The sequence below is a fragment of the Plectropomus leopardus genome, chromosome 20, assembly GCF_008729295.1.
Source record: "Plectropomus leopardus isolate mb chromosome 20, YSFRI_Pleo_2.0, whole genome shotgun sequence".
Taxonomy (NCBI): domain Eukaryota; kingdom Metazoa; phylum Chordata; class Actinopteri; order Perciformes; family Serranidae; genus Plectropomus; species Plectropomus leopardus.
The window spans coordinates 8,111,497-8,216,253 of NC_056482.1; the positions used below are offsets into that span (position 1 = coordinate 8,111,497).

The following is a 104,757-nucleotide window of genomic DNA, read 5'->3' on the forward strand; positions in this document are numbered from 1 at the left end:
TTGAATTTTAAAGATATACTAATCTTAACACTGTGTTTGAAGACTAAACACTCTCTTAAAGCAGTATTTATAGATTTTTTTTGGTAGCAGCTGAACCAGTTGTAAACACAACATTGACGTGTTCGCATCACTTTTTAAAGCTGATTCGGCTAACACATTAGCAAACCTTTGCTTGTTTCAAATCCAGCAGATAGAGAGAAACATTAGCATTCATTTAAAGTCAATTTTCTGTTCCATGCAATGTATGTGAGATCAATATTCTCTGCCTTTAGGAACTCCTTGCAGGCCATGTGCAAAAAACAAGCTGAAAGGCTCTAGAAAAACTCAACAGAGCTGCAGGGAACAGCAGTAAATCTCTTTGGGTTCATCACAACAAGCAACACCCTGCAAATTACACATAGTCGTGTTACTAATAGTTATTAATAGAAATATTGACAAATGCATCTTCAGTAAGAATAAGGTGAAATAAAGAACTTTATTCAACCTGGGGGCAGAATTTCTTTTTAAGATGTTCAGTATACATATTAAAATATACACATTCATGATATGAATAGAGGCTGCTATGTTGTACTTAAGAAAATTAAGAAAATATACAAGTAGAAAATAATCTTAAGTTAGTAGTAGTAATAGTACATTTCATGGTGCAACACATAGATGAAGGTGCAGGTACGAGCACAATGTTACAAATAAAAAAAAAGTTACATTGTTGTGGCAATGAAATCGCTGGCTGAATTATATTCAGAGACAACGTTTCTTTCTGTGCAGGCATTGCAGGGATGATTGCAGGACCTTCACACCAGTTCACATCCAGTCTCTTGTCTTATAAGTTTGGGCAACAAGTACTCTGCAGTTGAGGTAAGTGAAAGATTGTGATTTTAGTTCAAAGGGAAGTTAAATTTTTAAAAAAAAGTTAAGCTTTAGTCACTATGACTGGATACTGTTTTGACGAAAACCATCTGAAAAACGCTGTCAGTGAACATTTTGCTGCTGTGTTAATTGGGAACAATTCCTCGTTGATAGAAAATGGAACTTGCTGGCATTCCCTCAAAATGTTTTGCTTTGTTTCAAATTAGTCATATATAACCGTAATTTCTAGGAAACATGGCTGAAATAAATAGTATAGAAAGTTGCATCTGTGCAAATCACAGGCATGGAATTACAAAGTATTTATGGAATATAAAAATAAAAACTCTGCTCTCTTAACAAAGGAATTCAGCTCTCCCTCTGGTATGATGTTACAAACATCAGGGCATCCTGTGTTAAACCTAGCCATCACCCAGCTATTCTAATTACAAATAAATCGTATGTCAAAATGACCATAAAGCTGTAGTTTGGAACTTTTATAAGAATAACTTTATGTCATATTTGCAGAACCTGTTTCTATATCCTGACAGTAGCACATGAGACAGATATTCTTATAATCGAGGTGATATGTGCCAAATTTGAGGTGATATGCTCATTTTTTCATAAATGCATGACATTTGATACAATGTACAATTTGGGGCCCTGAACATTACAGAAAATTCAGAAATTCCACCATAACTGAAGAATGTATTTTGCATCATGTTTCCTGAACCAAAACAGGATAACCAAAAATAGGTGATGTCTACACCCATGTTTTAATTGTCAAGGATTAAAATGATACCATATACAACATCACAAACTGTTCAGGTGAATAGATAATTGTGAATTCAGTGATGCAGGAGAGAAATCACAGTTTCCTATAGGCTAGACTAGCATCAGTACACAGTTCAGCTGTTAAATGTGAAAGTTAATGACCTGGCCACCAAGTTGCAAACAGTTGAGCAAAACATTAAGCGCTGCCTGCAGCAAACATTTATTTTACAGCTAAACAGTACACTAAAATATGTTTCTGAAAACATCTGTGGTGAGAAAAAAGCAATGCAGTGACACAGTCTGGTTTCATATTTGATCACAGCTTTGGCAGTCTCAACACAGCTCACGAGCAGTGATTCACATGACTGACAGATGCGTTAGAGGTTCCTTGGCTCTGATTTGATTTTTTTTTGTTCAGGTGCAGTGCATTCTTGCAAATGTCATAGGAAACACTAGAAGAAGGAAGAACATGCTTTTTTTCACAGATTTTCAGTCTAATGTACTGCTGTGTGGATGTAATGACAGCTTCAGCAAATATGACAAAGTTTTTTTTTATAAAAGTTGCCAACTGCATCTTTTATAGCATGCTTAAAAATAGGCATATAAATTATGTATCAAAAGTCAAATTGACAAGTTTGAGCTGGAGGTTAAAGAAAGCAAAAAGGTGATTTAACCTCAAGGAATCAATGACAAAGCGTGACACTTTTACCTCACAGCTACAAGGTTTGCTCCACAGTGCTTTCTGTTTGTTCTCCCTCTGTACATTTGGGTTTCTTCTAGATACCCTGGCTTCTTCCCACAGCCCACAGACATACAATCAGGTGGATTAGAGATTCTAAATTTCCCACAGGAACCAATGGGAGTGTGTGTGTGTTTATCTGTCAATCTGTGTTAGCTCTGCGATAGACCGGCAACATGTCCAGGGCTTTCCTTGCCTTCTGCAGAGTGTGTGCTGGTTTAGGATCCACCCTTTCTCCATTATTATTAGCCTGGAAAGAGATACGTGAGAGAAGACAACGCTTTTTTTTATCATGAGGAACAAAATTTGTGTCAAAGTAATTTGTAGAAATGTTGAAATTGCCAGTGAGTTCACTGCAAGCAATAGGTGCATGCACGTGTGTGTGTTTGCATGTGTGTGTAGGTAAGTAGGGCAGTTCTACATTAATAATGACCTGTCATGATGTATTTTTTTGAGGCAGTGCGAGCGATTAGACCTGACTTAAACTGTGCCCCACTTCCACACTGTATACTAATACAATTTTCACAATGTACTAAACCTCACATTGTACTGTTCTGGCAGTTAATTCTTAAGAAATTCATGCACTTTGCTGTTTTTGCACTGACAATGATACAAACGCTGTGCCAACAAGCATCAATCAGATTTGGAACATTGCTGCCAATTTCAATTCTGGAAAGTTAACAAAGAAAGCAAAATGTTTTCCCAAACATTTAATACTTATTTAATATTCATGGAGCTGTCTCACCACCATCCAGAATGTATGTCTTTCCAGCTGCGAGCTGATACTTCACCAGCACAATACTCAATAATGAAGCAAATTTAGCGTGCATGCTGACGTCTTTGAGAATCCGTTGCCAACGCACATACAAAAATCCAGGTTAGAAGTGATATGCAGTATGGAAGTAGGACACAGCTTTGCTCTCAACATGCGACAGGCAGAGCTTCACATGAAAAATGTAAAGAAAAAGTAGCTAACAATTTCCATTGTAGCACCCAATGTGTTCATGAATGAGCACACTCCTTAGACCATTACACTGTACGTATGCACAGAGAAATTCAAGCTGCTACATACGTCAGAGAACCATAATTGTGGCTTTCAATTCATAAATGCTTTCGGGAAGACTGTATATTTTTGAAGCTACAGTGTTTGTAATAGCACGACTTTCACCAAGATGAGATGACCTATGTGTCATGTAATACATATATTGTATGCAGATTTCCTCCCCGACTGTGTATGTGAAATTTTATAGCTGTGTAAAGAAGCATGCAGATTTGAAAGTCAAAACACTGATTTAACCCTTTTGAAATCTTGGCAAATTGTATTGATTTCTGGCAAAAACATTGGAAAAAGTCAACGATTAACTTGTAAGAAATAACGCAAAAATGAGCAAGAAGTCAGTAAAAATGTCTCCCTGAAACACTACCTGAAAGTTTAAAAAAAAAAAAAAAAAAACCGCAAAGAAACATGAAAATCCCTTAAAAAGGTAATAAAATATAATAAAAATTACATTTTTTTTTCTGTGACCTATTTATAAATATATAATCATAAATAATTATAAATATATTTATCTTTATATTTTTACTTAATTATTTGAAATTTTTTTTTAATTATTTGAATTTTTAATTTAAACATTTACAGTTCATTTTCTCTTTTTTAAGCAATTTGTGTGACATTTCATGCCAAGTTGCTGATTGCTTTTTTCTCCATGTTTTTGCAAGAAATCAATACAATTTGCTCACATTTCAACGATTAAAATGCTTGTGATAGTTGTCTGAACGCAGCAAGTCAATCCAGGTTTCAAAGGGTTAAAGGTGTGAACATAATTTATTGGGCTAAGTCTGAATTTTGATTGGTACTGATACTATTACTATTATTATTATTTATATAATATGATATAAACTAGAATTATAGGACCTGGTATGAAATTAGAGAGTAGTCTCTTGGATAAAATGTCCCAAGACAAGACTGATAGTCCTGAACTTTTGGTATCTGGTCCTAAACAAGTCATGATGCACTGCACTAATGTAATGCCATTTTAACAGGCCAATGATATATTCAATTCAAAACAGTGTTGCATGAATGCTTTTAAAATCTGAATTAATTTATTTTAATAAGTTAATTGGAAGTTGTTGCATCTCTATCTGTAATTTCTGACCAGCATGTTTTGCAAACTGCAACTGGATTTATTTTGACCATTTCATAGTCACAAACTTCATACACAAACAAAATAATCTTTAGTATCATTTTGTTTACAACTGGTGCTCAGCAACCTAAATTCTTCACTCTCCTGCAACTAGACTGGATGCTGTTAGGTTGGTTCAAAGTGGAATTAAGCTTCGGCTTGCTTTGACTGGAAAGGCCTTTGGGGAACGTATCAAGTATTTTCAAGATTCAAAAGATTCAAGTTCAAGTGGAGTCACAAGTCATTGGTGTTTAAAGTTTAGGCCAGTCTTTTTTGATTTTGTCAAGTCGAGTCTAAAGAGGTTGAATTTGTGATTCGAGTCTGACTCATGTCCAACTTATGTGACTTGAGTCCACACCTCTGACTACTAAGAGTCACATTTTATTTACATATGTTACTCCTTTTTATCAGCATGCCGTGAGAGTTAGTGAGAAAACTGACAAGAGTGTGTTTGCACATGTACTAAAGTCTGTATCAGATGAGGTGAGGCAGAGAAAGACAGTAAGGGCTTTCCCTAAGTAATATTTTATCTGCCATGTGACATTAAGGCAGATAGTGCAAGAAAGCACAAAACCTCAGAGAAACAGGATCACCGCAGCTGCCCAGTGTGAGCTAACACATAAAGTCTTCAATGTTCAGCAAGAAGATGTCTTGACTGGTTACTGAGGCAGCAGACTTGTGTATTTGACTCACTCCATGTGCAGCCCAAAGCATCTAACAGGTACAAGTTCGGGAGTGATGCTTTGTTCACACTAGCGTCAATATGACAGCGTGATCAGCTACGTTATCAGCGAGATACTGTAATAGTGTTACCCAAGTGCTCATCAACGTAGTTCACCGTCACAGGCCTGTGCGTGCAGCGTCTCCACTAAATGTCATCCAAAGTTTGTATTCGGTCAAAAATATTTCTGTGTGTTTCATTAATGTCTGAGCCCTTATTTTGACATCATGTTACCCTGACCCATCTGAGCAAATTGGTTTGTTTTCTTTTACAACCATATACCCAGTGTGGCCCACTAAGAGTTTTTATCACTTCTTGGTGACTGCTTGATGAATCTGCTATCATTACGTATGTGTTAAATAAGGTGTGGGCTCCACTCACCTCTTTCCCTTTGACCGCTAAACTTTCTCATCTCATTCCGCCCAAGTCTCTGTTAGGCAGCTTTAGCTCCGGGCCCCACAATCCTAATTCAATTACTCACAGCTTTAATCACTGATCCTGTTAAACGGCCCTTGTGTGGATTGTATGTTGGACAGCGAGGCAGCTGAGACATGCTGCAGGACTTGTCAGGACAGCAGTACAGTAACCCCCCCTCACCCAGGAGCTGGCATGAACTTAAGCGTGACACCCACGGACCAGACTGTCTCGCTCCGCACCTAGTTCATAATAACATGCTCCTGTCAAAACTGGGCTGGACTAGTGTGAATAGACAGTGACGCACTCTGGTCAGCTGCCATATCCACTGATAACACCTACCAGTGCAACTGACCAGTATTACACACTGAGATGAGCTGTGTGAAGAGGCAGTCACCCAGAGGACAGATTTTACAGTGGGAATTAAACCACAAAACATGAGTGCCTGATAAAAATTTAAAAGAATCTGAACCATGAAGCGCGTACAGCTTTGCCTGGGGGCCACTTTTGCAAAATGACAGAGTGCCGGCAGAAACCCAATACATGTTTCTTGGATTTTCGGACATTACTAGGATTTTAGGACATTTTTAGTACTTAATCTTGTTTGTAGGATTTTAGGACATTTCTACTTAATCCTCTTTCTAGGATATTAGGACGTTTCTTGGGGTTTTGGACATTTCTGCAATTTTAGAATGTTTCTAGGATTTTGGCATGTTTCAAGGATTTTAAGGACATGTCTTGGATTTTAGGAAGTTTCTAGAATTTTAGGACATGTCTAGGATTTCAGGATGTTTCTAGGATTTTTGGACATTTCTAGGATTTGAAGGACAATTCTCTGATTTTAGGAAGTTTCTTGGAATTTAGGGAATTTATAGGATATTAGGGCATCTCCCAGATTTTAGGAAGTGATTTCAGGATTTTAGGACTTTTTTTAGGACATTTCTAGGATTTTAGTACATTTCTATTATTTTAAGACATTAGGGACTTAGCTAGGACCTCTGTCGGGGGTGTGTGGGGTATCCTCCCCTGGCACTTTTTTGATAAACAAGCTCATTTGATGTTGTTGTATGCACTCTTGCAACTTATGCATACTAAAAGTACAAAAACAATCCCCAGTGTGAATCACTTTGTTTTTATTGTGAATTAAAAAATGGTTGGGGGGCCACCCAGCAACCTATCAGTGGCCAGAATTGGCCTGCGGACTGTAAGTTGAATATCACTAATGTATAGGGATGTAACTGAAGAAGGATAAACATGAGAGTGATATCGGATAATATGTGTGCAGGGGACAAAAATATACAATCTCGCAGATGCCTCAAACACCCACTAAATGCCTCGGACCTGCTGAGCAGGATAAAGGAAAGGATGAACACTGACATTTAGTCCTCCTAAAGTGGAAAGGACGCCGAAGCTTACTGCTAAGATGATAATCTAAAGAAGTGTAATTGTTCTGTGTGTCACTACATCATAAGGCTGGCCTATACACTCCCATGCTCTTTGTGCTTTTACACCCAGAGCCGTGAGCTCACCTCTCTGGCTGAGGGCGCCGGCACGCCCCAGGGACTCTGGCGGCTAATGGAGGTTGAGGTGCGAGATAGGGGAGTGGTCAGGTCTCACTGTGCACCCCTGCGGCCAGTCTTATTTCATGCTCTTTGGCCCTCTTTAGCCTGGCCTCAGAGTTTAAATGTCAATCAGGAGCACTGGAACAGTGGAGTGGAGGGGCCCCGCCATGAAGAGCGGCTGACCCTGCCGTTGAAAGCGCCGTGAGAGATAGAGAAGCGAGAGAAGGCAATAGAGAGTAGAGAGAGAGAGAGGGTGAGTTTAGGGAGTGAGACCTTCACTGTCATGTTGATAGGACGGAGCGTTCTTGAAAGGCAAGCAGCTGTGCTTTCCAAAAGCCAGGGCCGCCGCCCTGTAGCGCTCCAAAGAGCAGCGCAACAATGCCTGTCTCAGCACATAAATAATTCCTACTGTATGTGTTAGAGTGTGTATGCATCCACCAATGTGTGTGCTCACAGTATGTGTGTGCCCTGTCCTACATAAAACCCTCTGTATACCTCTGACACGGTGTATTGTTGGTTTATATAATAAGATTTGTGTTAATACCCACTTTTCATGCGTGTATTGGGTGTTTGCTTTTCCAGTTCCTGTCAACGACCCCCTTGTCTAATTTCCCCGACCTTGTCAACATGTGTCTCCATGTGTTTGTTTGCGGCAGTGACAGAGTGCTCTATTCTCATGCAGTATTGAGTAGGTTATGACCTAGACATCTTGTCCTCTTCGTCCAACACCTCCTCCATCTTCTATCTCCACCGACTTGTGTCTAACCCCATTATTGATACCTCCATCTTAATTCCACCATGAATCGCTCGCTTGAAAAATCACTCCATCGCATGTTAACAAAGGGGCCAAAGACAGAGGACCCCGATTGTTGTGGAGGTATTTTTCCCTCCTTCTCAGATAAACGTATTCAGTCGTTTAAGCCTCGCTGATCCCCTCCCTCTTTGCCCAACTCTCAGATGTGAGACAGACGGAGGGGCCTGACCGCTGGCCAAGGTTAACAGAGCCTTAAACTGTGTTTGAGCTCTGCATCACACGCCCACCACCGCAGAGATCAAACACTGTTCTTCTCCCGGCTCCCACTGATAACTCTCGGCTAACAAAACTGTCTCGCTTCTCCTTTCTTTGCCCTGTCTGCCGTGAACCGTACCCAGCCCGCAGCACACCCGATCAGACTCTAAGCCCAGTGTGAAACTTCCCAGTTTAAACCAGTATCAACCTTCCCACAGTAATTGTATGTTTCGATCCTGAAAATCTGAGCGTGGGGATTGATTGATGCTTGTTTCAAGTAATCCCTTTCAGTTTAGAATAGTTAGGCAGCAGTGTTAAGGTGTTATAAAGTATATGACGACTTATTAATGGTACAGTGTAGGCTAGTTGATGTGTTTGTTTCTTGTAGGCCTTGTCATAGTCTAATGTAATTCCTGCTATCAGCTCAGATTTATTGTCTCTGTGACTCTCATCAAGAAAACAGCATTGTAATGCCAGATTCAGTTACACCGGGCTAATCCCTCTCAAATTACATTTCATCAGCACTCCCTGGACCTGCCTATACATTGCTACAAAGTAACCACTGTGGGGTGCATAAAGCTCAAGGAGACAAAAAGCATCAGTAGTTCATGAGCACCACTCTGTGGCACAAAGTATAATGGCAGTGTTAGGTTACTACCTCATTTTATAGCCATTAGATAGCAGCAAAGAGCTAAAATGCCATGGCTGTGATCATGGATGGATTACTGAACAGGCCTACAGGGCACAGGCCCAGGGGCCCAGAGTTTCAGGGGGTCCACTTGCAAAATTTAAATCGTCAAATTAAAACATAGTGACTCAAAATGACCACAAAGAGATGCAAAGAGACACATGGTTCCATCAGTGAGACACAAAATTACCTCAAGGAGACCCAGACGACTGCTAAAAAACTTTCAGTTTTCAGATTGTGTCACAAGTTTGATGACTTTAGACTCAACAAAACAAAAAAAGACCTGTGACTCAACTTAGGCTTTAACACTGATGACTTGTGACTTCACTTGAACTTGAGCCTTTTGATTTGAAATGACTTGTTACCGACCTCAGAGCCCAAAGATTGAGAAGTATCTTTTTTAAAAAGTGTGCCACAAATCAATTGAGTCAACTAACATTTGCACCATTCATTCCCAGCAAGTCGACACATGATTCTCCAGATCCACTCGCTTTGAACCAATAACACAGCATCCAGTCGAGTTGCAGGAGAGAACCACGAATTACTAACTTCACATTACTGAGTGCCAGTTAGAAAAAAAATTAAATAGAAGATAATTTTGTTCATGTACAAAAACTATGTGGTGGTTAAAAAAAGAATTGCAGTTTGCAAAATGTGAAGTCAAAAATTACAAATGACACAACTTCCAACAAACTTGTTTTAACAAATAAAATAGAATTCATGAGTTTTGTCAGTTGAATTGTTAATCTGTTGTCAAAACTGCACTCTCTTTAGTGAAGAGCATAGTATGACTTGTTTAGGAGTTGAAGCTCAAAGTTCAGGGCTTGGAGCTTGATTAGAGACTTGCCTGTCATGACTTGTGGCTTGAGTGCAAAGACTCGAGACTTACTTGTGACTTGCAAAACAATACTTGTTTCCAACTCTATAAATTGGGATCAACTGGCACATTCAATTTACAACGACAAGGAGATTCACCATTATAAGAACACAGGAGTGAACAGTTTTGTGGTTTAAGAACACGTCATGGATCTGACGCAGACTTTTCTCAAGAACGAATTTGGGAAAAAAACTTTGTAGGATATTGATGAGTAAGGCGCAGTGCCTTAAATAAGGGAAGTATTCACTGCCTTATGGAGCCAATATTTTAGAGCCAAATTGTGTAGATGACCTTTTGAGTTAGACAACTGCTTGGCTGATTAAAGTTGCAGCACTGACAGACTTAACGCAGCTTATCAAGGAAAGCTAAGACACGAAAAACAGTCTGACTCTGATTGTGCCGTGAGGCTTTTCCTGTCCCGACAAGTCTGCCACTGCTCAGGAGTTCATTGTCTTCCATGTGCAACTTTATCATAGCCTCAAGGAAGGTATTCCACTCCTTCCCCTACACTATTCACGCCCACACATTCTGACTACTGCGCACACACACACACACACACACACACACACACACACACAGAAAGCACTTCGCACTTGGTATATGGGTGTGGTTTCTGCTGTGCAAGCAAGAGCACGAGGGAGCAGGCATAATGACAGCCAGTGTAAATATGAACCCTTGACTCCCTAGGCCTCGCTTTGATAGCTGATTAAACGTTGTTGATGATGAGGTGAGCTGCACAAGGCGTGAAAGAAGCCTCTAACAATATGACGAACTCCTTATCTCAGTGTTTTAATGCATCTGCTTTCTGCGAGCGCATTTCAAACGTTACAAGCTGACCCAGATCACTCAGAGAATGTAGATCATTTCAGTCAGATCAATTATTCATAAAAAGATGACAGGGCGTGCCTTCTTCGTCTTGATATGCCAGAGCTATGCTGGTAATCTAGAAGGTTGCTCCTTAATGGCGCGGGATAATGTGCAGTACTAAATAGGCAAAAGCCAGAGTCAGCAGTTTACTGAAATCAGGGTTAAATCCCCCCCCCCCCCCTTCATTTCCCCACCATCAGGACAAGTTGTGATTGGGGAATAGGAGGAAACTAAAGAATAACTGCAGGCAGCCAATGTTTCAGTACGTCCAACAGAGGGCTCTGTGTTTCCATTTAAGCTGTATATAACTGAAGTAAAACAAAACTTCAAATTTTAAAGACCACAGTATTTCCAGGTGGGAATATTTTTCATTCAAATATCAAAATTTGCAACTAACCTCTTCAATCACAATTTATTGGTTGGTCCATAAGTTACAAAATGTCGATTCATTCTTTTGTGGCGCTGCTCAATAGTGCAGAACAATTTCTTATGATTAAGTTCAGTTGCACTTTTTTAAAAAAAAAAACTTTTTTCTAAACAAAGAAATACAAACTTGATTGGAAAATGTGATTTTTGTACATTTCATAAAAAAATAAATAAATTTAAAAAAACAGACAAAAGCAATGTCTCTTTACAGAAATCATGACCCGGCTATCTTTGAGCAGTTTCATGTAGGAAAATGTTTTTTTTTCTTTCTTCTGAGCTACAGCCTTCAACTGAATCACTGTGAAAAAGGGAACATGCTGACATCTTCAACACTCTGAAATTTACACCAAAACATTCTGGGGATAAATAAATAGTAAGACAGATATTATGAAAAATGTGTTTTTGAATTTGGTATGAACTGTTCCTTTAAGATTAGGTTGGAAAAAAATTAATAGAATTTACACTCAGGTCTGCTTTTAATTATAACAATAGGAGCTGATGCCTTAGCTAATATAGCCAGTAATGATGCAAAAAAACACCACCTTAAACAAAGACCACCTCAGCTAACATTTGAATTAAAAAAGCTTTTATGAAATAATACATTAACGTTTATGTGAAAAAGTGCAGAAGCAATAGCATATCATACAAACCTAGATAAGGCTCTTCAGCCATTAATAGAGAAGGCAGCCTAGAAAATGTGCTTTATTACATTTACTGTGAAGCTGATTGTTGATACTCACATACATATGAATTGCTGAATTTCCAGACCAGTACAGTTGTGCATCACTTTAATCTGTTTTTTTTTTTTTTAGAGTCGGCTGTATCTTTTGGACAGTGATGGTTGATACAGTTTAGTTTCTGAACAGCTGAACTTGTTCTTCCAAGCCAACAGGCTGTCTGTCATTTCATCAGCCTCGTGCTGCTGGGATCAATGATGAGGTCAGACATGGTTGTGTGACGGCGTGGACTTTAGTTTTTAACTGGGTCATATAACACCCATTCAAGCTGCCCTGCAGTGTTTTCTTTTTGTTTCATCTTTTTCTACATTTGTGTATTTTTCATCTGTTTATATGTTTTTGTGCACTGGTGCCTTCTCTGCGCCAATAGTTACATTCAATTTTTGTTTTTGCTGGTGGGGAATTCATTCTGCACAAACTACTCGATTTTGATGTTTAGTGAATTCCTATAGTGTCAAATGCGTGCAGAAGACAGAGGATTTAGTCTGTGACTCCATGCAGAATCAGTGACATCTTTTAAAGGTCCAGTGTGTAGGATTTAGGGGGATATATCAGTAGAAAATTAATATAATATAAGAAGTATGTTTTTTCTGGGAGCGGGTCCTCGTCTATGGGAATTGCCATGTTGCACCACCACGTTTGTACAGTAGCCCAAGATGGACAAACAAAACGCTGGCTCTAGAAAGAGCCATTAGCAGCATCTTAAGTTATCAGAGAAAAAACACACTAGTAGGTGCTGGGCTAGTGGTCCGTCTGTGATGCACCAAACAGCGCTGGAGAAACAATCTGGCATTAGGGCTGTGAAACTATTTTATTTAGCGTTTTTAATCATTTTAATCACCACATCCATTCATTTTGGAAAGGAGGAGACCTCTGTGGATAATTTGGCTCCCAGTTATCCTCCCAAATCGTAGACACTGCTCCTTTAAACCACTTCTTTTTCTTTAAAAAAAGAGAAACCTTTAATTTATGCTTGCACACATTTCCAACACATCTTATCTGATTTAATATTATTGTCACTGTTTTCATAATACATAATTATGAGGTATTTTACTCCATTTTATTTTCATGTTAGGCTACTTTAACAGATTGAAACCGGGATCGATATCTATTTTCTCGTTCTACGTTCAGACACCTTTGAAACCTGAGCAAATTGATTTGATTTATTTCTAAACCTTGGGGAGAAAAAGGCAACAACCAACTGGGCAAAAAATGTCACACAAATTGAAAGAATTTAGAAATAGGTAACAAGAAAATTACCTCAAAATAAGTTTTTTAAAAGGAGGGGAGGATTAAAAAATAAGGAATACAAATAAATAAATGAATAAAAAATCCTAAAAATATTCTGAAAATCATATTTGTAATTCCAATAATTATATATCTAAAATTATGTTACACTGCTTTCTTTCTACATATGCTTATCTTCTATATTATTTTGTACAACTGCTTATTTTGAAAGCTCAATAGAGAGTTTACTGAAAGTGTTACAGAAAAACATAAAATAAAACATAATAAAATCTTTTTCAGCACGTATTCTGGATCATTTTTGCGTTTCTTTCAATTTTTTTTTTACTTTTTGTGCCTATTTTCAGGTGATTTTCTTGTAAGTTATGTCTTGTTATGTTGCATGTTGCCTCCTCGTGTTCTTTGAAAGAGGTCAAACCAGTTCGCGCTGGTCACTTGTTTTGAAAAGTGACGTGTAAATTAAGTAAATCATTATCATTTGGCATATCATTTATCTCACCGCAGTAATACCTGTCCCTGGAAACAGACAAACAAACCCATATTAGTTCCAACTCTTTGAATTGAAATGGAAACACGCCCATCCTCTTGTTGACAGATTGATTTGACTAATTCCTCCCGCGAGGGGGCGCTGCTCTACTGACTGAGCGGCTCTGTGCTGAGTCTAGGTTCAAGACATTACTGTGTGTGTTAGAGTGTGTGTGCTGTGTGTATCCAGTGAAAATCACCCGGAGACGGACTGAGACAGTTTTTGACCGTACCAATGTGTGTGGCCTACAAATCTATGATATTAACCCCGGCGGAATCATCTCATGGACACAACAGTGTATCGAAAATGAGGGAATAATCGGAGGAGGCACGCGGCGAGGCTCGTCTGTAGCTAACGTTTTGTTGAACTGCGAGTGGGATCACAGCTGCTGGCTACGAAAATGTCGGGAAAAATAGAGAGCAAGCAAGGTAAGTGCTGCCCGGCTAGACTCACTGCTCCACCTCGGGATACTGTATAACGGTATTCCTCACACGGGGCACGGATGGATCAAATGTGGGGTCCGCGGACACATAACACACGCTAAACGGCGCTCCAGATAGCGTTTGGACGGATATGTTGGGTGTAAATGGTGGTTTAATTGGGCCTTATGGATTGTTCTTTTCTCGGCTATCCAGTTAAAATAAAGCGTCACCATATCAGCTAACGTTAGCTGTTAGCTCCTGAGCAAATGGCTTTTATGTGTTTCAGCCTCATGCTGGTTAGAGATAGCTGCTTAACTGGCCAGTAAATGATTAACATTGTTACATTAAAGCGTTTTAGTGAGATAAATGTTGTGGGCTAGCTAGCTTGGAAAATACCATTTAAACGAGCTATCATACTACTCCACCGGCATTTCACCATTCAGCTCAGCGGTCGTAAATATACCCTGGTTTGATTGTTTGGGAGCATTTGGGAACAAATCTCAGCTTTTCATTCAAGAATGAGCGTTTTTAAGACACATGAATGTGTGAACTTTAAGTGTTCAAAAATAATCATTTTTCTGCTACATTGCTGAATAACATTTAGGACGTTTTTGTAACGGGAGCTAGCAGCAGCTATAGGTTAGCTTTTCACGAGCTAACGCTAGCTACGTTATTACCTAGAACACTGGAGTTGAAATGCGTTCACGCCCAAGACTGCCGTGTGTATTTGTGTTGTGGTGATTTCCACATTGTGTGCACGTGGCATATTTCTCCGCTTTGACCCTTGTTGTGATTGTGTAGTAGTACTGTGCATTTTGCATGCAGCTTTGAAGACAATAAAGCAGGGTGCATTCAGTCTGAGAGGAAACAGGGTGGTCTCGGGTATGCTTTTGGAAGGAAACTTTATACCCGCCAGCGACACTTGCATCCCACTCCACCAGCTGTCTCCCTGCCTCGCTCCACATACAGTGCTGTCCGGTGATGCCTGCAGTAAATGGACACACACACACACACACACACACACACCAGTACAGACACACTCAGCTCCCAGTAACAGGCGGGGAGGGAGTGTCATCCACCACTAGCTCAGTCATTCTTCACGGGCGTAAAAGTTTCCGATTCCTTTCGTGTCTTGCAGACAGATGACTACATATGGTCACAGCTAAATGAAAACTCAGAGGCAGTGTCGTTTTTTGCAGATTGTGGTTCAATCTAGTTAAAAGCAGATAAAGGATAATAGAGTCAAATCCATCACTTCTCCCAGGCTTTAAGTTGTGTCTACCAGGTCACATTTCATTTCTTCTTAAGCCACGTTTAAGAAAAATGACAATAAATCTACCTTGTACCTTGTATTTAGCGACAGGGGTATAGCACGAAATTCTTGGCCCTATGCACAAGTAGTCTCTGTGCCCCCACCTCCCCTCGATCCATGTATCTCTTACGCACATTTTGAATTTTGGTATCTCTCTCACTCATTTAATTTCTCTTTGAAACTTGGTGTTTGTTAGCTGTTTGGTCAGATACGGATGTTATTTTGTGGAGGCTAGATGGGATTAATACCTTTGACTACTGCAGAGTCAATTGGCGAAGGTGCGAATGCTGATTGTCACCTTTCCCCATACATTAAAAAGCCAGATGTTACTGTTTTTTTGTGCAATGGAAAAGGGCTCTAAGATACCTACCATAATTTTCATACAAAGTTCAGTCTTGTAACTGATTTCTTCCCCTATTTAATTTAGTCATAGCACTAACTGCTTAGAAATTAAAAAAAAAAAAGATAATAAAACCACAGTTTAAATTCCAGACTTTTTAGCCCCCCATCCCCTTCGGGGCCCTGGGTAATCAGTCCCACCCCTCCACTATGTGACCATGCACATCGATCTCAAATATGTACCCAGAGGACACACTATGCTGGATGGAAAGAGGGGGCAAGGATGGGGACTCGTGGTAGCACTGAATAACTGTGCAGCAAGCGAAGCTTCAGTGTTAGCTTGTTAAGCCTTTTCCTCAGAGAGAGAGAGCGAATGTGTGTAAGGATTGGAAGAAATAGATGGTGTTAAAAGGAGACTCTTGTCTGTGTGGGCTTAGGCTGCAGAGACTCTACAGAAAGGGGACCAGTTTTAGACCTCGACAGAAGGAGATTAATTCACTGGTGCCTCGAGGAGCAAATTAAAATGGAAAAGATTTGGATAAAGTGAAATAAAGTTCGGAGCAGTAAGTAGGGATTCCTGCACATGGATGCAGTCATCACGGTTTAAGGTTTAAATGTTGGTATAATGCAAATGGTTACCAGGACACAGACCAAGTAGGACTATCAATGCACACATGGACACCAAGCTCCAGCAGGAGACTTACGGCCTGCATTTCTTTCCAAGTCATACTCTGTTATCACCATGGATACTGTGTCCTGCTGTCACTGACTTGTCCTCCCTTGGGGGGTAAACAGTGACACACTGTTACCTGTTTGGAGCCTCGTCTCCCGCTTGTGTGGAGCTGTAGTCAGGATGTCATCACCTGGGGAATCGTGTGGGTGGTTCCTCTGTCTGTTTCAGCACTGAACCCCGTTCTCTGTATACGCACCCACATGACTTCATCACTCAGGCAGCTCAAACTGTAATCCATAAACAGAGCAACAGGAGCAGACAGCTAAACTCATCTCAAATGCTTTCCTTGGAGAAAACTAACTGGGTGGAGAAGATTGAAAATGTGGCAGTGTGCGTTTTTATTTGGATGTACACACTGTTTACTGTGTTGGACTTGTTTAAATGGATTAAGAAAAGGGGGCAGTTTGGTTAATTGGATCATAAAATTAAAATAATATAGATACTCATACCTGAAGTTGTGCATAAGTTGTGTTAAATAATGATCTAGTTTGTTATGTTCAAGCTAGCTCTTGTTAACAGTTGAACATTGGAGGTCTCTTAATTCTTCTATCCAGAATTGGGCAAATTTCATTTTTCTCACTCGTGCAAAATAAGCCCTTTGATGAGCTTATTTTGTCTACGAAATAAAAAGACAGGGTTTCCGCTGTCATGGAAAACTTGGAAAAGTCATGGAATTTTGTTGTGTATAAAATAGGGCCGTACCTGAATCAGAATTATGAGAGTAGAATCAAATATGTCAAATATTTTACGATTCATTTTGTTATCCCTGTTAAGTTTTAAAGTTTGAATTGTTATATAGTAAACAAGCTGACGGTGCTAACGACAAGATCATAAACGTGCAACAGTTTGTGCTCAACTTGAAGCAATTTAGTCAACTGAGGGTCTCAAACTGATGATTCTCCGACTTTCATGGGCAGCTCTAGTATAATGAAATTGTTACAAAAGCCCTCCATTGATAACTCTCTGCGTAATGTAACATTACGGCAAATTATTTTCTGTAGCTGTCGATGTAATGTAGATCTAATATGCAACAATGTGTTATAACATTTTACTATGACATGCGTTTCCTCATTTTCTCCCAGAATTCATCTTTCCTCATGTATGCCAGCTAGATCAAATTGTGTTTGAATAGTTTGGATGTTTGAGTGTGAGTCGAAGTGCAAGCATTTCATTTATCTTGGAAACAGGAGTTCAGTAGGGTGGCGTTAGAAGAAGTAGGTGAATCTCCAACTATTTATTGCGCAGTTTGCCGCAAATTTGAGAGCAAGGCGGATATAATGGAATCATTTTTCATGACAGTTAACTTTTGTCTATGATGTTTTGTGATATAATAAATAAATGATTGTGTAGGGGCAAGTAGATTGCCCCTAGATGACTCTGCCACTCAGCCATTACTCAAGTTAAAACTCTACTATGTTCACAGACCTTGCACTTTAGCAATGACTTGTAAATGCTTACTGAAATTAGTTATATTGCTCAATGTTTACAATGTGTATTTGTCTAATGTAATGTTTGTAATGACCTCATTAGACCCCAGGGAACGATTACATTGTTGCAGTAATATTTGGCAGTCGTAGATTTAATGCAACATCCTTGAAACAAGTTGTGGCACAGAATTTAAGCACCTTTAGAGCCACATTCCAGTATGAAACCTGCACCCACTTTTTAGGAAAACATTTCTGGTGAAAAATATAGTAGAGATACACATCTGCTGTGTCTTTACTTTTTTTTCTGAAACAAAGGGGGTCATCCTGTGTTCATGTGTTCATGTGTTCATTCTAAAACTGAATGGCTTCATCGCTGCTCCTTTCTGTTGCCAAAATAATTTGTGCAGTGGGTCTTTTTTTACTATTAAAGTTGATTTATTATAAAGATAAGTAGGTTTATAGCTTCTGGTGCTTTTTTGTATGCTTTGTAAAGCTGGGCAGTATATTGTTATTATAACGATATCGTGATATGAGACTAGGTATTGTCTTAGATTTTGGATATTATAGTTGTTGTCTATTCCTGGTTTTAAAGGCTGCCTTACAGTAAAGTGATGTGACTTTCTGAGCTTACCAAACTCTTCTAGCTGTTTTAATTTTTGCCTTTACTCACTTAATCATTATATGCACTTTTCTAATGATTATTTATCAAAAATCTCACTGTGTTAAAAAAATTTTAGGCACCAGTGGTCAACACTTCAATATTGTGGCAGTGTTGTTATCGAGGTATTTGGACAGCAATATCATGATATTAGATTTTCAATGTACCACTTAGCCCCATGTGTTGAAGAAGTACTGTGATGGTAATAATGACATATATATATATATATATATATATATATATATATATATATATATAGCGAGAGAGAGAGGTAGGTAGGTAGATGGATAGAAAGCGCTTGGATTGCTGTTAACATTTCCATTTAAGAAATTCGTTTTTGAGTGTTGTTGTATCTCTGTCTGACAAACCGTACAGCAAAAAATACCCTTATTAACACACAACTTGGGAATTAAACAGAACAAGCCTCAGTTGACACTTTATATTTGTATTACTGCGATTGCAAAACTTAGGCTATGTCCTCATTTTCCCCACAGTGACTGGGATTGTGACACAACAGTTTTGGCATGTCAGTATTGGTAACAAAGTCGTGGGAGTATGCTTTATTATTAGCCTGCAGACTCTTCTCCTACCGGACTGTCAATGGTAGTATTCCTTCCTTATTTTAGACACACACACACACACACTAAAACACAAAATGCAGGGTGAATATTTGCCTTTGAAAGGGTTTAGCTGAAACACAGAGTTTACTCTCAAGCATTCCTAGACTTAACACTTAAGTGTGAGTCTTTTTGATGACTTTGTGTTTGCTAAGTGGCTACTGCATTACCTTCAGACTAAAATATCTTCCTCCCCCTGATGGACAGAAATAGCAAGCCCCGCATGCCTTAGTCACCAAAACTTTGAGCAAGAGCTAAAGTAGTCATGATTACAAAAGGGTTCCCTGGACGATTAGGTTTACGCACATTGCTGATGAGTGATCCAATGTTGCACAGGGCCAGCTATGGGTCTCGGTTTGACATGCTGCAATTTTGAGGTCTGATGGCAGAAAGCATTTCACCCTCCCTCTCCCACAGAATGAGAGGCTTGCTGTTCCCATATAGGTTTAGCTGTGTTGTAATTAGTTTGTGTGTGTGTGTGTGTGCGTGTGTGCGCAGTGTGTATGGGAAAGCAAAATAAAAAAAAGAGGGAGGGAAGAAAGAGATCTTAGGGAGAGGAAGAAAGAGGGTGGAGGAAGGTAGAGCATTGATGGGAATCGAGTCTGTGCACAATCCGGGAGAGAAATGGATGGATTACATGTTGGGAAATGACTGGACCGAGGCTATCAATGAGCAATGGAAGGCTGCGTCTGAGAAAGGCAATCAGGTCTTTGTAACATGAATATATTCAAGGCCGTTCCGCCTTCAGCATCTTCAACAACATCCTTCAAGGAATTCAATTCCATTTACAGGTCATATTCATCTCTCTACTTCCACGTGAGCTCTTGAGACTTCTTTATCAGAGAGCGCCGTCTTATAAAATGATGCGTCGCTTGATTTCACCGCTGTGTGTTGACTTAAATGCCGGAGAGCAGGTAGTTTATTCCCACAAGTGGCCCTTGTTCTCTTCAGTACATCCCAACGCCAGATAATTGTGGGTTGGACCCTCTCCAGCACCAAAGATGACAGCTTCACGCAGGCATTCTGCACGTGATTATGCGATTCTAGACTTATTTGCAAGTGGAATCATTTAATAAAACTTTGGAAAAGCACATTACTTTTTAATTCCTCTTGGTGCTATTTGTGGATCTTTCCTCCCAAGTGCTGTGTCGTGTGTCTGAGTCAAGAGAGGATGATCATGCGGGCCAGTTTGTTTGTGACTAACTCTCAGCAGTGCTGTTGAGAGATAGCTGTGACAATGCCAGCCTGACAAGCAGGTGGTCAGGATACAAAAAGTATAATTGTCAGTATCACTCTTGGACTGGTTGCGGTGTGTGGACTCAGGCCTCTTGGATGGGCAATATAAGCTGGAGGAGCCAGGCCCCCTCAGAGGACACGGACTCCTCTCTGCAGGGGGATCTGGATGAGGACACAGGTAAAGACACACAAACACACATGCTTTTTCTCCTGAGGAGTGCACGGTGGTCTCCAAGCTTAATGTTGTTTTCTCATTAATGTTGATTGCTGTAGAGTAAACTAGGTCAGAGTACTAAAGAAACAGGACTGTTGACATTGATCTTCCCTCCAGATTTTTGCATATTGTTTAAATGATTATAATAACAATGAAAAAATGGATATAGCCTTGTGATATTCTCTGCTTTTCCACCATTCAAGCAGCATTGAGCCTAAACATGTCAGAGGAATTCGCATTATTTGAAATGTAAATGAACAGGCCAGAACACAGACTCCGTTTGTTGCTAAAAAATTATTCTCAAGAAGAGTTCTGTTTCAGAAGCCTCTTTGCGTGCACCCTACCCAGCCGTTTTTTGTGAAGTAATTCATACTTGCATTGTTTTTTTTGGGACGTGCACTCCTTTGTTTAAAGCTGCTGTCGCCACTTTTGGAGCTTTAATGTAAAATAGGCTCGCTGGCAGAATGAAATGCAGGGGACATTCCTCGCTGTGCTTTTTGTGTCGTGTGGCTTTATAGAAGGTGCTCATTTGCTCCGCTCAAGTCTTGGGTGGACCCAGCCTGAGGAGGCTGCTCTGCAGGGCCGCCGCTTTCCATCTCGGGCTGCCTCTCTGCATTGTCACCTCCAAAGTTGTAGCTTCTCTAATCTTGGCTCATCAGGTGAGGATCCTCCAGCATGCATAGATGCTGTGGTCTTAATCGATTTACTCAATAAAAATAAATTGTCATTTGTTACACTGTGGGGCTTTAATCTTGGCTTCTTAAATCCAACCTGCCTGCTTTGCTTCACCATGGCAGCTGAGCCTTGTTGGGGTTAACACTGTTTGATTTGTTAATGTTTGTAGTGAGTTTGTGCTGCTACCGTTAAGCTGCGTGAACAGATCCACCCTGGTGAGCCAGTAGCACATCGAGGCTCCATAATTAAGGCAGTTGAGTCCATCATTGTGTAATTACACAGTGCCGAGTGCCATAATACCTTGTTTTGAAAACACACAGTCTGTGGTGCGCTCAGCCTAATAAATCTGTGCATTTCTGCCCAGCAGGCAGTAAGAGTCACAGTTAGTGTGGGTGTGTGTGTATCTTGTGTCTGACCTGCCTGGCCTCTGTAGCTGTGATGGCCCTCACTGGGGAGGAGCAGTGATGTGTATGAAAATGTTGGACTGCATGGTGGTACAGATGAGGTCTCACTTCAGTCACAGCTTATTTGTGGGCTGCACTGCAGGGATATTATACAGTCTGGCTCATCAAGAATTATTCCTCTTTCTCATCTGATATGAGCAGAATCAGCTGATACAAGGAATCCACTAATTGTGAAATTTTGGGCTGATACAGTTGTTTAAAAAAGTTTTTTTTTGTTTATTCCCCCCATTTATTCCCTTTTTGTGCCAGAAAATAAAAGAAATCCACATCATAAAAATACAGTTGTACTGTTTTAAATTGAGCTGTCATTATACTATACCCTTAAAAATTCAATCAGACACGTTTATTAAACAAGCTTTAACCCTAAGGGATTGTTGACTATTTCACGCCCTTTTCATTCTTCATTTAATGATAATTTTGGCTGTGTTAGTGCAAATGGCATACATTTTGGCAAGATGTTTTTTTTTCATGTTGGAATTTCAAGCTCAGCTCCTACAGTAAATCTAAACTACACTGTGTAGATTTTTTTCTGTGTAAAATTGTTACATTCATACTGTAAAGTGCCAAAAAAAAAAAAGCGCTTTTGAAACCCATTCAAACTGAAATTTTCGATCCCACAGCCATCAAAGCATAAAAATATAGCGTGTTATTTCTGGGTTTCATTCTGGGCTTATCGGAATTTTAAATTTGTGCTAGACCAGATTATGTCTTTGTTTTTTGTACATATATGAAGAGAGCATATTGAGAAAATACTAGGTGCACCGTCACAAACAATGCTTAAAAAATTATTGACATATCCCAGGCTGTAATAATCCAAAAAATAATAATCTATTTAGCATACAAAAACTTAGTGGCATTATGAAAAAAATGTATTTAAAGGGTTAAAATTCTGAAAATGCATGAACATTTGATATTTATAATTAGATGCTGGTACCAATCTTAATACAGATTCACAAAATGTTTAAAATGCAGAAAATCTTTGCAGCTTTGTTAACTTATTGTACCTCGTCCAGTGTCTCCTAATGTGTACTGCTTAGATATCCAGACACAAATATCACTACCAAACCCAAAGCCTCCACAGTACATATTCATTCTAAAACATTATGAAGTTCAATAAACCTCAGGGACAAATACATGAAGTCAGTGATTCCCAGTCCTGCGTTCATTGCATCAATTGAATGCACTGTGTGATATAGGTTTAAAGTAATTAGATGTTGGAAGTAAAACTATCAGGACTAAAAACCACTACTGAAATTCATCATGAGTCCTGTTGTTGTTTTGGGTGAGATTTTACTTTGCGTTTCAGATTGCTGAGATTTGTGGGATTTTTCACGTGCCAATACACGTATTTCCATTTCAAACTAGAGCCAGTATATCACGTTTATTTCGTGAAAAGAAATGCCTGTCTGTCTTTTCTAAGCAGCCAGTCAAATGAGCAGCAGGGAGAGCGTTTGAAATAGCGGCCTTGGTGAGACTGAGAGCAGCCATCTGAATGGCTGAGGGAGAATAGGGAGATTCTGAAAAAAAGGGTTTTATGTCAAGTTGTGCTTCTGTGTTTGAGTGTGTCAAATCATTCAGACCCCAGGGTGTCATGGCTGGGTCAGGGAGCTGGCATACAATGAAGGGGATGTCCCACAGTTGCTGCCAGTTTCCGATGCCAGTCTAAATCAGGAATGAAAGAAGTTGACATTGCTTGCAAATAAGTCACTATAGTTGTCAAGGCAGATGCGGGCACATATTTGTGTGTGTGCTTGTCTGGGTAAATAAATGATTCTGAATCTTCAGTCTGGTATCTATATCTTACCCAAACAGTATATGACATAGTTTCTGTTTGAGTGTATCTGCCATCACTGAACTACATCCTCCTCATACAGCCTGGATGAGAGAATATGTTTTGAGAATGGCAATAAAACTTTCATCATGAACTAAGGTAAACTCAAGCCCCCAGGAAGTGTGCTTTCAAGCAAATTTTACATAGTGGCCAAAAGTGGAATTACAGCATCCATTGTTCATCACGTGATACCGTGGAGCCTAGAAAGAGTTTCTCCCATTGACTTACATTGGAAAAGAGATGCCTGTAAATCAGTGGATACATTTTTGTCGACATCAGAACCTTTGCAAAATGACTCATTTTACTATTCAGTTCGATGACATTTGGAAAGTCTAGAAGAGAGATTAAATTATTTAAGCTGGCATAGCACTAAACTGGAAGTCAGCCTCTCCGTCAGCTGAAGTTAGCCGCTCAGGTGCACTCAGCAGCAATCAGCTGTTTCAAGTCTTATGTGCGCATGTTCTATGTGCCCCATGATGCAGAAGATCTGGGTACTTTCAAACTGCAGAAATTAAACATTTTTTGCTTCATGCGAGCAGCTCTCATAGGAATAAACGGGGCCCCGCCTCCATGCTGTATCCAGGTTTTCTTAATACATCCATGCATAAACAGGGTCCACGTCTATCAACAACAAAACTGCACCAAAACATCTGTTTACAAACTCTCTTACAACCCAAGCGGTGTAATCCAAGTTTAATTTTATCCAACTGTATTTTTGTAAATTATTGTTGTGATATAGTTTTGCTGTTATTGAACGCAATCCCTGTTTACTTCAATTCATCAGAAATGTTTGGCTTTTTTGTAGTATGTGAAAAACTAATTTTTCCTACTAAATTCAAGGCAACATGTAGTGAGTAGTTGTACAAATGGTCATTTTGCAGGTGAAGTATTCCTTTAAATCTTAAACTAATGTGACTGAAATCTGTTTGAGCACGCACATGCTCAGACTGCTTACATGAAAGATTCAAATAGGCAAGTTAAAACCACAAACTTTTCATTTTTCATTACGTTAACCCAAATAAGTCCTTGTGTTCCTCAGTTCCTTAAGGAGTTTTCCAGCAGCATCATTTTTGGGGGGAGATGTGGCTTTATTACTGTCTCAATGTTTTTTTATTATTACAGTTGTGAGGCAACACGTATGGGACCTCTAGTTTGCACAAGCATAGTCATTATAACAGATGGCTAGTCATATTTTATATGGACATGCTAAAACCAATTGAGGAAAAGAAAAACAAACAAAAACCACCAAGTCAAAAAACAGCAATAATAATGAAGGGATATCCTCCCCTGAAACCCCCTTCAGAGCCACTTACCCAAAATGATGTGCCAAAAATAACAGAAACTGTTTGTGTATGATCCCTTGCCAATTAAGTGAGGAAGGGATTTTAAGGGATACCTTTCTTTTTCTTTCTTTCTTTCTTTCTTTCTTTCTTTCTTTCTTTCTTTTGCTGTAACTAATCCATAAGTGATTAACTTTGTGATCTCCAAAAGCATCTTATGTTCGATCTCTGCTGGAGCAAGAGATGTGGATATGACGTTGCAATCACCCCATCATCAAAAAGCTTGTCTTCAAGGAAGCATTTTCAGTTACCTAACTTTTGGCATTGGAAGATGCATCACTATGTCCGGTCATGCGACTTTTAATCACAAAAACATAGAAATGAGGCAACTAGGTTTTTTTTTAATGGGTTTTTGGTTAAAGCCTCAAATATGGTCTGTGTTTAACACAAGCTAAAGAGATTTTGTTCTGCAGCATAAAATTAATCAGTAACTACAGCAGTCTCAAACTTTTGAAGCTTTTAAGTGTCTTAAAAAAACAGTTGCTGATAAGTGGCCAAATGAGACGACAGAATGTCATCACGCCAAACGGCACTGAATACAGTTTTACAGCCACGCAGCCATGGCGACGCGACCATAGTTAGTAAGTTGTAACCTAGCAATAGCTTTTTTACTTCTGGCTATTGCATTTAGTCTTCAAAAACCCTGAAAGTGGAGTTCATTTGTGAAGATTATCATGTTGAACAAAGCGTGTAAGTATCATAAATGTTTGTTTACCACAGAGCTTTTTTTTCTGCAATAATCCAAAATCCCATGGCTTTTTGAGACGGAAACCAGGGTTACGTTAGCTTCCAACAGAAGAACATAATCTCTTGGGCACTCTAAATGTTCGGCTCAGGGGTGGATTGAAGTGTTTTAACATAGACAGCTGTGATAAAAAGTGCAAATGCGGTCGGGTCCATCTCTTTTGCTCAGTGTTTCTGCTGCAGTGTGTCTGCATTCAGAGGATAACCAGAGGACAAAATGTGAGTCAATCAATAAATCACTGGAAGATGATATGCAGTTATGTAGACACAACTTTCTTAAATTCAATTTTACTGCTGCATCATGTCATATGTGAAGGCTTTTTTAGATATCATTGCTTGTAACATCAAAGAAATGATATGTATATTTTCTATGCATGTATCTTTCGGATTTTTCAGGACATGATCCCAAGTGATCCTTAACAATAGAGCTCTTGCGGTCTTTATCCCACTTTTTTTTTTTTAACTTTCAAGTCAAGTTCCTCCCAACTTCATGTCCTGCCCCAACACGCTGTGTCATGTGGAAAAATGCCAAACCACAAAGAAACGAGCAATCTCAAAGCCATTTTATTAAACCTTTTTTAGAAACATATATGACACCAAAATAGACTTAATGTTTTGCACGAGTACTTTAAATAGGCTACTTAGACACAAATAGTTTTTAATGAAGGAAATTTACACCAATTTTAAAAACCAAAAAATGTGCAAAGGGGCTAAGAAAGAGTGAAACACGTTCATTGTTTTGCGTGATCATTAAAAGAATTTAAAAAAGAAACAGTGGTGTGTGTTGGATTATTCATCACTGACATAGTTTAAACAACCGCTGCCTAATTAGAAGTGGCTGTGCGAGGGCGAGTCTTGTTCTCTGTGGCGGACGCATCTGTCATCTGAGCCTATTTATAAGACGCTGTGAAACAATCTCAATACCAAGTTTGCCACGGTGCATTCGAGCTGCTGGATGAGTGTGTATTATTTGGCATCTGTCCGTCAGTCTTGTCCGATGCAGTGTGTGTACTCAGTGTGTCAAGAGGATGACAAGCAGCCTGCTGTACAGACAAGATCAGCTTTGTACAGACACTCCAACACGCGGAGAGTGGTACCACTCCTCGCTGCTTGAGGCCATTTACTCACAAGAACGCTGTTGCTTATGCTTCTCTGTATCTGTCTCTGTCTTGCACTATGGCAGTGAAGTGATTGGCTCTCTTGTGGCTGTTTGTCTGTGTGTAGGATCAGTCTCCTATCTCTAAGGGACCCCTAAGTGCTTTATAGTGCCTGTTTGCTTCGTGCTCTCTTGCCAAACAGCTGCCGTTCAGTGAGATCTGTGAATTCATCTGAGCAGATCACAGGGTTTTTAGCTGTCGCAGTGTCTCTGTTCTGGTGCTGCTTGATGTTACAGATACTGACAAGCTGGGTATTTATAGCACTTTGTGGTTCTTTAGTCTATTGGTTTCACCCAAGGTGAACCTGCTGCCTGTCTGTCTCCGCTGAAAACACTCAGCAAGTTTTAAATGGAATTCTAGAAAATGCAGTAAACCGCTGTAGCCAGAAGGTCATTTAAAGGTTCAGACTGCTTTGAGCGCATCTCTGTCTGGTGGCTGTGTGGCGCAGCAAGCTTCTTTGTCTTGTGTGAGTTCCAGTGCACCGTGTTATTAGGCCTTTGCCTGTTTAGGTGAGGTAAGTTGTTATACAAGGGGAGCTGTTAGCAGCAGAGGTTCTGAGTCCAGGCTGATCTGGACTGTGAAGTTTGTCCAGAAAAGAAGGAGTGGCTCTCAGTGAGGGAGACTAGGGACAGGAAATTGTGCCAGTGGCCTCGGCGTCAGGGGGGAAGGAACAGGAGGGGTACCCAGGATGGTGTGTGTGTGTGTGTGTGAGAGAGTGAGAGAGAGAGAGAGAGAGATTTAAAGCTTTTACCATTCTACCTCACATGTGCTTACTAAGGTTTGGTACTGTCATTTGAACCGATATGGCACCTGAGACACCAGTACCCAAAGGTACAATTTTTCTGGACTTTTACTTTCAAACATTTTGTTATTTACAAAGAACATTTTACAGTTCACGCATAATAGAACATCCTCCTCTCCCCTCCCAAACCCATCCTTTAAACCTCCAACTTGTGAGTCTATTACGAGGGCATAGCTTGTGAACACTGTTGTTTGTTTCTCGTAGAAAGCACAAGTAAACACAGTCACGTATAGTAGTAGTGTTTTATAGGGCATCAATCTCCCATTTACGCCTATATTCTTTTAAGAATAGATTTGAAGTGTAAATAAATGCTTCACGTCGCAGTTATGCCACTGAGCTGAGAAATGAGCCTGCACAGAGCCTGTGTAGACCAGACAGCTGCATAAATTAAAATGAGAACGTGCAGTCTAGATACTGGACGTGTTGCCCTAGCCAGTTTTGCATTACAAATTTTGTAGTGTTATCTGCATTGCTTTTTGAAGAAGTGTATACTTAAAACAGCTTTTGCTCACCATTGCCCTGACTCTATGACCTGAACATGCTGCAAGGGTAACATCGTCTGTCTTTCCCTTAGTACTCTCTGAGGGAAACCAAGATTTGGCAAGGATTGATATATCGTGAATCGGTACTACTGAAAAAAAAAAGGACAGGGTAAGCTCTAGGGTTGGGTACCCTGTCCTTCAGTATAACCATGTAGATGTGTGTCACTGTCATGGCCTCATTCATTCATGCATCAGTGTAATGATGAGCTGTCACCACCTTGGATTCCCAATATGGCTCAGAAAAAAATTCGATGTCACAATTAGGGCTACAACTAACGATTATTTTCATTATTGATTAAACTTCTAATTACTTTTTTAATAATTAATCGGTCTCTTTAGAATGTTTCGAAATAGTGAAAATGCCCAGATGATGTGATCAAATCGTGTTTTGTCTGAAACCACTTCAAAACTCAAACACATGCAGTTAACTATCATGAAAAATGAAGAAGAGTAGCACATATTACTACGGAGAAGCAGGAACTGACAAATGTTTGGCATTTTTGTTTAAAAAATGACTCAAACCGTTAAGTTATTTAAATTAATGTTAATTATTTCACCTCTAATTACAGTCATTTAACCCATTTATGTAAAAAACATAGGATAAGGACTAAATAATAGTTAAGAGAGTTCAGGTTATTTATCTTGCAACCCCTTTTCTCTGATAACATAAGTGAGGTGTCTCAATATGGAGATGCCTGAATGAATTTTCATAAGAAAACATTATTAACCACCACATGTCTGCATTGTGCTATATGATGTGCTGTTTTGCTCTTCACATCGTTTTCATTTTATTATCATTTCTGTTACAAGGATACAAATTCTATAGATGAACTAATATAGACAATAAATCAGCCTATTTGAACATGTACAAGATGTGAGCATTATCTGACAATATCGAGTGGTTTCTTCCCATCCTGCAGCAATACACAGGGACTCTCAAGTTAATAGTTTTTTAAAAAATCTTTCTGGAGGCTATTAGATTTATAGTCCATAACTACTGTGATACAAGTTCACCTCTGGACCTTTTCCTGTTTTCACTCTGTCATTTACTCAACCCTTTTGTCCCTGTGCCAAAGAGTCATGTCTTTTTATCTTGCAGTCGGGGCATCAAAAGCCTCCTGCTCATGTGCTGTGGACTGTGTTCTGCATGTTGTCGATGCTGTTGAAAAGCAAGCCCTGTGGCATCCCTCTGCAACCTTTCACTTTTGGTTGAATAGTTTAGAAGCACTCTTTGTGCACTCATTTGTTTCTGTCTAGGGACGTGGATGTGCATTGTGTGTATGTGTGTGTGTCCGTTGTACACGGGACAATTGAGTGACCTAGACCTCGGGGCTCCCTCCATAGCTTTCAATGCAACCCCACTAAACTGCTGTGCCAAGTGCTCTCATTAACTAGTTCCATTAGCTCGTCCAGTGCCCAATATGAGACCTCAACCCATATTGAAACCATACAGAGAGAGGTACCGCTACGGCCAGAGAGTCGGGACTGTTTGAATAGTTGTAATAACTAGGGTTGGGCCAGTTGACAATGTTCAAACTGGTTTGATACTAAGCCAAACACTGGACCAGATTACCGAATTTTACTAGGTGTCCCCACATGATTCAGCAGTCAATCCTCAAAGGAACATAGTGACACTGTGTCCCAACAGAAATGAGAGTCTAACGATCACGTCGCATCGCCTAACAGCGGGATGCTGTGTCCAAACTAAGTCTATTAAATCTGCACCTCTGTCACTTCATGTAAACAAACCATAGCATTAGCTATCAGCTGTCCCCTAGAGGTCAGATCGGAAACTTAAGCACTTAGCCAGTTCTATCTTCTTACATTTGTAACATTACTTTTTAAATCAGAAACTTCTAATTTTGATATTAACTGATTTAAATCACATACAATATAGCAGGCGGCAAATAATATTGGCCTAACTTGTTATTAGCTTATTAACTTTTAGCTTTGCAGCGATCTCCTCCTTGAAAGTTCATCTTGCAGCACTCACAGCCCTTGTATGCAATAAGGACAGCTCGCTTGTCTGCTTCGAATCCAAAATGTTGCCATATTTGTGCAATTTGAGTCTTTTTTTAAAGAATAATTCCATGTCCCCATCTCTCCTAGTATCACCAAAAAGTAAACAAACAGTGTGCGCCACTCTCCCCACTCTCTCTGCCGAAATTTTATGTCATGTTTGACACCAGCCACCTCTGCAATCTGACAAGGATTTAGTGCCGTAGTTGGCTACTTTTAAAATTGCTAGTATGTGCCATAATGACTCAAATGTTGGTTCAGCAAGTAATCAAACCGGTTTAAGCACTAACACCGGATGGGACCTGCAAAACCAAAAATCGACCCAACTTTATAAATATCTAAAGGAGTCAGAATCAGAATCAGAATCAGGTTTTATTGCCAAGTACATTTACATATACAAGGAATTTGACTTGGTGTTTTGGTGCAAAACATAAAGGAAGAATAAAAAATATTTTATTTAAATAGTATGAGAGTTTTCAGAGTCAGTTACATCCTACGGTCAATGCAATGTGGTTTAATGCATGTACTGTATATACTTGTTGAAACACTGGTTCATGCAAGATCACTAGTAAACTGCTGTTAACATACAAGAGAGGTTGTGTGGCCATTAAAAGCAGCGGAGTGGAGGAGTGAATGAGTAATAGCAAGACTGTAGCTTGTGGGTGGGGGTTAATATTGTAGCTAAGCCACCAGCAGTCCCAACAATATATTTTGGTTTAACTTAATTTTTTTCTCAAACCCACACAGTGATGTGCAAATGTGAACTAACAATGTGGTCTTTACTGTCACACACTCACTAAAAAAGAGGAAATGTGTGGGCTAGCTACCAGCAGCAGGGCCACTGAGAATGAACCTCCAGTTAGAGGTAGGAAGGAACAGAGGAGCATAGAGAAATACAGATGGGAGAAAAGATGCTGGTGCCTCTGCTCTGAGAGAGCTTTTTGAAAGAGTTTTGTTGCCTTCACAGTTAAACAGAGGACGCATTGAGGCTGGAGACTTGTAAATGTTTGCGCCACCACACAATACATAGGCCTAATAGTCCCACCCTCTTCCAGAACACCACCCTTCAAGCTCCTGCCCTACATTTGTCACAGTATAGAGCCCTGCGTCAGAGTCATACCATGTCTTAATGGATTGTACATGTACCGATCTTATTTCAGAGAAAATGAAAGATTTGCTCAAGTAATGTTTCATCAGTAATTATCTGCTTGACCAGAACAGTTCATTGAATGACTCACTTTGGATTAACACTGAGCGGATTACCTACTGAAAAGATGAAACCTTATACCAACCTTCTTTGTGTGCAGAAAGTCCAGTGCCAGGATTTACTGTTTATCTCTGTAGTTAACCTGTCCACTGTTTGACAGCGTGCTGGAACACACTCCCTTACTTTGCAAATAGCATTTATACATTTGGCACAGCTTGACACAGGACTCTTATCTGGGTTGTTGAACACAAAAATAAGTAAATAATGGCTTATACAGAAGGGATTTTATTTTTAAAGATAAAGAAGTTCAAAGTCATGCAGAAGCAGTCCCTCTCAATCATCACGTATGACCCACTAGAAGTGTGTGTCGGTGTATTTATCTGCAGATACCCTGCCCTCTTTTTTTACTTTTCTTTCCATTTAGCTTTGTTTGGGATGTTCATGGATGCAAATTTTGGTTTCCTAGTATAGCGAAGTCTCGACCTACTCTACTCTCTCTCTGATTGGTTAGTACTTGTTGCCTTTATGGGATAGTTTTGTTAGATTTATGCTGTGTTCAAACTACGAGTGACAATGTAACAGCATGAGTGCTTGTTAACATAGTGACGTTGTCATAGGCTTGTTTGTGTCTGCTACTTGCCACAAAGTGCCTTGACTGAACGCCATCTAAAGTTTGTATTTGGTTTAAAGATTCTATGCTTCTGATCAGTGTTTGAGCCCCGTATCAGATTTAACATCACATTTTGCCACCCCATTGCATCTCATGTGAACCGCAAGGCACATAAAGCTAGCATAGAGCTACCTTGCCACAGTCGGGCATCAAAAGCCTCCTGCTCATGTGCTGCAGACTGTGTTCTGCATGTTATCAGTGCTGTTGAAAAGCAATCCCTGTGGCATCCCTCTGCAGCCTTTCACTTTTGGTGATATTTTTTTCTGTGTATATGCACTGGTGCATGTCACTTAAACAATTACATGTTGTTGTTTTTTTAAATCATCACCGTTTGGTCGGAGGACACTTTCAGTGTGTCACAATATCACTTGAGCTGACTTACTCTGTAACTGTGAGAAATATGTTTGTAACTATCGTATTAGGACCTCTTTGATGGCATCATATTAAGCAAGACATCAGTAATAATTGTGTAATATATTATTGCTGTTGCGAGTCTTTCTTTGTCCTTTTTGGTTGCTCCAAGGCAAATAGACATGCATCAAAATCCACTTGGCAGCTGACTTGACTGGGTTTTACATGGTGGTACACACGTTCACTCTCAGGGTCAACTAAACATACTCCACAGCGTCACATTAACCTGCCACTGCCCCCATTAGCTACACTCAATCCACCACATCTCATATGCAAGCTGTGTAATTAAGGAAATGAACATAGTCTGTTCTAACCTCAGCAGCCATGAGTTCAAGCGTAGTGGTTTATTTTAAGCTATGTTATGTCTATAAAACAATATGTTTGTTTTCCTTCACTGTAATGCCTCAAACCCAGTTTCTCTATCATGTTGCTACAGCGATAAAACTTTGTGACCTGCAAAACATTGTCGCAAAACATTGCTTTAAGCCACTGTTTTGCTGCTGTACAGTGACAGAAGATTCAGATAATAGATCTCAGATTGCTCAGTGTGTTTTAAAGGGCCATGAGAATACCTTAAACTCTACAGTAGAGTGATGGTAAACGTTCAGATGCGATGTGTCTGACTTTGGCCATTTATCCTGAGAAATAAAAAACACAACACATACAAATAAACAGACTCAGGAATGCAAGGTGTGTCACTGGGAGATTAGGCTGGATTTTGTTGTAATGGGCCTCGACATGTTGCTTATTGCTTGTTTTGCCTTAATGCAATGTGTTTTCATAGTAGTTCCTGTGTCAGTTCACTTTGTAGTTGCGGCACACCGTATTGAGTGAGGATTTTTTTGGGATATCATTTGAGAATCCGAACACATTTGCGCATTGAATGTTATTCAAATTCTTTTATGATCCCTCAAAGGTGAGATAACAGTGAGAAAGTGGATGGGGGTACTTTTTATATTGTTTTTATCTCAAAATGTGACTCATAGGACTTATGATGTCTCGTTGAAAGAGCAGGACTTTCCCCGTTATAGGTGTTTTCACAGTCATCAGCCACTCGGTCTCCCGTGACACCACTGTGGTTAGATTTTAGAGAAGATGGCATTCTTGAAGATGCTGTTCTTCACTGCCTTTCTTTCACTTTCTTATCTTCATGTCGCTGAGTGACCAAACACAGTCTCAATAAGCATTCATGGATCTGGTTCGCTGTTTTGTAAAATGGATCTGGGTTATAGATTGCCCATGTTGTGCGGCCGTGCCCTATTAGCCACGGTTGACCAGGCAGGCCGTGTGTTCCCATGCAATCCGGCACCCACAGTGCCTCCACCACCACACTGATATCTGCTGCTGATCATTGAGTCATGGTTGGTGGGGCTGCTTTATTAGTGATTGACATACTGAGGGGAATGTTTGTGTAACTTATTAATAGGGCTGAGGTGGATATTCTAAAAGCGTAGGTGCAAGCAAAATGCACGCAGCATTTCCTTCCAGAAAAAAAAAAAGAAATATTTGGTAAAAATTGTGGATTTTTTTGTAAAATAAACTATGTGATTTACAGTAATTTAAAGACAAAACCAAAAGTATTTCACTCATGGAAAGATATTTTCACAAAGCTAAACTGTCTATGCAGTAAAAAGACAGATACTTTTCGTAATTGGTGCTACATAACCAAAGAAAATGGAGAAAAAGGGCTGTAGCATTTGCTTTTGCTCAAGAGATAGAAAACCTACAACTACCAGAATGCACAGCGCCGTACCCAACCAATAAACACTCCTGCTAGTGGGTGACGTAGTGTGAGCTTGGCTGTTTTTAATAATATAATAATAATAATATAGCAGCCAGCTATATAGTAATAAACAATCTCAAATTTGTTAAACAGTAAGCTGAAATATGTTTTTGAAAACATTATAGGCAAAAAATAGGCAACACAGTAGCAGAATTTTGTTAATATTTCATCCACACATTTGATTCAAGTATTTTCAGCCTCAGTTTTTCAAATTCAGGACACTTGGCATCCATTTCCTATCAACAAATTCTTATATTACAGCCACATGGTGCACTAAAATATGTTTCCGAAGACATTTTTATGCAAGAAAATGGCAATACAGTGGCAGAATCTTGGTTTATATTTGATCAGCACTGCCTAGTCTTACATTTTGTTTGGTATTTGGTCTCAATTTTAGAGAGAGTGAGGGGTGGATCTCTCTCAGCCAGCTCCTATACACTATGTCTGTATTTGCTGGCATATGAAAGTGCGGCAGTACAATCTATAGTTGGAGCAACAATCCTAGAGCCAGCAAAAAATCTTGAGCAGGCAGATCTGGATGCTGAAGAGGTGGAGGGAAGCTTTCCAATTTCATTTGCACATACTCCCCACATTGTTATGATACAAAGCCGGTTGAAATTTGGCAAAGTCTCCGTGTATGTGTTTGAAAAACGAATTTAGGTTTTTAATTATGAAAAGTAATAGTGTGTCATAATATAAAGGAGCTTAGAATGAGTTACTCCCAATGGCTTCAGTGAAGTATTCATGTCAGTCTGTTGGAAATGTCTACAAGTTCATTGTAATCCTAGATGTAATTACACAGATGCCAAGCCAAAATGATTTGCCCATCATATTTATTCTAGGACTGTCAGAAGTTATTGTGAAATGATTGGCTGAAGACATTCAGTATTTGGATGTGTCTGTTTGCATTGATAATTTGATTTGGCACATATAAACCATCTACTGTGTCTCTTTTTCTCATTCGTAGAGTGAATTACAGTAGATGGTAAGTGCACTGAGCACTCAGCTCCAGTGTATCTCATTTACTTACTCTGTAAGTATACTGGATGCTCTGGGTCTTCCTGTGGCTCGTTGTTAAACGGCATAGTCAAACGGCACAGCTGGAGAACTAAAAAACCCATGACTGGACTTCTTCCTCAGTTGCTTCTGAAATCAAGCATTAACCAAGGCCACGTTCCATACCAGAGCTTCCTCTTCTCCCTGCCATCCTTGGGCAGTAGCTTGGTTGCAGCGCGCGCGCGCACACACACACACACACACGCACACACACACACACACACACACACACACACACACACACAGCCTGCTGTACCCTATAGTGCTGCTTGTTGATAACTAAGGACATAAAGAGGATTCCTATTGAAAATTGAACACAGCCAGCAGGAAGCCAACCACTACTACAATGGGGGAGAATAAATAATTCACCAAGCACTTAACTATTTCCTGTTGAATTTTTCTCTGTTTCCTCTTCGTTTTCTCCCTGCTGTTCATCTTACATGCCTCAGGCTTGCATTCCTCACTCCTCTCCACAGCAGGTCTTGCCTGTGGGGGTATGATACTTGGCACTGCACCTCCGCGGTTTTTGTTTTACAGTGTAGCAGACAGTAATTCACTCAGTATGATGTCGTTTTTATAGACACATAAGGCCTCAGCTTGGTTGCTTATAAACAGTGCACCGTCTATTTACATGTATCCCAGGGTGGGGTTTCTCTCATTTTCATGAGTTACACTTAAGGGACAGTTTACTTCAAAATTTAAAAAAAAAAATACACATTTTTCCTCTTACCTGTAGTGCTGTATATCAATCTAGATTGTTTTTGGGTGAGTTGCAAAACTCAACAGCAGTAGAGTGTCCCGAGAATGATGTGTAGGCCAACCCGGAAGCTAACGCTGCCCTGTACTTTAAAAAGCTTCCATATGCTGTGATACATTTGGCAGGTGTAGCTTGGTAAAAAGAAACTAGTTCCTACATGAATGCTCACAACACGGTCTGTGTATTATCTTGAGTAACCAGGTCATGGTTTCTGGAAAGAGGCAATGCTGTTGAGTTGTTGTTTTTTTGAGCACTGCAAGCAGAGTGCAATCTACTTCCATTATATTGGACAGAAGGCAGGCATGTCTACAGTTGATATATTCTGTGTTTTACAACAAAACAATAAAGCCAATGCTTAGCAGAGAGGTGGAATTAATGTGCATCATGTGTGTTTACAAACTCATAGATTTTGTACCCCAGTCGGTCAGCAGAGCTTCAGCAGATTATGAAATTTCATTAGGCAGTCCATTCATTTTCCACACGTTAATTAAATGTTAACTGGCTTTAATGAGAAGATAATTGTAACTATCTCCTGTGCACACACTTTAAGATGAGACACCTTGCACAGTGTCCTTTCTGACTCTTGTTTCAATCTTACGGCAGATTCAGCACGTCCATGCATAGAGCTTGCAAACTTTCATTGAACAGTCCTCACTGAGGGAGTTCAGCAGAAGGTGACAGCTGTGTGTGTAACCTTAAGCACAGCCTCCCCCGTGTCCCTCCACCTAGTTTGCATCCTATTCCAAGAGTAAGGGGGGGGGATCAGTGAGGGGCCGACCAGCTGTCCTGTATAGATCACACCTGTACTGAACAGGAACCAGATCAATCTGTCAGTTATTCAGTCAGAGCTGGAGAAGCTCATATGTCATTGGTCGTCAGTTGTGTTGAAGGGATCAGTGACAACAACTGGGATCTTGGGATTTCTCACTGAAATGTGTAACTGCATATCCTCCATCCAGACATTTGGTCAGGCAGCATCATGTTCATCTATTTGATGAACTTAATGCGTGGGTATATCTAAAAAAGAAAATCACTTAATCGAACCCCACATATTTATAAAAATGAAAAATCACAGGTTTTGATGCCAGTTGGACATATAGCTGTTTGTTATTCTGTCCTGGTCTGTGTTGTCTAATAAATTATAGCAAATTCTGGGTCATTTATATCAACAGAGGAAATCAACCGTCTCACGCACACAGCAGCTGTCCTATAAATAGAAAAGAACACACTCTGTTTACACCAATAAAATGCAGTTTATTAGAAGCCAGAGTTTCAAAAAGCTTCAAGGATGTCTGTTAGACAGCCTTTTAGGTGTGTACATTTATACATTACACAGTTAAGCAAAACAATTCTATCTCTGTAGGGATCCTTTCTATAATGTTGTCGGACACTTATGATAATAATAATATGAGCCTGTCAGTGGCAGAAACAAGCACTTTTAAATTGAGGATGTTGGTGATTGTTGAAACTGGAAAGATGAACCAAAATAGTTGTTTGATAATTTTATTTTGTGTCTGTTGACTTCAAATAAAGTGTTTTACACTGATAAGATTACTGTTTCTTTAAATGAATTCTGATTGGTTTGATGGAAGTAATTTCAAGTGTCTGGTTAAACAAAAAGTATCTTCTTTTAACAGTAGGGCCTATCTCTGTAGGGATCCTTGCCATAAGTTGTCAGACACTTATAATAATATAATAATCTGAGCCTGTCATTGGCAAAAACTTTTAGTGGACATAAACTGATTGTGCAAAAATTCCCTGTGTTAACATTGCAGACTGTTTCACCACTGCCGGCTGCGGCGGTTTTGCTCAATTCTTTCACAAATTTCATAATTGTTGTTCCCATTCATCACTTAAATACAAAAACATGGGGAAATGAGGTCTAGGTTGAAAATACTGGTGGATCTGTGTTGTGTTAGGGGAAACCCACGATTGGCTGGATTGGTTGCTATTGAAGATAATAATATAAAATGTTTGTGCGAAACTGACTTAAATGTGAAGGTACACGAGAGCCCAAAGTTAACTCGGCAAAAGAGAAAATATGTCAAACACCCATAGATTAACTCCCATGGCATGTGTGTGTGTGTGTGTGTGTGTGTGTGTGTGTATTTACTTGTATTTACTTATTGTGTAATGATGCTTTGTGACAGTCCTGCAGCCTGGAAGGCTCCTGGGGACTCGATTATACCACAGAGTTGTGTGAGAACCCTCCCAGGCTTTGTTCAAGAGTCGTTGAGACTGGAGTGTTTGTTTTAAATGTCCCCAAGGCCTTTGAAACCAGCATCGTGTTTAAGCAATTTAAATGCCTCCAAAAGATGTTTACTTGCTAAATCCTTCACTATTTGCTGTTAACAATCTGATTTGAGTGATTTTCTTTTTTTATATATTCTTCACAGCATCGTGAAAAAATGTCACTGATTTGATGGACGTTTGCCAGATTAGAAAGAATAACAAACATGCATCGTTTATCATATGTTTAACTGCTATGATTTATACAGGAGCTTTCACTGGCAATCTGTGAACTCCTCACACTGTTCTCTGTGAGGCTGCAGCATAAGTGAGGCTCGGGGGGGGGGGGGGGTGTGTGTGTGTCTGTGTGCATGTGCACGTGTGTATGCGTGCGCAGGTCTCTGTGGGACCCTTGCAGTTCACAACAGAGGAGTCAAACCTCACCCTTTATGGAAGTGTAGCCACACTTAATAGATAATCAGGATCTCTTTGCTCTGTATTTTAAAGGCAGTAGGGAAGAAATTCAGGATCCATTAGATCGAATCAACAAGGAAAAGGTGTTATAAATGATACTGAAGTCAGTTGCCTATCCTTCTCTTTGGGCTAATTGATAATGGCAAAATTTCTAATCACTATCATTTTGGTCAATATTGAGATCATGATTTTTTCAGCACTAATAGTCTACTACTACTATTTATTGAATTTTAAAAGAACACCGTTTTTGTCATGTGTTGTTTTAACAGTGGATTTTTAAATTTAATTGAAAAACAGGCTCAAGGTGAACTGAACACGCCACAGTCTGGCTGAGAGTGATTTGGGGGGACTTTTTTTAATTGTAAAATTTGGGGTTGTGTGTCTCTCCCAATTCCACATTGACAACTACAACCTTTTAAGAAGGTGAACTACCCACGGTGCCTTTTTTTTAATCATTCCTGATCATATTTTTCAGTCCCAGGAATGGTGGAATTTCCTTCAGTGAAAGTCTGCTGTACAAGACAAATTGAGAGCATCATTGCAAAACAATGTGTCTCAGTATTCCTCCGTTGTTGTTTGTCTTGTTGTTTTTTACATAATAGTTGTAATCCAAAATTGTAATTGAAAAAAATTTTGATTAATCCCACCTTCCTACCGTCTCTGTTCACTGCTTCTCCACAAGCAGAGTTAAGGTAGTAAAAAGTGCAAATATTGGCTATAAAGAATAAAGTAGTGTATGAAAATGTTCCACAGGTGTACTAGAGTGCGTACACGGCGTGCAGGAGGCACGCTAGCAGACAGGCGTGTTGTGGCCTGGGCAGCTGAACAAAATGTTTTCACTCTGAGGTTTCTTTCAGTCTTTTATTCACTGCATGACTAGTCAGATGGAGCGTAATAGACATTACAACCAATGACATCACCACCTCATAACTCTGGTCAGCAGCAGGCAGGCAGGCAGCTGGAGAGAGCAGGAGGCATGGCTGGACCCGTCTCTGGTGGAGGAGCGGAGGGCGGACGCTGAGAGGCGTGCACGACTATAACAGAGCACTTCACTCAGTTCACTGTATTCTCTTTCTCTTTCTCTCTGACTTTCTCTCTTTCACCATGTTCATTTCTTTCTGTTGATGATGTCATTTCCATGCTGAGCCAGACTTCCAGTGAACTGTAGGAGGAGGGGGTGGACTCTCTGTTCTCAGAAGTGAAGAGCACGAGGGAGTGAGGTGGGAGAGAAACAAATAAGGAGCAGAGGAGACAGGGAACCAGCCCAGTGTGCATGATAAACAGCTCAGCCAGGGGGGCTGCGATGGTGTCTGAGGTGACTAGCTGTATCGATCATGGCTGTGTGACTCATTGTGCTGATGTCACTGCTTCTCAACTCCAGGGCTGGGATCTCTGGGTTGCAGCTGTAAACTCACACATAGTCCTTCTGGGCCTGTTTAAGCTTGGATTGAGTGAGAGCGGGGTCCAGCAATATTGCGATGTCAGCCACAGGCCCCTGCACTTGTGCCAGGAATATGTTAGAAACAAGGTCAAACAGATAGGCTTATGCGAGACTAAATTCATATGGGGCTGCTGTGCAATCAAAAGCCATTTTTACACAGAGATCACGCTATAGGTAGAGCTGCTATGAAGTCCCTTCTTTATGCCTCTTGCATTTTTACACAGAACCAGACAACAGCATCATTGTGCCACTCTGGTGTGTGATTTTAGATAGTATGCCAGCGTTGTGGAATCAAAAGAGACGTGATGGGTGTGACATAATATAACAGCGTCTAGCCTCTAGTGTGACATGAAACATATGCACTTTCCAAACAATAACAATGGAATTAACTTGGCAATTACAGTCATTTATCGTCCATGTTATATGGCGGCTGTTCTCTTCCTCTGCTTGGAGGGCAATTCTGTTATTAGTACTCTAATTCCCGTGTTTACTGCTCAAATTCTTTGACTTGTATTTACTCTTATTGGTATGGGTTGTAATCGTTATTTTTGTTTTGTAATTGTTTCTGTCATTTTTCTGGTCTTAATTTGGCATTATTATTTGGCTCATAGGGTTATGATACTTCTGCAAGAAACCTCTCTTGCTTCTGCTTTGCTTTGTTTGTCAAAGAAAGAACTTCTTAGCAACCCCATCATGTGATCTCTGTGTAAAAGAGGTGAAAGTATACAGTCAGCCCTTACACCCTGCCATAAAGTGAAACCACACCAGGATAGATAGCACACTAGCTTGCGGCAAAGCTGGTTAACACAGGTGTGTATATAGCCTCAGGGTACAGAAAAAAAGTCCTCACATACTGTCAGCTGCAGCTCTGCTTTTCAGACTGTATTTAGGTGCACTGATGCAGCACAGCATCCCCTTTGGCAAAGCTTCAGAGTATTGATCTAGACAGCTGTTGAGATGAGCATGTTGTCACCTTCTGCACTGTGTCTAGTCTGACTCTGTGATAAACTCAAACACTTTTCTTTTCCTTCTCCCACCCAGGCTGCTGTTTTATCTGTTATTTCCGCTGATGGTGTGAATGACATCCCCATGAAAAGGCGGCTGTTATCTCTGCTGCATTGTGGTTTTCTCTTTGTAGTGACATAACCGGGCTACTAATGAAATTTACAAAAATTCTATATTTGTCTCCGATGTCTTCTAAGATTAGAGTTGTGCTGTATATCAACAAAGCTGACGTATTTATGTAGGATGATAAATTTGCCCGTCGTGCATGTGAGTGACTTGTTTGGATGTTAGGAATGAGGTCCAATGCAGATTAAAGGTGACACAACGGTCACAAGACACACACTGTTTAGTAACCTCTTGTCACCTTGGATTTGTTTTTGCACGACATTGAGATATGATTATTTATTTTTATTTTTTTAACTGACGCAAGTTAACAGCCCAAGGGGTCATGCATGCCTCATCACATGCATTTGTATCGGAAGGAAACTCCTCTGGAAGAGTTCTCATCATCAACATTTTTAATGAGACACACAGTCGTCCTTGGCTGCATCAGCAAACTTTGGCTTTTGCCCTGAGTAAGGGATGATGAGGATTAGGGGCGGGGAAGATAGAACAGTAGGGTGGATATGTGCGTGGCACGTGGATCGATGGTGGAGATGAAAGCCCGGCTGAAGTTCTTGTTTGTGGTGTTTTCGCGCTGCTGCCCTCTATTCAGCAGTCAGTGTTTTTACGCTGATGGCCGTGGAATGTCAGATCCCGCTGTTGTGGAGAGAGCTGAGTGGAGATTGCACCAGATAGAGGTGTAATTTTGCCGCTGATAAAACCCACCCTTCCTGTCGCTGTTAGTAGTATTTATCTCCTGATTCAGTTTGGTGTGGAGGTAGAGGGACAGAGGTGAAGGGAGACAGTGAGTGAGTAGTCAGTTCTCCTGGGATTGACGAAGTGGGGGACTCTTCTCTCCCCAGATACAATCAGTCCTCTCTACAGTGAACGAGTTGAATTCTGCAAAATGACTCTGCTATTGTGAAGATTCTCTCAATTATGTACCATAAAGCAATTTTCATCTCAGCACTAACTAGAGTATTTTATTATAGTTACACTCTTCTGTGCTGTCCTTGTCTCTCTTTGTGTGCACTCACATGTGTGTGCACACATCTGTGCACATAATTGGCTGCTGGAAGAGGCTCTGCGACTGTGCCTGTCCAGCAGATTTATTGTTGGGAGCAGAAAGAGCAGATGAAATGTGCATGGTACAAATATTTCTGTCCTGAAAGCGTAACTTTGGTATTTTTCAACCTGGACCCTCTTTTTCTGTGTATTCCTGTCTGAGTGTTTGTTTTTGCCACTGGCAGGCTCAGATTGTTGTTCTAAGTGTCTGACAACAATATGAAAATAATCTCTACAGTTATAGATCTTTTTGTTAGGGAGTAAGATAGTAAGAAACAGCCCCAAAATTGCTTTTGCCAAACCCACCACACTCAGTTAAAATAAACTGTAATTTATTCGTGAAACACACTTCATTCAAAATGATAAAAACACAACTGAACTTACAAAAACCATCTTGGTTTGTATTTCCATTCTTTCAAAAATCACCAACTATGGTTTGGTTAAAATAAACCCTAAATTCCAGTTAGGTATGAAAATATGGCGACTTACACACTAAAATTACTGGTTTTTTTTTTAATGGAGTCTGGTGGGTTTGGCCATGACAATTTTGGGGCTGTTCACTTGTAGGAATCCTTTCCATAATGTTGTTAGACACATAAAATCAATGGTGGAATTTAACTAAGGACATTTACTCACATACAACAGTTACGTACAACTATTAAGGTCCTTTTACTTTACTTGAGTATTTTAATGTCATGCCACTCTCTGCTATTTTCCACTACACTTAAGACTGGAATATTGTACTTTTTACCTCACTACATTATTCGATAACTTTAGTTATGTCATGAATTCATTTTTGTCATTTTTCATACAAAAACATTTCATAGTTCCAGGTTCTAAAATATGAAGACTTGGTGGTGTTCATTTTAATTATTTTCATTTATTAAATTGATTTAAATTTAATAAGCTTTTAACACTTAGATAAATTCTCCTGATTGTATACTCAAGTAACAGTGTGGTATAGTACTTTTACCCAAGTAAAGAGTTTAAATACTTCCTTCACCATAGCTTACAATAACAATCTTAGCCTGTCTATGACAAAACAAGCACTATTAGTGGACACAAATTGACAGCGCACAAGTTCCCTAAGTGGTTACATTGCAACCTGTTTTACCTGTTGGCTGCAGCGCTCTCACTCTATACTGCACCATTTAAAAAAAATGTTGTTCTGGTTAGTCACATAGACACAAAAACACAGGAGAAGTCCAGGCTGAAAAACACAGAAGTTACTCTTTAATGACACCAGTCTTGTACTTGTATGTAGCTGGTGGTCACCCGTTCACTTGAGCAAAGTTTCTGATGAGTGGCACTGTGTGATAATGATATCAACAGTTCAGTGTACTTGCGCCATCTGTTTTCATCTAATTTCTATTCTCCCCCCGGATAACCTCTCATCCTCGACTGACCACTCGACATCCTCTGTTTCCTCTATGTCCGCAGACTCGCAACGGTCCCATCTGTCCTCTTTCACCATGAAACTGATGGACAAGTTCCACTCTCCCAAGATCAAGAGGACTCCATCCAAGAAAGGCAAGCAGCTGCAGCCCGAGCCAGCGGCCAAGAGCACAGAGAAACCTGCGAACAAGGTGTGTGTGTGAGCATGGAAAATATACAGTATGTGTGTATCGTGGGAAATGCATCTCTTTCCCACCTTTTCCGTGTGTTTGTTTGCCTATTTGTGAAACGATTGTTTTCCTGTTTAATGTTTTGCACTCCTGCACTCCATTGTGTCTGTGTGTGTGTGTGTGTGTGTGTGTGCAAGTTTCCCAGCTGGTTCCCACAGCCTTCCCAGTCACTGTGGCGGCTGGCTGTGCTACAGCAGGTGTCTAAACCTATAAAGACATGAATGGAAGTGGGCCACTTCCTGAATGAACTCCTCCGCTCCCTCTTAAGGCTTTTGGTGTAATCAGTATATTCCCCAGCAGCCCTGCTGTGAGAGACTAGAGAAGCTGAAAGGGATCATTGCTGTAGTACCAAGATGACTCCAAGTCTCATCACTTGATAGATGGTTCTTTGAGCTGTGAGAAAACTATGGGAGCAATCGAACCACGGACAGGAGCCCAGACTGTTGTGATGGTCCAAATAAGAAATAGGTTTCATGATGGCTATTTTGCTGTGTGTGGTGCTTTAAAAGCTTGTAAAATGTTCGCCATCATTGTGAAAATCATAAGTAGTGCGATTCTGAAGTGCTGATTTGTGTTTTTTGTTTTTTTTTTGTAGAAGGTAAGTCGGCTGGAGGAGCATGAGAAGGAGGTGGTCAGTGCGCTGCGCTACTTCAAGACAATCGTGGACAAAATGGTCGTGGAAAAGAAAGTGCTGGAGATGCTTCCAGGTTCAGCTAGCAAGGTGCTTGAAGCCATCCTGCCTCTGGTTCAAGTAGAGGCCCGGATACAGCACAGGTTAGTCACACATTTTGTTATTTTTTTAGGATACAATTAAGGCCAGGGTTTCCCACACATTGGTTTATTTGTGTCAGTCCACCACAATTAAAATATCTATTTTTGGAGCTGGACTGTTCATTAAGAGCACTGTTAAATATATATACTGACTCTTAGAGTCAGGGAAGAGATGGAGCAGCAGAGTGTCAGGCGCATTAAAGGTGAAACTCAACCATTCTTTGTGCTGGGTTTAAAGTTTGCACTCACTCGCAGCAGCTGCTCCTCACAATCGTCAAACTGATCCGATCAGTTCTAAATAGATCAACAGATTAATTTTTAACTTGACGAGTCACAAACCGCTGCTGAGGAAAAAATAACTCATGGAGAGCTCTGTCTGTGCTGCGCTCACAGTACTGCAAAAACAGCAAAATTTAGAAAAAGGACACAGATACAAAGGCACACACACACATTTAAAATAAATTTTTTTGCAACCTTCAAACTGTTCTGCTTTCTGACTGCTGTTTTTCTCCTCTTATAGATTTAATATTTCACATTTTACCATTTCTCAGTTTATTCTCATCATTCTTGTCTCGTGATGTAACTCATGTCGTAGCTGGTATGCACGCCAGACATGTTAGAACGAGTATGATGTAGAGACATACACTCACTGAGCAGCTTGTGATGATTGATAGTCTGTTGTGACAGACAACATCCGTCACTTCCAAGCTTCCTGGACTCAATGCCTCAAGCCTTTAAAATTACATTCATGTGTTACTCAGTGTTGATATGGCACATTATCCAAACATGTTACCTCCGAGAAAGAAAACTGAACTTCACCTTTGAAATATATTGAACAATAGATTGTTTGATTTACTTCCCCCCTGCGTAAAGTAAACCCTTTCTGTGGGACGTAACCTTAGCTGCAGTTTAGTTTGGACTGTCAGGACATGTTAGAACATCTCTGTCTTTGTGCCTTTCCCGTCAGTCAGTCGAGATGAAAGTGTGCAGGTCAGAGGTGACAGATTTTGTATCTCACAGCCCTGTGTTTGGAAGCAATTGATGGGTTGTTGCTGCAACATTGAGAGGCAGTTGTCTGTGGGGATTTAACCTCAGTCTAACAGAGTCAAAGCCTAGTAGATCACAGGAGAAGATGTTCTTTTTCTTATTTTTGGAAAATAAGCTTCGTGAAGTAACTATTGTGTTACAAAGAAGAATTTTACCCTCATGTTAATTAGTTTGTTTTGCCCTCTGCTGCTCAACATTCACAGAGTACTGCAGTGTTAAACTGTCGGAACTGACTTAAATCAATATTGGTCAAATAAGTAGGTCAACAGTGGGTGTAACTGCTGTCCGCTGTCCTGTTCCATAGTGTTAAAGGGACAGTTCACACCAAAAATTAAACTGCACATTTTTCTTCCTCCTACAGTAGTGCTGTTTATCAATCTAGATTGTTTTGGTGTGAGTTGCCAAGCATAGAAAATATCGGCCGTAGAAATGTCTGCCGTAGTGGAACTAGATGGCACTCTGCTTGTGGTGCTCAAAAACAAACATATGAAAAACTCAACAATAATGTCTATAAAAATCTAAAAATCTAAAAATTTCTCTCACATTGTGAAAGAAGACACCTGTAAATAAGAGGATAAATATTTTTTAGCATCACAACCCGTGTGTAATAACTCGTTTTGACTATCGGGATGTGATGTATTCAATCAGATAACTAAAAGAGCTACACCAATAAATATTTATGCTCATTCAAGTTAGCAGAAGACTTTGCTGTAAGTTACATGCTTGGCTGCCATAATTCTGTAATATGCCTGCACTATTTGCCCCACGATGCTAAAAATCTGGGTAATTCCATACCCTGGAAACTAAGTTTGTTTGGCTTTATGCGCTACTGAGCAACTTTTATAGGAATGAGCGAGGGCCCGCCTCCAACACTGGATCCAGTTCTCTTAATACATTCATAGTGACAGCGCAAGATGTTAACATTAATGGCGTCCTCCTCAGCTGAGCAGTAACATTAATTAACTGTGTGGTGCTAGGTGAACCACACAGTTAATTAAAATAGTTCCCACATGAAACTGTGCACAACAAGGTCTGGAATCATCTTGAATAACTGAGTCATGATTTCTGAAAAGAGAAAATGCCGTTTTTCAATTGTATTTTTCGGATTTTTCGCTACAGCTGATATCTCAAACTCTCTGCAACTAACACCAAAACCATCTAGATTGATAAATAGCGCTACAGGTAAGAGAGAAAATTGTTGTTTTTAATTTGAGGTGGACTGTCCCTTTAAGTTGTTTAAAGTAGTTAGTTTCCAAAAGGTTTGTGTATTGATCTCATATCTGTAAACTCTAACCATTGAGTCTACAACTGACTGTTCACACATAGTTTCAGACTTTTCTATAATGCCACAATTCCTTCGGAGTTACAGTGTAACCTACAGCACTTAGTCTTTCTGGGTCAAACCTCTCCACCCTTCCAACTGCTCCACCATTGCTCACACATAGGAGAAGTTTGCCTTCAGGGCTTACTGCTGGAAAAGGCATCTTAACCCTAAACCATGATCTTTTTCCTAAACCCAACCAGGAAACGGCTTCCTGGCAGAGAGCCCTTAAGGCAAACTTCTCCCAGCATCCCATCCCTCAAATCCTCTTGCTAACCCTCATAGCTACAGTCGTCTCCTGCTCACTGCAGAGCTTAGCAGCGTAGAGACAGTGGACGGATATTCCAGCACTGTGAATCAGCTGCAGCATGTTGGTACAGGCCTGGGCCACACCTTAGTGTCGGGTCTGAAGGCACCAGTCGCTACAGGCAGAAACAACACCCCGCTTCCCCGTGTGGTTATGCATTCTTCTGTCAGCTAGCTTATTCCAACCCTCAAGCTTGCAGTCAGGCATACCTCTAAGTTCCTCAACACATGCTCACTAAATATGTAGTTTAATAGCTGGTAGATAGATGGAAGTGTATCATATGCGTCATTTTTGTCACCTACAGTTTAACATGTGCTTGTCCCATTGCTTTATTTTCCACACGGCTCTGTTATGTTGTCTTGAGTCATTCTCTTTTCTGCACCTCTGGCTGTCATATTGTCTCTCACTTTCTATACATCTATTTATCTGTTCAGTATGCCACTTTTCCCTTCTGAATTCCTCTTCCTTCTCCCCGCATTGTTCTACTCTAACCCTCGCCATATTTCTCACACAATTTCAACAGTTCGGCGCTGTCTTCCTGCCATAACCGTGTGTATCAGAGCCTGGCCAACCTCATCCGTTGGGCCGACCAGGTGATGCTGGATGGCATCGACTTGGAGGACAAGGAGAATGTGGCGTCTGTCACCAGCGTCATCAAAGCAGTGCTGGATGGTGTAAAGGTAGGCCCTGTGCTAATAGAGGAAATGTTGATAGTGTGTGCTACATCCTCTTGTGCTGTTGTTCTTGCAGCAGCCTCTGAAGCTTGCTGTGTTGTCTTTCTCCAAACAGGAATTGGTGAAGCTAACTATCGAGAAACAAGAGCAGCCGTCACCCACCACCCCTAACAAACCAGCACCACCTGCGACCACAGCAGAGAGGTGAGTACAAAGCATGCTCTGCAGAATACAAACGCTCATTCAGACTCTCAAAGTAGTTCATTCACTCAGACAGCTTTTATGTGTGCAGCAGCGTGTCATCGGAGATGCCCTCGATAGATCGGGAGCAGGAGGTCTCGAGTAAGACAGCTCCGGCGGCTACTCCTGCAGAGGCTGCAACTGACATACCAGATGAGGACGTCGCCCCCCCCAAACCCCCGCTTCCTGAAGCCAAAATGGCAGAGCTCAGGTGAGGATGATACAAAATACAAGCACAATTGTAATTTATTGCTTTTTTTCCCATTAATGAATCCAAATTTGAAATTAAAGGAGCAGTTTGTAGGATTCGGTGGCATCTACTGGGGACAATTGCTATTTGCAATAGACAGGAACTCCACAGAGGTCTCTTTTTCTCCAAAAATTAATAGACTTTTTAAAACAATAAAAATGCTGAATAAAGCAGTTTTATGTTAAAAATCAGTGTTTCTCTAACACTGTTAGACATGTTGGGGACGATCTGCTGTGTGCTCACTTTTTTCTCTCATGACTTAAGATCCAGACGTGTAGGAGGTTTTTAGCAGGAGTTGATTTATCCACAGAAGTCTCCTCCTCTCCAAAACAAATGGACCTTGTGATTTAAACTGGTAAAATCAATGAATAAAGCAGTTTCATGTTTAAAAAAAAAAAATCAGTGTTTTCCTGACATTGCTCATCATAGACAGGCTGCTGACTACAGTAGCCGATGTGAAAACACAAATGGCCTTTTCTGGAGCCAGTGTTTGGTTTGTCAGTTCTGGGCTACCGTAGACACATGATGGTACGATATGGGGGACTCTGTAGGTGTACATGCTTCATATGTAGATATAAACGGCTCAATCTAAGGTAACCAGAACACAACAATTTATTTTTTTAGGTGATTATACACTAAAGAAAGCATATTTATTGTTCATTTATGCCATTAAGTTCCCCAAAATCCTACACACAGGACCTTTAAGATGTTGGTCTGGTCAAAGTGAAGTTAATAGTGGGCTAAAATATTAGATCTGTAAGAATTTCTCAGCCATCATTTCTTGCTTAAACTCCCCTTTGATCAAAAAGTGCTGCAGAAGGGCTGGTACTTCAGGCATCTCTATTTGTTGTTGTCATAGGATATAAAAAGTTTAGATTTTTGCAAGACAATGAAACCCTTTTTCAGCTCAAGGTTCCTTTTTCTTTCTGTTTTGTCTCCATCCAATTAGAAGCGAAGATGTGGGCTCGGTGGTGATGATGTGGCCACAAAAATGTTGCGACCTTTTGCTCAGTGGTCACAAAAGCAGAAGTGCCTGTTCTGGATTTACTTGTCACAGATGTTTCACTTTGAATTGAACTTATATTTAGAACATTCTCTGAAGTTGTAACATAAATATCAAATGAGGAATAAAGAAGATTTTTAGGATATGGGAATGGTAAGGGGAGTTCCATATATTTATTTCATTTTCACTGATTTAGACCTTTCTGAGTGTGAAAGTCAAAAAGATTTTGGCGTGTCGTGCCATTTCTGATGCAACCTAGCTGCAGCTCCGTCGATCTAAAAGCTCATAGCCTCAGACTCCTTAAAATGTCTTATTTTAACCCTTTGGGCTTTGATAATGGCACACTTTGGTTTGTTGGTTGCTCTGTCTCTTCTTTTCTTACTCTTTCTGCTATCTCTCTCAATGTGTTTTATCTTTGGTTTCCCTTTGGATTCTGGGAACAGAGCACAGTTGAGTGCTGACGCTGGCCAAAGGAGACCCTCTCAGAAGGAGAAGTATGTTCAGCCCATAGGATCATCTGTCTCCATAATAACATCCCACGCTAGACCCCCATAAAGCTTCTGGATTGGATGAAAAGTGGTTTTTTTTGTTTTGCTTTTGTTTTTTTTACTTGCATGGTTGCATCATTTTAAACTTTGTGTTATCCCGGGCATTCCCTGAAGAATTCACCATCCAATCAGAAGACCGTCCAGTGCATGAGAGTGTGTGACTGACCTATGAAGTGTCTTTCCGCTGGCCTCCATATCATGGCACCTTGTGTTCCGCTCTTCGCCCCATTTTGACCCGGTATTAACTCACTGAATTTAGGTTTGACAAGCAGGAAAGGTTCATGTCATAGCTGAGAGAGGCTAACATGAAACACCCTCACTTTCATCTTGCTATTCCCCAGGAGGGATGATAATGTTTGTGTTCATGTATTCATACATGGATTTGTGTGTGCATACATGCCTGAGAAAGCGTGTTTTGTGTGCTTGCCTGATTGTCTATTTTGACTTTGCCCCAGGGACAAAAACATCTATCATTTGTGTTATTTTATTCAGCTGTTTCTGTTTGCTGTTCTGTCACCAGCCCTCCACCAGCTCTTCCCCCCAAGAAGCGTCAGTCGGCCCCTTCGCCTACACGAGTTGCAGTGGTTGCACCAATGAGCCGCGGCTCCAGCCTTCCCTGCAGCGTCCACAGACAGGTGGGGAATTCTGGTCCTTTATTGGGTGCTGTCGATTTCAGTGCAACCATTAAATGAATACCTCACCACCCATAAAGCACTATTCGTAAATCAGTTACTCACTCCATGTTATGTTGAATTCATTTAGAAAATGTTTTTTCACGTGCCCCACATTTAACAGCAGCAAAACTATATCAAAGCATCTGTTCACAAACACTGACAGAACTCATGCAGCATAGTCCAAGTCTAATTTTTCCAGTTAAGTGCTCAGTCTTTTGCAAACCGACAGTCCTTACAGACAGTGAAGTGAAGTTAAGGTGAAACTTACCTGTTCTCTCTTTAATGCCAGACTCCGTGGACCAAAACAGTAATTTTACCTCACTGAAGAATGGAGCTACCGGTCTACATCTGCCTCAATCTGCTAGTTTGTTTTTGAGATTGCATGATTGGGTGAATCTGAACTAACCTTTTTAAAACACCTTTTCACAAATAACACAAAGTAACAGATCATGGCAGTGATTGACCAGCATCTCCCGTTTTCAGTGAGGTGAAATCACTGTTTTTGTCAGTGGGGTCTGGCTTTGATGAAATCATAGCTAGGTTTTACTTTTAGTTCAATTCTCTGTTGGAAAAAGGATGTCTGTTTAGGTAACGCCGAGCATACGACTGGAAAAATGAGACTTGGATTATATTGCACGAGTTGTGTCAGAGTTTGCAAGCAGATGTTTCGATATAGTTATCGCTATCTTCAAACGTGGACACCTGTAACTTCAATTCATTAAGATTTTCTCTATATTTGGATTTCTCGTTCACCATGGGGACATGTGAGAAAAGTCAACTTAACACGGGGTGAGCAATTAATATACAATTAATCCCATCAGTGGTGAAGTAGCAGTAAAAAAAAAAAGAAAAAGGAGTGCAGACGGTATTTTTCTTTGTCTGTGCAGCAGCAGGACTACGAGCAGGAGTTCCTTCAAAGGCGTTTCTCTGGGGGCAGCCAGTCCTATGGGGGCGACTCTCCACGGCTGTCTCCCTGCAGCAGCATGGGGAAACTTAGCAAGTCCGATGAACAGCTCTCCTCCATGGAGCAGGACAGCGGGCAGTGTTCCAGAAACACCAGTTGTGAGACACTTGGTAAGACTGCGAAGGCAAAACTGGAGTTTGGGATTTTTAGCATATTGTGACATGTGAATTAAAAAAATTAGATAAAAAGATTTTAATCTCATAAAAAGGCTAAAACTTTTTATCTTTTTTTTTTTTTTTTTTTTTTTTAGATCAAAAGATTTTAATCTTTTATCTAATCCAAATCCTTTTGAATTTAATTCGGCATTGCTTTAATCTTTTTCAGTCAGCTAAAGTTATAAATGATCAACATCAAAGATTCATTTTAGATGTGTATTCTGCTTTTTTTGCCTTAGAAGCAAGACATACGGCTTACAAAGAGCACACTGACCAGACAACACCCTAAAATTTCCACATACTGTAACCATAACATAATTAACGTCAACTAATAAAGTCTACCACTGGTGACGGTTATAAATGAGAAGCCTGCTTATGTTTCCTTTGACTTGTTACTGTCAGCGCTTATTGAATCTGGATATTGTGCCTACAGGGAACAGTGTTGGACGAAGTATTCAGATCCTTAACTTAAGTAAAAGTACTAATACCACCTTGTGAAAATAATCTGTTACAAGTTAACGTTCTCCACTGAACCATGACTTAAGTAAAAGTAAGTATAATCAGGAAAATATACTTAAAGTATTCAAAGTAAATATACCCAATGCAGAAAAAAATGTTTTTTAAAAATTCCAAAACCTTGAAATTATTTTTAGAAATAGGAGGGAAAAGAAATCTAAATAATTAAAAAAATTTAAAAAACATAAAACAAAACAAAAACAGAAAAGGCACCCAAAAAACCCTTGAAATTATATATTTTTTAAAAAAACAATCACAAAAATTAAAATAATTGAAAAATAGAAAGAAATACTCACCCATAAATCAAGTTTATTTTTAAAAGAAATAGACCTCCCCCTTAAAACCCCTCAAATTATTTAAAAATAAAAAACATCCCAAAAAGTCAAAATTATTAGAATAAAAAGAAAAGAAAAAAAACTCACTCCAAACCTTTACTTACCAATCTTAACCCCTAACCCTTTTAAAATATTCTTGAAAAAAATGGAGAAAAAAACACCCCAAAAACCTCAAAACCATTTTAAAAAATGGGGAAAAAAATATTTTTAATCAAAACAGTTGGCAATTAATTTTCTGTCAATCAGCTGATAAATTGATCATCTAATCATTGCAGATGCACTTGTATGAATTTTTTGATGAAACATCCTATCTTTTTTTAGCTCATTATGTTTTTGATGCAAAAATCTTAATTTGTTGAGTAACTAAAGCATTCTGATAAATGTAGCTAAGTAAAATGTACAATATTCCCCTCTGGAATGTAGTGGGGTAAAAGTGGCATGAAAAGAAAATACTCAAGTAAAGTACAAGTAACTCAAATTTGCACTTGAGTAAATGTACTTTGTGACATTCCACTACCGACAGGGAACCACATCCAAAATGGAACTAACCATAAGAAACCGATCTTTGACAAACCTTTATTAATGTGCAATTAATATTTTTTTCCTCAACTGTTGTGAAGGTGTTAAAGTTCACGCTCTGGTTGAGGGTCAATCTGAATATTGGATTTCTGATATATGATTTTTACCTTTTCAGATAACACAGAGAACTACGACCCGGATTATGACTTCCTCCATCAGGACTTATCAGTCGGAGAGAACCTTCCCCCAATCCCGGTAGGAGGGTGCCTGAGCCCCCTGCCTGAATCTCACAGCGAGTCCTCTTCCCCGGTTCCCGGACAGCATCCCTCACATCCCCGCTTCAGTGCTCCTCCACAACAGCAACAACCTGAATATTGGACGCCGCAGCCCAATCAAACCAATCCCTTATCCTCCCGCATCAGTGCACCCCCTGCTCTTCCCCAGAAGAAGCGACGCAGCACACAGACGTCACCCTTCCCTGACGGAGGCAGGGTGCTGTACGAGCGCTACCCCTCCCAATACGACAACCTGTCAGAGGAGGAGCTGCACCCTACGCCGCCATTCCCCCTTTTCACACCCATCTCACCCATGCCCCAGACAAACGGAGGCGTGTTCGTTGCCCAATACATAGCCAGCGAGAACGCAGACGTCCCGGCCAGCCCACCGCCACTGCCAGAAAAGAAGAGCCGACACAGTAAGTCAGGGGGATGGGAACTGTAATTTAATGAGGGAGTGCTGACAGCGAGGAAGGAGGAAGAGATGACTGAGATGAGGGCACAGAGGAAGAGGAAGGGACAGAATCTAATGAGGAGCCGAATAAAGGAAGGGATGAGGTTTATTGAGGAAGAGATGGGGACACTTCGTCATCAGTTCACTGAAGCATAACTTATGTCAAGGAAATATTCCACTGTGAGTAGTGGCAGGAAGTGAATACCAGGATGTGCTACAATGGGTCCGGCTCCAGGGGCAGAGAGGGCAACATTTGGTCATTTCCTGACACACCTGCTACATCACTTCCTCTCAAGCTACTGTATGATGTCATTCTATACAGTCAGCCCTTCCTGTTGGCTGAAATACAGTGTATGACTACATTAATGTATTATTTCAAATGGAAATGAAAAAGACATGGGTGTTACCAGGTAGAGGGGGGTCTAATGATTCTTGAGTTGCATTATGGGAAATGTAGTATCTAAGGTGTTTAGAGCTTGATCCATACAAGGGACAAAAAGTCAGGATATCTCAGGCTTCACTGCTTTAATTATTGCCGCTCTTTAAAAATATGTCTCTTGAGCCTCTATTCCACTGCACAGAAAACCTGCCAACATCCACCAACATTTAATGCAATGGGAACATGTACAATACGCATTCATATGCATTGCAGTAGTCATGGGTATTTATCGCCTCTGTCTCCAATCAGCAATAATAGAAATACAATACCCAGGTGAACATGCTAATTTTAGCCCCTTAATTGGTGAAATGCAATGACGCACCACCACTAAATACTGTCCATCTCCACCTAAGCATCAATCCAAATTAGTCCTATTACATCAATCCAAATTAGTCTGCACTGAGTTTGAAGGAGAAACTGAATCAGTAAGTAAAGTCATCATCTTCATCATGCTGCTTTCTACTGTATACCTGTTTGTTGATCTGTCACCACTCACAGAAAAGCGTGCTCTACTGGCAATTGAAAAGCAGCCAATTTTTAGTCGATTTACTTGTGTTTAAAAGATCTACTAATTTCGGTGGAAAAGGGGTATTGTACGCTCCCAAATTTGTGGGGAAGCAGTACTAAATCCTCAAAATGCATCTTTAATGAAAAGAGAGGAGTAATTTAATCCTTAAATGGGTTACATGAATCTTCAGAGGACAAACTTTACTGTTAAATAAAGTCTGTTCTTAACTTGGTTGCTCTGACAGTCAGAGCTCTAAGCAAAATTAAAAAAAAAAAAAAGATATTTTATAATCTAATCCGCCTCCTTCCTCCAGTCCTCCAGTACATGCAGTTCGTGGAAGACTACTCCGAGCCGCAGCCCTCCGTGTTCTACCAGATGCCGCAGAGCGAGAGCATCTATGAGCAGCGTAACAAGCGCTTCCAGGAGGTCTATGGCTTCAACGATTCCTTCAGCAGCACTGACTCAGTCCATGAGCCACTGCAGCCTCCAGCATTGCCCCCGAAACAAAGGCAGCTGGTAAGAAACCTCTCCATGTGTGCAAGTATTTAATAGGAACCGTTCGGAAGGACCAAAATCAGTTACTTTGATATACTTTTAATAAACTACCAGGGCACATGAGATTATTCCTAGAATCACGTCACGAATAGTTTTGTGAGAAGAAGGTTACTGCCACGTGTGAACAATACAAACACCTCTCTGCAGGAGAGCTCTGTGCTGGTCCCAGTGTCTTCATGCATCATGCTGGCTGGGAAGAAAATACTGGGAGAAAATGCAGAACGCATTCTGGGGCTAAAGTACATTCCAGCCAGTTGTTCTCATCAATTTTCTCTCGAGTCTCCTCCTATCTTGTTATCTCTTTCACCTATTCAGCCCCCCCTTCCTACTCTCTCTATCTCCCCTTTCTGTAACCAAAGCAGGCATCTGTACGTACCCGGAGGTGTTTGGTTGTTAGTGGGCGATAAGGCCAGCCTTTATCAGTCCCACATCAGATTGAGTCCACATATCTTAATCTGGGTCGGCGTCTGGGTTAATTGAGACAACTGTCTGACAGAGAGTCAGTGAGCAGAGAGAGGAAGAGACATGATTGGGTAGATCATAGCAGGGGAGGGCGCCGCATGAGGAGCTGTGTGAGTGAGAGAGGGAACCTTTTAAGGCCCTGAGAGATTCTTCTTCTCACTACAGTAGGAGTGATGGCGTCCCACATGAACACACCATTTCTGTCAAAGTTAGAGTCATTTCTGCTGTTGTTATTCCCCATTAGGATTTTTGTGTATTTCTTAGTTTGAAATGGAAGGGGATCAGTTTAAATATCCCTTCTTCTGTGCACCAATCACAGTTTAGCCGTGTGTTATCTGAGTTGTAAGTATTAACTCTAAACTAGAAAAGTGCACCAGGTAGGCTGCACTTTTTTAGTGCCCAAGAGGCCACCCAGGCTGACAGCAGCCACTCTAGACAATCCTTGTAATTCTAGTAGATATGGTGCACCACATTTCAAATGCATCCCGGAAGCTAATCAAGATACACACCTCGTCTATTTTTGACAGAAAAACACAGCAACTTTTTGATCCATGTCATTTACATTGGACTTTGAGTGGTATTTACGTCTTGTGTAAGCTACAGCACAACACAGTAGGAAATAATGACAATAAACACAACTAAAATAGACCATAGCATGTTCATTTACTCATGGTAGAAGCACTAACATCAAGGAAAGATTACCAAATCAACAAAATCTCTAAGTCTACAAAATCAGGCGGGCATAATGCTCAGCTTCAAGCAGATGAAACAAAACCAGCTCGCAGTTGCGCCTGGTGAACAAATTCCAGAAAACGTGTAGCTCCTACCATTCAGTCAATGACAATATTGAAGAGGTTTTTTAAAAAAGTGTGAATCACAGCAACCACCAGTGGTCTCTGAACATTCAGTCACAAATGTATATTAGGCTGATAGGTCCAGTAGTTTGTAAAATTAGCTGTGAACTTGGTATACACCCCATAAATGTGGCCATTGTAACTCATGCCAATTTTGCACACCCCATTTCCATTGTAGAGATTTAAGGAAAAGAGAAAGTGCATAAACAGAGATGATTTTTAGTTGCTCCTGGAATAGCCTATTGGGGGACAACAATGTTGAAATGTGCTATGATTTCCCTTCAATGACCACCACAGAGCTACAAAACCAGCAAAACATTCCATGTTCGTTCTATGGTCCAAGGTTTGCCTGATTTTCACATATGAGACATGATGTTCTTACAAAGAAACACACTTGCCTATTTTCCCTCACAGACAGGAATGAAGATGACAAATTGACCTGCGGTCGGCCTGAAGCTGTGCAGTAGTAAAGACTGTGCTGTTGTGGACAGTAAAAGGATGATCTTCTCCACTGTATAGCCGGACATACAGTATCATAACCCAGTAAAGAAAATAGACTTTGTGGCTGAGTGGCAGTCTACCCCGGCGACCTCAGAGAGTCTTTCCTATTTCCCTTTGTCCATTGTCCTCTCTCTGCCACCACAACTGTGTATTTGGAGCGCTGCGCACCAGCTTTTATTTTTATCATTCTTTTGTCTGAGTGTACAGTCGGCCTGCACTCAGCTCTGCTCCTGCCGCGAGGCCTAATCTGGCCTCATGTTTTGGACTTGATGAGCTCGTGGCCCAGCGGAATAAGCCGGTTTGCCTCCTCCATAAACCCATGTTCCAGGCTTACACGCTTTGGCTACTTTACACGGCTTTGCAAAAAAAAAAAGTCATTTCAGCTGCTGCATGGATAAGAAAATGGGTGAAAAAAAACCTGAGCGGATCATATTGGCCCTGTTTAGAATGTGCTGTAGTTGGCCTGGTTTCTGGAAAGCCCTTAAAGCTCAGGATATTAAAAGAAGGTTTACGGGACCGTCACTGTGGACAGAAATGTGTGTAACCTGTAAATGTCACATGACCCTCTAGTAATTAGGGCTTTCTAGAAAAACATAACAGCAGACCCAGATTCAGTAGCACTTTATTTACTTCCACAGCCAGTAAGCTGATGTTCCTCAGCTGAGCTACCAGAATCCTCCTTGGCTTTCACCACTTCGACTTCTCTGCTGCTGAACTTTGATTAAATCTGCTCTAATTCACTCTTGCTTACTAGTGTAATCAACTGTCCCCCTTTTTTTTCTTCTTTTCCCTCCCTTAACACCCTCTCTGCCTTCCTTAACCCCCACTACTCTCTCTCACTTTCTATCTTTCTTTCTTCCTCTTTGTTGTCCTTCTCAGGCATCCCACTCTTCCTCCCCCTCTTCTTCCTCCTCCTCTTCTCTCTCCTGCCACCTCCAGCCGTCTGTAGCGGCCATGGAGGAGGCGGGCTCTGGGCTGGGCCTCAGCATGTCCGTTTCTAACTCCTACCTGATTGGCCAAGCATCCTTGACCACACCCACGGTGAGTCCCCCCCACCCCATCCTTCCACCTCCATTTCTCCACTCCGCTGTGGGTGCTGTGTGGTCCTGGACTGGTCCAGGGGCGGCTTAACCTCTGTGTGCTCCATATGTGATGCAGTCTGTTTATCTACCCTTTGCCCCCGTAGAGGTTTCCAATGGGGCCGTCCCTCACGCGTTGGTGGTTTCGTTGCTGTGTGGTCCTTATTTTGTCTATCCACCCATCCGTGTGTGCTTTTGTTTTGACAGTGTGAGTTTTGTTGTTTTGCTGTGTGTTTTTTATAGCTAAGGCATTAGATATGATGTTATTAATGTGTGCTTTGCTTGGTTGTGAGTGTGTGCAGTTATTTGTCGCCTCTGGCAAGGCGTGTTTGTGTGTTGCACTGAAGCATTCTTCCACATGACAGGTTATTATTTGACCCTTTCCCTCTTTTCCGTTTGCCTCAGAGATACAGTGAGTGAGTTGAGTGTCTGTAGCAGCTCATCTAAATGTCACAAGAGACTGTCAGGCCTTTCTTTGGGCTTTATAAATAGTGATGTGCCTGATTAGTTGACTAAACTTTTCTACTTTTGCTTGTCTGCACCAGGAACACTATTATGTTAAACTTATTATAAAGATACCCAGAGAAAATGGGAGGAGTTTGGATTGGCATGCAAGACTAAATAGCAGCTCTGATCGTCAACAAGTGTCCCCTCTACCTCTTTTTTTCCCACACACACATGCACACGTGCGCTCTTATACTCATCTTTTGGAACCGTGTGCACATCCTTGTGACCAGTACAAGTCCACAGTCCATAGATGTTCAGTCTAGAAAGAATGTCTGACCCAAACACTCACACCGTCTGGATGTCTTCTTGCAAGGTTGACAGAGAGATGCTTTTAGGCCTTGATATATTTATTCATTTGCATACACAGTCATGCATGAATTCATGATTGTTTTTGTTTTTGAAAGGCGATGAGTCTGGACGTTAAATGTTTGATAAATACATTATTTGTAGGGCTGGGCAATATATCAATATTATATCAATATCGTGATATGACATCAGATATCTTAGATTTAGGATATAATAATAGGATATATAATAATGTCATATCAAGTTTCGTCTGTTCCTGTTTTTTAAAGGCTGCATTTCGGTGAAGTGTTGTTATTTTCTGCACTTACCAGGCAGTTGTAGCTGTTCTGTTATTTAACTTTACCCACTTAGTGGTTATGTATATCAACGTTACAGATGATTGTTTATCAGAAATCTCATCGTGTAAATATTCTGTGAAAGCATCAGTAGTCAAACCTACAATATCATTGTACAATCAAGGTAATGGGTGAAAAATGTTGTGATATTTGATTTTACCCACATTGCCCATACTTAGGTATTTGTTAACTTGTGTGTCATGTTTGTATGATAATGTGTATTGTCGACAATGCAAGGTGCAAAGTGAAAAGTGTAAAAGGAACAGCTAGCAGGGTGAAACTATGGGCAGGACAGACGGGACGTTTTGATGGTGTGTTACATGTGCGAGCCACTCAGGAAGTTTAAAAAGCAGATAGCAGCTAAGGGAATGAAAAACAGGGAAAACAATGACACTTGGGAGCCCTTAAGTGTCCAACCAGATCAGTCGCAATACAACAGAAACACAAAATTATTGTTATTGCCATGTTGTTATTGTTTGTAAAGCGTTGTTGACACGTATGTTCTATGCGGCCTCTTTTGCTTCTGCATTCCCAGCATGCTGTCTAAAATCACACACAGAAGCGACGTGATGCAGTGTTTGGTTGTGTGAAAAAATGCAAAGGCGGCATAAAGAAAGAACTTGGTAGCGGCTCTATAGCGTGGTCTCTTTGTAAAAACAGCTTAATGAAATTTGAACTTTCTAAATTACAAATGGTGGTTTCAGTGGAACATTTCAATCACAAAAAGCTTCTTGTTGAAGAACTAGCTTGTTGTTAATTATTGCTATTCCTCAGTTACTTATGGCATGACCCTGACCCAGTATTAGACCTGGTGATGGGTTACAGTGGTCAGGTCAGTATTTTGGGGTGAGTTGACCCATGATGACCCCACAGTGTGCGAGGCTCCCTAAGGCATGGTGATCTCTCAGGATATCTCCAGTGGAATGCAGCACCAGATGGACCTGATGGGAAACACATTCCTGCTGTTTCTGCTCCTCTTCTTTCCTCTCCTCTTCGTCTCTTCTCTTCCTCAGTCGCTGTCCTCACTCTCTCTCTCTACTTTCTCCTATCTGTTCAGTTTCCCCTTCACCGCCATGCTGTAACCTGCTCCCACCCCTAACGGTCTTCCACACCTCCCATTTGTCTGTTTCTGTGGAATGTTTGCATTCCTCAACTCCTCGGGGCATGATGTTTTTTGTAGGGGGAGGTAAGGCATGCCAAGAAAGCTGCTTTGCATATGTTGAGTGGAAAGAGAAAGAAATAGTTCATTTTAGTATAAAAGTGTGTCTCCCTACTGTGTGCATTGCTGACATTAGTAGACAGTTGTTGTTGTTTTTTAAAGACAGCTGCTACAAGAAAAAGAGAGAACATTTATTTCCTACTGATCCTGCGTGTCCGTGCATGCAAACATGCATGCATTTGTGTGTATGTGTCAGCGGAGGGTGTGCAATGTTTTATCAGAAATCTCTGTGTGTGTGCGCCACTCTGTGCTGGTATGCTGAAACAGGGCTGATGTTCAACGTGTTAAAACAGGTTACCTCTACCTCCCTGCAGACAGGCATCTCATTGGCTGGCCTCTGACACACACACACACACACACACACACACACACACACACACACACACACACACACACACTCATACACCATTGTTAAAGGGATGGTTGGGATTTTTTGAAGTGGACTGTATGGGGTACTTATCTATTGTCAGTCTATTCAGGGTTCCCACAGTCATGGAAAACCTGGAAAAGTCATGGAATTTTGTTGTAATAGAATTAATTGTCACAGTAATGTTCTGGACCCAGATGTTCAGAAGTAATCAAATCAGATTTCGGCTATTGGATTGGATCAAATCGTGACAATGGGTTGTTCAAAACTAAAAAAAAATGCATTCTGAAATTGGATTAGATCATATAATACAGTCTTGGTTTTGATCTGGCTCAAACTCTCAGTACGCATTGTTCAGACTTTTTTAGTAGGATCAGGATACCTTTGATCCCAAATAAATTAAGGATTATCCTGATCCTATGAGAAGGGTGAATGAAAGAACAAAATGTATACTTTTTACTAAAGTAAATTTTTTTAAAAAAGAGGGAACACAGGGAGAGAATGAAAAATGTATATGATGGTAAACAAACAAGAAAGGGCAAGATTAAAAATTATAATGGGTCCTGGAAACAAAGAAACAAAAAAATGTTGCCCATAAAATGTGTTGAAATCCTGTATATTGCATGCAACATATATCAGGTCTAAAAAATTAGATCACTGTTGTTAGATCACTCTTTTTCTAAATAGAGTCTGGCTGTGAAGAGATCGATATAAGAGCTGTGTTTTCCCGCTGGCAATCACAGTGTGACAGCAAGCTAAAGCAAAAAAAAAATAGTCTCAATATAGTGTATACTTACACTGATATAGATTTTTTTTGAGGTAGGATTTTTTTTCGGTGGCTAAAATATGTTTTGTTGCTGACCCCTCAGCAGCAGCACATTGCTTACTTTCCACGTTGAACTTCAGTCTGCTTCTCCAAATTTGGAGTGTCCTGACTGACATCTGATGTATGTAATACATTGACTATGAATAAGTACTCCACATTAAAAAAAACTTGAACCATCCCTTGAAGACATCTCCTACCTTAACACACATACACACTCAGATTTGATGCCACCTTATCTACGTGCTTTATGGGTAAAACATGTCTGTCTTCTCTGTTATCTCACTGGAGATGTGTCTGTTGCAATTGGTCCCAGTTTAGCCTCTTTTTTTTGGGGTGTATGTGTGTGTGCAGTGCATTTTATGTTCAGGCACATCACTCTCACAGTCTTATGGAGGTGTCGGAGAATGAGGTGAACACTTACTGCTTTCTATTATTCAGCTTCTTTTCCTACCTGCTCTTTCTATGCCTCTCTGATCCCTTCGTTCTGTCTTTTTTATTTCATCCTTTTTTTCTTTCCTGCTTTCCTTCTTTCCATCAATCACAGAGCTTGGACCAGGTTGCCTTGACCAATGCCACCATTCTGGATGGCAGCGGGGGCGGGCCCAACGGTTCCCTGGCTGGCTCAATGGGCTCTGTGGCTGTCTGTCTTCCTTCTGAGTCTTCTCTCACTGACTCTCTCCACACCTCAGCGGTGAGCTTATGAAGGCTAGATGTTGGAGGATGCTGCACTCTCTACAAAAGTCTTAAGCCACCATAGATCTGTTGTTTTAGCAAAGTTGCAATGAGGATTATATATTTCTCAGTCTTTTTATTCAGGTACAAAAAAAAAGAATATAGAGACATGTGCAGTACATGAAAACACCAAAAAAAGTCAGACACACTGCTTCTTTCAACTGAAAATAATATTTTTCATTCATTCAGACCATTGTCTTTAAGACTCAGGAAATCAATTTAGGGAGACTTTCATTTTAAATTATGCTGAGCATGAACAAAGACATTAAAAACAGTGGAGCAGACAAGTAATAGTTAAAATCAAAATAAAATCATACAAAACAGCAACTCAATAATAGCAATGTATAATAGCTAAAAAGAAATTAAAGGATAATAAACATGTAAAACAATTGAAACAAAATCTGAAATAAGGCATTTAAACAGCCGCAATGATGGAAGAGTGTCCCAAGTTTAAGTTCTTTTTCAGATTATTCCATGTATAAGGTGCACTTTAAGATAAAGACATTTTTCCTAGTTCAGTTCTGATTGAAGGAATGTGGAGCAACAAGCTATTCTGCGACCAAGAACCAAGATTAGGTGAGTTCATAGTTTAAAAGGGATGAAGTATAGGCTGGAATCATTGGTTTTTAATCTTTATAGATGAATTAAAACCAATGCTGGTGGTTTAGTTTGAAACATGGAATCATACAACCATTTCAAAAGGTAGCTCAAACCATCAATATTGAGCGTTGGATGTGTCTTGTATGCAACCTGGTGTAGATTTATAAGATTAGTATTGTAAATCTCAAATACTTGCAACTTTAGCCTTTTAAAATTACTTTATTCTGAAATATTTGCATTTGTAATACTCTATATGTATTTTCTGTATGTTCTGGTTGTGTTTCAGTAAAGAGACCACTGAGAAATACACATGTATGATCATTATAACCTTTCTAAAGTAACAGTTTAGGGTGGCCTAAGACTTTTGAACAGCACTGTACTTTCATGAAGCAGCACTTGAAGACAGATGATGATAAAATGTGACCCCCTCCCTTGATGTTAGATTACAGCAGTTTGGTGCTCAGTATTGTTCCTCAGATGATAACGCGGTGACTCATTGACTTAGTAGCATCTTGTCATCATTATCACTGCCCACAAACTGTCTGCCGTCTTATAATCGGTCTTAAAAGAATCCCAGTCGAGCATGTTGCACTGCATGTTCTTTTTTGCCAGAGAATACTTTACAAATGATGCACTCGTACGCCACCTGGTGGCGAAGAGCTGGAAAAGACACAAAACCCCGGCTAGCTGCTTTTCTCTCCTCCTTTAGCCACATACTCTGTTAGCAAACACTCCTCTCCGCTCCCCTCACGCCTGGGTTTGTGTGCCTCCTCTTTTCCCGTAGAGCGAGAGCGCAAACGACGAGGGCGGGGAGGGGGAGTACGTCAACTTGTACTCATCCAGCCAGGCCAATGGGGAGCTGCCTCTCTCCCTCAGAGTAAGTAGCTGACCGCCACGGGTGAAAGGTCAATTCCATTTGCACGTCCCATCCATTCAGGAATATGAATCAATGTGAAAAGCAGGCGAGAGATTTGAAGCAAGGAGGGCCCGTTTGACTGGCTCACCCGTTGCCGCTCTCATTGATTCATCTCTCGAACTGATGGCACTGAAATGGAATGTGAATGCAGCCAAACCTGACTGAGCATGACTCCAGGTTCACGGGTTTGCCTGCGAGGGACTTCTGTGCTGTGGTTGGTGTCTGTGTGGGGGGAAAAAAAAAAAGTTGTCCATCTGTATGTTGTTCTGACTGCCTGGCTGGTGATTGCTGTCTCTTTGGCTGCGCTTTCAACTGTTACCGAGCATTTAACCTTGTTCCGATCTAACACCTGACATGCCGCTGCTCCAAACGGGATTCTCAATGGTTCACCGGTTTTCAATTTTCCAATAACATTCCCCATAACAGCTTATGTGCACCTGCGCATGTTTTACAGCGTGTGTGGTTGTGTTTGTATTCCCTTCGGTCAGCGTGTGTACCCAGGGTGTGTTGGGTCGTGGTGTGTGTAAATGTAAGTGAGAGCAAAAGAGATGGATGTGTAGTTTGACATTTGGTGCAGTTTCAGTGTGTATGAGTTCTACCCTCTGGTGTCTCTCCGTTTTGGGTCTCATCCGTTGGGTTTTTCCTCCCTCACTCTGAGGAAAAGCTGCATCTTTTTACCCATCAGCATAACATACCATGTAAACATAGTGGTTCAGACATTCGTTCTTCCTTCCACCAAAAGTGTTGCATGCACCGATGGTTCATACGATCTCATCAATAGCCAGCCTTTTCACTGCATGGGACTATCCATCAGTGTTGTTCCATGTAACCTACCGCACTCATGTTGATTATTGCTTTTCCCTCCATGATTAGGAAACAATCACAGCTGATGATGTACTTCAAGACCCCGCCCCTCAGATGCCGTCCAACAACACCAAAGTGGCTTTGGACAAGGAAAGGTAAGCGTCATAAAACTACTGAAGAGAATCTCTGCACACCTGAGTGTGAGACAGGTGCGTCGGAGGAGGGTGCAATTTATAAACAAAGAGAGAAACTCCCGTACACTGTCCTGCTTACTGCTAACATGTTTATTGATTGAAAAAAGAAGAAAAAAGAAGTCATTTTTCACATCTGCGCTCCCTCGGCATCTTTCCACCATCAGTGGAGCCGGGGAATAGCTGTATTGACACTGTAGCAGCAGTTCCTACCTTAATTTACTATATCTGTGACATCACAACTTTACGGAAGTCTTAACGACTTGTTTGAAGACACAATTTCTGCATACAAACGGTGTGTTTCTCTTTAGACTGAGCATTGTTATACTTTGACAATTTTTATACGGTACCTATATGTGTTAATGATTAAAAAATCTAAGATTAATAAATCCAAGATTTAAAATAAATATTAATTTATATCAGTGAAGCGCCATTGTGAACTTAGATAATAAAAAAGATAGTTTTCACATTGATTTGGTTTCCATTTTTTTATGCAAAGGAGGTAATAGGACAGGTGATTAACAATGCAGTTTTGTGTGCTAAAAGCCAGGGGCTCGTTACTCAAAAAAAGTGACATCATACACATTATTTACGATTTTTTAAAAAAGTAATGCATTACTTTACTTAATTACTCCTTGTAAAAAAAAGTAATTACTACACTGGTTGTTATTTTACCTTTGTGTAACTCTGCAAAATCGCCATGCACTGTCATGTTGCTTATTACAAATTAAAAATACAATGTGAAATTTTACATCGGCCGAAATATCAGCACAACGCAAAGCCCAGAGGAATCAAAACGGCACCAAAACTAAGCTACAACTGTCTCAAAATGAAACTATATCCATATATAAAGCAGTATAAAATAGGCTAGCCTTCCTAACACCACCTAGTACAAATGAATTGCCTCAAATATATATATATATGTATAATATATAATAATAATATAGATTTTTTTATATAGCACCTTTTATATAGCACCTTGAAAAACAGTTGAAAAAGCGCTTTGACAAACAAAGCAGATGAATATACCAAATAAAATAAAAGATTGACCTACTTAACACCATTAGAGGGTGACAGACTTAAATGGAAAAACCACATTTTAATGTTATATGAGCTGCATTTAACAGGCCAAACACACTCTCTGGAGTCACTCGCTCACCAAACCATGGCTTTACAGCAGACTGCTCCATCTTATTTGACATGTTTATCACCAAAACGCCAAGACGGCAGTAATACCTCATGAGGAAGTCTCTCAAATCATTTACCAGACAGCAGTTCCTCCTCAGACTCAGACTCAGACTCGCCTTTTCATCGGCACACTGGATGGCGTTGCTGTCATTGGCACGTTTGATGATTTTTTTTCAATCTGCCTTTTATGCAGATAACTCAACAATGTATTTAACACAAGTTATGACTTAATTGTTAGATTAGTAAGTATGTAAGTATGTAATGTGATTACATTACCAGGTTACTTTGAAACTTGTAACTACCACCAACTCTGGCTAGAGCAGACAAAAGAAATGCAATTTTAAGTTGAATTTTAACAAAAAAAACCCCATCAAAAATAAATTTCCCAAACTTTAATGGTTTTGACCTGGAACTGTTTAACCACCATCCATAAATAGTTAATTTTTTTCCAGCTGTGAGCAGCTCTACCATTTGCTCTGTGCATTGCATTGTGGGAGAATAGTGAGAAAAACAGTTTAGAGATAGATAGCTTTGAGTATACTGTATTTTTCTGGTGTGGACACACTTAAAACTTGTTTAGAATAAGTATGTAGTAGTGCCAGTGTTATTAGATTGATTAATCTACCAATTACTTTGTCAATAAATTATTAATGTTTTCTCTTTAAAATATTGTAAATTTGTCAAATATATGTCAATGTTTATTTACCAGAGCCCAAGCTAATATATTCAGAAACAGTCCAAAACCTAAAGTGTACTATCATACAAACAAATAAAAACATAAAATCCTTACACTTGCCAAGCTGAAACAAATGATTTGTTTCTATTTTTGCTTTAAAAATGACTGAAACTGTGCACTGATTATTAGTGTTTCAGCTCCTGTACACAGCACGGCTTTGGGACCCACCTGTAGTCATGTGTGTCAGAAAGTTGTGCGTTTCTGTGCTGACACGTTGTGTGCGTTTGTTTCAGGAGGCAGAAGTCAACAGAGTCAGGCGGGAGTGACGAGGAAGACGTGGACGAGCTCTCTCTCATCGACCACAAGGAGATCATGAGCAGAATAACACTAAAACAAGAGGTAAGACAGCCGCCGCTGCTGATGCTGTGGACTGTATTTAGGAATCTGCTGTGACAGGAGTGTGCGGCTCCGGCATACAAAGCACATTTCATCCTGTTAGTCCAGCACGGGCTAAAGGTCACTGTGAGTCAGTCAGATGTGAAATCAGATCCCGAGATGCACCACTGACAGCCATTGCTGCCCTCTGGAGTTAAGTATCTGAAATTGCAGAGCTGGAATTGATAAAACCGCCCTCCTCCTACGCCTCCTCCTCCTTAGTCCTGTGTGGCGCAGTCTGATAGACAGATGTGTGAAAACGCTCCATTCTGCAAGGTTAGGGGCAATGTGACAGCGATGATTTACAAAAGCAGAGGGGGAGGGATCAGAAATGGGCGGAGGGGAAGATTTATAGGCTGTGATGACATTTAGAGCTGTTACAGGAGACATATTGCAGTGGTTGGGCTTTTATCATACACAAGTCTGACTTTTTCTTCGTCATCAGAGGAGCTGCTGCAGGACAGGGGGAGGCGGGGGCTGTTTAAGTGGGAAGAAAGCAAAAAAAAAAAATAGAAGAAGGAAAGGTGCAAGCTACGTTTTGGGCTAGACTGCATCAGCGCACATCAACTAACCACTCGTTTCCTCTCCTGTTTTCTTCCATCTGTATAAAATTCTTTGCGTCTTGCTCTTTAATTCTACCAGAATGATGATGGTCCTGACGTTCGTGCCGGATCAGGAGATATTCTATTAGTCCACGCTACAGAGACAGACCGCAAAGGTACAGTACAGGAGACATTCAGACTCTGCGTGTTTTGCTTCAGTTCAGTATGTTACTGTGCTTCTGGGTCACTGGTGCAGCTGTGTTGTGCTCGCCTGACAGACCTGCAGTGATTTTATATTCAAAGGCAGGTTTATTTGTATTTGTAAAGTTTGACTGATGTGTTATTACTTTTCTGATCTCCTCATCTGTGTAGCATTTTAAATAGCCTCAGTCTCTCCCCGGTTCAGTTGTTTGTGATGTGTCAGTCTTCATATTTGATGATGTGTTTTCAGCGTTAATTGGGATTTCAAGTGAAATGTGTTGCTTTTTTTTTTTTTTGTCTTCTGTTTGTGCTCGACAGATCTTGTTTTGTACTGTGAAGCCTTTCTGACGACGTATAGGACTTTTATAACCCCCGAGGACCTCATTAAGAAGCTACACTACAGATATCCTTTTCAAATCACTCAACATGTCACTCTGAGCTTAATCACTGTTTAGTTGGCAGAAGGCTGTTTTTCTTGCCTGGTGATCTTTTAAAACATCCTTATTTACCAAGAAAAATATTTTTTTTATCTTGTTTGCTCTCATTCAGCTCTTACAAACATCATAAATGGAGACCTCAGAGACGACATTAATCCTGTCTTAATGGATACTGAAGTCTAAATTAAATATTGGGGCTCGTTTGGATTGTGTGTCTTGGTAATGGCACCTCAAGAGAGCAAGTATCATGGACCTATCCCTCTGAGATGTTTCCAGCTTTGATCTAAAGAGATGGCTATCCAGAAGCAAACTTCCATGTATAATGTTTTGTCACTGTGTTTAGCTTGCGGCTGACTCACAGAGCAGCGAGCACGGCTCTAAACTCTTGTTGATCCATCGTGCTGACAGTCATAGGCTGATTATAACAAAATGCCTCCTCCCTCAGCAGGGCAGGTACAGCATGCTGCTGTTCTCTCCTAAAGGGTTGAAGGACCCGTGGTGCGTATGGTGCTCAGCACATCTAAAGTCCTGTAGATAAACTTCGGGTATAGAACACACTCAATTTAAAAAAAAATCGAGATGATTTCTTTGTTGAGACATCTTCAAAGTGAAATAAAATTTAGGCTCTTCCTTCAGTTTTTAAGCCTCCACACCAGCGATAGCCATGGCTGCGGGCATTATGTTTTCAGGTTGTCCATCCCATTCTCTTGAACACGTTATCTCAAAAATGCCTTGCAGGAATTTCTCCAAATTTGGTACAAACGTCCACTTGGACTCAAGTCTGAGCTGATTTTTTTCTGGTGATCAAAGGTTAAGGTCATCGTGACCTTGCATCCGTCTCATTCTCATGAACACGATATTTCTTCAAATCTGGAACAAAAATTCAAATCCATTTTCTTTCTTAGGACTGGCTCTGTTATAATTGACCTAATTGTCTAAGCCCTTTGACAAGAAATGCAAAGTTAATAACAAACACGTCACGCAGAGGCTTTGGTCTACGGGGCCCCTGAGCCCTTGGGCCCCGGGCCAAGTAGATGCTTTTGGTGACCCCTGCTCACAGTGAGAGCTTTGTGATGATAAATGTTTGCATACAATGTGGCAACTACATTGCTTAAAACACCGGTTCTCAATCTATGGTATGTGTACCGCTGGTGGTACGCAATCTCCCTCCAGTGGTACGCAGCAGAATCTCCAAAATATTTAGAAACATTTTCAAACAAATAAAAGATGTAACTTACATCAGTTACATTCAGGAAGGGAGCGTGCGCATATGTCCATGATTAGTTATGCGCTAAACTATGATTGCAAGATAGTGAGTAGAAGTAAAATGAATGGTAATAATACTGCAATCATGGCAACTAATGGGAACTATTAGGAAGAGTAGTGTGTAACAGGAGGAGAGTATTTGGAGCAGCCCTGTTAAAGCTGTTGTGGACTTCGTGCTAAAGGCTCATTCAGCAGCGCCAGTGAAGTCTCAGCAGCACATGATGACGGGTGGTGTATGAGAGTTGGAGGATAGAATTAGGTGCCATTTCTAGCATCAAATCAACAAAAAATAACCTCATTAGTAGGAATAAAGCTGCCACATGCATGAACAGTAGCTGAAGAGCGTAGGCTTACCCTACTGTATTTTAACGTTGGTCATATCGTTGGTTCTTGGAGAGCTTGATAGTCTACAGGGCAGTAAGCGGTGTTAAGAATTTGAGAACCAGCAATCATTTGTATCAATTGTAAAGTGTGCGTTTTGATCCAAAACCTTTGTCTACAAACATTTATTTATTTATTTGTTTATTTTGCTTCTCAACTTATTTTCTACCCCTATTTTATTGTTTTTATTTATTTAATCACCCCCCTTTTCTCTTTTTCCCCACTTATTTATTTGTTCGTTCTATTTTATTTTTTTATTTATTTATCTTTTTATTTCATTTCTTTTTTCATTTATCTACTTATATTTTCTTTATTTTCACTTTTTACATAATTGAAAGGTCTTCACGTTCATTTGTTTGTGCATTTTGTTTTTGTATGTTCACATAAATCAATAAAAAGAGACGAAACAAAAGAAAAGAAAATTTTGAACCCCTGGTTTAAAAGAAACCACAGATGTTGTTCCATGTCAGTGTTCCCTAAAATTGGGATCTATTTTATGTTAAATATTTTATTGAGAAAAAGTACGTGTTGTTTTAACTTCAGCAGAACAGAACACTTTGTGGAGTAAAAGCTAAGTAAACAATGAATTGATTTGCGAAACCACAAAATGTCCTAATAGTGGAGTGATGCACACAACTTCACTCATCTTGTCCGATCCCTTGATAAATGTGAGAGCTCGATAGTGTTATTGTATTTTCCATATATAGTATTGTTTTCATCGTCCTTGACCACAGAGCACATACACCAGGTTTTGCCACAGTCCGGATACCTTCAAGAAGCGGGTCAGCAAGAACACCTTCTTTGTGCTGGTTCGTGTGGTGGACGAGCTGTGGTGAGTGGGACTTTGTCCTCTTAATCTGTGAAAGACCTCTTCAGAGTGTGCTGCTTAATAATTATTATATTGATTTGCTACTTCTGTTAATAGACTATGTGTGCCGTTATTATTAAAATCTAAGAAGGGAACAGACTCTTTAGTTCAACTGCTCACAGCTGACAGTGACAAGTGTACTAAGACGTGCTGGTTACTGAAACCTGTCGGCATCATGTAAACTGATGGATGATTGTTTTGATGTTGGGATAAAACCATTTAAGTAATTCCTCAAACATAAAATAGCTCTCTGTTTAGAGCGTCCAGAGATGTCTGTTTTTCACATCTCATACATGTCTGATCATCAACAAACCACTAAATTACTTCCTTTTTTGAGCCTCCTCCATTTACCAAAATGATTTCTTATTTTCTTCCTCCAATTTCCAGCTTGGTGGAGCTGACAGAGGACATCTTGAAACAGCTCATGGACCTGGTGTTCACACTGGTGTGCAATGGCGAGCTCAGCCTCGCCCGCGTGCTCCGTAAGAACATCCTGGATAAGGTGGAGCAGAGGAAGCTGCTGCGTTACACTAACTCCCTCAAGCCGCTCGCTGCCCGAGGGGTCTCTGCAAGGTACAGAGGGGGTCATGGGTATTTTTCTCTGAATGACATGGCATGTTTGGATAGTAGTGTGGTTTATATCGCGAGTATTAAGCCACATTCAAGGGTATATAAAGTGACAGTCCACCACAAAATCAAAAACACATATTTTCCCTCTTACCTGTATTGCTAGTTATCAGCTTACATTGTCTTGGTGTGAGTTGCCGAGCGCTGGAGATATTAGCCATAGAGATGTCTGACGTCATTCCAGTATAATGGAACTAGATGGCACTCGGCTTCTGGTGCTCAAAGCGCCAAAAAAATACGTTTAAAAAACTCAAAAGCAATGTCTCTTTCCAGAAATCAAGACTAGTAGTAGATGCATGCTTGCTTCCTTCTGCATGGTGATACTTAAAATTGAGAGTCATGGAGCCTTCATCAGCGTGGTGTCTGACTCTGTGTTTCTTTATGCACGTTTGATGAGTCATACTTACAAATCAACATTATATACATTTGAAATCAAAAGTTGAGAGTCATTAGAGAAACATGAATGTTCATTCAAGATCTCAATGTGAACAAAGTCCACCACCAGCAGATTTGGATTTTGGTGATTAAAAACAGTGTCAGAAGCTTTGGACCAAATTCTTACAATTTTACTGCTGTCACAACCAACAACAACCAGCTCATCAGAAAACGGCGTGAAATGACGCAGAATACACTGGCCGGCACCTACGGCCATTCTGAAAAGTTAAAAAAAAAAAAAAAAAAAAAAAAAAAGTTGAGGTTGCACCTAATATTCTGTGTCCTCACAGGCCCGGGACTCTCCATGACTTCCGCAGTCATGAGATCGCTGATCAGCTCACTCTTCTCGATGCCGAGCTCTTCTATAAAATTGAGGTACAGTGTCCTCTTTGTGTTCATCCTCCCAGTATTTGATTGTGTTTTGTGTCAACACCAACTTGTCTGCGTTCTCCTTCAGATTCCCGAGGTGCTGCTTTGGGCCAAGGAGCAGAATGAGGAGAAGAGTCCAAACCTGACTCAGTTCACAGAGCACTTTAACAACATGAGCTATTGGTAAGACCAAAAAACACAACCATGACACCTCACTGTCTGTATTTGTTTTTCACTCTTACGCCATTTTATTGACACTGCCGATTTGTCTTTATCCTGTAGGGTCCGCTCTTTAATAATTCAGCAGGAGAAGGCCCAAGACAGAGAGAAGCTGCTTCTCAAGTTCATCAAGATAATGAAGGTCAGTTACCTTACACTTCTATATCCTAATTGTCGGGTAATTTCTGTGTTGTTTAAACCTTTTTCTACTTTTTTTTTATTGCAGCACTTAAGAAAATTGAATAATTTCAACTCCTACCTGGCAATACTGTCCGCGCTGGACTCTGCTCCCATCAGGAGGTTGGAGTGGCAGAAACAGACTTCAGAGGTGAGAGGATTGTGATATTACAATGTAACAAGCCAGTATGTAAAAAAAGAGACCAAAGACGGTGTAGGTGGTGTGTATATAAGACTGGACAATACGTCTCCACTTTCTCCCAATGTGCAAAAATGAAAATATTCGGGATATGGTCGCTGCCACCTTTTGCTTTTGGAGCCATAGTCTGTGCAGTAGCTCCAGCAAGACACAGGTGTCGAACATGACATCACATCCCCTTTCCAAAACATCAGATAAAGCCAGGTTCACATTGGACGCAGAAGCACCCTGATATGTGAATTGTCACTCAGCCGCCCTTCTGCAGTCGCCTTGCCGTTCACACCAGGAGCAAATTTCTTCACGCCAGTCAGCAAGCGACTCTCCTTCTCGCCTTCTTTCTAATCACACAGAGCTCTGTCACTGCTTGTTTGTGTGTCTCTGGCTGTGCGTCTGTGTGTCTGTGTGCATATCGTCTGTCTCTCTTTCTGTTTAGACACAACTGGCAAGTATTATGAAAGTAACGAAAGTATTAATTCATGCAAATCTTACAACTTTCTAACTAATTAAGTAACGTCATGTCTGTTCATACTTGTGCCCTTTTTATTTATTTTTTTGTTTGTCTGGTTTTGTATGATTGTATCGCTATCACTGAAGTAATGGTTTTTACTTCTCATTATTTTCACTTGTAAATTTTGGTCATTACTTGCCGCTTTATGTACAAGTTGAATATACCGATCACTGAGTGTACTGTTTCAAACATATCAATAAAAAAATCTTTAGACTTTCTTAAGATTTCAACGCATTTACTTTTAATTATGTTTTTCTCTCATCACACTTTGCCATTCTTCTCTCAGGGATTGGAGGAATACTGCACGTTGATTGACAGCTCCTCCTCCTTCAGAGCATACAGAGCTGCTCTGGCTGAAGTGGAGCCTCCGTGCATCCCGTACCTGTGAGTGAACACATGCATGTTTAGACTTAAATTATTTATCTGAGAGTCCCAGCTTGACATGGCTGTGTCTTCCTCCAGGGGTCTCATTCTGCAGGACTTGACCTTCGTCCACCTAGGCAACCCTGACCTCATCGATGGGAAGGTCAATTTCTCCAAACGCTGGCAGCAGTTCAACATACTGGACAGCATGCGGCGCTTCCAGCAAGTGTAAGTCCACCAGGATAAATTTACAGTGTGATGAAAAGATGCATGTTATCTTGATAGATCATTTGAACGCTTTGCGGACATCCATCACGGTAATAAATGTCATCATTTGTTTGCCACTGGCAGGAAATACAACTACTTTGTTTTCCATTAAATTTTCATATCATAAAGCATCGCTGCCATTTCCGCACGGGCTGTTTGTTTTCACACTAATGAATCACTGCATTAATCAAACCTCCTCCCGTGTCAGGCATTACGAGCTGAAGCGCAACGAAGACATCGTCTCATTCTTCAACGACTTCAGCGACCACCTGGCAGAGGAGGCTCTGTGGGAGCTGTCGGTGAAGATCAAACCGAAGAACATCCCCAGGCGTAAAACGGAGCGCGAGGAGAAGACCTAGGGGCCTCCGCGGGCCCCCGAGACTGACCTCCAACTGTGCTTCATGACACTAACTCCACTTTACTACAGACTGAGAGAGAGAAGACTGGAAGCTATCCGCTGGAGCTAATGGGAGACTCATTGTTGGGGATGCAGAACAAACTACAGACAAGTGAAGCGTGGCCGAGGTTTACAAAGAGCGCATCTGCTCTGGGAGATTATAATTGGGATAACTGCGGCTCCGGCGTTTAGACGGGGAGAGATTGAAAGGTGAAACAAGAGAGGAAGCTTGGTGCCAAGGAGGAGTGAGAAATCACAGAGCGGACAGGGAGACGAAATAACCAAAGTCTGCTCCCTGGGCTCTCTGTTTTAGAGTGGAGCGTGTATGTGAGATTGAGCTGAATGGTCCATTACTCTCCGAGTTGCTCCTTCCTCTTCCTTTATGTATGTGCCATTTGTTGGTCATCTTCTGCAACCCTCTCCCCTCAAAGAGCAGAACCTGGAGAGCAGCCTGCCCTGAACTGCGACACGCAGGCTGCACACCCGAGAATCTGCCGAGGAGGGGGAGGATTTGAACTCGACCAGGGGATGACCATTAGAGACTGGAAGTTTGTTTTGAAACATTTTGTGTAAGAATCATGTATGGTTATGAAATGTATTATATACAGTGCTCCTTTTGTTCTTAAAAAGGATGTTTATGCTTATGAGAAGAGCTTAGCTTCTCCCAAGTGCCATACGTATGTGCACTAAAAAAAGCAAAGCAAAAACACACAAAAAGATAAATTACTAAAGATGCTGTGATATATGTTATGTCATACTGAATCATTGTGTGCCGTGTTCAAGTGTAGAGAACCATCAAGGCAATCACAATCATGTCCCGGTCATGTGTGGAAGAGTGTTTGTGTGCGACTGAAGTCCTCAGCGGGCTTGTGTGTTTGTCATTCCAAAATGTGCTGTTGTAAATCATTTCAAATTCCTTTTTGGGATAAACCAACACATCACACTGTGCTCTCAAACTCCAATAAAACAAAACAGCTCTGTTTCTATACACGCTGTGATGGTCAGAGGTTTAATTGTCAAAACACCAAAAAGACTTTAAAACTTAAAGAAGTTCCATTTATTGTTGGACAGAATGGTCAGTGGAAAATGAACTTAAAAAATTAAGGCATGTATTCAGCTGTTAAGAGTCAAAGGGAAGCACTCAGTACCGCTCTAGGTGACACTACTACATCACACAGTCATCAGGCTTGATTGAATTTAAATTAGTTAAAACCATTGGGGAAAGCAGCAGGATAACAAGAGGTTAAAGTGATTATAATTTAAATATAATCTCAATAAAAGCAACAAAACAGCAGGTATAAATACAAGGTCAAGGTGCAAAAGCATGGCTAAAATTAAACACTTAAATAGCACTTCCTACCCTCAAATATATAACCATCAATCTCAGTAACCGCTCATCTGACCACAAGACAAGGCGCACAATCATGGAAGACTGTCACGTTTGAAAAGCATATTGGTTAAGCACCAGTAATTACAGTGATATTATGACCAGGCTGCAGCACTAAATGCTTGCACTGTGGAGAAAGAAAAAAAAAAAAAGGCTGCAGACGATGAGACTGTCATCAAACTTGCCGACCCATCCTGCACAAATCAGTAGCAGCACTCCTCAAACTCAAAAGCTCAAATTCACAGTCTGAACACATCCGCGCAGTCTCAGTGAGGCCGACAGCTGGGCTCCAGCAGAACCCTCTTTCCTGGAGGATTGGCGGCTCCGTTCTGCAGGTCGCCCTGCTCAGATATGGCCCGTTTGAAGCCTCGCCCGTGGCCGTTAATGGACCCGCGCTGCCATTTGCAGATGTCACCGTTCAGTATGTCTTGAATGTGCTGTACAATGAGGTTGATGGCCACTGGTGAGAGACGAGAATCTGTTAGGCATTCATGTTGCGGAAATTAGAAAAGCATCTTAATTAAGGGGGGAAAAAAAAAACATACCCATGTTGTCAACTCCCCGAGGAATGATAACATCTACATACTTCTTTGTCTGAGAGAGAAACAACTGTCTTAAGGTTTGCACAGTGGAAAACGGGCACACGATCTGCGATAATGGTCATACTTACAGGCAAACAAAACTCTTCAAAAGCAGGTTTGACAAATGTTGTATACTGCGTGAGAATCTGCTCCAGGTCTCTCCCTCTGTTCATGTCTCGCAGAACTACAGGAAAGTCAAACTTACTGATTTACCGTGGCAACATCTGAGATATTTTGTGCAAAGGTCAGGAGACGTCGTTACCTCTGCGAGACAGTCTGACATCTGAATCTGTGTCCACAAAGAGCTTCATGTGAAACATATCACGCACTTTCTGGGGGTAGAAAACCAGGATCCCCTCGAAGAGGACCACGTCTGCTGGGTAAACTGTGATCCTGTCTTCCAACCTGGAAACATGCACACAGTGTTGAGGAGGCAAGAATTATGAGATTGTCATCCATTCATGAATCTACGTGGAATACTTCCTTCTCACCTGGAATGGGTGACAAAGTCATACGTTGGCACTTCAACCACCTTTCCCTCCACAACGTCCTTTAAGGTTTGGTACATTAACTCCGTGTCAAATGCCTCTGCAAAACAAACAGAAACAAATGAATTTTATGTGAATTATGTGCATTAATGCAGCACACGCAGAGCTCTTCAGGAGTTCTTGTTTTTCCCTCAGCAGCAGATTGTCCTTTGCAGGGTTGTTAAATAATGTATCGATGTGTTCAGAGCTGATCTGATCAGATCAGATTGATGGATATAATTATTTATATATATATTTGTATGCACTGTAGATAATGAACCATCCAGATCTAAAAATATAAAATCTATGAGTGGTGGTGGATGTTTTTAAAGAGGCGGCATGCCACAAAAAAATGAATATGTGGGAAACTAATCAGCTCTTGTTTTTGTTAAAATATATAGAGAGGTGTTTTGGGGTTTTTTGTTTTCCCAGGGCACCGCATGTGCAAAGTGCGGCACTGCCAGGAAGCCCCAGTATTAATAATTCTTTGCAAGTGTTGGCAGAATAGCAGATTAAAACCAAAAAAAAGTTAGTTCAGAGTCTGCTGAGACCAAAAATAACACCTTTTCTTTAATTGCCTTTGTCAAATATCTTTGTCACAACAATTTGACAACTAAATCTGCAGATTACATTCTCTGTTTCCAGGTGTATCGTTTAATAAAATGTCTCATCCACAGAATAACCTCGTAGGAAATTTACATATTACAACAACACCCATAAATCTGTATGAGGACTGGTGATGTTTGGACATTACAGGTGGATCGTCAGTGTGATAATCAGCAGCACCTGTGGAAAAGACGCGGGGAGGTGTGTGCTTAGACAGGAAGCCCTGTCTGCAGCCCGGGCCTACCTGGGTGATCAAAGTTGTACTGGCCCTTCAGCGCTTTGGCCTTCTGCTCTGGAGTCAGGACTCTGTAGAAACAGTCCTGGCTGATGATCGCCACTTTCCTCTGGCGGTGGTCCACCTTGTTCTGGCCCAGGAGCTCCATGATCTTGGCGCACACGGTTGACTGTGGCAGAAAAGTTGTTTCACTCAACTACAGGTATTTCTGACTTTATCACAATGCTTTATTTATTCAACTTTGCTAGCCAGAATTAAAACGCAGCTTGTGTTCATGCGCTGAGCAACAAAGGGGAAGAAAAACGGTGCGTTATCAGTGACCTTCTCGGTGTTATCAGCTCACTGGCATTGCGAGGGAATTGACAAATTCTTCCCAGCGCCTAGCTAGCTCTGGGTGCTAAAATGTCTTAATAAGATGTGCTAGAGGTAGTAAATATCAGCAGAGTAGATATGTTATGACTGCTCTACTATGTTAATGAGGTAATGTAAAGGAAAATGTGAACTGAGTGAGGGGGGCGTGCCAGCTGCTTTGACAGTTTGATAAATGCTAATGTTAGCGCTGCTAGCAGAGCTCCTGGAGATGCTAATTTTGGTAGTTCTCCTGTCTAAATGGGGACTGACCTTGCCGCTAGCGGTTCCCCCGCTGACCCCTATTAGGAAAGGATGATGCCGCGGCCTTTCTGCCTCGTCTGGGGCTCCGACAACATCCATTGCAGTCCAACAGTTCAGAAAGACTGCAGATAGATTGGTGGATAGCTCGGCTGAGTGCTAGCTATGCTATCAGTAGCAACAACAACGCGCCGTTCTCGCGAGAACTGACGCTCTCAGCCGAGAACACGCTGAAGCGAAACTGCATTCAATATTTACCCAACATAAAGAATTACTTTAGCCGATACTTATTGGAAAAAATATATTATAAAATAATCTCACCACTGGTGGTTCATATAAACATGCAATATGCATATGTATAATCTAATGTTTAGATACCTTTGGGTTTTTTTATTCAGAGAAGCTCAGTATAAATAGTTTTAAATGAGTACCTGTCTGACTGTGTCATTTGCCATCATTTAGGGACTGTTAGTTATTTATGAGGGGGGTGGTTCAAAACGGAGGGATGGCAAATAATTTTTTGAACTCTGAAGAGGGACTTGTGTTTTTTATTTTATTAGGGGAGGGACAAACAACTTTAAATTATTGTATTTTGTATTTATCTTGAATACTCCCTGAACCCCAGCTCCAACTATTTAGTTTTAAAGGCAAGTTTTCTCTCAGAATTGCAAAAATCACACCATTTATTATAGCCAGAAACTGTGAAAACAGAAATTATTGTAAAATTCTCACAATTCTGATGATCCTTGAACCCATTATGCGCAACACTGGCAAAATTACTTAATTCTATGTTACATTTTAAGTGTTTTCCAAATGAACTGTTTACACCAACCACATTCTGTAAAAACAAGAAACTCTATGCTCCTGCATGCATGACTAGTAAAAAAACAGTTTGTTTTTTTTCCAACTCCAGAATGTCATTTTTTACTTTTAACTTTAAAATATCAAAGGGTAAAGTACAAATTCACTCGCCATGCAAAATTACTGGTAAAGCCATTGTTGTGTACATTTTTATAAGTTTTGTACATTATTTGCATAAGTTGCCAATACCGGCTTTATGCATGCTGTGATGTGTTGAGTGCAAACTTTGCTGGTTTTGTGTGGTAAGACAGGTGGCTGTTGTGCACTTATATTCTGTTGAAGGGCACACACACTTGTGTAATGATGTAGTTTGTTAGGATAATTTGCATTTTGGCTAAGAAATGTGTTGTCTTGCTGATAACTCACCCCTGTGCCGATAGCATGTTGCATTGCATTGACTCCACAACCTACGTCTGGTGTGAATAAACACGCAGAAAATATATTTATGGTGGAAGGAGGAACTGTCATTTATCACCATTCTCTTCGGGAGGCTCAAGGAAAAATATTTGTAGCTTCAGGGAGGATCATGACAAAACAAAAAATAAGTCACATCCGTCTTATGATAAATAACGTACAGTCTCTCAGCTGAATTATTTTTCTCAAAACCTAGTCTCACTCATTTCCCTTTTCCCTGCTAAGAATCCATGACAACAAATAAAATACTTAAAGTCTCCTGTGAAAAGGTTCAGCATCAAAGAGACGATGCACATATAAAAGATGTGTCTTTATTATGGAATGAAATATAAACATTTTAAAATAAATACATACAATACAAACATAGAATTATGGTTTTTCTGGATTTCTGTCTGATGTCTCTGCGTCTTCGCTGCATTGTGACTCGTCTTTGCTGGATTCATCCGCCAGTATCTCCAAAGCAGCACTTCCTTCTATCCTCCTCACAGTCTCTCCTTTGGCAGCGAGGATTTCCTCGATGTTTCTAAAGTGTAAAGCAGCAGAGTGCACGAGAATTACATTGTACAGTAGTTACTGCTTAATCAAATATGTTTATTTCTCTCGTGCATTTTAAACAATGTGTGCTCCTTGGACATGCTCAAAGGGTTGCAGAGGTGTTGCTTGTCAATGTAACAAGTATTTTGTAGGGGTGGGAATCAGCAGAAGCCACATCATAATACAATTTTAGCATAATACTCAATTTATAATGCAATGTTATTGCAATTTTAAATGTTTATGTTAATATGCTGACTATTACATATATTGCAAATGATTACCACTTTTCAACTGCAAGTCATATCCCAATAGGATTACATCTGTTTGATTTTTCAATTAGAAAGTTTTAATCTAACTTCAGTCATTTTAGTTTATTTTGTATTTGCAATGTTAACAATTAATATAACAATCAATTGACACGTGGCATTCGTGTATCAATACAATATCGCCACGCAAAATATCATAATACTATTCTGTATCAATTTTTCCCTGTGATTCCCATTTACTTACAGCCTTTGCTCTACACAAATCTGGGATCTCATACCTCATACCTCCCAATGATGTGCATGTTCCACTTTCCTCATCATCTGTCTGAACTTAAATATTTAAAAAAAAAATGTCGCTGCTGCGTTAAAAACCAGCTGTGCACATGTCTGCTAATAGTATAAAGGCAGCAAGAAATCGCAGACCAGAAGTTGCAAAAAATATTTTTTAAGTAATTTTCACACAGCTGCTATTACAGAACTTGTCCACCAGAGTGCACTAACGAGTTTATTTTTCAACTGTAAACGGTCCCACTGTGTAATGCATGACTCGGTTATAATTCTTCTTCAGACAAAATTACACATCACCAACCTCTTCCCCTCCAGGTCAGAGAACCAGTTGAGGTTATCAGCGATGATGTGGTGATTCTCGCATCCTGGACATGTCACGATCACGACTCCTTTGTGATAAGCCACTTTGGATATCTTCTGTGAGGACCTCGTGGAGCAAACCTGCAAAAAAAATGACACAGCCTGCATGTCAGGTAAAAGACTCATGTCACGACACATACAAATATACCAAGACAATAAACATGTTTTGGGGTTTCAGAAACTCTAACATCTGATGAAATCAAAGCAAAAGCAACGTCCCTAACTTGGTATTGGTACCTTGCACGTGTAAACCAGCTGATAATGTTTGGGCTGGATCTTTCCGACAGCGTCACTTCTGATACTCGGTGAAGTTGAAAATACTCTGCAGCTGCTGACACGAGCTTCACATCTGTCCGCTTCACATCTGTCCTTCACATCTGCTAACAAAACACGAAAACCTCTCCGGTGGTTTTGTCTGGCGCTGTCAGGACGATAGTTGAGCGCAACACAGAGTCGAGAGGGCGTCAAACGAGCGTGTAAACTCCGACACAAGCGGCCGACAGTCTGCATCCTCCTCAATAACCAGGGAAACGCAATATATCAAAAACAGGAGCGCAAAAACAGTCTAACCGCTAACGTTTAAGTATGTGGCGACATAAACATTACTCCTGATTTCGTCAACGCTTGTCGCGGCTTGATGACATCACGTATAGTGTCATTTCAAAATAATAGAATTTATTTTTTATTATTAAAAGTGTTTAGCGTTGTGGTGACATTTCAGTGGATGTAAGTGCGAAAGGTTTGCGTAAAACGAATATATCTCTAAACAGACAAAAGAAAAGAAGTGAAAGTGAATTATGTGATAAAGTTTAGTGTTTCTGAGATCTGCTTGATGGAAAAATACTATAGGGGAGAGTGGGGCGGTTTGAACCACACCTTGTTTATAGGAAACCGTCTAAAATTGGTCATGTGACCGCAAATTTTTGGTGAGTAACATCAATAATAACATCAGAAAATAATAGAATGCATCTCCACATGGATAAAACCCAGTTGATAATACAAGTAAAAGTAAGATTAAAAAAAAGGATAAAAATAGAATGCATACCATCAGATGGTAAATAAAACCCAGTTAGATAATATTTATAAAAAATAAAGCTAAAATGGAGTGTATAAAATGCATAAAATTACAGAAAATACAACATTTTAAAGAGGGACAGCAGTGCGAAAGTGCGAAGCATAATGCAAAAGCATGTCTAAAGTAAAAAGATACGTTTTAAGATTTTTTAAAAAGCTGTTATTGTTAGTGTTATTATTGTTATTGTTAGTGTCATTGTTTTTTTTTAAATTTATTGTATTTATTTATTTAAATGTCAAAGAAGTAACGAATCCTGTGTCTGAACAATGACACATATGTTTAAAAACAAAATGTACATGTGTTAGTACTGCAGGAAGTCACAATATGAAGCTATACTTTTAGCATAATTTTAGCTCTAAACTGCTGGATGATACAAGTTTGTGACATGGATGGGATAATTTGAGCCAAAAGGCCTGGGGGGGGGGGGGGGTCGAGCCAGTGACCCCCTTGTGATAATTATTACTTTACTGTTACTCTATATTGTATTCTTACATTTAATCACCAAAATGATGTGACATTTTGAATTTTAGACCAAAAACCATCATGCCACACTTCTATGAACGGAAGTATTTGTGGTATTGGACAGAGCAGTGTAAGAGGTAACTTACAAAATGTGAAGTCGGTACATCAGGTAGCAAATTGACGGGATGACTTTAAAGTGGAACAACTACGAGAAATAAAAAGAACAGGGTGTAAGATTTACCCTTATGTGGCTTAACTTATTGGGAACAGGTTGAGCCAAGAGACTTCTTTTTTTGAAAAGTCACATTTTGAGAATGCTTTATTTTAGACCCAGAGTGATTATATGTGTAATATACTGTATGTACATATTTTATTTGGAGGCATTACTGTCATTCCCTCACATTGAAACGCAGTTCAAGTAAAACTGGCTCAACTCACCCTGCTTCCCCCTATATGTGTCTTTTTAGAGGAAATGTCATTCTGTGAATGTAGTATTTACATTGTGGAAATTAACTAAGAATATTTACTCAAGTACTGTAATTAAGTACAAATTAGAGGTACTCTAGTGTTTCCATTCATGCTACTTAATTCTTATCATCTGCTATATAACATTTCAGAATGTATTTTACTGTTTACTCCACTGAAATTATCTTACGGCTGCATGTTACTTTGCAGATTTTTAATACAAACATATGATCAGCAAATTAGAAGGCATGTGGGGGCAGAGCCAAGGTCATCATGGCGAAATAAGAGGGGAAAAAAATAAGCCAGAATAAATAATAAGTAATAATAAATAATAAATAAGCTGAACCAGAAACCGGGCATTATCCAGACCCACTCCATAACAACAGAAGACATCACAACATCCTGATCAATTTAGTTTGGCCATCTCAGTAATAAACAGCCCCGTCAGCTGTAAATGTCTTAATCGCAGTCAAAAGATTTGTGTCTAAGTGTCTGATGTGAATCATTTCAATGCAATGAACATCATAATTCCATTCTCTCTAATAGTCCTCACTGCAGCGGATGCCATACTGGTGGTAAATGTCAGATCAGCCTCACCGTTTATTAGCTGTTTTGATTTTGTGACTGTCTGCTCAGAGTGTGTGGAGGCAGTCCTGCAAAAGAATAATGACCTAGTTTGCTTGAAGTTTATTTTCACCCATAAAGATGGTGCAAGTTCATCTTCAAGGATAAAATCCGTAAAAACGTTTTTAGTAAACATCCTTGTTTGGTGATTTCTTTAAACGCAGCCACCATAGGCTGACATAACGACTTTAATATCACCTCTCAGATTCTTAGATTTTCCTTCCAACCTCAAATATACATCTGAGGCAGGATCCTGTAATTTTACTGCACTAATGTATGTACAGATGGTTATCATCGCCTCATGGTCAGCCAATGCTTTGGAGGGAAAAGGAGATTATGTAACATCTTAAATGAGCTGGTGGTGACTGAGGGGTGTGTTGCTTAACCCGGAAACGTTGGACAAGCTTGTTCAGGGGGAGCTGCAGTCAGCCTGACAGGAGGAGGCTTCCCAGCGCTGACACACACCCTGTGTGAGGAGTCTACATGCAGTTTACACACTGCATTCCTCTGTTACTGATTTCAAACTAATTCCTACAACCTGAACAAAGAGGGATACCAGCAAAGGGCTCACTATCATTCAAGATAAACTAAGAAAGAATGAATATTTTAACTTGAAGCAAGAACAGAAGAGAAAATAACAAAGAGGTGGGGTTAAGCCTTAAAAGGTAAGATGTCCAAATATTGCTTGTTTAATATCACACCATGGTAGTCTATCTGACATTCAGCGCAATACATTTTTACATGGGGCATCTACTCTTTATTTACAAGACCTCACTTTAAGCCAACATGTATTACTTAGTAGGAACAGTCCTCTCTTTGTTTTTTGAAATGGATGTCTTAAGAAGTTGGTGTATGATCTCTGATAGATAAATAAATAGATGGATGGATGGATAAATAAGAGTTTTCACACTTTGTTACGCTACCTCCGTGCTTTTACTTTGACAGCGGCTTTGTCTGTATTTCCGGCAGGTTCGCGCAGCAGTTGTGTTCGTGAGATCCCGCGGACCCCTCGGCTCGTGCCTTCGTGTGTTTTTTGTCCTCCGTCACTGTGGTGCAGGGCTCCGGCCCGGTGTCCGAGCAGACACAGCTGCTGAGAAACGTTTGAGAAATGTGTCACCCGTGTGCGGCGGAGGCGAGAGACACCATCTTTAATAAAACAGGTGTGTCTTTTTTTTTTTTTTTGTCCTCCTCTGTCTCTGATGTGTTTGACGAGCTACAGTGAGCTGTGAGCTTTGACTGCCGCAGCGTGCTAACTGGACAGCGTTTCCCGTCCAGTCTCCGCTGACTGTTGTTGTGGTAAAGAGACACTTAATGAAAGGTCGCTCTCTGAGACAGACAGCGTGTTATTGTGTCTCGTAATGCCACATGAATAGCTAATGAGACATTTTCGGTCATATCAGTAACGTTTGGTCTGCTGTTGAGGGCCGGCGAGGTAACGCTGTTCTGGTAGGTGTTACATATGACACACACAGTTTTGGCGACTAAACTCAGGGATAGTAAGCGGTCATTTAAAATGCATATATTTGATATACATTTTGCTTTGTATCTCAATGAAATGCGTCTGCTTTTGCTGTAATAGTTAAATTGTGAATGACAGCCTGGTATGTTTGCATTTTGAGGTATACTGTTGAATTCATAGTGTATAAATCTTTCCTCACTGTGTCTACATTATGACATAAATATTGCAATGATACTATAAAACATAGGTTCCCTGTAATAGCCTGTGTAAGAGCTTAGGCCTATTTGATTGGTGTGTTTTATATTGTGTAACTTTTTTTAAGCATAATTGCAGTCCTCTGGTAAGGGGTGAATCAATATTGGCTGAATAGCTGATCACATTAGTTAAAGTATGTAATGAACATCTGCGTAAAGAGGTTTGAATGGTCTTGACCCTTGTTTTAAATGTATTTGTGTGTGTGTGTGTGTGTGATTATGACATCATCAGTGAAGAGAAAGAAAGTAGCTTTTTGTGAGTCTGAACCAGTCAGACCTGGTCAAGACTGAAATCAGTGCCCCCTCTGCTGCAGCTCCTAATGTCACACTCGCATGTCTACGGTTCGAGGCTTTGGCAGAGGGGCTGAGATCAGAGGCAGTGATAACACTGTTTTCACTGCTTCTTTTGTTTTTGCAGACCAGGGAGTATCTCGTGTTTTGGCATGGATGTGTTCAGAGACCTGGCTACAGTGTTGAAGGCAGCGCCCTGCTAATTCAGATGAAAGTTGCTCAGTGGCGCTTAAAGCCAAAAACGCTCAACTACCGCATATAAAGTTAGTCAGATTTTTGGCTCTGCTTCCGCATCATTGGGCCAATAAAACAAGTGCAGCAGAGATTTCCGCAGGCCAAGCTGGCTTCTTTCGGTTCAGCGCTCTGCTAGCTTAAATGGGGATAACATGATTTAATCTAGCAGATCTTCTACACTTTCCCAGTGTTATCGGACTGAATGGATCAAATCTTCATAGTGAAACAAGTCGTTTGGCGGGGGTTGTGATGCTCAATCAGACATCAAACACGTTTGCAGATTTCACATATCTCCGCACATCAAATTAATTGCCAGTTGTCTGCTCGGAAATGGTTGTCATCAGCATGACATCATGATGATTCGGTCTATGGAATCAACTTTTTGATTGACTCAGTGGCACAAATTTCCTGGTACAATGGCACGAGTTTTTCCCTTACTCTTTCCTGTAGTTTTTTTAGGTGTTCTTTGACCTTTACATTTTTTGCGTTTTGGATTCTTAAGAGCTTTTGGACCCCTTTTATAGAGGCCTCCTCTTACTCACAGATCAGTAATGAAGGAAGGAAATTAAAACGTGAGACAGATGCAATCGAGGTAGTCTCCATTGTTTTAAGGCAGGATAAAGGAAAAGAAAATAATTCTTCACTTACCCAGTGTTTGGGCAAAAAAACGTGTACTCTTGGTCAGTCTTCATTTTGATAACGACAGAATAAACTCGATGGGCCTCAGTTTATTTTACTTAAAATGTTTAATACAACACAAATCAGATCTTGGCACAGCATGTGTGCATGGTGGTACCAAAAACTTCACAGCATAGCATGTTGTCAAAAATCATACAAAAAGTCATAGTGTAGTATGTCGTCAAGAAACCATAAAAAAGTCATAGAATAGCATGCCATCCATAAAATCTCACACATCATACAGAAGCACGAGTAGTCAAGCTGTCTTAGAGGAGTCTAAATAATTGTCATGTAAGCCTCAGTCCAAGCTGTTTAACAGCGTGAGCCTCTAGAAGGCCCTCAGCGTAAGTATCTTAACCTTCAGACACACTGGAGCCTCTTCACGTGCTGTCTGCAGACAATGAAGGACTCTGAGGCCTTTCAAAAATACCAAACCATGATTATGCTATATTATACATTTCTACACTTATTAATATTCATAATATTCATAATGACATTCAGATACTTTCGTATTTAATCATTTCACCACTATAGGTACCGAGAAATATCCTGAGTAAGTTTAAGTATCAGAATCATATTGAGAAAAAAGTTGGAACAGTGCATTGCTTTTTCTTGAATTGAAGTTTGAGCGCTGGAGCTACAAATGCCGACTATTTTATTATCAGTCGCTACCACATACCTTCCTGACCATCAGTTGATAATTTACATTACACAATGTCAGAAAACGATTTTTTTAATATGAAAAGGAGCCAGATATCAAATTCTTTAAAAACATTGTGACATCTTCAAACATCTTGTTTTGTTTAGCTAACAGTCAAAACCCCAAAGATATTTTATGCACAATGATTTACAACAGAGAGAAACAGCAAATCCCATTATTGGACAAGTGGGAACTGGGAAATGTTTGGTCTTTTTGCTTTAAAATGACAATACTGATCAAAATATTTGCAGATTAATCCAGTGTAAACTTACGAATCAACTAAGGAACAGATTGTCCATAGGAAATGATCGGTGACATGGTTGCATTTTTCCCTTACATGCAGGTCAGTATTTGTTAAAATATTTCACCCAAAAAAAGACCATTGTATATCAGTTTTCTCAACATAGGGCAGCACATTTCTATTTACTTTCTTCTCTTTTTGAAAAGGAAGATCCAGTATAAACTGCAAAGAGACATCCCAGTCAGGATTTTCTTTCTCTATTCTTGTGTCTGACTGTAGTTTGAGTTGAGACTCAACAGTATCCTTGAGGAAAATTATAGTTGACTCTGTAATATATTGCTTCTCACAGCGGTGAGGTTCGCCCGCACCTCTTTCAGCCCATGTGTCAGGGCCTCATCACAAAGACTGCCTACACAAAGGCAGCTCTGTTCAAGGAACATATTCAGGAGAAATGTACCAGGATAAGGCTACAAACAGGAAGCCAACAGCAGAGTTGCTTCATTTTCCAGTCTTGACCTTTTGTTTTTTTTTTTTTGTTTTTTTTTAAGTACAGTTTCAATTTTAGTCTAAGTGCACTGTACTTATCTAATAGTAGTTAGGGTGATCAGATAGCTCTAGTCAGCAGGTGATTTACTTATTTTTAACAGAGATGACAGATCCCAGTTTAATGTACAACTTGTGATTCAGTGATTCAGTGCCATACAAAGTATTCAGCGCACTCACTTTTGAGGCCATTTGAAGTGGGTATGTACGCAAGGGGGATGGTGTCCCCCTCTTGCCTCCCACCTCAAATCGTCTACTGGTTTTAGTACCACATTGGAGAAATCTTTTACACAGATGTCAAGCTATAGGGCTGCAACGAATTCCCTTCTTTACACCGCCTTTGCATTTTTACACAGATCCAAATGACAACAGCATCATGTGATTTTTAGATAGCACGCTGGCATTGCGGAAGCAAAAACGGTGTGACATATAACACACCAGCGTCAGACTCTAGTGTGACATATAACATACATGTTGGCAGCACTTTCTAAACAAAAACAATGGCATAACATGTCAACAATAATCATTTACCATTGTCCTCAGCGTGGAGGGTAAGGAGCTCCCGGGCCTCATTGTTTTCTCAATTTTCAGATAGTTTTGAATGCGGTTCTTCTTTGAGTTAGCTGCTAACTAGGGCTGCAACCAATTATTAATGTATTAATCGATTAATTGGATTTCAAAAAGTAAAAACAGAAATAATAATAAAATAAATATTTTTCTCCCCCATCACTTTGTTCAAAAACATATTATAATTAACAAAAGTGCTAAAAGTACAGTGCATAAACAGGTGGTTGCTTGAACATCCCTGAGCTGTCAAAATAATATTAAATTATAAATAACAACTAGCACATAAAAATCGCATAATTGCTAGGGCATAAAATCAAATATGAAACAATTCAAAAACTAAATGTGGACAGCTTTTACAACATACTGTTACGTTTCCTCACTTTCAGACTGAACATACATGATTCTTTTGTCGAGACTTACTCTGCTGTTGAGCTCTCCTCCTCCTCACTTTCGATTTCGTTTTAGATGCTGCATCATAACTGTCGTGTTTGTGTGCCTTGCGGTGCCACTTTTGCATATTTTGCAGCTAACATACTTCCTTATTTTGCATAACGTGAAGTGCTCCCAAACTTTTTTTTGTATGAAACATTCTCTCTGCCTCCGCCATGCCTCTTCAAAACACCGGCTTCTCCTGTCTGCGTGTGACGTAAACAGTCCTGTGACACAGCGACTGACGTAATAATCGCACAATACAACAAATCAATAATTTTATTCATTGCCAACACATTTAATAATCGATTATAATCGATTTTTTCGATTCGTTGTTGCAGCACAACTGCTAACTGCTGCTAGCTATTTTTTTAAATCTCAAAAGCTGTGTCGCTAACATAACAGTTGTCAAATGTCACACCCATCTGGCCCACGATCCCGTTCTGCCGGCTGTTCCTTTCACACAGAAGTTTATTCTGCGCTCTTGCCACCTCTGTTGCAAGAAAAGGCGAGAAAAGTCTGTCCTCCCCATTCTGCGATTATATGTTTGTTTCATACAGAATGGCGAGGCATCTTAATAGCGTTATATTCCCACCTCAAACAGGCAGCGTAAAATGAGCTTTTGGTTTAAACTCTGGAGAAGTAGTGAGGGAAGAAGGGCAGTGTGACAAGATAAGGGGCTTGCAGGTTGTTGTTTGATGTCCTGCGTGAGGATATTGTGGAACAAATCTTGGATGTTCTAAAGATGTCAGTGACCGTATGTTTACGGGAATGGTATGCGAGGGTCTTCAAAAACTTATATTTTAAGACATGACTAATTGTTTTTACAGTTTACATTACCTTTTCAGTGCTGTCATGTGATGAGTCATTATCTACATAGTTTACGTTGGGGAACGCGCCTGCCTCAAGCTTGTCTGCTATACGTACATGACACAGGAAACATAAAAATGTGAGCAGGTTGTTGATCTTTTTATATAAAACTTTAGCCTCAATATATTACATGTATTATAATGAATTTGTTGCCACAGTGAAATGGAAATTGCATTGGTGCCACAGATTGTTGTTTTTTATACTGTGTTACTGATCAGTTAGAGGTGTTTTGGCAGCTTTTGTGCTGTGATTTCTGAAGTAAAGCAGCAACCTAACAGAGGAGGCCCACAGAGACTGTACTACCATTCTGGTTTGAACTGGATAAAACAAGGCTTTTTTTGTGACCACTTGACCAGCTATCCTCTTTCATCCTCTTCTTGTAAGTAAGGGCTGAGTTAAGCAGACAGGGAGATACATTTTTGGAATAGGAAAAGAAAAGTCATCAGAAGGTTATATGTGGATATACTCAAAGATAACAGCTTAGTCTAGTGTTAACATAAAGCTTGAAACAACTTGCAGAAGGAAAAAAAAATGCTTAGATTGCTGACTGTTTTGCATTACTCACACATTTACTGTGTGAGGAAGTAGCGTAGTTGCGGTTTGACAGTATTCCAGTATAAATGGACGTTTGGGACAGTCTCTCGGTTTGGAGGTTTCTTTGTTACGTTGTCATTTTGCTGAGAGCTTTCCAGTCAAAGTTCAAGTAGTTGTTCAGTATCGCCATTGATTCTGATTATTTAATCTTTGTTTGAGGCAGTGAAAATAGAAAAAATAGAAACAGTCATTCATGTTTTTGTTTTGTTTTTTATATGTCTAAGTGCGATTTGACCTCTATAAATGACATTTAGAACTATTAGCCTTAAAGAAGGGGCTTTTACAACTTCATTGTGTCGTGAACTTGTTTGTGCAGGGAAATCACTGCTCATCAGGAGATAGATGAAAAAACGGTGACTTGTGTGTGAGCATGCATGCTGTGTCAGGATCTGTGGTCCTTTTGCTTCCAGCTTACTCTGCAGTCTCAGAACCGCAGTGTTATGTTGACACATACAAGATGCTCAGGATGTCTCAGATGCACAATAGACTCTACAATGACTGCCAGTCATGTGCTACTTGGCCTCAATCATGCTGACTGGGCTGCATATATGATCATGAGTTCAGGACCAAATTGCTTATCTGTGTCATCTATACATTTTTTTTTTTTTTTTAAATGACATGCATGATATACTGCAACCAAATGCACAGTGTTTTGGAAACAGGACTCAACAAGGTTAAACTAGACTTCTTTCTAATTCCTCTGCATGAGATGTAAAAAGAGCAGGAGGTCATAGTTTTACAGGTAGCTATATTGAACTGCACTAATTTAGTGCAACTAATTTGAAGATTTTTTTTGAAGAAATTTTGATCGGTGTTTTTCACTAGATTCTGACATTTTATAGACAAATTTAATCGACTGAGATAAAAATCAGAGTAACTGGGAATGAAAATGATCATTAATTGTTTCTTAAGTTGTGTTTAAAATACACACATAAAGCACTTTAAATTGCTATTTTTTTGTAACTAACATTGGCATAGATGCTTAAAAATTAATTACTGATTAATGTCCTGTTGATCAACTATTCGATTCATTGACTAATTGCACTTATAGATATCAACTGTTGGAGAGAGTGGATAGCTTTGAGTGCCTTGGTACCTGACTTGGGTGCTGCATACTGACTCAGTTTTTGAGAAAGGCAAGGCAGAGACTGTTTAACCTGAGACGCCTGAGGAAATTCAAGTTATTCCCTCAAATACTGAGGTATTTCTACTCCTGCACCATTGAGAACGTTCTGACAGATAGCATCATTGCTTGGTACGGAAACCTACCGAACAGGTCCGCAAAGCAATAAAAAGACTGGTTTATTCATCTGAACATATTATAGGTGCTGCTCTACCCTGCATGAGATGTTGCAAAAATAAGGCCAGAAGAGTCATGAAAGATAACAACCAGCCAGTAACAGCCTTTTTCTCTGCTAATGTTGGGAAGAAGATACTGGATACACCAGGCCTGCCTAGGAGCAGCTTTTACTCTCAGGCCTCAAAGATCATAGATCAAGACATTTCCCAATCTTATATTCACTATTACAGCCTTTTAAATGCACAGATTGAGGGAACTGATAGGATAACATTTCGCTGGGATTGTATTTTACACAATTTCATTTGGCAAATTGATTGATTGTAGATGGAATTGTTTCAGCTTTAATTCATTGGCAACCAAACACAGTAGGTTTTCCCATTTACTCCCAACACATCAGTGTTTCCAAAATACAGTCCATTAAGTTTTCAATTTGCCATGTCACCAACTGATTACCTATTTTTCTCTGTCTTTTTAGATAAACCATCATGATTCCCATCACAGAGCTCCGGTACTTTGCTGACACCCAGCCGGCATACCGTATCCTGAAGCCATGGTGGGACGTTTTCACAGACTACATCTCAATCGTCATGCTGATGATTGCGGTGTTCGGTGGTACGCTGCAGGTCACGCAGGACAAGATGATCTGCCTGCCTTGCAAGTGGGTGGTCAACAAGTCCTGCGAGACCATGCCCGTCCCAAATGTAAGCACCGCTTACGCACCGGAACCCAAAGGCATTCAGTATGACCTTGACCGTCATCAGTATAACTATGTCGATGCAGTGTGCTACGAGAACGAACTCCACTGGTTTGCCAAATATTTCCCTTATCTGGTGCTACTCCACACCCTTATCTTCCTGGCCTGCAGCAACTTCTGGTTCAAGTTCCCCCGCACAAGCTCTAAACTGGAGCACTTTGTCTCCATCCTCCTCAAGTGCTTCGACTCCCCGTGGACAACAAGGGCTTTGTCTGAGACTGTGGTGGAGGAGAGCGACCCCAAGCCTCATGGGAAAATGAACGGTTCGATGGATAAGAAGGCTTCATGTGTGAGCGAGGATGTTGAAGCTAGCGTGCCCATGCTCCAACGAACAAAGTCCAGAATTGAACAAGGAATTGTAGATCGCTCTGAAACTGGAGTTTTAGATAAAAAGGAAGGAGAGCAAGCCAAAGCCCTTTTTGAGAAGGTGAAGAAGTTCAGGATCCATGTAGAGGAGGGTGACATAGTATACCGTCTTTACATACGTCAAACCATCATCAAAGTAATCAAGTTTATATTGATAATTAGCTACACAGCCTACTATGTACACTACATCAGGTTCAGTGTGGTGTGCACAGTGAACATACAGAAACTAACCGGTTACAGCACGTTCTATTGTGCTCACCCGTTAGCCACTCTTTTTAAGATATTGGCCTGTTTCTACATCAGCTTGGTGGTGGTTTATGGTCTTATCTGCATGTACACTCTTTGTTGGATGGTCAGCCGCTCCCTCAAACGATACTCCTTTGAATCGATCCGCGAGGAAAGCAGCTATAGCGACATCCCTGACTTGAAGAACGATTTTGCCTTCATGCTACACATGATAGATCAGTACGATCCTCTTTACTCCAAGCGCTTTGCTGTGTTTCTGTCAGAGGTGAGCGAGAACAAGCTGAGGCAGCTGAACCTGAACAACGAGTGGACGTTGGAGAAGCTGAAGCAGCGCATCACAAAGAACTCCCAGGATAAGCAGGAGCTGCATCTGTTCATGCTCAGCGGCATCCCAGACACTGTATTTGATCTGGTTGAGCTGGAAGTGCTCAAGCTGGAGCTCATCCCGGATGTAACTATCCCACCAATCATCGCCCAGCTTTCCAATCTGAGGGAGATGTGGCTCTATCACACACCAGCTAAAATCGAGGCTCCAGCTCTTGCTTTCCTGAGAGAGAACCTAAAGTCTCTTCACATCAAGTTCACAGACATCAAGGAGATCCCGCTGTGGATCTACAGCCTCAAGAACCTCAGCGAGCTGCACCTAACCGGGAACCTGAGTGCTGAGAACAATCGTTACATCGTCATCGACGGCCTTCGGGAGCTCAAAAGGCTCAAAGTGCTTCGTTTGAAGAGCAACCTGACCAAGCTGCCACAGGTGGTGACGGATGTGGGCGTGCACCTACAAAAGCTCTCCATTAACAACGAGGGGACCAAGCTGATGGTGCTCAACAGCCTGAAGAAAATGGTCAACCTGACCGAGCTTGAGCTTGCTCGCTGCGACCTCGAACGCATTCCACACTCCATTTTTAGTTTGCACAACCTGCAGGAGATTGACCTGAAGGACAACAATCTGAAGACGATCGAGGAGATCATCAGCTTCCAGCACCTGCACCGGCTCGTGTGCCTGAAGCTGTGGTACAACCAGATCGCCTACATCCCCATTCAGATCGGAACGCTCACCAACTTGGAAAGGCTGTATCTGAACAGGAACAAGATCGAGAAAATCCCCAGCCAGCTTTTCTTCTGTCGCAAGCTGCGCTTCTTAGATCTGAGTCACAACAATCTGACCAGCATCCACGCTGATGTCGGCTTCCTGCAGAACCTGCAGTACTTCGCTGTGACAGCAAACAGGGTAAGAGGCAAACAAGTTCTTAATTTTACTGTCTATGTGTCTTAGTGAAAATTTATTCTCATTCCCTGTGTTCGTAGAGAGGTAATCCCCTCTGTCTTTCTATCATGTGTGAGTAAGATTAGCTCAAAGGCCAGATAAGGTATTTACAAAGGTCAGCGCTTATAACTATCGATATCTTGGTAGACAGGTTGGGAATTATGGCTTTATAGATAACCACATGGCAGAGACTCGCAGTGGGGTATGATCAACAGATACTTTGCTGTACATTCATCTTGAAATCATGCAGAAGTTTGAGTTGAAAACACTGATACCATCTTGGTCTGTTTTAGGGATGCATGATATATGTCATGCTGAAAAATAATCGGCCTATAATGGGAAATTTATATTAATATGTATTCTTCCGATAATGAAATTATAGCCGATAATTTCAAGCCAATATGCTTTCAGTGCCTTATTAAGGGCAGCATCTACACACAGTACAGTATGTAGTGATACAGTTTTGAGGTAAGTTTGTGAGCTGCCAATAAATACAAAGAGGAAGAAAAAGATCAAGCGCAGCACGCCGACTACAGAGCAAAACATGGTGGTCTCTTATTTGACATATCATCACTTGCTTGAGCCGGAAGTCATTGTGGTGCGCCATCTTGAAGATCATCCCAAGGCTGTTATTTCTGCTCTGAGGAGTAACTCCACCTGCCTCATCTGAATGGGATGGCGGAGAAACAGTACAAGAGTAAGTGCTCATTATTTAAAGTTATTTCGTGCTTTGAAATGTTTTGTTATTTTGATGCAACACGTGTTGTGTTCACAACCCATTTGGTTATGTCAAAACAGCACCTTCCTAACATCTGTGTTATACAGCATCAGTTATTTATTGGAAAATGTGTTACTTTGACGTGTTAGGAGGTGTTTTCTAACACATGGTATCAAATGTTATAGAACCTCCGAGGTCTGATAAATAAGGGATGCTGTAGGTATACACACACGTTAGGAGGATATTATGGTAGGATGGTAATTAATTACTTAAATTCATGTGGCTAACACATTTTTTGTAGAGCCCATCATCAATTGTGATTGAAATAATACGCGTTTCATGGTGTGTAGGATGCCCTTCAGTGACTGGTATGAAATTTGTCTCATTTTACAGGGACAGACGAAGACAAGGCAAAGTTAATTTAATACAGGTCCAAAAATGAACACCTCTTCACTGAAAAGAGGCATACAGCCAAGAAGGCCTGAGGGGTGAGTTCACTGCTTAATATTTGATTTGTCACTGTTATTTTGCTGCACCGTGTGATAATCAATGCAATGTCTCACTATCACCATTGTCCACATACTTACTAAATATAGTTGTGCAGTAATTAGATCTATTATGCAACTGGCTGATTGTAAGTGATCTCACTCAGGCTCTTCCCATCACTTTGCAAGACTCTCATGAGTTAAATGGCACCTGTGAGGATATGGAATAAACCATGCTATTAATATTCCCTTTGAGTAATGAAGTTAAACAGTTGAAAATGATCTGGTACTGTCACATCAATGAGAGATGCCCTTCTACTAATATTGAACATAACTATCTTGTCACTGGAATCATACCAGGGATTCCAGAAGTTGACATATTTGTCCTACAGGGAAATCATACGGCTGATGAGGTTGGAGGAAGAAATGGGACAACTTAAAGTGAAAATGAAACATGGAATTTTGTGTTTATTATGAGCTCACTTCACCTCCATATAAAGCTTTTGTGAATGTTGTTATTTTACATAATGCGTCACATTCTAGTGGTTTCAGTGTGTGTACATCTCACTGGTAAATCCCTTGTTTGATATCTTCCAGGAGCTCAAAAATCCACAAAAGGAGACCGACATGGAGATGCCACCACAACCACTTGGCCATGGTTTTCTGTCATGCATGAGGCCATATGGGAGGCGGCCCCCTGTTGAGCCCTCAGTCCTGATGGACTCGTGTAGCAAGAAACTAAGACCTCTTGGGGCTGGAGCCACTACTTAGGGCCAGGCGTGTGAGGAGGAGGATCCTGTACAGCCTGGCATAAGTAGCAGTACCACCTCAGATGCAGATGATGAGCCATCCACATCTGCCTATCCACCACCTGCCAACAAACAACACAGCTCCAGAGGCACCTCGTTTTCACCGAATACATCTCAATCGTTATGCTGATGACTGCGGTGTTTGGAGGTACACTGCAGGTCACGTGGTTCAGCTACGTCGATGCTGTCTGCCACAAGAACAAGATACACTGGTTTGCCAGATATTTCTCCTATCTAGTGCTATTCCACACCGTTATCTTCCCGGGGCTGTAGCCATGACGTGGCTAGGCATGTGAGGAAGAGGATCCTGCATAGTTTGGCGGAAGTAGCATCACAGAGGCGGACGATGGGGGCGGCATTGTTGGCGTTCCTGGAGGATGACGCCAAGAAGGAGGACCAGCATTTCCAGGCAATGCAAACTCTTAAAAATTTTGGACCTTTTTGAAGAATTGGTTAAAAAACAATAAGTTAAGTGATTTTGTTTTTATTCATTTATTTATTGCATGTAAGTATGTTTTGTAAGTTTTTTGATATACTTTACAAGGAAAAATAAACAAACATTTGAATAAATAAACATCTGTTCTTTGTTTTTTGTTGTGTTAACAATGGTGACATCGGATTTGGTTTGGTCATGGCAGTGATTGCTTTGTCCATTCTGGGCTACCGTAGAAACATGGAACATGACAGATTTGGTGGAAGAGAACCCACTCCCTTTGTAAATATAAACGGCTCATTCTAAGGTAACGAATACACAACTATTCTTATTTTCAGGTGATTATACACTAAAGAAATCTACTTATCATATTCCATTTCTTAAATTATGTTTCCCTTAATTCAACCCTCCTGAATTTTGATATTTTGAGTGCCATGCCAAATCCTGCCATCACAGCCATGGCTGGATCTCTTCAGTTGGCTTCGGTTAAAGTTTCATTTCATACCAAAATGTTGTTTCTGTCATTCACAATGCAGGAATTTAATTCTGTTCACTGAGAAGTTTTCCTGAAAACACTTGTTTTTCACTCAGGATCATGTGTTTTCAGTAAAGGCTTCTATTACTGCAGTTTTACTGCGTTTGCTTGTGTGGTTGTATACTGAAAATAGGTTCCAGCAGGTTTATGTGCAGCCAAAAATAGTTCCATTAAACGGGACCCCTCTGGTGTCTGTTGTGTTTTTATGGCCTCTCTTACCTAAATCCTTTGTACACTGTTGGCACATTATCAATTCAAATGAGTTGCGTAATTGTGAATATTGTGTCCATGTGGGTGTTTTAGTAGGATGTGATTTCTTTGAACATCAATGAATGAAATGAAAATGAAATTTGTTTTTTTAGACTGACAAAAATAATTATAAAAAGGTCAAGGAGTTGATGGAAAATAAGTACATGAAGGCTACATTTTGATGGTCAAAGGTCAAGGTCACTGTGACCTTGTGTCCGTCTCATTCTCGTAAACCCAATGTCTGAAGAAGGCCTTGAGGGGAATTTACTCAAATTTGGCACTTGAACTCAAGAATGATTAGAATTTGGTGGTCGAAGTTACTGTGACTTCACAAAACATGTTTTTGGCCATAACTCAATGACTCATATTTAATTATGATGTCTAAAATGATGACGTTTTATATCCAAAAAGCCAAAAGTCATCTTTGCTGGGGCATCATAATGTTCTACAAAAACACTCCTCTGGCCATTACTCATCGTCGTATCTCAGGAGCAGAAGAGGAGACATTTGTTCAGATACTGAACTGGTTGTATAGATCTTTTGTGCTGCTTGTGGGAAGATGTGTGTGAAGCATCCATGTTTTCACAGACATTGATGTAAACTGTAAGTGCAACTTGACTGGAGCGCAGAGGCATACAACCGCAAGGTGGTAATTCTGGTTTTCTTTATGCCCTTTGCTCACATCTCAGATCACAGCCTCACCTGCCAGTGCATATTGATTAGAAATACAACAGTCAGCCTTCATGTTCGCCCGTAACTTCCACCCCTCATTATCCTTTCTCTTATCCTCTCCACTTAAGATCGAGACTTTGCCCCCAGAACTGTTCAAGTGCAAGAAGCTGCGTACTCTGAATCTGGGAAACAACTGCCTGCAGACGCTGCCGTCACGCTTCGGGGAACTCACCGGTTTGACCCAGCTGGAGCTGAGAGGGAACCGCCTCGAGTGTCTCCCGGTGGAGCTCGGCGAGTGTCGGCTGTTGAAGAGGAGCAGTCTGGTGGTGGAGGAGGATCTGTTCAACACGCTGCCAACGGAAGTCAAAGAACAGCTTTGGAGGGCCGATAAGGAGCAAGCTTGAGCTAAACTTCTGTGGAAAGCTACAGAGGAGTGAGGTTTGATTTCAGATCACATGATCAAGTGATATTGTTTGCAGCAGTGTCAGCCAAGCAGGCCCAGAAAAGTGATGGCTTGTTTGACTGGTGCTTTGGGGCTTCCTGGTGGGACACATAAAAGCAAGGGATGTCAAATTTCAAGACCTGCAAGGATTTCTTTATGTGAATCACAAGGAATAATCTCGATGATGAACGCTGGTTCAGTAATGGGGCTTTTCTGTAATATCATCCTGAATATAAAGCTGCAAGGATGCAAGCAGGCGATGTCGCATATGCATGCCACTGTAGGACCTTGCTAAAGCAAACCTGTTCATAAGAGAGCTGAAAAAAAAAACTTAGCATGATTCAGCCTTGCCAGTGAGCTAAATGTGCTCACTATCACATCTCTGCTGATCATGGGATACATGCACAAATTGAAAATGCTCGAAGCAGTGTTTGCCTGAACTTCCTTTGGCCTTGAGACTCAAAGTTTTGAAATTTTTACACTTACATTTGCCGCGCCCCATGTGGCTCAAACCTGACAAATGTTAGTAAATATATTATAGTGCGACCGACAGCCAGTGTGTCCAGGCATGAAGGTTTGATCCTGTTATTTCCTTCAGGCTCTCTGTATACTCAACACGCTCAGAGGCATCTTTTTATGTGAACAAAATTAATCCATGATGGCCAACAATCAACGGACCATCCCACAGCTGATCTCACAGCTTAGGCCTTAACTCAGAACTGATGAAACAACATCAGAGAAAACAATAGTGGACGAACTCTACAGTACATTGTCTAAATACCCTGCAGCTGTTAATTTATAACATCAGTCAGTGTGGCAGGCGATTTCTTAGCTGTGTGGGAGCTGTGGTTGAAGCACACTTTTTAATTTGCTTTTTGAAACATGTCTTAATTAGGCACGTCAAACAGGCTTTACTTTATTTTATATGACATAACACAACATGCATTATTGGTGTGTATTGTGTTTTTTGAGACTGATTGTGATTGCACCTATTGAAACAAGGTTAAGTTATTTTATCTTCAAGATACATCATATGGTACTTTCAAATGCTACCACACATTGGTATCACGTTTGGGCCTGTGAAGGAGGCTGCGTTGCGATTGGTTCAGCTTTCAAGTGAGACGCAGTCAAAGTCCAATAAGTGACTGAATGCCACACATTTTTACATAGCCATTGATTTGCTGTTTTTGTGTAACTTTTATTTTAAGCTGCTTATGGAACATATAGTCAAATAGTTGATCTCAAGTGACCTTTGTTTAATTGAAGTCTGAAATGTATGTTGCTTCACATACTAGATTGTAGTTACACAAGGTGTCCTCCTGCTGACAGGAAGTAGACTGTCCCTGAATTAGAGATGCACAATAATGTCAGCTTGTCGTCAGTATCGGCTGATATTGGCATCAAAATGAAATATCTGAATTGGCAAACATGCTGATTTCCGCCGATATCACAAACCGATATTTTTTTAAATCATTATTGACATTGTGAACATTTAAAAAACATGAACCCTAAGTTGAAGTATTTTTCTTATTTTGCACAATGAATGAACATTACATACATTAAAAAGCATTGTATATTATGTCTTCATCTGCTGGTGGGACATCACAATAAGATTATGCATAATATGATGTTAATTCCACTACAGAAGAGGCTTGATAATCACTAAAATTAGGTGGAGGAAAAAAAAGTGAATATATTGATATCTGTATCGGTTATTGGCCAAAATGAAAAATCCAATATCGTTTATCCCTACCCTGTATTAAAGTTACAGGGAAACATAAACATTTAGAAAACTCCCTGTCACATTTGATTTCTTTGTCTGTTAAATTAAAACGTATGCAAGTTTGCACAATGCTAATCATACAACCAGAATACGATGTAGACTGAAGCAAAAAGTAAAAATCATGGTACTTTTTATGCTCAGACAGTATGATTTAGAATTATGAGACCTCAGATGATTGTTACCTCAGAGTGGATGAACTTGTGCAGATGTGAGACAGGAGAGTCTTAAGTAGCTGCCAGGTCCTGCCAGTCTCTAATACCCTTTTTGTTAAAATGGAACCAGTTTAATTCTGGTACCTGCACCTTTTGAGCAGTTCAGAGCCTTTGGACCAAAACTAAATTGGTTCAGAATCCAAAAAGTTTGTTCTTAGATGGAACCAAAAAACAGCAGGTTTTTCTTAACCTGAAGTGCAAACTGTGACAACATCAGTGCATGTGTCATATTCTGCAGGGTGGAAAGGGAGAGATGCAACAACAGAGAGGTAAACTGAGAAAGACGTTTAAGCGGTTCATGCTTGTTTTGGGGGTAAAAAGCAGATATATGTAATAACAGAACAAAAATCCACAGGCAATCCGCATTTTTTGCATTATGTAACACCCCACATTGACGACATATCCTTGATTACCATGATTCCACTCAAAAACTGTTGGAAACGCGGCTGGTTCGCTAGATTGCACCGAGGTTCCAAGAGTCCTGAACGAAAACAATTTTAAGATCAAGAGATAATTGGTGGAAAAGCGGTATAAAAAAACTGTTGTTTTTGGTGACACAAGTGCCCAGCTGTTTGTATGCTAGCCCTTCTATTTATCATGCTCAGTTTACTCCAGGGTAAACTAGATATTTGTCAGCACTTTGTTTATCCACTCAAGAGCAAATTGAGGACAAACAGGAAATTACAGAGTGAAGGAAACTGGTTTTGACCGACCTACCCAAAGGAAAACATTTATTCACAGAGAGCATGCAAAATTTGATTTCCACATTCATGGTCCAAATTAGTGCAATGTGCTTTGTCTGCTTGAAGCACTTTTCTTGTTAAGACTTTGGATTTAATAGCATCATTTGAAGTAACCCTGCCATGTTTACACCAGCCAGCCAGGAATCTTGTTGTTAATATGGCCTTATCTTTCACAAGCTGTATGCCCTGTTAATGATCACAAACATCACATTCACTGAAATGTTTTATTATTGTATTTATTTTTGAAACATTTAAGTCCTATATTTTGAGGTCTTATTGTTAAGAGCTTTTTCTTTTGAATTTTATCTTGTTTTTTAAAGAATTTTAAGGGAAGTTTAGCAGTAATAATACACCTTTGTTCAAAGTGAATTTTGTTCCACTGAGGCTGTGGCTGAATCCAAATGCCCTTCAACGGGTCATTAGTAAACTGCTCCTGTTCTGAAAGAAGAGCCTCAGTCTTCACTGTGCTGAAAAGCAACCAGCTTTAGAGTTGTAAGCAAATGTCACAGATAAAGCAAAAAAGGAACATATTACACCAGAGAAACATAGTAATTCAAAGGCAATCTCAGTTTTTCCAGCATGTATAAACTTGTTTAACATCAAAAATGTTTTAAGAGGCATTTCCACTTTGATATGTCTGCTCTCATTTAATTTTTGTGGTGCCAAGAAAGAGCCCAAACATGTTTTTCCGTTACACTTTGCAGATAATGACCTGTTGTTGTTGTTGTTTCCAATCAGTGAATACACATGGCAGTGCTTCCCATACATTTATTTGTTTGTGATGGCCCGCCACAATTAAATCTGGCGCCATGTATTAATTTTATATTTTTGGAGCTGTCCCATTCTTTAGAAGCAGTATTGGAGCATTACGGTTATTCATGGGACCTCTCGGAATGTAGAATGTACCCTGGGCACAGACGGAGCAGCAGAATGCCAGACGCAGTGAAAGTGAAACTTAACCGTTCATTGCACTGGGTCTTAAAGTTTGCTTTCACTCCCTCTGCAGCAGCTGCTCTTATCTATCGATCTAAATAATTATACCCTGCAACTCAAAGTCCTCCAACTGCTGTTGTGGAAAAAAATAAGTTAGGACGAGCTTTGCCTACACTGTATTCACAGACCGCAAAAACATCTGCTAAAAAATGTTTAAAAGTTTGAAAATGTGAAGTGTGTTGACACCCCTCATCATCAGCTACCGACATACATAGATTCTCATTCTGTGGTAAACATTGATTAGGAAAGTCATTTTGACACTACCAAATGCAGTATATACATTATGAAAAAATATATCTTCTAGTGCAGTAGCTGGCCAATAGTTTGAGGGACAAATTGTAGAAAAGTCGTACGTCATTCCAAGCTAAATATGAGATAGTAATGTCTCATTGTAGTGGTGCAGTGCAGTTGTCAGTGCTGCTGACACAAAAAATCTCCTTCCTGCAGTGCACCACAGTGTCATACTAGGACGTTCAAACAATGCCAGTCAGTTGATGTATCAAATATCTTTTGGCCTTAACTTGGTGGTAAATAGAGGTTGGACAGTCACAGCTTAATAGACTTTATGACCTTTGTTTAACCTTAAATTTATCCTTACAACAGGTATATTATAGTGTATTTTACTCAAAGTTTGAGAGTGCCATAGAAATCTTTCTCAGGACATCACTGGGAAGTTATTAACATCTTGGATTTGCTAAAATTCCTATACACATATCTCCATTTCAGTTCAATCGTAAGTCTACGCCAGCATCACAACATATCTGCAGTCAGCCAAATGTCTCTGAGTCTCACTTTTTCCTGCTAACGTTTGGATTTATATCCGCAAATATCTTCTTTTTCTGACCTCCAGAGCTGTGACTGCAGCCATACAGACCTCGACAGTCACTTCCCTCTGAGTCACAAGATGAGCACACTAAAACCTGCAGCCAGACTCCCTTTCCTGTGTGTCAGCGTCAGTGAATCGGGTGAAGGTCTGAGCTAAGGTCAGTCAGCCATTTGCAGAGCACTAAAAGGAGGAAGTTTTAGTCACTAATAAAATGCCCCTTCGTTACTTGAACACTCCTATGCTGGCACTTTAGTCACGTTAGTAGTGGCCCACTCTCATTTTAATATGTTAAATAGTCCATATTTAATTTAAAAGCTTTTTCTTTTTTTTTGCTAAAGTGCCAAAAAGGATTTGTTTTGAAGTTTATGTTGCCTCCAAATGTCTTTAAAGTATGAAATATCAAAAATTCTATTCCTGTTATGTATGCCTTAAGTAGTGTAGTTTGTGTGAAACAGCATGATTGATTGGTTTATTTATACATAGGATTAACTCATTTAAACTACAGAGGTTTTACAGCAGTTTATTTCTTTGGATACCCACCATTCGCCCAAAACAGAAAGAACCTATGACAATCTAACATATTGTAAATGGAGGTGAGCTGACCCTCCAGTGTGGTGCCCACGCATTGTTAATATCTGTAATATTTCTGAAATGTGTACATTTTTTGGACGGTTGGATACCATTTCACTTGAACCCAAAAATCGCATTGTTCAAAGAAACTGCCATGATTGCATTGACATCTAATCGCTACTGATGTATACAACTTTTTTTTTTTTTTTTTTTAAATACATGATTGTATTTACTATGTACGATTTACACATTTCTGTATTCTGATGTCTGTAGATCGGGGATATATTGAACAGATCCTTTTTGTTCAGGGTTCACATCCATTTCATCTTGCAGCATGAGTTTGCTAATTCTGAACTTGTGTGCATTATAGCCATAAGGAAAGCCACTCCACTTAACCCTTAGCAGCAATCATTGTTGAAC

At 40.3% G+C, this 104,757-nt stretch overlaps 4 protein-coding genes and 1 long non-coding RNA gene across 11 annotated transcripts; 3 read left to right on the forward strand and 2 right to left on the reverse strand.

The window, feature by feature from the left end:
* Positions 1–13,745: 13,745 nt before the first annotated feature.
* On the forward strand, positions 13,746–75,765 carry rapgef1b (Rap guanine nucleotide exchange factor (GEF) 1b). Of its 7 annotated transcripts, none has more exons than XM_042508887.1 (27): positions 13,746–14,039; positions 43,784–43,929; positions 44,564–44,742; positions 47,938–48,094; positions 48,204–48,292; positions 48,381–48,539; positions 50,025–50,075; positions 50,650–50,764; positions 51,691–51,877; positions 53,468–53,986; positions 55,282–55,484; positions 58,220–58,381; positions 62,524–62,670; positions 64,096–64,188; positions 65,101–65,186; positions 67,380–67,485; positions 68,164–68,239; positions 68,583–68,667; positions 71,088–71,180; positions 71,604–71,789; positions 72,569–72,653; positions 72,736–72,830; positions 72,930–73,008; positions 73,093–73,194; positions 74,037–74,134; positions 74,213–74,341; positions 74,589–75,765. In XM_042508887.1, the coding sequence occupies exons 1-27, from the start codon at positions 14,012–14,014 to the stop codon at positions 74,737–74,739; spliced, it is 3,606 nt and encodes a 1,201-aa protein (XP_042364821.1). In that variant the 5' UTR covers positions 13,746–14,011; the 3' UTR covers positions 74,740–75,765. The 7 variants fall into 7 exon arrangements, with proteins under 7 accessions (XP_042364821.1, XP_042364822.1, XP_042364823.1 ...); XM_042508888.1 differs by having other exon boundaries at positions 48,384–48,539; XM_042508889.1 differs by lacking the exon at positions 50,025–50,075.
* A 46-nt stretch (positions 75,766–75,811) lies between these two features.
* On the reverse strand, positions 75,812–78,905 carry uck1 (uridine-cytidine kinase 1). Its single transcript, XM_042508895.1, has 7 exons — positions 78,735–78,905; positions 78,123–78,282; positions 77,237–77,333; positions 77,008–77,150; positions 76,835–76,929; positions 76,710–76,758; positions 75,812–76,624 (listed from the first exon to the last, which is right to left on the reverse strand). The coding sequence occupies exons 1-7, from the start codon at positions 78,822–78,824 to the stop codon at positions 76,431–76,433; spliced, it is 828 nt and encodes a 275-aa protein (XP_042364829.1). The 5' UTR covers positions 78,825–78,905; the 3' UTR covers positions 75,812–76,430.
* Positions 78,906–80,259: 1,354 nt separating this feature from the next.
* dnlz (DNL-type zinc finger) lies at positions 80,260–82,069 on the reverse strand. The gene is made up of 3 exons (XM_042508897.1): positions 81,683–82,069; positions 81,387–81,526; positions 80,260–80,520 (listed from the first exon to the last, which is right to left on the reverse strand). The coding sequence occupies exons 1-3, from the start codon at positions 81,953–81,955 to the stop codon at positions 80,367–80,369; spliced, it is 567 nt and encodes a 188-aa protein (XP_042364831.1). The 5' UTR covers positions 81,956–82,069; the 3' UTR covers positions 80,260–80,366.
* A 2,475-nt stretch (positions 82,070–84,544) lies between these two features.
* Positions 84,545–100,715, forward strand: lrrc8aa (leucine rich repeat containing 8 VRAC subunit Aa). The gene is made up of 4 exons (XM_042508894.1): positions 84,545–84,736; positions 85,041–85,231; positions 92,707–94,831; positions 98,897–100,715. The coding sequence occupies exons 3-4, from the start codon at positions 92,717–92,719 to the stop codon at positions 99,170–99,172; spliced, it is 2,391 nt and encodes a 796-aa protein (XP_042364828.1). The 5' UTR covers positions 84,545–84,736; positions 85,041–85,231; positions 92,707–92,716; the 3' UTR covers positions 99,173–100,715.
* LOC121959535 lies at positions 94,844–97,285 on the forward strand. The gene is made up of 3 exons (XR_006106922.1): positions 94,844–95,564; positions 95,979–96,073; positions 96,668–97,285. It is a non-coding gene; the product is annotated as an uncharacterized LOC121959535 (long non-coding RNA).
* Positions 100,716–104,757: the final 4,042 nt, after the last annotated feature.

Bases quoted from the DNA above. Each gene is read 5' to 3' on its own strand.
- rapgef1b (XM_042508887.1), top strand. From the start codon at position 14,012: ATGTCGGGAAAAATAGAGAGCAAGCAAG. The intron at 43,930-44,563 runs GTGTGTGTGTGA...TTTTTTTTGTAG, and splicing joins CAGAGAAACCTGCGAACAAG to AAGGTAAGTCGGCTGGAGGA. The intron at 68,668-71,087 runs ATATCCTTTTCA...ACCACAGAGCAC, and splicing joins ATTAAGAAGCTACACTACAG to ATACACCAGGTTTTGCCACA.
- uck1 (XM_042508895.1), bottom strand. From the start codon at position 78,824: ATGGATGTTGTCGGAGCCCCAGACGAGGCAGAAAGGCCGCGGCATCAT. The intron at 78,283-78,734 runs GTCAGTCCCCAT...TTTCTGCCACAG, and splicing joins GGGGAACCGCTAGCGGCAAG to TCAACCGTGTGCGCCAAGAT. The intron at 77,334-78,122 runs GTAGGCCCGGGC...TTTGTTTTGCAG, and splicing joins GTACAACTTTGATCACCCAG to AGGCATTTGACACGGAGTTA.
- dnlz (XM_042508897.1), bottom strand. From the start codon at position 81,955: ATGCAGACTGTCGGCCGCTTGTGTCGGAGTTTACACGCTCGTTTGACG. The intron at 81,527-81,682 runs GTACCAATACCA...TTTTTTTTGCAG, and splicing joins AGCTGGTTTACACGTGCAAG to GTTTGCTCCACGAGGTCCTC. The intron at 80,521-81,386 runs GTTGGTGATGTG...TTTACACTTTAG, and splicing joins TCTGACCTGGAGGGGAAGAG to AAACATCGAGGAAATCCTCG.
- lrrc8aa (XM_042508894.1), top strand. From the start codon at position 92,717: ATGATTCCCATCACAGAGCTCCGGTACTTTGCTGACACCCAGCCGGCA. The intron at 94,832-98,896 runs GTAAGAGGCAAA...TCTCCACTTAAG, and splicing joins TCGCTGTGACAGCAAACAGG to ATCGAGACTTTGCCCCCAGA.